General features: G+C 41.2%; 1 protein-coding gene across 3 annotated transcripts; it reads left to right on the top strand.

Moving 5' to 3' along the window:
* Positions 1 to 18,720: 18,720 nt before the first annotated feature.
* chrdl2 (chordin-like 2) lies at positions 18,721 to 68,425 on the top strand. Of its 3 annotated transcripts, none has more exons than XM_048544997.1 (12): positions 18,721 to 19,136; positions 20,288 to 20,447; positions 22,154 to 22,266; positions 23,303 to 23,399; positions 31,696 to 31,841; positions 39,244 to 39,337; positions 40,056 to 40,123; positions 51,784 to 51,958; positions 56,897 to 57,091; positions 58,825 to 59,007; positions 65,389 to 65,487; positions 67,775 to 68,425. In XM_048544997.1, the coding sequence occupies exons 2-12, from the start codon at positions 20,342 to 20,344 to the stop codon at positions 67,903 to 67,905; spliced, it is 1,407 nt and encodes a 468-aa protein (XP_048400954.1). In that variant the 5' UTR covers positions 18,721 to 19,136; positions 20,288 to 20,341; the 3' UTR covers positions 67,906 to 68,425. The 3 variants fall into 3 exon arrangements, with proteins under 3 accessions (XP_048400954.1, XP_048400953.1, XP_048400955.1); XM_048544996.2 differs by lacking the exon at positions 18,721 to 19,136 and adding an exon at positions 19,174 to 19,272; XM_048544998.2 differs by lacking the exon at positions 18,721 to 19,136 and adding an exon at positions 19,421 to 19,495.
* The last annotated feature ends 53,756 nt before the right edge of the window (positions 68,426 to 122,181 follow it).

Genomic DNA, 122,181 nt, shown 5'->3' with positions numbered 1-122,181 from the left:
TTATCTTTTGCAGACTCAGAATCATAAATGTTGCTCAGTTGCAGAATCACAACAAATGTTGGAGAGTATGTTAGAAGTTTTACATGTATGGTCTGATTTGGTACAGTCAGCATTTTGCTTGTGCAACAACACAAGGGATATGTTCTTTGATACCATCCACCACTCTTTGGGATAAATGGCCTATAAACCTGGCATCATACAACATTACTCATTTGTGTGGCTTGGTTTTTTTGCAGCATTCTGTTAGAGGCGAACGCCACACATTATGAAACTGCATAGGAGCAATATGAAGCAGCTAGCTTCACCTCTCACTCAAATGTTGGAGATAAATTGGGCACTTTTCAGGACCATAAATTACTACATTAGATCCTTTTGTGAGTTCACATAATGTACAGCAAGAAATGGTCAGATAAGTGTAGCCATTATCCTGCAGGATGGCTTTGATGTGCCTTATTTCAGCTTCAAGCTTGTATGGTGAATAAATGACTAGAAGATAAAAAGCTTCAATGAAAAGTGTCTTTTTTCAGCAATACTGAAAATGCAATTATTAAAACTGTGATGTGGTTCAGTTTGGAAATGTATTGCTCGTAATCATGCAATTTGTAAATAACTGTACTACCCTTCACAAATTGGGTTCTGGATTAGAACAAAGCAAATACTGAAAAAGATATAAAATGTTGTTTGAGATGTTTTGTAATGCTATCTCCTCACAAGAATATAACAGTAATTGTGTTGCAGTTTGACTCATTCAACATTGCAAAAGCCTTTTAAGATTATTGATATAGCAATTACTAATTTTAACCACAAGAGGACATTAGTCCACAGTGAATTCCATTGCTTGCCATATGATGTATGTGTAACAGATACACCTGTTACATTGCTTTCCAGTCTGCTCTCCGATAGTTATCGGTTCTTTAATCATCTAAAAATGCATCTTCTGTGCCCACTAGCTTCCCAAACAATAATTCCAAATAAATTGCACTCGCACAAAACTAATTGTGATATCAATAACTGCATCGTTAAAAATAATTTGCTAGTTAAATTCATCACAGTAAAGATTTCCTCCTTCAAAGATTCTATTCGAAAGCTACAACAAGCAAAACAAAATCAGATTGGAAGAGTGAGAGTCAGATGTGAGTAATGTGTTTGGAAACAGTGGAAAGAGTCAGAAAATCAATGTAACTGAGTAGTATAATAACAAGGAAAATCAAGTTTTGGAACGATTTAGTTTGAGTTATTCAAAGCCAGTTCCGATAACCAAACTACATGTGCTAATTGTATCAAGAGAACACTTAGAATCAGCTAGATATGTAATAAACATCTAATGCTACAAAGGGGTACTTGAAAAACATGAAAGAAGTATAGCATAATATGGTTGGCTGTATTTAAAACTGAAGCTAAGAAGAAAATTATCATTAAAGCAGTTTAAACAATAACTCTAACTTTACATGTCTTTGTGAGTCTATAGTTGACTTGAAATTACAAGATTGGCATTGTGTCATATATCATTATGGAATAATATTTTGTCCATAAAGATAAGCTGTGAGCTTAACATGAATTGTCTTTAGAACAAATGTTCTTCAGGATTCTATTCACTGCAGCACTTGAAGTTAGGAGATAGCATTAAGACCACTCATACTGCAAATCATTTACAGTGATGTAAATTCTGCCACATAAAGCTGAAAGTGAAGCAGAGAAATTTGTATCCTAACATGTGGCACATAGGCTTGCAGTGCATTTCAGCCTAAATGGAAGCAGTAGTATGAAACTTTCTCAACTTTACATGTTTACCATGCAACTGCAATTTATTTTATGAAGCGCTTTGTTAACTTTAAATTTTTTTGACAACGATCAAATGTCTTTTGCCTCATATTAAAATGTAAGCCACATTTTGATGTTAGAGAACGGAGCTTTGTACATGCTTACAAACACGTATGCAGAGATCTGCACTTTGATTGACAGCAGAGTTAATAGCTTTATTCAGGCCTGCGAGTTCTACATCCTTTAAGTGGCAGCCTGAGATATAAACAGCACTGCATCCATTTTGAGCACAATGTAATTTGCACCCACACTGACGTAGCAATGGAAATCTTTGTAAGTTATCTTTCTACTATAAATACCAGGGCTCCAAGTACGTCACATAAACAATGATGCAAGTGTAATGCTAACACACTTACTGGTGTAATAAGGTTATGTTACAAAAGATCAACTGAATTTTTGTTCTGATGGGTTACATTTTTCCACATGTTAAGCCAGAACGAACTAATTATATACAAGGTTCCTTTCTTGGAATCATTTCTCCTTGAGCTTGATTGAGCTTTTTTAACAGGGTCAGTAGCATGGTACATTTTTCACATAATCTTTGTTGTGTAAGGAATTAGCCAAAGATACCATACGCACAGTTAAAAAGATGTTGCACGTTATACTGACATTCAAAGATCACACAAGAGTGGAAAAAGCACACATCATCTCCTATTGTATAAAAGAACATGGTTTGCCCTCAACCTCCTCTATGAGGATGGGAACTCACAAAAAAAGAGAACATCTTTCTGCACAAATATCCCAAATTATTTGCTGATTGGGAAAATACGCAATGCCTTGGAAAAGATCCTAGAGAGTTGATGCTGAAGGATTATGTCTCTTTAGATGTAGGAAAAGCCCTCATCCACTACAGAAAAAGTATTGGATCAATTGGAGCATATGTTCAATATGGGTGTCAACTCTTTCCTGACTGACCCTGCAGAGTCGTGTTCAGATACGATCACTGCTCTAAAGCCCAACGACTCTATACAAAATTTCAATGGATTTCACACAACTCAATAAACTTTACTCATTACAGTGATCATCAGACACCATTTCCTCCACCTCCAGCGAGATGCCACCACCAGACACATATTGCCCTCCCCTCCCTTGTCCGCCATCCAGAGGGAGCATTCCCTCTGGTCCACATTTCCTTCACCCCAATACCACCGCCTCCTCCTTCGTCCTACAGCACCTTCCCCTGTAACCGGTGAAGGTGCTACATCTGCCTATTTATCTCCTACCTCCCCAGTATCCAAGGGTCCAAACATAACTTCCAGGTGAAGCAACACATCACCTGCACTTCCCAGCATCAATCAAGCAATGATTGTTCATCGTAGTAACATTTTCTATTTTAGTTTAATGCCACTTTTATACATTATTCTCATTTTGCCTTGAGGGACAATTGATTTGCTCAAAAATCTAAGTTGTTTCTTTGAAGCTAGAGCATGAATATTGAGATCATGGTCCATCTGTAAGTACTAAAAACAAATTGGATTAACATTTTGTGGGAGTTTCCAAATGGAAAGTGTGAAAATTCTTTTATTGCATGGTTTGGTGCTGCACTATGAGATTGGGTTCCTTCCGGACTAGTTGAGGAGAAGGCAAATGATGGGATGAAATCTTCCCAGCCCTTGAGTGGCATGGCCAGTGTAAGAAGGCTGGCAGAATATGGCAAAAATGAAAGAAAAGAGGTCCTCTATGTTTTACAGCTAGATGTAAACCACACTTAGAATCATAGAAATCCTACAGTGTGGAAACAGGCACTTTGGCTCAACAAGTCCACACCAAGCCTCAGAACATCCCACCCAGACCCATCCAATATACATCCTCTACCTTCCTGAACACTATGGGCAATTTTAGCATGGCCAATCCACCTAACCTGCACATCTTTGGACTACGGGACGAAACCAGAGCACCCAGACGAAACACACACAGACACAAAGACAATGTGCAAACTCCACACAGACAGTCACCCAAGGCTGGAATCAAACCTGGGCCCCTGGTGCAGTGAGGCAGCAATGCTAACCACTGAGCCACCATGCCACCACAAATGCAAATGGTGAAGGCTCTATTTGTATACATTAACATCTTACCATTAACTGATCTCTCCTTAGTTCTTTGCAGTCCATGATTGCCCTCGGTACTGGTAAAAAAATTGAACATATCTCCATGCTGGCTAACATCCCATATATCAGCTGGGATGAGCAGCCTGTGGCTAGGGCAAAAAGCAAGGATAACACCAACTTGCCAGAGGGTGGGGTTGCAAACAAGTTCCATTACAGAAGATTCAAATGTAGAATTTGATGAGGCAGGCTTTAGAAAATGGCTAATTGACAAGCATGATGGTGCATTGGAAAGCCTGTTAGAAAGGGATCCAGTTCCATCTGCACAGAATTGTCTGGACAGAGTCGCATACAGACAGATAACTTATCCTATCCAGCATGGAAATGCTGATTGGATCCAACCATGATGCAATGTCTGATGGCTGATGTCTTCGGTTTCATGGCATCACAAGTAGCTTAACCAGAGTTACGAGTACCACAGTGGAAGATCAGATTGAAGCCACATAGCATTAGCTGGTGTCCTAGATTACAGTGTACAAAAGACATTACAGACTGTTACAGCAAACCAGCAACAGAATCCTCCAACGGGTTAGTAAGATTGCTGAGATGCTCCTTAAGGTTAAGGCATTGGTCCCATAGAATACAAATGAACATACTTGTGTTCCCATCGTTGCCATACTTCCCATGCTTTTGCAGTTGTCTGTCAGCCAGAAAACCCAGGCTGCTGCTGCCCAGGCCAAGATGATACAGTCTAAAGCTGGTCTCTCTAGACACAGTGTCACATTAATGATAATGATCCAATAATCAATCATTCATCAGGCATTAATTACTCTGACTTAATTTACTTGTCACAATAAAATACACCACCAGTTATAAAGCAATGATAAAGCAAACCAGCTGAGTTCTGTATGCACAGCTTGCAAAGCCAAATCAGAGTAACTAGGCAGACAAAGTTATATTAACATAAAGCACATGGACTCCTTAACAGTGCACTCTCTTAAAGACACATAGAACACAAAGTTACTTGAGGCCATTTTCATAAAACATCAACCTGTTCCTAAAATGGAATTTAGAAGTCTCTTATCTGCCACACTGCAGTTTTTGGGGTAATACTGCTGAGGAGACCCAGAACAGTCAAATACAGAAGACAGGGTCTAAGAGAATATACAAGTTTATTTAATTTACATTTGGAAGCAATACATTGCATGATTTCATTTACAAATTTGCTTTGGAATGTTCTTTTCATGTTGTTTTTCTTTTCATTTTTTGCAATCTGGCCAGGATGACAATGAGATGATCAGGGACAGTGGTAAACTTTCACATGTGGAACCCATGGTGAAAGGAGAATTGGATTTCAGTTTTTGGTATCTTACTCAATGTAGTTCTTCATGTCCAATCCCAAGAGAAAAGAAGCTGTCTAAGTTTCCTCCTTTCTCATGTTTCACTTCCTCCTCATCTTTCTCAATTCCTCCCAGCATCATGTCTTGCTTTTCAGAGCCCCTGTTCATTCATCCAGTGATGCTCTAAATCATTGGAATATTTTTATAATGCACCATGCCTGGGAGAAACGAAATTATGGAGAAATTCTGCAAGCAGGAAAAAGACTTTTAGTGCTGGCTATGCTACTTGGTGTAGAATAATAAAATTTAAGACAACTATAGTAAAAACAGACACATGTAGGATTGTACTCACAACTGGAAGAAATCATAAATATAAAATAATTGGTATAATTTCGATATAATTGGTAGAGGGTCACTGATGTTGCTTAATGAATGTTCAGTTGTGTGATGGTAAGAGCAGGTACCGATCAGGACTTTGATTTCAGTATGGCAGCGTTAGCATCAGCGGTGTGTGGTGATTGGTATCACTATCTCTCTGCCCTGTATGCTTCTGACAAGATTAAATGTGAGTATGTTAACACCTTTAGCAATATGGCATCTGGAGTGATCAGTGACAGATGTGTGCGCACACCCATTGGATTCCATTTTGGTCTTCAACCAGCATCTATAGCAGCCAAACAATTTTGTTCCCGTTGATTGAGAAGACTATCCTACTGAATAAATTCTACACATACATTGCTATTTGAACTACTCCACACTCCCCGATTTGAATTGTTTAGACTTCTAAACTAATTTTGATTTTTGCCATTTTTAGATTTGAGCAGTAATTCTGGACTGAGAGCAAGTACTGATTTAAGTACAATTTCTAAATGCATCAAACTCATGGACTTATATTTGCAACATTATCAACACTATTATATCACAGTATAAGAGACCTCTCCAACATGCTTTCCAATAATATCAGTTCAACCTAGACGAAAACTTTACCTTGTATTGTCTTTATTCAGCTACTTCACCCCTTTAAATTCTGTCAAAGTGTTTTTACATTCTGATTACTTTTCGTAACCATTATTCTAAATTAAATTAAATGCATTTACATAACTGCACAATGTTATCTGTTATGGTGATTTTCAAATGCTTCCTTGCGTGGTTCAAATTCTTTGGATTCCTCAAGGACACTTTTTGTAACCATTTCTTTCAACCCCCTCCCTTTCCAAAATAATATCACACAAATTAGAAGGAAATAGATTGCAGATAGCTAATAGGGATAGGTTATAACTAACAAAAACTAAATTTAAAAGTTATGTGAAAGAGATTAATACACTTTGCGTGTTTGGTATTATAATCAAAGAGGCAAAAAGAAAACACAATTGATTACAATTCTCAGCTAGCTGCAGCTCTCGTGGCAACTCACTATCCTAAATTCTTGTGCAGCTCGCACTGCCAAGTCCTACATGGAAATTCATTACATGCTAAAATGGAAAAGTGAAAATAATACTAAACAAAACAAGGAAGCAGAACAAGATGCTTAAATGCTGTTCATGCGTTTGACCAAATTGCTATGGCTTTTTCAGGCTCCAGTTGCAACATTTGATTTACCGGTTAGCATGTGCCAACTAGGATTAAAAGCAAAATAAAAAACTGTACACTACAATATGCTGCTAAAAACTCTGAACTAAGCAAACAGACCTTATATTACCTGTATTTTTTCTGTTCACAAGAACAAAAAAAACCGATAATTTCTTTTCACAGCGTCGCTGACCGAATACTTTGTAGAATTGATTTGCTGTGGACGACTGGGGAATTAATGTAATGGTGGGCCTCACTCCTCCGGCTGTTATTTAATGATGCATTGGGCTGCATTCCATATTGTATACCTTCAGATAGCAGCATTATCCAATGTGTTTTTTAACACCAACTTCAGAAATGATTGCACTGGACCCAGGCCTCAGCCAATCATTAAGCTTGTGCTCCCTATTTTGACATATTTTCCTGATTGCTCTGGTAATTTTCCAGGAAAAGCTCAATAATATGAGCTCCTACTCCAGCCACTATAATTGTATTTACCTGGAACTGGTTTGCATTTCTTTTCTGTGAAGCGAAAAGGACGTGTCTGGGAAGCAGAGTCCACTGTCAATGTTATATCTGTATAGACTACATCTGGTAACATTGTCCTTAACTGTTCAGTCTTTTTATAAACTGAATTTTCTCAGACACCAAAGTTGTTTAATATATAAATAATTAAACTTTACATGGAAATTAGAACAGATTTCGTTCAAACATATTGGCTCAGTCTTTGCTGGGTAAGTAACCGTGAGTTTAATACACATGCCATTATTAATGCAGAAAAAGCCCAGCAGTTTATGATGCAGAAGAGATTATGGTGAATTGTGGATTTCTGCATCATCTTTGACACTAGCTTTATAAAAATGAGAGCTTGCTGCAATGTCCTCATAATTTCAAGAAATTATTGCATTTGTTCTGTTAAAATTAATTAAATGCAATGCAGAACATCAGAACTGATATTTAACAATGTAAGGACCCTGCCTAGAGATGAGACTTCTGTGCTTACATTGCTTCTTTACAACTCAATGACTGAGATTGAAAAAGGAAAGAATTAAAACTTGGAATCTCAATCCTCTTTCTTTTAATCCAATGTTTATTTTCATTTCTTTATTTCTATTTCCATAACTAACTTGATTAATTTGCTGTATTTCCATCTCACACGTTCCTATATTTCTTTTTCCAACCTTAAGTTTGTTTGGTTAAGGAAATAGATTGTTGGTCCCATTGTTCATCAAGGCCTCGGGGAAACAAAAACAAATAGTGATCTGTTATCACACAGTGAAGTTACAGAGAGTGTTATAAATGGAATGTGTTGCATGCAGACTACAGAAGATGTGAATTTTGTGAGACAGAGAATATAGTGCAAAGAAAGAAAAGAGGTGTTGCCTTTCACCTTCAATATTTATTGTGGCTTCTGCAAGCTTGAGATAGTCATCATCTTCATTTTTGTTGAATGCTTTAGTGTTTAGAGCAAGTATATTAGTCTGCTAAGAAAAGCTTGAAATTTTTTGAAAGTAGAATCGTAATTAAAATATGGAAGACCAGGTTATATATCAAGTCCATATTACACAGGAGTTTATGCTCAGAAATATTGAATGAGAGTGTGATTTTGGCATTTAAAAGAGAGGGAGCTGTATTTGGACAGATTGTTCCCTTCTTTATCACATTTTGGAGAGAGGCACAGGTTTAAAATGATAGTGAGCAGAGTAAAGAGAACCGAGGTCAGCTACAGAGAGCAGATTCACAGAAAGCAAGCTCTTTATGTAGGTACAATATGTTGGTCTATGTGAGGAGGGTGATAAAATGATCAAAACAGCCAGACCATGGCGTTTTGGTTAAATAGGCTGTTCAAATTGGAGAGGAGAAGAAATGTATGTGCTATGATGTGGGTGTAAAGGGTTGAAACATTAGGCCAATGGATAGCATTCCTTGTAAGTAATAGTGTTCCACAAAATATGTTATCTACCTGGTGCCAGGGTGAGGAATTCAACTCCAAAGAGTATTAGAGAGGCAGGGAGAGACTCCAGTCACTGTGGTCCATGTTGCTTCTGACAACATAGCAAAGAGTATACATGTTGCACTGTTTTCAGAGTAGGAAACAGAAATTAAGTTAAAAATCAGGAATTCTGTCGAAATTCACCACACTAGTATCCAAGTCATGTGCAAATTGTGTAGGAATATACAGGTTAGTAAGATTCACAAATGGCAGAGAGAATTTTATGGGGAAGAGGGTTTCTATTTCATGAGAGACTGGAACCAGAAAAGAACTGTGCTTTTGGAATAAGTTCAATCTGAACTAAATTTGACAAGGGAAGTAGTTAAGATGGGTCATATGACTGTGCAAGGACTTGTGCAACTAGTAAATACAAGAAAGAAATAAATATGTACGTGAAGCATTAGAGTAGAAAGTCACCTTAGGTGAAATGATCCCAGTAAACAATTGTTACACAAATGTACAATGTAAAAGGAGCAATTTAAATGGACTGCAGGTGCAAATTCAATTCTCAATGTATGACACAGTGGCCATTACTTAAACAAGGCTGCAACAAGGTTTGGACGAAGAGTTAAATATACCAGGTTGTAAGGTCGAAAGGAAAGTTAAGAAAATGGATGAGATGGATAAATAGCTTTAGTGATTAACAATAAAAATTCAGTTCGTAAAGGCATTGTAGTGACTGGAATTGGTGGACCCACTAACTGAGGTACATGATTGGGTTTGTTAAACTGTGCCATTCAGGAAAGCCTTGAATGACCAATATAATGAGGAGATTAGAATCTCTTCGGTTAAACACTGACTCCAGACTGGCTGATCACAGCCAGTGTACTGTGCAGTAGCAAATAAAGGGTAATTTGGTGACAGGATACTTGTCTCTAAGCAGTTTTTTCCAGTGGCAATGGGAGAAAACAGGACATGTCTGAAGAACATTCATTTGCAATTGTCATCTGGGAGTTGGGGTAAGTATTTCTGGCATCATGCCTCTATTTGGGAAGCTTCACTCTTTTGAGCCTGCTATTGAAGACTGGGCTCAGAATGTCAAACATATGTGATTTTTTTCTGGACAAATGGCATTGGTGTAGATGAAAAGCAACAAGTAATCCTCTGACTGTGTGTGGATGCACAGCATTTTCGATGAGAAGGGGTTAACTTTCCCGCAGGCACCAGACACTCAAACCTTACAGAAGTTGATACAGTCGGTTAAGGAATGTTATGATCGCAAACCTCCTCTAATCCTGAGATGCTATCGGTTTTATTTGGCTGTTAGAGAGTCGGGGAATTGTTATTGGGATTTTTGATGAGGCTACAATGAGTGGCAGAAGCATGTAATTTGGGTCACCCTGAATGAGATATTAGGAGACCATTTGGTGTATGGGATTAATGATGTAACCATGCAAAAGTGCCTACCAGCTGAAGCCCAACTGGAATTCAAACAGGCACTGCAGCTGGCCTTGTCATTAGAAAATGTGGCAAGTGGAGCATGGGAGCTACCGAACATCCCAATGGAAATAGACACCCTCACCTGTCCAACCAAGCTTGGGGATCACCACTTGAGAGTAAACAATCGCAGAGTCTTGTGAGAAGCATGTTTTGAGGAGGAGGGCTGTAGGCCAATCCACAGCAAAACCTCACAATAAAGCCAAGCCTCGGCCAAGTGGCTGAAATGATCTTCAGGATCTTAACTGGCGAGACATTATTGTTACCGCTACTATGCATATTTGAGACAGCGAAGGAGCCCTACAAGGTCTGACTTGGGTAGGAAAATTCGGGCCATTATTACGGGAAATTCATATGTAACCTGGCCTCCAGCTTGGCACCCTTACACCTGCTATTAAAAAAGGATCAGCCTTCAAAATGGTCATGTAGCTAAGAATGAGGCTTAAGGCAAGTGAAAAAGCATTGTCATCAAAGCTGTTTCAGTGATAATGGGAACTGCAGATGCTGGAGAATCCAAGATAATGAAATGTGAGGCTGGATGAACACAGCAGGCCCAACAGCATCTCAGGAGCACAAAAGCTGACGTTTCGGGCCTAGACCCTTCTGATGAAGGGTCCAGGCCCGAAACGTCAGCTTTTGTGCTCCTGAGATGCTGCTGGGCCTGCTGTGTTCATCCAGCCTCACATTTTATTAGCTCAATGTGAATCCACTCTTTTTGGCAATGTTACGTGGACGAACATATAGAAAACTACAAAACACATCAGGAACGACCCCAGCACTAACATCATTTATCTTTAGGAGAATCAAAATCCCCCAAAACCTTTATTTAAACAGGGCAGTATCATTGTTACACTTTCTGACTAGTTCCTGTTTAATCCATATTCCCCTTCATTTACAGCAGTTATAACAGCCTGTTTCTCTCACAGTATTGGAACATTTCAGAGGGAACATAAAGATACAAATCACAAGCCATCATTTCTCTTGGGCACAACTACTCTGATTATCGTTGAATAGTAGAACATGAAGAAAGTAGGGACAGGTGAAACAGCAGCTACTAGTTCTCTTTCACATTTCTTTGTGTCCATAATTGTTCCTCCCTAGTATTCCCTCCCAACACCCACACCCCTGCCATATTAGATTAAGCCCTCCCAGAGAATTGCATGACAAAGAAATTAATGCTTAGTACCAACTTGCTCTTACCTCCTACACCCCACTCTAATTTACACCCAAGCAAAAATGTCACAGGCTCACTTTCACTTCTTCCCCTTAATCGCCATATTATTCATTGTTCAAAGAGTTGTGAATTTTTTTCTCCTATCCATATCCTTTTGGGGAATATGCTTTGGCTGTGCCAGATATGGCAGTTCATTGTTCTGTTCCAATTTGCCTGGAAGCTTTTGATTCTAATCTACCTGGTCCAGATCCAATCTTAATTCATTGAAGTTGGTTGTCTTCAGATAATTACTTTAACTCTGGAGTAAATCTCATCCTTAATTTCCTTTCAAATGTGCTCCTTTACATCCTTCCCATGAATGGCTGCTGTACAGAATACAGTGAACAATAGAATGACACACTGTTTCTTAGCTCTATCCAGATAGGTCTGTCTTTAATTCCACTGCAACATCCGCTCTTCCCAGTGTGTAACAGTGTTCTTAACCAACTTTGTCATCCCTTCTCCTTTCATTCCTTCTTTATTTTTTTCCTGGGCACCCTGTGTCCAGTAATGTTTAGTATCCAGTCCTGTCCCTCATTGAGCCAGGACTCTGTTGTTGCCACAACATTATGTTTCCACATGAATGCCTGCACTCACAGCTCTTCAACATGATCATCCATATCTGGCCCATTCATGTACTTGCACAGTAAAGGCAATTTACTTTTTATTTTGCTTACTCTTACCTAATGTAAAACGTTACTAGTTCTCTTTCACATTTCTTTGTGTCCATAATTGTTCCTCCCTAGTATTCCCTCCCGACACCCACACCCCTGCCATATTAGATTAAACCCTCCCAGAGAATTGCATGACAAAGAAATTGGTCCCAGCTCTGTTCAGGTGTAATGCATCCAGATTTTTGCACAGATTTCATCTCCCAAGAATTGGTCACAATGTCCCAGAATCATCTAAAACTGTCTCTTTAGACAGACATTTATCTGCTGTCTCATTGAATCCCAAGAGTGCTATTCAGCCCATCCAGTCTGCACTGGCCCTCCAAATACCATCCCAGTCTATCCCCATAACCCCACATTTATCATAGTCAACTTCTTTAGTCTGAACATCTCTGGACACTGCAAGGAAATTTAATACAGCCAATCCTCCCAAACTGCACATCTTTAGACTCTGTGAGGAAAGAAGAGCACCCAAAGGAAACCCACACAGACACAGGGAAAATATGCAAACTCCACACAGACAAGGGTAGAATCAAACTTGGGTCCGAGGGATTGTGAGGCAGCAAGTGCTAACCACAGTGCCACCGTACTGCCCTAGCCTCCTATTTCTATTCACATGCACATGGAGTTGCAAGTAATCCTGAGGTAATTACCATTGATATCCTGCTGGTTAATTTTCTTCCTAGCTTCCTAAATTATGATGGTGGACCTCATCTTTTCTTATATCTACATCATTAGTACTGATATGGACAATAAATCCTGTTGCTCTCCCTTCCCCAAAAGTGCTTTGCAGCTTCTCAATGGCATCAATGACGCTGGCAGCAGAAAGGCAACATATCATCCTGGACTTGTGTCTGTGCTTGTAGAAAAATTCTCCTTTCAAATCTCCAATCCTTATTGCTTGATAAGCTTCGGTACAGTTAAGCAAGTGGTGGTGCCATTGACTTGATTCAAGATCTTGGATAAACTGATTAGAAGCACTCAGGGAACATCTACACTACATGATTGGTGCTTTTTGTCTGCCCTCATTTGTTGTATTCCTTTGAGTCATATTTATAAAAGATACAATCCATATATCTCTCAATCTTGCTGGTGTATGGCCAGGACGAAAGCTGCAGTTCAAATTCCAAAACCCAAAGATTGAGCTGTTGCTGCTGATGACAGCTGCTGTACATACCATTATCTAGGACATGAGACTTGGAGTTCCTACATGGAACTGGATGCACACCCTGGCTCTATGTATTAGACAACAAACCTTGCGAAATAAACAAGGAATCACCAGCTACTCATCAAATGGCTGCTCCTCTTCTACTGACATCATTTAGCATAGGGAAATTAACTGAAATATTTTACTGCTGAAGAGAGAAATAGCTTTTCATCTTTCACTTATCAGAATATAAATAATAATTCTAAATTACAATTTATTCCACATCAGAAAAGTGATTCTGATTAGTAGGCAAGTAGATTCCAATTTATCATAGTATTGCCAAGATACCACAAATGTTGGGTCCCCACACTGATTAATTCTTTTAGAAGTCTTAAACTATTCCTTTTGTTTGGAGAGAACAGATACTTGCACATATATGGATGTCACTTCCTGCAAGCACAAAAAAAGTCCTGAGCTCGATTGATTGTCTTAAACTGGTTATTATCTATTAGCATAGTTAGGATTATTCGGTAAGTTTTGCCCAATTGTAGAATCACACCTAATGGTAGAAATTTGTTTTTGAGTTTTGCCACTCTGCCCTTGCTGTGCATAATAGAGTATAGAATGTACTCAGACCAGCCCACGCTTAAATGAAATATCAGACTATATTGCAGCCAGCAGATGCAGCAAGCAACTAGGAAAGTAAATCGAATGTCAGTCTTTGTTGCGAGGAAGTTGTGAATAAAAGAAGGGAATTCTTCTTTCAGCTGTCACAGAACGTTGGTGAAACTGCACCTCGAGTTCAGTGTATATTTTTATCTTGTAACTTAAGGAGACCGATTCTTATATTAGAAGCAGTTCATAGAAGGATCACCAGAGAATAGTGGAAGCTAAATCACTGAGTCTTTCTGACTTAGGCGGATTTTTGATGGAAAAGGACATTAAGTATAATTAAAGGCTGTGGGAGGACAGACAGGGAAGTGGAGTTAGGGCCATAATCAGCTCAGCCATGATCTTCTTGAACAGTGAAGCAGTTTCGATGGGCCAAATGGTCTTCTTCTGCTCCTATTTCTTACAATCTCATGATTGTGAACAAAACCAAATTCTCTAGTGCTGCTGTGACAAATCTTGAAGCTTGTTTTGTGCCCTATTACACCATAGTTCCTCTTCTTATAGTTTTGATGTGCTTCCTCATTAACTTTCAGCATTAACTCAGTTAATCTCTCTCAATTTTCCATCTCCTATCTGGTAATGAAGGCACTCAACAGCATATCTGATGATGTTGTGACACTGCAGTCATGTGAATGTGCATTTTGCTCATGAATGAAACAACCAGTGATGTTAATTATATATTCTGAACCTCTGAGCCTTTTACAGGGCTTTAGAATTTCACAGAATTCAGCGCTTGACTGATTGCTCTATCTTTAAAGTGAGATTGCTCGGGCCAACAGCACCATATCCAGACTCATGCAGGCTGTTTGCAATTCATACTAACTACCCTTTTTCCTCTTCGGATCTGCTGTTCCATCACCCAGGATGTGAGTGGTCGAACAGCAACTGAACCAGGACCCCTTGTTTTGTTTGTAGGGCAAAACACTTAAAGTAAGGAGACCATTTCGGTGGTTTATTGAAAATCATCACAGCTGCAGGTCCTAAATTGCATTGAGTTTACAAACAAAATAAGTAGTCATAATTTGTTACATAGATAAAGGCAACTATTAAAATGAAACTAAGGTGTAACATCATAAAAGATTGCATAATCATGAACATTTAAGTCTACAAATTTTTGGAGATCTTGTACAGCATTAGGCAGCATCTCCTGCCAGAGTCAGAATCTCTGGGTTCAAGACATACTCCAAGACCAATGATAAAGGAAAGAATATTTGAAATATGAACAATCAGATTGACTACTAACTTGTAAATCCCACTACCATTTACCAACCGCAAATGATAAGAATGGGAGAGATTATTGGTCAGTCATGCGATGGTAAGAACCTACAGCCTCAATCATTACCACCCAAACCTCCAGGCTATAACATGCATGCAAAAGTGTACATTGGTATAACAACTTTCATTCCTTGGGGAAGCTTGCTCTGTCGGCTGAACAACTAATAGGAATCAGATATATGCAAGCGGGCATGGGGTTTGATCCCTATTCCAACTAAAGTGGATTTAGGACCTGCCTCCTTGACCTAGCCATGGTGGAGAACATAGTAGTGTGGGTTGGACCTGCTTTCAGGCAGCAAAGTGAAGAATTATTATTCCAATCGGTGTTTGGACATGGTCTTGCAATTCATGTTGGTTTTGAATGGGATGCTCATAAAAGTGTCATGAACCTGGGTAAGGAAGGATGAACTACCTATTCTTTATTCCACCCCTCATTTGGTAGGTCATAGCAGAGCCAATTAAAACTCTTCCCTCATGAATAACCTCTCCCAGCCCAAAAGTATTTATGTTATAAAAGGAGCCAATTTCACCAGCTTTCTTGAGTCTGACTCCAAGCCAAAACACAAACTGGTTCTAAACAACAAATGTTCTGACCTCTTTTTTCACTGATAAAACCTTTTGTTCTCTCAGGGCAGTGGCTTGAAAGAAATGTGGGGATTTACATATAAATATTCATTAATTAAAACCTTCTAACTGATTAAAGACCTAACAGTATCTTAGATTGATTTAATGCATCCTCATCAGTGGTGTGACCCTTTGAACTTTTACTTATAAATTCTGTGTCTGATACTATCTGTCTCACTAACACCCGAAGAAGGAGTGAGGCTCTGAAAGCTTGTGTTTTCAAAAATAAACCTGTTGGACGATAACCTGGTGCCATGTGATTTCTGACTTTGTTCACTCTAACCCAACACGGGCATTTGCACATCATGACCAGCACACTAGCACACAGAAACCAGGGATTGTAACTGTTATGTAAATGCCTTTCTTAAATATATTCCAAAAAGGAAAAAACACAAAATTGTGTTTCAGCCAGAATTTCCCTTCTTTCAACTTATACCATAGAACATTACAGCACAGTACAGGCCCTTCGGCCCTCGATGCTGCGCCGACCTGTCGTACCGATCTCAAGCCCATCTAATCTACACTATTCCATGTACGTCCATATGCTTATCCAATGACGACTTAAATGTACCTAAAGTTGGCGAATCTACTACTGTTGCAGGCAAAGCGTTCCATTCCCTTACTACTCTGAGTAAAGAAACTACCTCTGACATCTGTCCTATATCTTTCACCCCTCAATTTAAAGCTATGCCCCCTCATGCTTGCCGTCACCATCCTAGGAAAAAGGCTCTCCCTATCCACCCTATCTAACCCTCTGATTATTTTATATGTTTCAATTAAGTCACCTCTCAACCTTCTTCTCTCTAATGAAAACAACCTCAAGTCCCTCAGCCTTTCCTCGTAAGACCTTCCCTCCATACCAGGCAACACCCTAGTAAATCTCCTCTGCACCCTTTCCAAAGCTTCCACATCCTTCTTATAATGCGATGACCAGAACTATACACAATACTCCAAGTGCGGCCGCACCAGAGTTTTGTACAGCTGCAGCATAACCTCTTGGTTCCGGAACTCAATCCCTCTATTAATAAAAGCTAAAACACTGTATGCCTTTCTGCAACACAACATACATGGGAAGATTTTCTACTGAGAAGAGTAATCAGCTCTTTATTGTAACTGGATCCACAAGAGATCAGAGGTTATTTTCTTTTTGAATGGCCTCTCTCCCTTTGAGTTGCTGTCTGAACTTTCCTTGACACTCTTCTGGTGGGATATCTCCTGGTGCCTCAATGGGCTGAATGATTCACACTTACATATTACAGACAGTCACGAAATGCATGTTCTCAACTGTTCTTTGGCTTGTACGTAGTTCTATGAAAGGCAAACATGGTACTTAACAGTGTAGTATATCTATAACTAATTTATGGTTATAATGTTTGTCATTACAGCAAAAATAAATTACACTAAGTTGCAAATTGTGGGTCCCCAATTTACAGAATTAAAATAAAAGGTCTACCACTATCTAGGGGTCATATTTTATATTAAAGTGCAGAAACCATATGTTGATGTATGGAATTCCTTAAATATTCAAACATTTGCATACCATTTCTGAGTTTGATATGTAACGGATTGGACTGCCTAGTGATCTAATCCTTCTGTATTTGATTTGCAGATGACTAAGTGGTGACAGGAGAGAAAAACAGACAATATATACAAATAACCTTCAATTCATTACTGTTTTAATTTTGCAAGTCTCCCGTTATTTTAATTTAAATCTAGAACCTTCATAAATATAACCTGGAGTTTCCAGGATTCAAGAAGCAGTGGCAACAAAACCTTTGAGAGCATGTCTTGACGGAGTGATTGACGGCGTGCAACGTTTGGGAAAATTGTTTGTTTCAATGAGCCTCAGATCCTATTTACCAACATGTGGGCAAGTTGCAAAACTGTTGTTAAATGCAGTGTTTTTTTTAACTTTGCGCCCGACAATGGATTGTTGGTGCGTTCTGAAGTGGCTCTGGCTTTCTATGTGCCCGCCGTGCAAACAAACTATTTAACACTGCGCCATGCCACAATTAGTCGACTACAATCGCTTTATTTTGTGCATGACACAAATAAAATGGCTTCTCTCCAAGGCAGATAATGTTCGCAGAACACAGTGGATTACGTGCAAAGGGAGGACTGCAAAGACATACACGGGGAGACGTTTCTCAATGACAGGCCCCCCCCGGTAGTAACCCTAACCTGCTTCTGAATTCTTATCCAACTCGATAACACTCCTTAATGACTTGACCAAAGTATGCTTCACTGTAATTTTTTTCTCTATCAACCTATCAGGAATTTCATTACCAGTCTCCTAAGTCGTGTTTTAGAATTTGCATTTCGCCGAATATTTGTTATTTTGTTCTCCAGAGTTCTACGACACTAATTTAGCGCTCTGATGGGTCAGTATTGATTTGCACCAAGTTTGCCAAAGAAGTGGAAGTAAAGTTATTAGAGATAATGGGAACAGCAGATGCTGGAGAATCCGAGATAACAAAGCGTGGGGCTGAATGAACACAGCAGGGCAAGCAGCATCTCAGGATCACAAAAGCTGATGTTTCGGGCCTAGACCCTTCGCCAGAAGATTATTGCCTTCCTTGTGTACGATGCGCCCTCACTGAGCCTCCAGTATGTGCCGGATGTTGGCTGATTGAAATCTCTGCATCAGATCACAAGTGCGAAGAGGGTTTATTGAAGGGTGGGGGTGCTGTGCTGAAGGCCGGTTAAAATTCAGCCACCCGTTCGCCACATGACTGATCCGCTCCAAATGGTTGTCCTGTGACCGCGCTGTGCATGTGTGCAGCAGCCCTGAATCCACCCAGCCATCGCTGCAGACCCTGAGACTGTCAGGGGGGGTCGCTGCTGAGTTACTCTGATCTCCTGCACTAGATTGGAGCTTGGCCACCTGAGGGATTTCAGAAACGATAAGTTACACTTGGTGGAAAACGAAAGTGTGAACATTAAACACTGGGGCAGTGTGTGGTCATTAGACTGTCAGAGAGACTTGGGGATATGACTTCATTGTCTGCAAGTGTGTTGCCCAGAAATTCACACACACGGTCCTTCACACAAGGTGCTCGATTTTCTCTGGTTGTTTTAAGTAGTGGATTTTGAAAGAGAGAGAGAAAAAATGAAGTCGCTGATCTAGCAAAGTTAGTTGGAACTGCACGATTGAACTGATTCTTTGATCCGAGCTGCTTGTGCTCCTGAGCACCTCGGGTATACTGCAGCCCGTTTGGAAAGCGGGGGACTGTGCATTGTGTGAACACGCTGTGGAACTGGACCGGCTTCCCTGGCAGAAAGAGGACCAGTTATTAATAAAATAAGCACCGCAGCGTCAACAGCTCCTGGTAAGTCATTCCTCCAGGTTAATAGGATAAGAGAGCTCCCATTTAACATTTCTCTGCTTGGTTGTCATTCTTGAAAAGTTGGAGCTGTGTTTGGCAAGTGACCAATATTCCGATGCAGTTATTCTGAGGCATGAATGTAAGTCGCATTGGAGAGTGATTCGTTATATGTGCACGCATGGATATCACGTATTTTGCCAGTATCTCACTTGCAGTCTTAGTATTGAGAAACTTGGGTGCAGTGTAGAAGTGATTTATTTCAAACCTTCGTCAGCTTTTGCCAGCAACATACCGAGAGTGTTGCCAGAAAATACTGGATGACATCTCCAGTAACTCAGGCGAAGTTGCATCAGAAATAAAAGGTCCTCGCTCGTTCACTGGAAACAGACTTCAAAAATAGAATATTCTTCTGCATGTCAGGCCGATCAGTCAGAGAGATCTGTAGTTTCTCGCCCGTACAGAAGGTCGGCTTCAGCCGTGATGGAAAGAGTTCCTGCCCAATAAAAGAACTGTAATATCACATGTGAAAGAGATACCGAACTGTAGTCATCAATCGGATGGTTTTTGTAGAAGGCGATCTTCATTTTAATTTAAAACTGAATGAATGCCAATTTGTCCTGACGGGAAATCCTACCTGAATATTATAGATATTCACTGGCAGTTGAACTTAGAGAACGTGTAAATGGGTATTACAATGATCCCAATGGTCTAGTGTAACAGCAACATTGTCTAAGCAAAGTTGTTTCGAGGAATTACATTGAAAAGGCACAAAAGCACCTAGCAATTAAAGCGTGCAATCCACGGGCAGTCTGCGCTGAGGGGTGCGATCATGTCTTAGTGTCGGATCGATAAGATTGATGTTCTAAAAGATGTAGGACTTCACCTCGTTAATATACCTTTAAACTTTACAGCCCAGGATGGGGGGACGTGCAACGTACGCCTTAAATTGCCTGAGCGTAGGATGTGTGTGGAATGTGTTTAAAACTATGCAGTGATTTATTTTGGAAGGGAAAGTCAGGCGTGTTTGTGGGATTTGTTGCGCAGTCTGGGTGTATCTTCCGACCAAATAAAACAAAAGAGGAAGGAAGGGGGCTGCACCTCCGCTTCAATTCAAGTGACGTTTTCCCTGTTTTTTTCGCCGTTCAAAAACACAGCGCCCGGTTTGCAGAGCAGCTCCGTGGAGACTTGTCCCCCAACCGTGCGGAAGGATGAGAGCAAACTGGAGACTGACGGGCAGAGAGGAGCTGCGCCTGGTCCTTTACTGCGCGCTGATGTTCCTGAAGGTGGACGCGGGCAAACCCGAGCAGAGCAAGCGTAAGTGTGCGACTCAGTGCCCTGCCTCATCCCCTCACACACTGTCCGAGGGTGGGGTGCTCGGTAGGGGAGGGTGGTGGGAGAGACAGTAACTTCTCCTCAACCGCAACAACAGATACAAGCACATGCCTTCGAAGCAGGGTTCATGTCCGCAGAGAGAACTCACCCCGAACTGCCAAGGGTTTATTTATTATTTCAAGGATTCCGAACTGTTATTGTTTCATTGTGTTCGGAGCCGGGCAGGCGGCTCCCACGGCTACGGCAGAGTGCAGAAGCCAATTGCTCATCTTGAAACCAGCGCCCGGGCTGCAATTAACCTGAACCCACACAACTGCCCCTATGGCAACGTTCCTCACCTCATCCGCAACCATAGCTACCTGCTCCTGACCTAACCCGCCCCTCTCGACAAAACTATGGATCCCAGTGCCACCCCCGCCCCGCAGCATTATTGCCGTGTTTGTCCTTTCCCATTTTTGGCGGTTCTGCTGTCCTTATACCAAGCTGTAAGGTAATATGTAGACGACTGCAGCATTGTTTATCTTTATTGGCCGCTGAGCTTAATGTACCACTTTTCTCTTTTCTATCACCACACATGCAAAGCCACCCAATTTCAATAACAAACCAACTTTCTAATTACAACCACCATTGCTGATTTACACTATCGCCTCTACTCGACATGGTTCTACTCCTGCTTAAACTGACAACACGAATGTACCTTAGTTTCCCATCAGTGCCCCGCTTCGCCAGCTTTACCCACGAGGAATGATTGATTTTCACTTCGATCTAACCGGACTCGCTACAGCTTGCTGCTATCTGTGGCCCTCATCTGAAATAATCGCTGTAATTCCTACCAACACGATCCTCCATCGCAAGTTATGCCAACTCTTACCCGAAAGCAATATCAGCGATTCTGTCTGATCAGAGCTGTTGTAGAATTTTGATGTTTGACACAAATGCCACTCAGTTTGAACTTGATTGAACTTGTATTTTTTGGGGGCGCGGGCAATGTGGTTCCAACATTGAAAACAGCACATAAAGGTGGAAACGTGCAGGCTTTATCCTCTACAACACACTCTGTCCTTTGAGAGCCAGTCTTGTCCGGGGGGATGAGTTTGACTGTATCAGTGTGGGGAAATAGCCGGTGTTGGGGTCAGGCAGAATGTTCCGCAGGTGAGCTACTGCGGATGCTGTGATTGTCGGCATTCAGTCTCGGCTCTGAAAGTGCTGATTAGCTCCAGCTAACCTGTCTCAGTCTGAAGACTACCCGCAATAGTCGACTGCTGCTCTGAGGGAACAGAAAACGAACCACATTCCGGGGCGAGTGAGTGAAGTCCCATGCAAGCACGTTTTCATTTTCCTAGCTGTGTAGAACACGTGCGCGAGTCCCCATCCCCTAACTCATTTCAGATAAAAGACAGGCTGTTCATAACAGAAAGTGTTCTAATATTGTCCAATCTCTCGGAGAACCAAAACGGGACATTTTAGTGTCGCTGTCCTTTGCTACATCAGACTGGTCTTCCACATTTCACTCTTGCATGACTGTGTTTGTGGTTAGACGCTAAGACACTAAATTTAGTCTGGAGATATCTCAGGCTTGGTTACTTGAAGTTTTCTCGTCATTCGGCTTCGGTGCTTATGAAAAGCAGCTATCAGTATTCACATGAAACAAGGCACTGATTGTCCCGTTGTTCCATTCCCCTGAACAGAGTCCGACGCGTTTTGCGTGTTCCAGGATAAGAAGTACCGCTTGGGAGAGAGATGGCACCCTTACCTGGAGCCCTATGGATTCGTGTATTGCATAACCTGTCTCTGTTTGGAGGTACATTAGCATCATCGTTTTCTTCTTTAAGGGTCAGAGAGTCTTGGCGTAAACGTGTAATCCAAATGTGTAGAATGTCAGCGTTTACAGCCAAACAACTAGCATACTAGAAATCCCGGTCGTGTGAAAGTTACAGGTTTGAGGGTAACAACTCGAGCTTGCCCTCAACGTCCAAGTGCGGCTAATGTTTAAACAGCAAAATCATGCAGAGGTGCAACTTGGCTCAATCTTTGGTAGACTCGCTTTGAAAAATAATGGAATTCCGAGAACCATAATCCAAAACTCCTTGATTGTGATAGCTTTTGGCGACGTTAGATTTGTTGGAACAGTGTGGAACTCAGTAGAGAGTTTTCCCTGCGATGTTCACAGCGGGGTTTGGTCAAATCAGTGAAGGGGTAGAAGGGAGGTTCTGAGATCTGCTCAGCAGTTTATCACTTCACCGGGAACGCACCGCACAAACTTTACCGTGGCTAACTTTTCACAGTTGACAATAACAGCAAAGCGAATAAGTCAGGGATGAAAATATTTACAGACATGGTGCGTGTTGCAACTTGGAAATGACTTCTGCAGCGGAGGAACTTGCAGTTTTTAAGAGATTATAAAGAGTCTTAGATGTAGATTACATTGACAACAACAAAGTTGCTGGAAAAGCTCAGCAGATCTGGCAGAATCTGTGAAGGAAACACAGAGTTAACTTTTCGGATCCGCTGACCCTCTCTCGGAACGTTCTGAGAAAGGGTCATCGGACCCGAAAAGTTAATTCTGTTTTTTTCCTTCACAGATGCTGCCAGATCTGCTGAGCTTTTCCAGCAACTCTGTTGTTGCTCCTGATTCACAGCAAACGCACTTCTTTCGGTTTTTAGATAAGCTTACAAAATGGTTTTTTTAAATGACTCTGGGATAACACACGCTACCTTTTAACAATGAATCCTCGATGGTGGTGAATTGTAGATAGCCCAATTCAAAGCCGTGTATACTCTTTGGTGCAATCTCTGAATTTGTATTTTAATGACTAACAAAGGATTTATATTTCCAGAATGGACAAGTGGCCTGCAATCGAGTGAAATGTCCGAATATCCACTGCTCCAGCCCAGTGACAGTCCCACAGCAGTGCTGCCCTCACTGCGTGCCAGGTAAGGAGGACACCACCTGCCTCTTCAGCATCTACTCAGTCAGACATGTTGGCGATTACGCGGCAGGTAGCTTGATCCTTATTCGATTTCATTTCATGGACCGGAGTTGGTGAAAGTTTGTCAGTAATTTCCACAAAGAAACATTGAGTTTATTCATTTCCCCTTTGAGAACAGAAGATGGACTGTGTGAAATTAAACTGTAACCCACAAACGGTTTCTGATGTCCTTGATATGAAAGGCTGCCTAAATCCCCGATCTGTTCAGGGCACTTAACACGCTGATTTCCAGACTCCAAACTTACATTGGAACTTTCGGCAAGTGTAGAGGTAACACCTCACTGGAACTATTGTGTGAGAGTACATTTTCTCGCCACTTAGAATTTGCCTCCATCCATTGAACAGTCTGAATTGTGTTAAAACTTTGGATGAAAAGGTACAAATAATTAGCTACCATATTCATGCATTGAACAATTCAATTTTTGTTTCATTTTGACACCAGATAGACAAGGTCTAATCTGCAGCCTGGTAGGTGTTAGTATGTATAGGTCAGTGTGAAATATGGCATATATAAAATGTATGGACTAGTGAAATGTAACTTAATTGCACCATACACACATATGAAACACCTCTTTACTAAACTTCTCCATTGTTATAAAACTGCTGAAAGTTATAGCTGTCTATGAAAGATTGTCAGGATTTTAAAAAGCTGAATTTTACTTCCTTAACTTTAATAAAAGACACAGGATACAGTGTTTTGAACAGATAAGTAGACAGCCACAAGGAAATATGATCATGTCAAGACTGAACATTACTTAAACTAATGTAGAAAAATATTGCTATAGAATAACATTCAGTAGGGCTGTGAGAGGTAATTTAAAGAATGAATACTGCCTTCTGACCAAGATATCATTTAATTCATCTCTACCAGAAGAGTCACCAAACCACATGTAGAACATCACTTTGCAAACTACCCATTCACTATCCCTATTACTTGCAGCTGGAAGTGCAAAGATAAGAATTGTGCCTGGTGCACCCAGCTATCAAAGGATGAAAATCATTGCTGGCAGATTGTTCTTTATTCTTTTAGGATAATATTTTTGCACTGAAACAAATTATCAGTGTTACATATCCATTTTACAATTATTTAGTTAATCTATCAGGAGATATACATCACAGATACATCCTGCATTGCTTTCCAAAAACAGTTATACATCTACATATTGACAAGTATGTAAAGATAAACTGGTTTCACTGGATGTAACTGGCGGACATTAGTCTTTCATCTCCTAGTGCCTGTGATCAAGTCCAGCACAAACTGATGCACTGAAGTCACTTATGTCAATTGTTTCTCTGACCTTATTTTGAATGAGTTTGCATTGTTGTATTCATAGCTCAAAATTGCTTCAGAATTGAGGTAATTACAATTGGCACAGATTTTTTTAATCTGTTTAAAAGTGCTCCCTGTTTTTACATATAGGCTGAGGAACAATTTCTAGCAAGCACATGTAGAAAATTAAATGTGAAAATCCAGAAGTTGCTGGTTATATTACAAGCTCCTGTGTATGCCTTGCAAAACAGTCTCTCACCACACTGGCTTGCCATACAAATGTCTTGGGTGATATGATGTTGAAATAATGGCATTTTAGACCAGAATTAAATTCTGTTAAAATCCTGTTAAGTCGTAGCTAAACACTAGCAGAAAAGTAATTTTACAGGTATAAAATATCATTACTTCAAATTCAATTAATTTTAGGAACTCTTTAAAAAATCTCTTAATATAATCCTCCTTTTCCTCCCTGTAGATTATTTTCTGTTCCTCATTTGCTATTGAATGCACTAATCTAAATTACATTTTCCGATTCTGACTCTTCACTGCTCATTTAGTCTGATTGGATAAATAGGTGTACCAGAATTCTAAGATGCTGAAACTGTAAGATAAACAGAAAATGCTGGAAGTATTCAGCAGTATAGTAGCATTTGTAGAGACGGAAACAGAGTTCATACTTCAGGTGCATGCTCTTGCATAATTTTCTGACTACCAATTTATATTCTGAATAATGGTGCAATTTGATGGCAAGAAAAGTTCTCAAATACTTTAAAAAGATGCATAGGCTTATAAACATATGACAGTACATATGACAGAACAAATATGAAAACCATACAAGTCATTCTGCAACAGTATGTATGGGTAATCAAGAATACAAAGAAGTACTGCAAAATTTTCACGTAAGAAAACATCATTGATATCACAGATCAAAATTTTTAAAAGAGTCAAATTTATATATTATTACAAGGCTTTTTATATTGCTTTTTTTTCTTTTAGAGTAGCCATAGCTGTCTATATTGTGTTAGAATATAGCACCACGGATTGAGGAGATTAACACTGCATGGTTGAAAAATATGTAACATCAACCCTAATGTGAAGACACAAAAAGACAGTGTGAGCTTGTTGGATGTAATTTCCCCATCTTATATTTAGTATCTTATGTTCCAGCATTTTTTGAAAATAAAACTCTTATTGGCTTTACATTTAAAACAATTCCTGGTGTTTCCAAAGTTTTCTGGCCCAGTTCTGAGGATAGATGGTGAAACATGACAAGTCGTGAAGGGGATAATAGGTTGGTATGTTTATTCTCATGGTGGCAAACATGTGCACATTTCTGGTGTCCATGAACAACCTAAATTAACAACCTCTTTTGAAATTAACAATTATAAAGACCTATTATATGTTTTCAGATGACACGATAAAGCTTAATAGCTCCTTTGGAAATAATGAAGTGGTGGTAAAGTAGAGGCAAAATAACTGAAAGCTCCTGCTGTAACTTTTCAAAATAATTCCACATTCTGGCTCACTCTGAAAACAGACTCAGCATATCTATGCATACTCCTACAAAAGATATGAATTTTATCTTTGTAGCAGAATGTTGAAGATGATTTAATTTAAAGATTTAAATTGTATTTTTAATCACGTGGTAGAGAAGCAATGTGTCCAAATGGTAACCTCAAAAAATATCCATAAATGTTACATACTACACTATCCAGGCTTGTGACTTTTGAGACCCATACAATGTTAATTAGCATAAATTCTTTTGGTGATTTGTGGTGCGGGCAAATGCAATAATTTATTTTAAGGACATTGTAGGTACTAAATAGTCATGATTTTCATGTCTCTGAGCGAGAATTGTGAAGCTTGACAATACATAGTATGCTACCTATCTAGAGTGCAAAATACTTCTGAATCTTCATTAAATCTTATATAATATATTAATCATTAATAATGTGCTGTATAGCCAGAAATGTTTTGCAATATTGCTTCACTCAGGTAAAAATTAAAATTCTTCAGAACATTCTTCATCAAAAGAGACAATGTCACAGGAAAATAATCTGGGCATGGTGGACTGCCTCGGGAATAAAGGGATTATAGAGTGGGCAGGAAAGTGGAGTTGAGGTCTAAGATCAGCTATGATCACGTTGAATGACAGAGCTAGCAGAACAGACCATATGGCCTATCTAGATCCTTCCCTTGTGTTCTTGCTCTTGGATTTAGACGGCATGATCTTATGTGAGTTTGAGTCAGCATGCTAAATACAGTGCGTAGCCCAACCACTGTTTACTCCCTACCCCTTTGTCCCTGCTGATTATACCAGTGGTGTGAGTGGCATTGAGTGGTTAGTTTACCGGTTGCTAAATAAGACCCTAAGTGGGAAACTGGTGCCAACTTAAGAGCCTTGTCCTAACCCTACTGCCGCATCACTGGCCATAAATGAAGCCCACACCAAATGGCCAGTTTGGCAGGCATGGAAGGGCGGTACTGCTTTAACTTGCCTCATCAGAGAGTTCCCAAGTTGTAACCCACACCCTGTGGGTTGCCGTCTCCTCATTGCCTCACAAAATGCGACCCAAACCCCTCAGTCACTTCCAAACACTTTCAAATCTCTTATCCAGTACGATTGCCTCATCATCAAGTGCAGTGCTAGCAGTGTTTCCACTGCTCTACTGGTCTAATTAGATTTCAGCCTCTAAGGTTGACTTCCAGTCCCTGAGGGACAGAAAACCTGCTTCTACTCTGACTGCAGGTTAGATTACTCTTTCCTTGGGCAGGCTATCCCTATCACTCCAACCTGTCAATCAAAGTGACAGGGAGCCACAGCATGATATTTAATTTATTCGCACGTGTGTAACTACATGTACCATGTAAATATGGTTGTTGAACTGCAGGTACATGACACTGTGTCGGGCTGTGACAATGATAGAGACAAAGCTCAGAGTATGGAATAAGATAGGGAACTTTCTATTAGTGGATACAAGATATAGGTTGGAATAAAAAGGGTGGCATTAAGAAACTATTACAGCCAATGTAGAGAGGTGGCACATTTGAGGAATCTAAGGCAGAATTTATTTGATTGCAATTGAAGAAGAATAGAAGATCTATTATGCTACTGAATGGAGAATCCAAGTATCAAATTACTGAAAGATGCAAGAACTATTTTGTAGTAATGGAGGGCTTTAATTATTCCAATATAGATTAGAATAGTCACAGGTTAATAATGTAAGGAGAAAAATACTTCAAATTGATGCAAAGAAGCTGGTGACACAGAACAGATTAAATTTAATGCAGAGAAGTGAGGAGTGGTAGGAAGAACAAGGAAAGATAGTGCAAAATAACAGGTATAATTCTCAAGGGATGTAGGAATGGAGAAACCTGAGAAAACGTGCAGAAATCATTGAAACTGGTTTAAAATACATATGTGGTCCTCGGCTTTATAAGTAGAGGCACACAGTACAAACATTAGGAGTTTTTGATAAACTTTTATAAAACACTGGTTTGGCCAAATCTGAGTATTTTTACCCAATTCTGTGCACTGAACTTTAGAAAGCATCTGAATGCTTTGGACGGGATGCAGAAACTTTTAGTCAGAATGGTCTCAGACTTGAAGGACTTCTGTTACATTCATAAACTGAAGAAGCTGGGGTGCATTCCTTTGAGAACATAAAGAGGCAATTTGATAGAGATGTTTAAGATAATGAGATGTTAGGCCAGCGAAGATAGGAAGAAACTGTTCCTATTGATGAAAGATGCAAGAACAGAGTGCACCCAAGGTTATTGACAAAAGAATCAAAGGCAGCATGAGGAAAGTTTTATTGATGTAGCAAGTGATTAGGATCTGGAATACCTCTTCAGTATAACACTACCTCCCACTGTACTGCTACAGTAACAACGCCCTCTTCTCTACTGGAGACAAATGTAATGGATTTATTTAGTATACAATGAGACTGAAAAGGCAGATTCAATCAATCAGTCTTTCAGACTGGGACTGGAGAAAAAAAAATGAAGAAGAAAGAATTTGCAGGATTACATAGAGAAAGAGGGCATGTGGGATTAGTTGAGTTGCTCTTTCAGAGGCTAGGCACAGATTTGATGAGCTGTTAACATTCTAAGAGCAGGAAGATTTCTTGACATGTGTACTACAGATACGATTCCAACAATTTAGCCCATGTTTGATAGAGTCAAGCTTTCTTATGCAGAACAGTATGAATGCAGAACAGTATGAACAATGGGAAGCTTTCAAGGAAGAAATGTCTGGGACTGATGCAAAATACTGTAGGTGCTGGAAATTTGAAATAAAGTCAGAAAATGTTGGAATTACTCACTGGATCAGGCAGTATCTGTGGAGAGAGAACTAGAGTTAATATTTCAGGCTGACAATTACCCTTCATGAGAATGACTGTATTTTTGAGGTCAGAATAGGCCTAAGCTGACAAGAGGAACAGGAATAACAGCCAAAAGCAGAGCTCCATGGATGATTAAGAATACAGGGTCAAAAATGAAGTAATCAAAAAAAGTTTGTGACATATCTGTGATTGCCAGAAAAAAAATAAATAAATACACATTCAAGTAGACAAAAGAGCAAAAAAAGTAGGTCTAGGATAGAATTATAAGATGGGCAAAGAGGAAGTGTCACAAAAAAGGAGTCCAGATATGTTTTGTACATGTAAGAATAGTAAAAATGCAGTCAAAGACAAGGTATGGCCAAGTAAGAGATGAAAAGGAGTTCTTCTGGTGATGCAGAGGGCATGACTGGGGTATTAAATGAATACAGGATGCTGTCACTGCAGCCGTGAAGGTGGACGGTAGTATACATAGTGGATAGAATTAATTTTTATAAAAGAATGGCAGCAATCAAAATAGAAAAGTAATCGTGTCAACTTACTGGTTAAAGGTAGAAATGGAGATTCCAGCCACAATCTTCCAATCATTCCTAGATTTGGTAAAAGACCTAGAGGATTGCAAGATTTCAAATGTGACACACATGTTCAAAAAATAAGGGTTGATCAATTCAACAATTCCAGGCCTTGGAGTAAAATCTTGTTGGTGTGGGGAAAATGACATTTAGGAAATTGTCAGTATATAAATGCAAGTCAGCACAGATTTGTTAAAGGCAAATCATTTTTGATAAACTTAACTGAATTCTTTGACATAGCGGTCAGTTGAGAGTTGTGTACAAGGTGTGATAATTGACTTTCCAACAAATACTGCTGAATATTACATAAGCTTTATACAAGTTTAGGGACAACAAAATATATATACAAAATTGGAAAAGATGCAGGATTGGGGATGTTACTGAGAACTAAGGGCTTTGGATGCTTGGAGAAGCTGCTCTCCTGAAAGCAGAGAAGGTTTAGAATCCCTACAATGTGGAAGCAGGTTATTTGGCCCATTGAGTCCATATCAACCCTATGAAGAGCATTCCACCTACCCTATCCCTGTATTCCCTTTGGCTAATTCACCTAGCCTGCACATCCCTAGATGCTATGGATAGTTTAGCATGGCTAATCCACCCAAGGTGCACATCCTTGGACTGTAGAGGAACCTGGTGGAAACCCACAGAGACAGTCACCCAAGGGTGGAAGTGAACCTTGATCCCTGGCACTGTTAGGCAGCAGTGCTAACCACTGAGCCACTGTGCTGCCCTTGCTAGAGGTCGTTAATAAATGATTTTGACAGAGAAACCTAAGAGAAACTTTTGCTGGAGTTAGTAAGGTCAGCAAGACACAGATCTAAGGTAATAGAAGAATTAGAGGAGATAAATGATTTATTTTACATATCCAGTTGCCCTGGTCCAGAATGCTCAGTTGGAATGGGGAGCAGAAGTAGATTCAATAATGACATTCCAAAGCATGATCAGAGGAATGGGAGCTTTCCCGAAGAGTAGAGGCATAACGGACCCAATGGCCTCTTTGTATTGTATCCTCTGATCTGTAAATCTGAACTGTTTTTAATGTAACACATGAAAAGAATAGCGTGACCACTGAATCCAGAATAACACATGCTGTGAAATCAACCCCCGTTTAAATCTTCATCCAAAGCTAGTAAAACCGTCAGAAAGCGAATTAAGTAGAATAAATGTTGATTTTATAGTGCTCTCGTTTTTTAGGGGAGTGTGGATGTGTTTAAATGTACTATTTTTGATGTCTATATTTAGTTGTCGGGGACAGTATCTTGGTATCCATGTGTGGATCTGACCCCAAGAGCTAGCTTAACGCACGTCACACATCAATCGTTTTGGCTTCTCCTAACTCGCCTGATTAGAAACACATTCGCTCCATCCCCATATCTCTGCCGCTACTTTTAACAACTGCGCAGCGGACCGTGCAGCGGACGAACAAGTACGAACTTCTCCAGTCACCTACTGTCCGCCCCATCTTCAACGCATTGCAACGACTGGTGGCGAATTCTGTTTATTGCAGCGCCTCATCCTGCTCCCGCAACCCCCCAAAAATAACAAGCCTCCTCCCCCCACCCAGAGACTTATGCACGATTTGTGCGTAGATGTTATCCTTTATAAATATCAGCAATGTGCTCAGCGTTCTTCTCGAGATCTATCCCAGCCTGTGAGATAGCAGTTGGCGAGAAAACAAAAACTGATGGATTAACTATAGCTGCTCGAGGGTGCGTCAAGTAAATAGAGATTGTACTTAGCGATTCGTAAGTGTAAACTTTGTATTGGTGTAAGCTTATTGTAAAGTAAGTATTACAACCGTGTCCAAACCTCAAAAGTAATCCATTGGCTGTAAAACACTCTGGTCCAACCTAATCACGGAAAGTGCTATATAAATGCAGGTTCTATCATGTCTTTTAACACAGAGATACCTCTGGTGCAATGTGCAGGTCAATTATTTAGAAAAATTCCGAACTCAGTTGATAACGTGAAGTGTGCATTCACTGGTATTCACACTCCACTTTCTGTGGACATTTTGCTATTTTTAAATGCCATTTCCTCCCCTCTCCAACGCAGAAGAGCATCATATTCCAGCAGCTGCTAAAATCGTTGGGAAATCCTGTGAATACAACGGCACCAGCTATCAGCATGGAGAGATGTTCGTGGCTGAGGGACTATTTCTGTCTCGGCACCCGAACCAGTGTGCCCAGTGCAGCTGCTCGGTAGGTACACAATCTGCCAAGGGCCATTACAAAAACATGCAAGACAGAGCTTCACCCTGGTCAGAGAACTCAAAACAACTTTCTTGTTTACTAACATTTCATGTCAGTTCAAACATTCTTTAAGCTTTAAAATGTTTATGTATATAGGGTATTGTTAAGCTTCATTCACAGGATGTGTGCGTCGCTGGTTACAGGCCAGCTTTTTTTAAAATTGCCCATCGTTAATCGGCCTGGAGTAGGTGGTATTGAGCCGCTTTGGTGAATTGCTGCAGTCCTTAGGGTGAGTAAGGACACCGGTGCTGCTATTAGGACGAGAGCGCCTGGGTTTTGGGCCCAGTTACAGTGAGTGAATTGTGAGATGTACCAAGTCAGGATGACGGGCGGGGAACTTGCACGCAGTGGTGCTCCTGTACCTCTCCTGGCTGTGTCCTTCTGGGTGAGTCAGGCAGTATCCGTGGATGTGTGGTGTTTCGAATCCAGTGGCCCTTCTCGAGAAGATCTTTCTGCTTTCTCTCCAAAAATGCTGAGTTTTTGCAGCAACTTATTTTTGCATTTAGGTCTTCGGCGTCCGCAGTGTTCGTTTGTTTTATTAGTTTTATTATCCTTCCAGGTGGCAGAGGTTGCCGGTTTGCTGAATGCATTTAGAGAAGCCTAGGCAATTTACTTGCAGTGCATCTTCGTCATAATGTACGCATCCAACAAAATGGTAAATCAGATCAGAATGATGAGGATCAGTAAAAAGCACGCACAGTACTTAGTTCATAGGTTGATTGTCGTTAAAGTCAAAATATGACAAGTAAGCTAAGTAAAGCATACCTGGCCGAGTTCACCCTCAGTAACTGCATTGAAAAACAACCATCTGAAGTCTTGAACAACTGCGTCCCTTGTAGCTTTACAGAGCTTGAACTAACGGGATGTGAGTCTAGATGATAATGATTTTGTTAAAAAAAACGAATGAAAGCCTCACAGAAACTGCCGAATAGGTGGATTTCACTTGCAGACCGAGCAATTCCCTTGCAGCATATTTTACATGTCCAATGTTCGAGTCCCAGAGCACTTCACGCAGTCAGGTGCCAAAACACACGTCGGCTTGTGGAAATTTATTTGCGAGATTGTTTTTCACTCGCTGTAGCGCCGGGAATGCCAAATTGATGGCGCCAAATTAATAGAAACATTTCATCTTAGCCAAGCTCTTAAGGCGGACCCATCGCACTGTGCTTTTTATATTTACTTTCGCACGAGAAAAATGAGGGTCTGAATTAAGTTTGTTTACACTCACATAAGCAAGTAACGATCGAAAAGAACCTGGTGGCAGCTGACTAAAAAGTTGAACACAATGGATAATCTTACCTATCGGAAACGCAGAATATTTAACCATTTTAGTGCCTGTTAATAGATTTGCTTCAAGTGTGCTACTTCCATAGCAACGTTTCCTTTCGGGTACCATTACTAGCCGATCTTGGTAGCGCATAATAGGCAAATAATATAATTTCAAATAAAAGCTTACTTGTTGAAAGAAAAGACAAAAGACTTCAATAAAAACCGAAAGAATAGAGGATGCTGCAAATCAAGAACAAAACAAAGTTGCTGGAAAAGCTCAGCAGGTCTGGCAGCATGTGAGGAGAAACACAAAACAGATTTTACATTTCGGGTCCCATGACCCTTCCTCAGAACAGATGGTCACCAGAACTGAAACATTGACTCTGTCTTTTGCCTTCCCAGATGCTGCCAGACCTACTGAGCTTTTCCAGCAACTTTTTTTTTGTCCCTAAAGACTTGAACACAAGAAGGTCATGTTGAGGCTGTACGGGACATTGGTTTGGAGAGTTCTGGAAACTGGGTGCAAGTCTGCCTACTTTAGGAATGATGTCTTGAAACCAGAAAGGGCTCAGAAAAGATTTACAAGGATGTTACCAGGGTTAGGGGTGGTTTGAGCTCTGAAGACAGACTGAATAGACTGGGATAACAAGGTGTAGAGCTGGATGAACACAAGGCCAAGCAGTGTTAGAGGAGCAGGAAGGCTGATGTTTCTGGTCTGGATCCTTCTTCATGTTTTTCTGAAGAAGGGTCTAGGCCTGAAACATCAGTTTTCCTGCTCCTCTGATGCTGCTTGGCCTGCTGTGTTCATCCAGCTCTACACCTTGTTATCTCAGATTCTCCAGCATCTGCAGTTCCTACTATCTCTGAATAGGCTGGGGCTATTTTCCTGCAGTATTGGGGGCTGAGGGATGACCTTCAGAGGTTTGTAAAATCATGAGGGACATGAAAATGGTAAATAGACAAGGCCATTTCCCCCAGGAGATCCTAAACCTAGATGGCATAGCTTTAAGGTGACAGAGGAAAGATTTAGCAGGGACCTAAGGGGCAACTTTTTCATGCAAAGGCAGGTGCATGTATGGAATGAGCTGCCAGAGCAACTGGTGGAGGCTGGTACAAATACACCATTTTAAAGGCATCTGGATGGGTATGTGAGTAGGAAGGGTTTAGAGGGATAAGAGCCAAATGCTGGCAAATGGGACTAGATTTATTTAGGATATCTGGTCGGCATGGATGAGTTGAGCCAAAGGGTCTGTCTCCATGCTGTACATCTCCATGACTCTCTGACTCTTAGAATGTCAGATTGGCTGGAAGGCATGTTTTCAAACACCTCTGAGAATAAGCTCTTAAGCAGATTGCACCTGTCTTCTGCTTCTACTCAAATACAGCTTCAAAACACAACACAAATTCAGCTCCTGCACAGAAGTGCTTCTCTTTTCCTATTTGGAGAGTTTGATTACAACAATGCATTTCCATGTGCTTGATGATAGTCCAGTCAATTGAAAAGTGCTCTTTTGGTCACCTGCAGTGAACTATCATCTGATACTCTACTCACACTACTTGGATGATCTTTTTGATCACCTCTGCCCTTGGTCTCTCTGCATACAAACTTTGAGTCTGTGTGTTCTGCTATCATACTGCATCTGACGAAAGGGCTGCACTCTGAAAACTTGTGTGCTTCCAAATAAATCTGTTAAACTATAACCTGGAGTTGTATGATTTCTGACTTAGTTTCTGGTCCAAGTTAATGGTATTGTTCAGTGGACTATCGGTCAATAGATGCATAGAGTTGTGATTTTGTTTCACGACCACTCAGCGAGTAACTGAAAAAGAATTTCTCATTGTTCCAAATAGAATCTAACACATTCTCTTCAATGAAATAATACACAGGCAATACACTGGGACCTGCATATAATGGATTACAGATAATATTCTCCAAGCTTGGAGACCTTCTTTGTCCTGGAATCTTCTTCATCCTTTCTTGAATTCTAATGGCAAGCGCATCTCTGATATCTCACTCAAATGACTTGCTGGTGTGTGAGTGGACTATTTCATGGTGGGAAGCCCATACCAAGCTTTATCTCCCCTTCACTTGGGCCATTTTTATACTTGTAGAAACCAGTTTCTAATTACTGACGTCTTGCTTATTTTAGTAGCAGGGAGTAACATTTCTGATTAATTCATGTTCTTTTTGGTGGATGAATTAAATGTAAGATTTTGTTAGGCCTGGCCAATCAGGTCCTGCCTGTGTTATTGTTTTGTGTGTCTTAGTAGATTAATAGCTTCATAATGAATGAAGAAAAGATGAAGGATATCAGTCCAGCTCTTGTTAAGTGGATAATGGGTTCTCTTGTGGTGAAGTGGTAAAGAGGCCCAGGTTCAGGTCCCACCTAGTGGTGTGTGATAACATCTCTGGATAGGTTGGATAAGAGGTGGACAGTTCTGGAAAACTGAGCAGCACACTTGGATAGCTCAACTTGTTGAGAAGCCACTTTTAGATTCTGTCAGAATGATTTGTAAGTACATGACAATTGAACTAAAACATTTCCTGTTATGCACATGATCGACTTCTATGAATATAGAAACAAAATCACATTAAAGTGTGCATGATCTGAGTGAACAGATTACATTGGAAATCTTATTTAAAAGTATTTATTAGTAACTTGTAGGCGTCATTTCACTTGTTCTAACATAACAGACCCAAAATTTGCTTATTTGTGTTTTCACTTGAGAATTTACACTCCCAGACAATCTCTCCCCACCAGCAGAAACAATGAGTAAATAATTGCAGCAAAATCCATATTGAAAGAATACTCTGCCAGAGTAAATAGACAGATTCGTTGACTTGACTCTAGCTCACTGGGAGATCTAATTGGTTGCTATCTCATTGTTTAAACTACCCTAGCTGACAGATAACATAATGTTTAGTGCAAACAAATTAACAAGATTATGACAGGGTTATAAATGCAAATAACTGTAACCAGTTGTACATTTTAGGTCAAAATAAAATTAATGCTAAAGCAGTAATGCCGAAGAAATTTTTAAGAAGTGTTTCAATTTACTTTTTTTTTGCTCAGCTTAGTAACTTTTTACGCTGGTGCCAATAAACAATTTCAGGAAATATCTGTTCACATCAAGGTCAAGGATCTCTGGAAAATGATCAGGCTGAAGACCCTTAAATGATTTATTTTCTTTTCTACATTTACAGGAATAATAAAACGTGGACTGTTCTAGAACAGAAATCAGCTAAGTTAACAGAGAGCAAAATCTAATCTAGGACCTGATGGTTCAGTATGGTTCAATAATAAAGATGTTGTCTTTGCCCATCTGGCTGTCAAGGGATTTTAAAAAAAGTCTTTTCTGTTATTTATGAACTTTCCAAGAGCTTTGTATTGCATTAGGAGGTTTGACTGGAGTGTTATCTGATTGTGTACTGTAAATAGTTTATAATTATTTTGTTTGTCAAGTGTCGACAAACAATGATAATTAATTGGTGTTTCTAAATACACAACTGTTCAACAGTATATAAATCACTAAGTCAAGTATTTAATATGACAAAGCACAACTCACAGAATGCTGAGACAAATATTTTAATACATAATAAGACAAAAAAGTACCAAGAGAACTATTTAAATTTTGTAGTGAATTGCCAGAAACCTTGTATATTAGTCAACATATTGCATAATAAATCAACTGTATAATTCCAATGTGAGGGTTCATCTGGTGCAGTGTTAGTGTCCCTATGCTTGGGTTCAAGCCCCATCTACTCCAGAGTTTTACCAGAACATATTTGAACACATTAATTAAAAACTTTAAAAATTTCAATTTACTATTTCAAGAAATGAACATGATACTATGCTTACATATTTTATTTTTGTGTAATCCATAATAAAAGATTCAGACCTACAATATTTCTGAGTAATTACTCATGGGGAATGCAAATAGTAAAATATCAGATCATGTGATTGGTAATCAAATGTGAGGCTGGATGAACACAGCAGGCCAAGCAGCATCTCAGGAGCACAAAAGCTGACGTTTCGGGCCTAGACCCTTCATCAGAGAGGGGGATGGGGAGAGGGAGCTGGAATAAATAGGGAGAGAGGGGGAGGCGGACCGAAGATGGAGAGTAAAGAAGATAGGTGGAGAGAGTATAGGTGGGGAGGTAGGGAGGGGATAGGTCAGTCTGGCGAAGACGGACAGGTCAAGGAGGTGGGATGAGGTTAGTAGGTAGCTGGGGGTGCGGCTTGGTGTGGGAAGAAGGGATGGGTGAGAGGAAGAACCGGTTAGGGAGGCAGAGACAGGTTGGACTGGTTTTGGGATGCAGTGGGTGGGGGGGAAGAGCTGGGCTGGTTGTGTGGTGCAGTGGGGGGAGGGGACGAACTAGGCTGGTTGAGGGATGCAGTAGGGGAAGGGGAGATTTTGAAACTGGTGAAGTCCACATTGATACCATTTGGCTGCAGGGTTCCCAGGCGGAATATGAGTTGCTGTTCCTGCAACCTTCGGGTGGCATCATTGTGGCAGTGCAGGAGGCCCATGATGGACATGTCATCTAGAGAATGGGAGGGGGAGTGGAACTGGTTTGCGACTGGGAGGTGCAGTTGTTTGTTGCGAACTGAGCGGAGGTGTTCTGCAAAGCGGTCCCCAAGCCTCCGCTTGGTTTCCCCAATGTAGAGGAAGCCGCACCGGGTACAATGGATGCAGTATACCACATTGGCAGATGTGAAGGTGAACCTCTGCTTAATGTGGAATGTCATCTTGGGGCCTGGGATGGGGGTGAGGGAGGAGGTGTGGGGACAAGTGTAGCATTTCCTGCGGTAGCAGGGGAAGGTGCCGGGTGTGGTGGGGTTGGAGGGCAGTGTGGAGCGAACAAGGGAGTCACGGAGAGAGTGGTCTCTCCGGAAAGCAGACAGGGGAGGGGATGGAAAAATGTCTTGGGTGGTGGAGTCGGATTGTAAATGGCGGAAGTGTCGGAGGATGATGCGTTGTATCCAGAGGTTGGTAGGGTGGTGTGTGAGAACGAGGGGGATCCTCTTGGGGCGGTTGGTTGCTTTTCTCTCTGTCAATTAAAGTGTGATGTAATGAATTTGCTTTAGTACAAACCAGAACCTAAAATCCAGGAGGCCAACTTAGGAGAACAAAAAACTAAACATGAATTCTGAAATTATTTGACAGTATGTAATTCAAAAAATTTTGTATTATAAGCATAATCACAGTATTTGCCAGTACTACAGGACACCTTGTGACCCATCACAACTATTCTGACACTTTAAAAAACTGACAACTTAGGCTCAAATCTCTATTTCCTTACAATTGTATGTTATTATTTTATATTGGTGCTGTGATTACTTCACTGGTACAATCTAAAATGTAAAGCACTAATGTAAAAAGCTTTCATGAATAACAAAAATATGGACTTAATCATTCCACACCTCTGAATAGGTGTGTAATAATTCTGTTCTGTGGCTTATTTCTCTATTTCTAGCTTCTCCCCATTTCATCCAAGTTTGTTACGTTCGTAACTACATTCATGAAAAATATGTTTTAAATTTTGACTTGCGTAAAGATTGACAATTTTTTTTGCCTTTTTTGTTATCTTGAAGTGTTTGATATCTCGGTGATCGTGCACTCTTAGCACTGCATCCCCGTGCAATAGAAAATGTTGTCTTATCCTTGTGGAGGGCTACTGTTGTATTCAAGGGAAGAGGAAAAAGTTTGATTTCATTATATCTGCTTTCATTGGCGTATTGAGGATCACATTCTGCAACTTTACATACTTATAATTAGGCTCACTAATTCAAATTCAGTTTTCTTCTTTGTGTTACATGAATTGTTTGCTTTAATTCTGTGAGATTTTCTGTATAAATTGCAATTCAGTGGTTTTCCAGATGCAACAAAAAGATCTATTTAAATATTGAAATCTGATTGACTGAATCCAAATGAAGGAGCACACATGATGTTCATTAATACTAATGACATTGAGTCAGTGTTTTAATAAAGTGGTTGTGTTGGAAATATGTTTTCATAAGACTACAAGAATGCTGCTGTGGACTTGAAATGTTAATAGTTTCTTTTTTTTGATGTGAAGGAAGGAAATGTGTACTGTGGCTTGAGGACATGCCCAAAGCTAACCTGCCCATTCCCAATAACTGTTCCTGATTCTTGTTGCCAAGTTTGCAGAGGTAATGTAAAAAAAATCTTTACATGCTTCTAAATGTACATTTGTCCAAATTTTGCCATCTTGAATGAGTGTCACGCAGTTTCAGATCAGGTATGACATGTAACAGATGTGGAGTAATGTTCCCTCTACTTTGCTGAAACATTTGATGAACAGAAAATAAGATGTCACTAGTCAAAACTACATCATAAGAATCTGAGAACATAAGAATTGGAGCAGGAATTGGCCCTTTGTTTTTTCAAGCTTGCTCTACCACCCTCTGACCAAAGACATTCCTTCTTCATAATTTAGAGTACCCTTATTCTCAAACACTGCCACCAATACTAAATGTCCCCTAAAAATGGAAACATCCTCACAGCATCTACCCTGCCAATGTTCTTCATGTTACACTTAAAATGAGCAGAAAAGGAGAGCTTTCCTTCATTTTCGAAAAGATTTGTCAAACATTTATTCGTGAACAGATTGGATTTGTAGGAAATATTTCTTACTAGTTTATTAGCTAAATATACATATCTGACAGTTGAGAATTTACAATAGGCATCATAATGAATCGTTGGTGTCTAAAATATTTATGAATTTTCCATCCAACATTACTTGTTGCTTTTCTTTGTTGAATGCTGTCCTTGTGAGGTAGAGTGTTTCCAGAAGAAATGTGGTAACTAGTCATTTAGTCAAAGATGGCAGTAATTCCCTATTTCTGAACATGTGTACATTGTTGACAGGAGAAGGAGACTCGTCATGGGACACATCAGATGCAGAAATATTCCGGCCACCATCCAACAGGGAAGCAGTAAGTAACTGAATACAATTCCTAATATAATGTTGGAGGTGATGTTTCAAAACATTTTGAAATTAAGCAAACAGGCTTTATTTCCTCTGAAGCAGTATAAGAACAGACATAAGTCAGACATACAACTATTTTCCTATTTAACTATGACACAGTTTCACCTTCCAAGTCAGTTATCTTAATAATTTGACAATCAAATGTGGTAAGCAGACTATACAGAATGTCATTGCATGAAATCAATGGCAAATTTGCTATTGATACATTTCTTTAGTCTAGTTTTGATATCTCATAGGAAGATTTTTGAACATTGTCTCTGTTCTGGATTATTTCATTGACAATGTCTCTTGTTTATTTTATGGTATATTGTGATTTAATTGGTTTAATCCTCCTGATAATAATCACCATCGGCATAGCTACCATTCTTGTGAATATCTTGTAACATCTTCCTAGTAACTTAACCTTAGCCCCCTTTGGACTTTTAACAACCCAATCTGCGAACATCTTATTGGGTACAGTTCAGAACAGGTCACATCACCTCCTTGATTCCCCCACTTTACCTTAAAGAGACAGTCCCAAGACATGACAATTTTACAAAACAAATATAGACAATAATTCACCATCATTCTACGACAACAAAACATTTTGCAAGCTAATTATACTGTCTGTTCATCAATAGCCCAATAGATAAAAGTGTGTGCTGCACAATAACTAATTTCTGTAGCACTCCTCAGGTAAAATCACAGTGTTTATTATGAGGAAGCATGAAGTCAATACTAAGCTGATCAAAGAAGGGGCAAGAATTTTGCAGTTGAAGCAATATGGTTGTAGGCAAGGAATGTTCTAAAGATTTTTGAAAGGAAGGCAGGAGATGACAGGAATTCAGGAAAGGCCATAGGCACATAGTTCAGAGATCAGTCACCAAGGGCAAAATGAAGGGACTGGGCGCAAAGCATGAGAGCAATGAAGGGCACTAGCAGTACGAGGAGATGATCAAAATAGGTTAGAACAAGATTGTGAAAGTGAAGATTCAATATTCAATTAGCTGTGAAGAAAGGACAAGGGGGACATGTGGGACCTTGTTGTAGTAAGGATTCTGCATAATTTTCAATTTATGCATGGTAGAATTTGATTAGAACAATGTTTAAAGGATTAGGGTTTTGCCAGAAGTAAGTTGAAATGGCACAAGCAGGCTGTGTTACAAAGGTGAAAGAAGCAGTTTTATCAATGGAACCGCAAGCATAAATTTATGTAGTGTGTCATGTTTCCATAGCTCCAGATTTACTCTGAGATTACAGTTAGGGAGGTTAATGAAGTTGAAACTAGAGGTCTAGCAGAGTGTGTTTCCAAAGAAAATTGTTTCTTGTTGATTGGTAGAAGACATTTTAATTTATTGTAACCACAACTAACAAGATATAGAAGCAGTTTTGAAGTTGATGCAGAAAGCAGAAAGGTAAAGATGGATATTAGCATAAATGTAAATTCTGATTGAGTGATGATCGCACATGATTACATAACAATGATTACACAAGATATCGTTGAAGAATAGAATATAATAATCTAAAAGACAAGGAATCAACAATGTAGAGATGAAGCAGACCAGAGTTTGTATCCAGGCATAAGAAATAGAATAATTGAGAAATATTCTGGGATATAAGTGAAATTAAGGGGAAATAGGGTTAAGGAGAAAGGTTTGAGGATGATAGAATGGTAGAAAGACTCAATTTAAGAAGATAAAGAGCAGAGTTGAGGAGGCAAGGTAATCACGCACAATAGTTGGTTAGAGAAATTGTTTGGGAGGGACACCGGAAAAGGGGAAACAGAAGAAGATCAAAATCAATAATGTGTGACAGATAAATTGAAAAGGTGTATGGGCTTGAATAATTGTGGGATGTATGGAAATAAAACTGCGTGCAAATGAAATGCATTGACAGTGAATGAGCAGGTTAATAATGGATGAAAGATTAACAGATTTTGACAGACAGTGGAAGTAAGTGCAACAAAAACAGAACATTCTGTAATACTCAATAGTTCTAGCAACATCTGTGGGGAGAAGCAGAGTTAAAGACCCATATTTTTACAGAGTGTTACAGACTCCGCAGACCTTTAAAAATGTGGGGGGATCCCAAACCTGGAAGGTTCATTTTCATTTCCAATGAATCCATTTGTTCCTGTAAGGAAAAGGCATGACTCCTACGGCGAGAACCCTGAACTCAGTGGGACCATTTGAATGTTGTGCTGAGAGTTGGCAGACCTCATTTTCACTCACATGAAGAGTGTAAGAGGGCAGCATGATGAGTGGGAGTGCATAAGTTGACAATGGAGTATAGATTTGACATGGAGAGTGAGTGAGTGGAGTATGACGGAGGGTGTAGCATGAGCATTAGAGGGCCAAAAATTTCACCTAACAGTTGGGCAGAAGTGCCAAAAAACTAAGACAGTCCTTTGAAACAGTTTGCCTCGGCACTTGGAAGCCCATATGATCTAATTTGATCTGTATCTGAGATGGTAGGCACAGCTCTATACTGCATATTGTTATCCAGGACTAAAGAACCTATCATTTCAAGGAGTTTCTCCTGAAGCAAGTGCAGTGAGCAGGGACTTGCACTGCCTCTCTCAGGAGTAAATGTCCGGACCAGCATTTCAGGTCAATTACCTATCATCAAAACCTGACCTGAAATGTGAACTCTGTTTGCCCATTCAGCTGCTGCCTGACCTGCTCACCAGAACAGTATTTTGTTCAAATTTCCAACAGCTGCTGTATGTTGCTTTTGTATTGACGGCCCTCTGTATTTTCCCTCAAAATTAAATATACTTCTCTCTATATTTTCTCATGTTGAACCTGGATTTTCTTTGCAACACTTACTATATTCAAAATCTCCAAGTAATATAGAGGAGTACTTGAGCTCCTAACATTTTAATCTTATTAGTACAAACCATATTGAAATAACTGGGTTGTTTCACCTTGATTTTCAATTTTAAACAGAATCAAACATTTGACTCAAAAGTGCAATAGCTGAAACTAATAAACAACAAAAAAGAGAAAAATGGAGACAGCGTCTGAACTTATTTCAAGCTGAAGTCAGACAGACTTGCCAGTGCACCAAATTTAGAAGTAATGTAAGAGTTTCTCAAACAGAAACTGTTCAAGCTCAGGTCAAGATTTTATTAAATCAAACATACTTTTGGCAGAATAGTTTGCGAACAAAAAATAAGTCAAAATCTTTCATAAACAACGCTACGCGCACACGAACGTTCTGGTATAACATCCCAGCGCAAGTGACTGGGAAAGCACAGCTTTAAACTGATGTTTACAAAATGAACAAACGATATTGAGATAAATTTAAACACTTGAAACTCCAGCTTTCTGGCACATTCTTAGTTTTGCATTGAACACTTTAATGCTAACAAGGGAACGATCCAGTGAGTGCACATCTTTTTTTAACTGAACAAGTTAAGATAGTCACCAAGAAATCAAACTTAGATTTAGAACTTTTTTTTACTAATTAGTGTGAGCGTGTGGAACTCACTATCACAGGGAATTGTTGTAGTGAATAGTTAGGTTATATTTAAGGGAGCCAAAACAGAAATAACTGCAGAAACTCAGCAAGTCTGGCTGCATCTATGGGGAGAAAGCCAAGTTAATATTTCAAGTCAGTTGACCCTTCATCAGAATGTAATCAGGTCTAATTTAATCAAATCCTAACATGGTGCCATCTTGTGCCGGCTCATAGTTCCACCCTTTCCTGCTTCAGTGACCATTCCAACTTAACAAATAACCACTAGTTCCCAAGGACACAGGAGAAAAAATAAAATCCTATTATTTCAAGTTCCTTATTGTAGGCTAAAGTTTTTTGAGAAAAGCACCGTTACTTATAAATCCACAAATTTTGACAGCAGCTGATAGATTTTCCGCTTTTTGATAAGCCAAAACAGTTCTTGACAAGTTTGACAGTTCTTGACAGTTTTTGATACTTCTAGATGAGTCTTGACACTTCTTAACAGGTCGTATCAGGTTTGACAGGTTGTTTTTTTACAGGTTTGACCGTTCCAAGGGGTTTGTGCATCATTTGTACATAATCAGTCACATTTTCACACACATAAAATTACCAATCCCAAAGAGTACCTGTGTTGCCTCTCCACAACGGCCAATGACGATGTCCGATGTAATCTATGGTCATATCTGCAGAGGTACTTCTGCCCAGCAAACAAGGAGCTTTTGCTATCCAAAGCAAAGACACCTGTTTTTACCTGGTCTAAACTTCACATTCCAATTTCAGATAGCAGGTATTCCAAAATCCAATTTGAGTGCACTCAGCCAATCACTTAAATAGCCAACTCTCACTGTGATCCATGCATGCATTAACCACAGGCCACCTCCAACCCCACTCCAAATCCCACCCATGAAAATGGGAAATGCCTGGTTAGGTGGCTAGACATAGGATTTCCAATGTCTTTCACATTGACCCTACATGTTCTGATGGATGTGTAATTGTCAAGAAGCTGACTCTACTGAGCTCTGAAGTGTTTTAGGCAGGTCATTCATTTATTCTGAACCGAAGATGGATAGTGAACACAAGCCTTGTCAGTACTGTAACATCCAGAAAGTAAGTTTACGATTTTTACAATTTATTGAGGCATATTAGCCGAGATACCTAGAACACATCCTATTTTTGACACAATGGACAGAAATTAGACTTGACTGCACCATTCTATTGAAGTGAAATTCATGTGATGATTAATTTTTAGGAAAAATATCTATTTCCAAATTTCTCCTTAAAAAGGTCAGACAGAATATTGAATTAGATCTTTTTGCGGACACCCTGGTGGTCTCCTCAAATGGAAATTAAGCTGCTGAGGAATGTAACTGAGGGTCGACCATCTCTTTAGAGCCCCCTTTTGGGAGATTGTCTAGCAATGAAAGAGGCAGGAGCAATGCTTGATCTGTTTAAAATTCTCACCTGGATGCTGACTTGTTTTAAGAAACACTCAAAAATTGCTGTTTTAGAATCAGGAGGGGCGGAGTGTTTATCCAACTCCACTCGACTCGCAATTAAGCCCTAGATCATGTTATTTAACCTCACTCACTTCCTGGCCCCCTGCAAGGGCCCTGGAGTTCAAGCCCTTTGGAAAAGTACTTCTCTCAGCCCAAACACACCCGAACAGATCTAAATGCAAAGTTTCTCTTCCCCCCAGAGGCCTGAACTCAGCATTTTTCCATGGGACCTGAATGGACCCCTAGGGTCAAAAACCAAAAATATTCTTTAGGCCAAAAAACAAGTGGTCCGGGGTGCTCAGATAAATGATTCCCAATGTCAATTTTTTTCTAACAGGCAAGTTGCATTTAGAGGTATCATTAACTCACTCATAATATCAACATGGATTATATGGCTGGAGCGAAAAAGCAATGCTCAGCACTGACCTAAAAAGAAAGCTACCATGAAGATTTAAGAAATTATAGACATCCCCTCCATTTCAATGTAACTTTGAATCTTACCTGATCTATAAGGGTTATGTAGCGACCCGATACAGTGAGATAATTAAATACTCACAGTAGGCAAAACAAAAACTAAAAGATATGAATTATAATTTGCTTTTTAATGAGTTTACAGAGGGAAAATTAAAGATTGTGACAGGCACATGGGAATGTGGTAAAAACTGGAATACAATAAATAAAACTTTAAAATTCTGAATATTTAAAAATCATTTTGCCTTATTTTATTCATGGAAGTAATGTTTTTTATTGTTCATTTTAAAATGTTGCCTTGAAGGATGGGGATTGCACACTCATAAAAGAAAAAGTTGTCAAGATTAGAGAGGTTGTTTAGCCACAATTATGACCTAGTATGCTGATAAAAATTCACATTTTCTGAATAAGATATATCTTAATTAGTTATTACAGCTAGAATACTATAAGAAAAGTTCACATTAAATCAGAAAGATTCCATAGGCTGCATCAATAAAGATGACAAAAGCCCACCTTGTGTAGGAGCAGGATAATATTCACTGCACCCTTCAGATTTCTGATTTGTGGAGATGCTAGATGTTGCTGTTAGTTTTAAAGAGTTATAATGACATGTACTGAATAGTTACGCTTGCCAGTTCCTGGCCGTTATATTAATGACGCCCAATTTTGTTATCCAAAAGTTGTGTTAAGGTAATTACAACCTAATATTTTTGGCTTTGTTTTAGACTAACACTATGCAGTTACTATTACATTATGCAGTTCAACACTATTTCATTATGTAATTGCAAATTGACCAAAAATGTTTTGTTAAACTTTCATGTGGTAGAAATACATTTTCAATTCAAAACTTGGATTCAAATTGACATCTATTTATGTTCCTTTCATCCTAAGTAGTATTATTTCACATCGGACAGAAGCTTAAAATAAACCAAAGAACTGTGACTGTTGGAAATCTGAAAAAAAATGGAAATTGCTGGGGAAAGTCAGTGGGTCTGGTTGCATCTATGGATAGACAGCAGAGCTAAGATTTCAGGCCCAGTGACCCTCCTTCAGAATTGATTAAAACTGATTGCAGCATCTCATTTTCTGCCGGGGGACCCTGCAAAGTTCAGGACACAATATCAAGTTCCATACTTTTAGGGCCTGAATATCTTCTTCTGTGTCCTTACCCCAGCCCTGATACACCAGGCCTTGTCATCATGTTAGGTTGCTGCCACAACCAATCCATTGTTAGCAATAAATGATCTCCATTAGCAGCTATTCATTCTCCCAAGGCTGACCCTTACCCAGTCCTTTGTCTGCACAACTGTTGCTCTCTCTCACTGTCTGGGCTCCATCTCTACTTGCCTTTTACCTCCTCCCACTGACCCCATCCTCAGCATATATACCAACCTTTTCCTAGCTACAGTCAGTTCTTGTGAAGAATCACTGAACCTGAAACTTTACTTTCTCTGCATAGATCTTCTTAGATATGCTGTGTTTCTCCAACCATTTCTGATTTTGGGACCAAAAGCTTGTTCTTTTATTTCAAAGGTTGATTTTCTTCAGCCAAATGTCTTGTTAAAACTAAAACCTAAATGAAGTTCAGATGGCCATGTTACTGCGCAATGTTAACATTCTAACCCTATGGTTTATTTATATTCAATCATGACCATTCAATCACTAGCTGCACGAGATTTTTTTTATTCATTCACAGGCTGTGGGCACCCCTAGCTAGGCCAGCATTTATTGTCCATCGCTACTTGCCCAGAAGGCAGTTAAAAGTCAAATACATTGATGTGGATCTAGAATCACATGTAGGCCAGATGGCTTTTTTCCCCCCAAGAATCAACAATGGTTTCATGATTATCATTAGACTCTTAATTCCAGATTTTTATTGGATTCAAATTCCGCCATCTGCCATGGCAGAATTTGAACACAGGCCCTCTGAATGTTAATCTTTGGATTAATAATCAATAGACAGTAGACGATAGACAATAGGTGCAGGAGTAGGCCATTCGGCCCTTCGAGCCAGCACCATCATTCATTATGATCATGGCTGATCATCCATAATCAGTATCCTGTTCCTGCCTTATCCCCATAACCCTTGATTCCACTATCTTTAAGAGCTCTGTCTATCTCTTTCTTGAAAGCATCCAGAGAGTTGGCCTCCACTGCCTTCTGGGGCAGAGCATTCCATATATCCACCACTGTCTGGGTGAAGAAGTTTTTCCTCAACACTGTTCTAAATGGCCTACCCCTTATTTTTAAGCTGTGTCCTACCACTAGGCCATTGCCTCCCCATTGTCCTTGAGAAGGTAGTGATGAGCTGCTTTTTGAATGGATGCAGGCCATTCTTGTTATACTGTTAGAGAGGGCTTTCCAGGATTTTGACCCAGTGAAACTCAATTAATTCCAAGCCTGTATGGTGACTGACTTGGAAGGTAACTTGCAGGTGATGGCATTCCCATGCATCTGCTGCTCTTGCCCTTCTTGATGGTAACGCTCATGGTTTTAGAAGATGCTGTCGAAGGAGCCTTGATCATTAGGTTTAGGACCAGAAGTAGGCCTTGCAGCCCATTGAGTCCGCTCTGCTATTCAATGACATTGTGACTGATCTGATGATTCTCAACTCCGCTTCGGTATTTTTTTCTATATAACTCTCGATTCTCTTGCAGCAGGCCAAACAGCATCAGAAGAGTGGAAGGCTCACCAGACCTGAAACATTAACTCTGTCTTTTCCCTTCATAGATGCCGCCAGACGTGCTGAGCTTTTCCAGCAACTTTTTTTTGTTCCAAAAGACTTGAACACAAGAAGGTCATGTTGAGGCTGAACATGACATTGGTTCAGAGAGTTCTGGAAACTGGGTGCAATTCTGGTCTGCCTACTTTAGGAATGATGCTTTGAAATCTGAAAGGGTTCAGAAAAGATTTACAAGGATGTTACCAGGGTTGGGGTGGTTTGAACTCTGAAGACAGACTGAATAGACTGGGATAACAAGGTGTAGAGCTGGATGAACACAGCAGGCCAAGCAGCATCAGAAGAGCAGGAAAGCTGACGTTTCTGGTCTGGACCCTTCATCATTTTTTCTGAAGAAGGGTCTCGACACGAAATGCCAGCCTTCCTGCTCCTCTGCTGCTTGGCCTGCTGTGTTCATCCAGCTCTACACCTTGTTATCTCAGATTCTCCAGCGTCTGCAGTTCGTACTGTCTGTGGCCTATAGTTAGCTTTTTTATTTAAAATCTCCTTCCGTTTTTAAATAAAAGTATTATATTTGAAAGTTTTCCAATCCTCTGGTAGCTTTCGAGAATCTAAAATTTTTGGAAAATTACTTCCATTGAATCCGTAATTTCTGTAGCTACTTTTTATAATATCTTTGGGATGCCCATCAAGTCCAGGGGAGTTTATTGATCTTTAGCCCCTTTGTCTTTCCAAGGGCCTTCTCTGTAGTTACAGTCATTGTACTTACTTCCTTTCCTCATTTTGGCCCTTCATTGTTTAGCATTTTGGAATCTTGTTGTGTTCTCTGCTACAAAGATTCATGCTTATTGTGCTGACATGTTTGTTCAACTCCCCTGCCATTTCCTTATTTCACATTATTATTTCCCCGGCTCAATCTTCAAGGGGATTATGTTCACTTTTCCCAATTCCTCCGCCTCCGCCGCATCTGCTCCCACGATAAGACATTCCACTCCCGCATATCCCAGATGCCCAAGTTCTTTAAGGACCGCAACTTTCCCCCCACAGTGATCGAGAATGCCCTTGACCGCGTCTCCCGTATTTCCCGCAACACATCCCTCACACCCCGCCCCCGCCACAACCGCCCTAAGAGGATCCCCCTCGTTCTCACACACCACCCTACCAACCTCCGGATACAATGCATCATCCTCCGACACTTCCGCCATTTACAATCCGACCCCACCACCCAAGTCATTTTTCCATCCCCACCCCTGTCTGCTTTCCGGAGAGACCACTCTCTCCGTGACTCCTTTGTTCGCTCCACACTGCCCTCCAACCCCACCACACCCGGCACCTTCCCCTGCAACCACAGGAAATGCTACACTTGCCCCCACACCTCCTCCCTCACCCCTATCCCAGGCCCCAAGATGACATTCCACATTAAGCAGAGGTTCACTTGCACATCTGCCAATGTGGTATACTGCATCCGTTGTACCCGATGCGGCTTCCTCTACGTTGGGGAAACCAAGCGGAGGCTTGGAGACCGCTTTGCAGAACACCTCCGCTCAGCTCGCAACAAACAACTGCTCCTCCCAGTCGCAAACCATTTCCACTCCCCCTCCCATTCTCTAGATGACATGTCCATCATGGGCTTCCTGCACTGCCACAATGATGCCACCCGAAGGTTGCAGGAACAGCAACTCATATTCCGCCTGGGAACCCTGCAGCCTATTGGTATCAATGTGGACTTCACCAGTTTCAAAATCTCCCCTTCCCCTACTGCATCCCTAAACCAGCCCAGTTCATCCCCTCCCCCCACTGCACCACACAACCAGCCCAGCTCTTTCCCCCCCACCCACTGCATCCCAAAACCAGTCCAACCTGTCTTTGCCTCCCTAACCGGTTCTTCCTTTCACCCATCCCTTCCACCCACCCCAAGCCGCACCCCCATCTACCTACTAACCTCATCCCACCTCCTTGACCTGTCCGTCTTCCCTGGACTGACCTATCCCCTCCCTACCTCCCCACCTATACTCTCTCCACCTATCTTCTTTACTCTCCATCTTCGGTCCGCCTCCCACTCTCTCCCTATTTATTCCAGTTCCCTCTCCCCATCCCCCTCTCTGATGAAAGGTCTAGGCCCGAAACGTCAGCTTTTGTGCTCCTGAGATGCTGCTTGGCCTGCTGTGTTCATTCAGCCTCACATTTTACTATCTATGTTCACTTTTTCCTGTTTCTTCTGTTTTTAACATTTAAAGAGACTCTAGCTGTTCATCTTGGTGGATTTCTGCAGTACTTCTTATAGATGATATGCTGTTGATGTAGTGTCAATCAAGCAGGCTGTTTTACCAATGATAGTATTTCTTGAATGTTACTGGAACTGCAATAACCTAAGAAATTGGGGAGTATTCCATTCCACTGCTGATTTGTGGGTTGTAGGTGGACGACAGGCTTTGGGTAATATTGAAGTGAGGTATCCACTGTAGGTTTCCTATATTTTTCTAGCCAAAGTATTTGTATAGGTCAACCAGTTCAGTATCTGATCAGTGGTAACAATGGATGTTGATAGTGGAAGATTCAGTGATAACAATGCCATTAAATGCTGAGGGGTGATGGTTAGGTTTTCCCTTCTTGGAGATGATCAATGCCGGGCACTTACGGATCTTGAATATTAGATAGAATCCCTACAGTGTGGTAACAGGTCATTTGTCCCAACAAGACCACGCTGACCCTCTGAACAGTATCCCATCCAGACCCATTCCCCTACCTTTTCTTTGTGACCCTGCATTTTCCAAAGCTAACATACCTAACCTACACATCCCTGAACACTACGGGTAATTTAGTATGGCCAATCCACCTAAACTTGCACATCATTGGACACATTATTGCCACTTGTCAGCCCACACCTGGTTACTGTCCAGGTCTTGCTACATTTTGATTTGGATGGCATCACTATTTGAACATTCTATCATCATCAGTGAGCATTCCCAATTCTGCCCTTACGATTTAGAGAGTCATTGATAAAGCAGTTGAAGATGGTTGGGTGTAGGACACTACACTGACGAATCCTGCAGAGCTTTCCTGGAGCTGAGACGGACCTTCATCAACCACAACCATTTTTCTATATGATAAGTATGACTCAACCAGTGGAGAGGTTTTTCCTGATTTCCAGTAACCCTTGTTCTATGAGGGCTCCTTGATGCCATTCAGTCAAAAGGGAGGCTTGGATGTTACATTCACACCATATTCCAGCAAATTCTAATGATCAATTGAAATGGAAAACAGATGGCACAACAAACTTGAAATAGTTACACTTGCTAGCTAACACATGGCCAATCAATAGCCATTAAAATGCATTGAGAAAAGCGCATGATTTTGGAGGGAATATTGAGATGTTGAAAGCTTAATAATGGTAGTAGGAAGAAATTGTTGTTTCATGCTTGGTGCAGAATGTGATATGTTAAATCAGAACACTTTATTTGTTGTTACAGTACAATGTGCGCATTTGAATTAATGGCATTCTAACTTTTGTTCAAATAGAGACATTCATACCAGCGGACTCAACATGAATCTCGGGGAGGTTTTGGAAGCTCTGTTGCCAACTTACCCAGAATTTCCAACTCAAGGATTCATCAAGGCATACTAACGGATCCTCAGCAAGGATCTGGTACTATTGTGCAAATAGTGATTGACAATAAGCACAGACATGGCAGAGGTAATGAAATTTCAATAATTAAGTGCTAAGCTTAATTTCAATCAATTGTTTTTCATTTTTCATTATTGATGTTTTTAATTGAAGCTAATGTATGCAGATAAGTGAGAAACAACTGAAAGAATCATTGATGATCATTCCTTTACAAAAGATGCAAAAGTGGCCAACTTCAGAAAAGCAATGTTAGCAAACTCTTTCCTAACCCGGTACAATAGTCAGGAAATGTTTGCAAAGAAATTTACTTGGTCCATACAGAAAACCCAAAAACTGCACACTAAAGTGCACAAGACTGTTAGGACTGACAGAAAAACAGCTTAGTAACTGTAATCTTGAAGGTACAAGCCCATTAAGATGCTCCTGAAAGAGTATAACAGGCCATTATTTTTCAATGCATCCCCTTGCTGGCCCTTTCAAAAGTCAAAGCTTTTCCAGAAGTGTTGGGACATTGAAATCACCTCTGGGTCCATGATTTTTAATTCCCACCTGGATTGGACTCCATGCTACAGCTCTTTGAAAATGTTGGCCTTCTGTAGTTATGTCATGTTTCTTGCTTGCATAAATTGTTTTGAGCTTGATCATATTAGAAACGTAGGAGCAGAGTAGGCCATTAACTTCCTTGAGTTTTCTGTGACATTTTAGGTCTTGGCTCAGCATCTACCTCAAGGCCATATTCCCAGGCTATTGCCACATCCCCTGATGTCTTAAGTAATGTGAAATATATCAAACACAGCCTTGATTATTATGATTACTATATTATTAATGTTCACTTAACCATTAGGCTGTTAACTAAATCTGTCTCTTTGTTCATTATTAAATCTAATCTTGCAAACCACCCTACATCTCACTTATTCTCTTAGCACTTTCTTACTTAACATCTGTCTGTATGCTCACAGCATTCATGTCTTATTATGTCATGCCGTGCCTGCCCAAGGTCTACCCTGCCATATTGATGTATGATTTTGCACAGACACAGACAGGCTGCTTGTCCTTTTTGTCAGTAAGGATCTATCCACTGGGGGACTTGTTGTACAGTACACTGAGATGTCAACCTAACACTCAGTGCATTGGCCAGCTGCCTGCACAGGAAACGCACTGCGCGCTCATTCAAACAAATGGCCACATTGGAAAGCAAGTGGGGATTTGTCCCGTCAAGCATGCTTCTGTTAATCAGAGATCCTGGCGCTGTCAGCCACAGGCACAAACCGCACAGAGTCCAGGGATGTGGCCATGGTCAGTTGTCTGCTTAGGCCAGTCATGGTCAGTAGGTATGTCTGACCACAGTTTGGGGCGTGGGTGATGGTTAGTTCTACACGGCCACCTCAAGTCATCAGGGTAATCACGTATGGTCAATCAGGGAGTGGCAAGATAGTGCTCTATGGCTTGGCAGTAACTTTTAAATTACTTGTTGACGTTGACAGAGGTCTGCAGTAAGTACAGTCTTAGGGGCCTCTGCATTGATCATTGAGGAAAATACAAAGGTGGACTGCAATGGCAAATGTGGATCACTGCCGAAAAGCAGTCAAGACTGGGGTTGGGAAATCCAGAGGCATGTATTGAGTTTGAGGCAGAGATGGTGATGTTGGGAAAGCTTAAGGTATAATTGGGAACAGCATGGGGTGGCATGGTAGGCCAATGAGAGGGGAGTTAGTGGCAGTAACCATCATTATGGTTTTCACCAAGGGGAGCATAGAGGACCAAAGCTGGCATCATTATAATGTAATGGGTGGCCCAGTTGTGAGATCAATTGGAAGTGAAGATCAAAGTGGTGGGTCTCCCCGTGGGGTGAATGGATGGAAATGGGCAATCAGGGTAGTGCTAGTTAAAAGAGGAAATGGAGGCTTTGAGTGTTTTGGGGGTTACTTGGCAACAAGCTCAGCCCTATTCCAATGGGGTCTAACCACAAGTTGCATTCCCTACCATCACTTGTCATTCTCTAGGTGCTGGCAAAAACTGGAAACGGGCTGAGACAACACCCAGAGTGAGCAGAGGCACTGTCAGTTTGAAGGGCAAAAGTGCAGGATCCATATCCACTACATGCAGGGATATTGAAGGGGAAATACATGAAACAGCTTTTTATAAGCTCTAGCTAATTTAAATTCCAGTCATTTCATTAGCCATTTACAATGCATGCAGAGTGAATGTACTTAGCGTTCAAATGCTGGTCAATGATAATTTGTACCATGTCATTGGTGCTTGCTAAAAGAACATTGGCATCTCGAGGATGCACAAGTTAGTGGCAGTGACTTAAAACGAGATGCCTGCTGGCCAAAAGAGACCCATATCTTCTGATACCTCCAAAAGTGCTATGGGAGGAGGAGAACACCTTTTCAACATATGTCATGTCAGTATGACAATGGACTTTACTGAATGTAATAAAATGTTGAATGATTGATGTGGGTCTAGGAGGGGAAAAGTATCAAACAGCAGGCACTCCCTTTCTAATATGATGTGTTGGCCACTCAGCTGGCATGGCACCTTCACCAGGCTGGGATACATGTTGCAACCAAGACTGGGATGGGTCAGCGATAGGTCTGCTGAAGATACGTTTCCACTGGTTGGACCAGTCTTATGGGTGGGGTGAGGGGGTGGTCATGGTCCCTAATATATACTCCACACAGTGCCACACAGTGTCCCACAACATCTTGATATATTTTGCTCTTAGAACACAACTAGAGCAGTCAATGAGATGATGTGCTGGATGCTGGTGAGCTGGGAGAATGGAAGCAGTTTTCTGACGAGGGGGATGAGTACATTGGGAAGGAGAAAGTCCTTCTTATCCACGGCAGTGTTCGGCTGAATCAGATGCTACGAGCCAGATAAGACCTGATTAACATCCACGTCCAGTAGATGGGAGCTGGGGGCAGCAGACCGTTGAAGAATGCTAAATGGTCACTGTTCATTTGATTTGCAATGTGGAGTTGAACTGCAACCTGTATTCATTCATTTGTATTTGATTTTGCTGCCTGTAAATAAAAGTTTATGCACCAATCACCTGCCTGTTTGCCATGTAATGGCCCCTTATTAGAAAGTGACAAACTGTAAGTCTCCAGTGGGCATTGGTGACAGAATACAGTGATCTTGAGAGGGCGTTTATATGGGATGTAGTTACAGTATGCTGTGGTGGATAAACGGTGACTGGAGTGAGAGAATGCAATTGTATATCTGATGGGATGTTAGCCTGTATGCTGTGAGCAGTGTGATCTGTTGGTTGCTGTGCCCTTACATTGCCGGTGAAGCACAATGCCAGATTGCCAGTGCGTGCTTGGGTGCACAGTGCCCTTTTAAAGATGATATAGGTACCAGGGACACTGGTATTTCAGCAAATCTGCTGAGTCATGAATTGTTCTGGGAACAGAGCATGGCAAAATGGGTCTAAATGTGGGCAAAAAGGCGCTACAGAGGGATAGTTAATGAAATGAGTCTGGTAAGATGTGGTGGGAAGTCCCAGTGGTCTCTGTGGTGAAACATCCTCTAAACAACGAATGAGACAGACACATAACCAAAAAAAAAGGCTCAGCCTATTGTTATCAGAGATAATGAAGTGGGGAGCTGGATGTACACAGCAGGCCAAGCAGCATCTTAGGAGCACAAAAGCTGATGTTTTGGGCCTAGACCCTTCATCAGAAAAAAATCATCTGATGAAGGATTTAGGCCTGAAACGTCAGCTTTTGTGCTCCTAAGATACTGCTTGGCCTGCAGTGTTCATCCAGCCCCACACTTTGTTATTTAAGCCTATTGTTTATTTGATTGATATCTCAAAAAGCTAATGATTATAACTGATTCTCAGTCTGTGTCTATTCTTTCTACCTGTTAAAGTCAATGTAAATCCATTTATTATATTAGGTCTACTGATGCAGGATTTGTTTTCAGCTAACTCTTGGGTCTGGTTATGTCAGAGCTGCATTGAGTATTGAGTACAGCTCAGACTGCCAACCACTAATGGAATGGAGCCACAATAATATGTGACCTCTTTCGTCAAAATGCCCTTATTTGTAAAATTAATTCAGAGATCATTGTTACTTATTCATTGTTTAGATGTATCATTGGTGAGGCTGGCATTAATTGTCCACTCCAGTTGAAGAGATAATGTTGAGCCACATTCTTGAACCAGTGCAGTTAATGTAGTCTAAATACGCTCACTGTATCTGTTAGGGTTATGTCTGTCACTGAAAAACTAAAAGAATTCAATCTCTGTAATTATCCTATTCTGGGCAAAATTACATGAATAATGTTTTTGGCCAGCCATATGTCTGACACGCACAGAAACACATTAGCATGTTTAATAGCCTCCAAACCAAACTACTGAAAAATCTATATGTGGAATTTTGCCTTGCTTGATAATGCTCCCTCCCCCACAGTGACACATTTATTGGGTCTTAGATGCAGGTTGGCATGGAACCAAAGTGTGCAGAATCATTACTGAAATTTAACTGGCTAAAACCATGCAACTTACTGGCACATTTTATTCATATTGAACATAAGTTAACTTCTTCATTGTTTTGCCAACCATATCTACATTATCAGTTAAGCATTGGCTAGTAAAATCCTGTTAATTGAATCAAATTGGCTGGGTTAAGGCAAAATTCAGCCATTTACATCAAATTTAAAACTTTTATCTTTGCATTTACTACAGTTTTCCCTATAGTAATATTTGTCTGTGAAAAGGTGAAGGACAGAGTTGCAGTAAGAATAATCCTTATGAGTTATGAGCAGTCAGATCCCAAAAATGAGGGGAAAATGTACTGACTTGAATAACTGAATCACAATCATCATGGAGTTTTCATTTCCTAAATTGAAAAATACAGGAAATTACTCAATTATGCAGGTGCCAATGTTAATCATAGTAAAGCAAATTTATATTTAGTTAGAAAATTATCGAGCACCATATAAGACAATCAATTGCTATTCAAAGGATTAAGCTTCTTTTTCTTATGTCCTCAGTTTGTGTTTCAAATGGGAAGACCTACTCACATGGAGAATCTTGGCATCCAATCTTGCGCCCATTTGGACTAATGGAATGTGTGCTGTGTACTTGTAACATAAGCAAACAGGAGTGTAAGAAGATTCATTGTCCAGATCCCTACCCATGTAAATACCCACAGAAAATCAACGGAAAATGTTGCAAAGTTTGTCCAGGTAGAAATTTTTTTTTATCTAAGCTCTAATTAAAGGCTAATCATGTTTAGAAACTTGTGGAGGATCAGATTTGGGAGTCTTTGTTAATCTCAAACTGCATGAACTCTTTTCAATTGAAACAAGCAATTCCGTTTCATTTAATGTTTTTAGTCCCTGTTTTCTCCATCCTGTACAGCTCTGGATCATGCCAGTGTATATTTCCATAGCTTTTGTGCTCCTGAGATGCTGCTTGGCCTGCTGTGTTCATCCAGCCTCACATTTTATTAGCTTTAGTAGTTGATGTTGTTTTGTGAATGTGTACAGGGAGCATTTCCTTGGGTGGCATCAAAACCATTCTGTCCTTAAATTACATGTCTGCATGTGCACTTTACAAAATAATTTGCTAATCATTAATTGGGAGGAAATCTGAAAGGATTTTCACAGTCCCAAACCTTGTTCATTGACCTAATGTTAGAGCCCCGCTAATGAGAATTCCCAGAATTTTCATAGTCTGTTGGCTCAGTGTCACAAAAAAAATCACTTATCAACCAAGGATTTACTATAGCTGTTGGAGTGCTACAGGTATCAATGCAAGGGCCATTAGCTATTTAATATCTATATTAACATCTTTGATGAAATGACTGACCATGCTGTAGCTAAATTTGCAGATGATACAGAACTAGGTAGTAAAACAAGTTGTGAGGAAGATACAAATAGTGCAAAGCAATACAGATAGGTTAAGTGATTAGGAAAAAGACATTGGTGAAAGGGTTATAATGTGAGAAAATTTGAGGTTATCCATTTTGGTAGGTAGAATAGAATGTCAGAATATTATTTAAATGAAGACTGAGTCATTTTCCAATACAGAGTAATTTGGGTATTCTTGTCTCACAACAATAAATATAATTGGAATATTGAACAAAAACAAAGTTGCTGGAAAAGCTCAGCAGGTTTGGCAGCATCTGTGAAGGAGAAAACAGCATCCACAGTTCTTTCCATTTTTAAATGGACTATTGATGCTTATAGCAAGGGGGATTGAACTTAAAAATAGGGAAGTCTTGCTGCATCTATATGGGGCACTGGGGAAACTGCACCAGTATACTTTGTACAGCTGTGGTCTCCTTACATAAGAAATTGCATTGGAAGCAGTTTGGAAAAGGTTCCCTCGGCTGATCTCTGGGTTGAAAGGGTTATCTTTTGAGAACAAGCAGATCAGACAATACTCAATGGAGTTTAGAAGAATGAGAGGTGATGTTATTGAAAAGTATAAAATTCTGAGGGGCTTTACAGGGCAGACTTTGAGATAATGTTTCCATCCCTGGGGTAATTGAGAACTAGGAGATACAGCTAAAGGCGAAGGATCTGCCATTTAAGATGAGGAGGATTCTCCTTTCTCAGTGCATAGTTAGTCTTTGGAATTCTCGTCGAGAGAGAGTACTGGAGGCTGGTTACTGAATATATTAAAGGCTTAAATAGATATGTTTTTTGATTGACAAGGGAATCAGGTTATGGGGCAGTAGGCATGAAAGTGATGTCAAGACGCAAGCAGATCAGCACTGATCTTATAAAATGATAGAGCAGTCTTGATGGATGGATTAGTCTATACTTGCGCCTCTGATCTAATCTCATGTAGATCATGCTACCAATTTCAATCATATAGCATTTAGGATTTAGCTATCAGATACTGTTCAAAGAAAATAAAGCTAGTGCTGACAGCTAATGCTATAACTAAAGACACATTATTCATTCCACAGCACCACAGGTACCAGACTTTTCACAAGATGACAGTAAGGAGGTAGGATGTGGTGAAGAGACTGTTCTTGTTTATGAATCACACTTGAGCCAGGAAACAGATTCTCAGAAAAACAGCAAGAAAATTGCTATAGAGATTGACAATCTTCCAGATGTAGAAGTCCATGTCTGGCCTCTAGTAAAAGGTGAGTTTTAGAGATCACAATGTTAAAGCTATAATTGCTACATATGCGAAAATGTTGCCTTTGTTCTCATTCAACTCATCCAGGATGAAACAGCTTGTTTGATTGGCACCACATCCACAAAACTTGACTCCAAATGGTGTCTAAATTGGCCAACTATTGCATGGAAGGCCTGATGGTGGTTGTTGGGGCTGTGGGGGTGAGTCGGGACGTTGGTGGGAGTGGAATAAATGTTTTTCAGCGGCGAGAACAGACTGGAAGATTTCAGTGTAACATACAGAAACACTTCTCCTTCTCTTGGCCCCACAGAAATCTTCAAAATTCCTGAAAGCATACCTTTTGTCAGAGGGTTCCAAAGGAACCTTTAAGGGTCACTGGTTAAGCTGCTCAATAAGTGTAGAAAATTGCGTTGGCACCCATCTTGCATGCTTCAACCATTTTAGCCTTGAATGTTTCAGTTGGGATTCAGGTCACATTTCAACAGACTTTGCCCATTCTGGATCAGAATATTGGATCTACAGTGGAAGAACTGTCAGAAAGCTGGTCCAGCCAAGTGAATAAAAACACATTGCTTTCAAAACGAAATGCTCAGAGAATGCATAGCATATGTTAATACTATTTGCCTGGGCATTGTGAGGTTTAACTGGTGATGTTAAGAGAATGACAAGCAGAAGCTTAACTAGCTTTGTAGTATGAAAAGAGAAACAGGCAAATATGGATGTCATGTATTTTGATTTTTGGAAAGTGTTGGTAAGGGACCACACATTAGATTACTTACTAAGATAAGTGCGATTGGTGTGGGAGGTAGTGTATTAGCAAGTATAGAGAATTGGCTAACCAATAGAAGATAGGAAGTTGGGAGAACATTATTAAAAGACAGGAGCAAAAGTAGGTCAATTAGTCCAGGCTGAGATAGATATGTTTTTAAATCAATGAGGAATCGAGGGTTGTAGACAAAAGGGAGGGAAGTGGAGAGGATGATTATCAGATGAGCCATGATCTCATTGAATAGTAGAGCAAACTCAATGGACTCGACTGCTTCGTGTTTTATGGTCTAATGGACTTACCAGGAGAGGGAAAATGGATGAGTCAGATGAGCAAAGACAAGAGAAGCCCAGAGTGAGTGTATATATCAGCATGGAGTGTTTGGGATTTATTGCAGGTTTCTGTGTTATATAATCTATGTGATCCTCTCAACAATTTGCTGACTTGCTACTGGCTATTTCTTGAGTCTTTTTGGCATCTGCAAACCCGACTGTCCTCCAAAAAAAACTTTATTTGCTGTCACCTAATCATAATAGAAACTGGCAACCTGGAACAAAATCCCATTTTTCTTCAATATTTTGTTGACCAAATGTTAATGAGGTCTAAATTTAAAAGAAATTTGGGAAACTTGAATGATGTGTTGTTCAGGCTGTATTGAGATAGAAGCATAGAAAACAGGAGCTAGAATAGGCCACTCAGCCCTTTGAGCCTGCTCACCCATTCAATTTGATCATGGCTGATCATCCACCTCAGTCCCCGTTCCTGTTTCTGGCCTGTATCTTTTGATCCCTTCAGAACTATATCTGTCTCCTCTTTGAAAACTTTTTTTTTCTCCTCCATTCAATGTTTTGCCTTCAACCAATTTCAGCGGCAGAGGATTCCACAGGTTCACCATTCTGGGTGAAGAAATTTCTCCTCTTCTCAGCCCTAAATGGTTTATCTCATATCCCGGGACTGTAACCCCTGGTTTTGGACTCCCCAGTCATTGGGAACATCCTTCCTGCATTTACCCTGTTTAGTCTTGTTATAATTTCATCAGGCTCTGTGAGATTCCTCATTCACTCTTCTAAACTCCAGTAAATATAATCCTAACCGATATAGTCTCTCTTCATATTTCAGAGCTACCATCGCAGGAATTAGTCTGGTAAACCTCTGCTGCACTCCTTCTAGAGCAGAACACCCTTTCTCAGATAAGGAAACCATAGCTGCACACGATACTCCAGGTGTGGTCTCACCAAGGCCCCATAGAATTGCAGCAAGATATCCCTACCCAAGTACTTAAATCTTTTCGCTATGAAGGCCAACATACTGTTTACCTTCTTCACTGCCTGTTGCACCTGCGTGCCTACTTTCAGTGATTGATACAGCATGCAGCTAATGTTCTAATGGAGATTAGCCAATGTTGCTCCCTTGTTTAAGGAAGGAAGTAGGGATAATCCAGGAAATTATAAACAGGTGATCCTGACGTCTGTGGTGGGGAAGCTCTTGATGAAGATACCGAGGGACAAGATATATACACATTTGGAAGAAAACAGACTAATTAGTGACAGGCAACATAGTTTTGTATGGGGAAGGCCGTGTCCCACCAACCTGATTGAATTTTTTGAAGAGATGACAAGATAAGTGATGAGGGAAAGGCTGTGGATATAGTTTATATGAACTTTAGTAAGGCATTTGATAAAATCCCACATGGTAGATTAGTACAAAAATGAAAATCACATGGGATTCTGGGTGGGCTGGCTAGATGGATACAAAACTGGCTTGGCCCTAGAAGACAGCGGGTAGCAATGAAAGGGTGTTTTCCAGAATGGAGGCTGGTAACTAGTGGTGTTCCACAGGGATCAGTCTTAGGTCCACTGTTGTTTGCAGTATGTACAAATAATCTGGAGGAAAATGTGAGTGGTCTGACTCAGTAAGTTTGCAGATGATATGATGACTGGTGGAGTTGCTGATAGTGCCAATGATTGCGAAAGGATAAAATAAAATATGGATGGATTGGCAACTTGGGAAAAGAAATGGCAGATGGAGTTTAATCCAGACAAATGTGAGATAATGCATTGTGGAGGATTAATTTTAGGTGTGAATTTTGCTGTAAATGGCAGAACCCTTAGAAACATTAACATACAGACAGATCTGGGCGTGCAGGTCCACAGTTCCCTAGAAGCGACAACACATGTTTCCAAGATGATTAAGAAGGCATATGGCATGCTTGCCTTCATTGGCCAGGGCGTGGAGTACAAGAGTTGGCAAAGCATGCTGCAGCTATATAAAACCCCTGTTAGGGTGCATTTGGGGTATTGCGTGCAGTTTTGGTTGCCACACTATCAAAAGAATGGAAGTTTTGGACAGAGTGCAGAGAGTGTTCACCAGGATGTTGCCTGGACTTGAGGACATTGGCTATGAGGACATACGGCAGCTGAGAGGAGACCTGGTAGAGGTCTGCAAAATTATGAGAGGCATAGATAGGTTGGATAGTCAGAGGTTTTTTCCCAGTGTTGAAGATTCAATTACAGGGGGACATAGGCTCAAGGTGAGGGGTGTAAGTTTGAGGGAGATGTGCGAGGGAAGTTTTTCATGCAGACAATGATAGGAGCCTACAATGCACTGGCAGACGAGGTGGTGAAAGCAGGCACATTAGCAACAATTAAGAGGTATATGGATGGTTAAATGAAAAGGGACAGAATAGAGAGATATGGATCAAGTGAGGGCAGAAGTTTTTTTTAGTTTAGTTAAGGCATGATCTTCAGCATGGGCTGAGAGAACCAAAGGGCCTGTTCCTGTGCTGTACTTCTCTTTTGTTCTTTTGTTCCTCCTGTTTGGCACTCAACTCAAATTCTTTACTCAATAAGAGTGAAATACTCAGAGGCAAACAGACCATAATATCATAAAAAAGGTAAAAATGACTAGACAGTTTGTGTTGGGAAAAGATAGATTGGAGACTGGAGATTGTCAGGTGACAATTTCTTGTCAAGTGTCCCACCATTTGAACTTTATACAGAGTTATTGCTTAAATCTGATTTGAACAAATAAACTGAACTTCTTGTAGATAATTACCGATCAAGAAAGAGATATTGCAGTTTAATGTGGGACTATCAAAGGGTAAAATTGGCAGTTCCTGGAATAAAATGCGTCTTCGATAAATTGAAGGAAATAAAATGTTGCTATTGTATTGTAGAGAATGGAAGATGAAGTGATTCAGTCGTTAGTTTGAGACAATTAGAGGTTGTGACCACTGGAACTGTGTGATTCGAAGAAAATTAGTCAATGTACATTGAAAGCATCAATGAAAGATTGATAATCATAGGAGTCATTAATAAAGAAAAGACGTATAATGGGAGAGAGAATAGAAAATGGATGGTAGCCACAGTAAAAAAAGTCTGCAGAGGAACTACAGTCAGAGGGATTTGAGAATGTTTTTGGTAGATATAAATTTTGGTACATGATGGTTACACACATAATACTGAACAGAGCCAAAACCTTTCAAATATGGTAATTTATTAATACAGAATTTGAGTTTTGTTGAAAAAAGAAGAGAATAATTTGTTAAAGCTTTTCATCTTGTCTCATCAAGATAATTCATAGAAATACAAACGTAAAAGGGAACAGTAAGTTTATTCTGTATGAGAACAGCACAGTGATGTTTGATCTGCCTCTTAACATTTAATAGTGCTTTCCCTCACACAAACTTTGTATCCAAAAAATGTTCAGTCATGAAAGCATCTTCAGTCTGTCAATCCAAATGTGAATTCAGCTAATCCTTGTTGATACGAATCCTGTTGTAATTCTTCAAAGCCCAGCTAAGCAGTCATAGTGAACACAGCTGTAATGAAAGGTTTTGGGAAATGTCAACACTAAACTGTATTGAAACCACAGGAACAGATGTTCAAGGTTAAGTTGTAAACAGACAGTTTGACAAGTGAAGTAGTCTGACAACCAAGGTTTTAAAATCTAGCTCACAGCTCTCGCCTGATTTTCACTTTTGTTTTTAAAGATCTGGGGTTTTAAATAACTTCAGATCCTTGCATCTAAGAGCTTTTACGACTATTACATAAATTTTTGACTCCCACGGTGTTGATTAAGGTGCTTGAAACAGTGACAATTTTCTCTGTTTGAACTCAGCACTAAACTCTGCTGAGTTTACCTGCCTTGCTGAGCCCAGGTTTTTGTCTGTGTGATTCTCCACTTGCCTGTTTCCCACTGCTGGTAAAAATGGAATCTGTTTGAAATGATTGGAACTTATGTATCTAGCTCTTGCAGGCCATTTATAAAGGTCTCCACAGTGTGGTGTCAGTTTGGAAGTAATGCCTCAAATCATAATTGCTCCTGTCACGTTAATGTGCTCTGAAAACCATTTCAGGTTGACATAAGAATTGCATAGTAGTTTTAACATGGCAATTTGCACTTGTTTGATTAAAAAAAAAGACATTAGTGGCTTAAAGTTTAAACTACATATGAAACTATGTCATCCCAAAAATTCCAAGCAGTGATATGCAACTGTTTTATTCCTGTAATTAGAGCCAGAATATAGGAAACAGCTGATTATACCAGCCAGAGAAAGTAATGCCCATCAAGCCCAACAAGTGTGCACTCAAATTATTTTTATGACGTCCTGAACAGCATCTCTACAAAAAAATGAGTTTGAAACCAAATCCTTCAACACGTAATGTTTTTATAGTCTTGTTAAATCTTGGTAGTGAAAGATGGTGACATGCAGTAAAGATATCATTCCACATTGTACCACCATTGGGATATATTGCCAAATTAGTCATGTTAGTAGCTACATAGAAGCAAACATTGACATGTCTCCTTAAAACAGATTTATATCAATTGAACTAAAGCTGTATTAAGATTGTTTGATTCTGTACAATTTCCAATTGGCTTGAAAAAGAACAGAAGATTACATCTATAAACCTTTAATGTAGAGTGCAAATTGGAAGCTGTTGTAGCAACACCGTACACCTTCTGCATTAAAGAATTTGTAAAACAGGTCACCAAATGTATGAATCAAAGCACTCTGCTCCAGAATGGAGTACGTATTTACATTGTTACACAAGAGTTAAATTTGCTGCAGAATGTACACGCGTTTCTCAAGAGTTGACCTTTTACATTTGTTGAATGATGTCTGTTATAATTGACACTCGGTGATTTCCAGCTTCATAGCTGAATCAGGATATATGGTGGATTTGTGGTAAACTTGAGTAGATTAATGACTCAAAAGTCTCAGTCATGTATTCAAATTCTACCTTGGCATCTCATGGGGCTTGAATTCAGTTCACAATCTGGAATTGAAAGCTGGGATCTGTGACAGGGATCATGAAACTACCATTAAATATTGTAATAGAATACATCCTGTTCATGAATATCCTTTAGAGAAGGGAATCTGCCATTCTTACCCAATCTGTTCTACATGTGTCTCCTCTGTGGTTGACTTTTTACTGTCTTCTAAGATGCTGTGGGAAGCCAGTCAGTTCAAGAACAAGAGGGATTGCCAGCAAATCTTGTGTACAAGCCATGAAATTATAAATATAAACCAGAGAGAATTTTGAAACGTGGATTTGTTTTACATATTAACTCAGAAGTTAGAATCTTTAACATATCATTCATTATTTTCCATGGCAGGTGTTCTACACCATTTTCATGTAGAAAAGGTATCAAGAAGAGACTTTGAGAAACAGGTTAACCTTGGATATTTTAAACCACTCACACGGACTACTCAGAGTAAGTAATAATAGCTCGGGGCCTGCAAAACACAATAGAGGAAACCAGAGGAAAGATATTATGTTTTGTAAAGGAGTAATGTTAAAGGAATGTTTTGCGCTGTTTTAGTTGAGAAATGCATATATAGAATTTACCATAATAAGAATCCACTCCTGTACACAGTCATGAAGAGTATAATGTGGATCAACTGCTGTAAAACTCTGCTCAAAAATAATAGCTGAAACTAAGCCTTTAACTAAGAAGAAAGAATTGTACTGCATGTGTCATAAAGAAGCAAAGAGGGATTGTGAAAAGAGACCAGCAGCTAATGTTATGGGGAAATTCCAAGTATTCTGCAGACAGATAGATAGTAGTAAAGGGAGAGTAGAATTGATTCCAGACCAAATGGGGTTTTAAACATGTTGGCATGAGTCATGGTTTAGGTATTAAATAAATATTTTGTATCTGTCCTTGCCAAAGAAGCAGATGCTACTTAGGCATTGGTGATAGAGGAAGAAATTCAGTCACAGAGGGCTCAAAATTGATTAGGACAAAGTATCGGATAAGGTGTTGATACCTAAGTTGACAAGGCACCAATACTAGATGACATGCATACAGGGATATTGAAGGAAATGTGGAAATTGTAGATGCACAGTTATAATTCTGAAATGTTTCTCGGACTCATGGGTTAGAGAATGGGTACATTCTGGAGGACTGGTGAATTGCAAACATTGTGCCCTTATTCAAAAAAGGACATAATGGTAAGGCTAGAAATTACAGACCACTAACTTTGGTAGTAGAAAAACGTCTAGTAACAATGATATGATGTAAAATTAATACCTCATGGACAAATGTGAGATAATTAAGAAGAACTGTCATAGATTTTCTACAGGAAAATTTTCTTCACCCAATTTTCTAGAGTGTTTAAAGAGAGAATGAAGAACATTGATGAGCGTAATGCTGTTGATATTGTGTACATGAAATTACAAAAGGCAGAGAGAAAGCAGAGTTAACATTTTGAGTCTACTGACGCTTCATCAAAAGTGATGGCACCTAGAAAAGGTGAAATATTATGCTGAAGGCATGGGTTGAGGCAGCGTGGTAAAGGAGTAAGCAATAGGTGGAGACAGAGCCCAGAGGAGAGCAAGGCAGTTGGGCAGACAATGGATTAGATCATGGTGAGCCAGGAAGAAAGAAAAGCTGATAATGAGGACCAAAAGTGGGTGAAAATGGATTGGCTGTGTTGAAAGCAGCCCATGTGACAACTGGACCTGTGGTAGGTAGCGAACATAGAAGAAGGTGTTTCAGGGCCTAAAATTATTGAACTCAGTGCTGAGCCCTGAAGGGAGCAGGGTCCCCAAGTGGAAAATGAGATGCTGTTCTTTGAGCTTATGCTGTACCTACTGGAGCACTGTAGCAGGCTCATGTTGGCCTGGGAACACGATGGTGTGTTGAAGTGGCAGGCAACTGGAAGCAAGGGTCTTGTTTTGACAGATTGCAGGTGTTCAGCAAAGTGATTGCTCAGTCTGTTATTCATCTCCCCAGTGTACAGAAGACCACATTTTGAGCAGCTCCAGAGATGTTTGATGTTCTCTAATTTAACTTGCATCCTAGATCCTCCATTTCTCTGAACAAAATATCAATTATATTGTATTGATATTTTGGTTTCTGATTGGATCACAAATGGCTCTTCGTCGTCCCACTGAAAACTCCTTACCAATGCAAGGAAAACTCCTGGCATTGGACAGGCCTCACAGTCATTAAAAGTTCTGGTTGTGGCTGAGATTCTGAGAACATACAGTTATCAACAAAGAATTGCATCTATTCAACCTGACCTTAAAATCCCCTATCACTGTACCATTTCTCTTTGCTCCACCCACTTGATAACATTCTACACTATGGTTCCATAGTAAGTCTGTCTATTCTTCTTGCAGTCTTTCTCCTTGTTCATATACATCAAAAAATATTATACTTTTTGAAAAATGTTAGGTCTGAGGCTACTCCATTGATTCTTGCTGGTTTCCCATTGTGCCTGATTTGCAGTCATCTCTCCTGTTCTAGACCATTGACCAACTCTAAAGTTCTGCCTCATTTAATGGGTCTGTGTCTCCTGGAAGAAATAAGCCTCCCTCTTCATGATGCCCTGCAATATTTTTAACTTAGACTGTTGCTTAGCAACATGGAGGTGAAGTTATGCAGGTTTCAGGCACACATTGCAGATGTGATTGTCTGAGACTGCAGTGTATAGTCACTGAATGTTACAGGAAATTACTGGAAGTTATTTATTTCTCGAACACGTATTTTCTAGGTCGATGGAAAATTTTCAAACAGGGAGAAGCTCGAATCAGCCAGCTTTGTATGGACCAAGAGTGCAAAACGGAGTTGGAGGACTTGCTTAAGGTTTTACAGTTGAAGAAGCCAGAAAAGGAGCACTGCTGAAGTAGGGAGGCTAGTGAGGTTTGGGGGTGGGGGGAAGGGGTGGTAAGTAGTTGGCCATGGTGGGGTATCATAATGTTAGAAAGGAAAATTCAGTTCATAAAAAACTGGTCTGTAGCTGGACTGCAGTGGGACTCTGGCGATAATTGAGAGCATCCCAGAACCAAATTGTATACAACAGAAAAATGAATAAAGAAAAATCACTGTGTTAGCTTTCTTTGTTACAAGGAAGGGGAAAAGAAAAATGTGCCTATGAAGGCAAAAAAGAATGGAGAGTGGTCCTAATGTGTATTTATTTGTATTATAAAACACTATTGAAATTACTTACATGATTTTAACTCTTAGGATGCGATTAGTCTGTCAATGTATGAATAATATTCAAGTCACACATAATGCATACCTTGGTTTTAAGAAAAATTTCCTCCTTTATCATATAAACCTGCGGAATGACATTATCCTTGAAAGTATTTGTACTTTATTTATGTACTGACAGTTAATTTTTCTAGAAACTAATAAAGTTAGCCAGCTGTATAACATTCTTTTGTCACCTATTTTCTAATATCTATAAATTATTAGAAAACTGGATTCATCAGCATCCCCTCTTCCCCCACCCCACACAATTATAAATGTCTCATGCATCCTTCTTTTATCTTTTTAAAAGCAATAGCAGAACCAACTGATAATGGATCCTTAAAAGATACATACCTCCTGCAATGGCATTGTGATATTTGGTTGAAAACACTTACTATCATGACTGCATGAATCTCAGTGATGGTAGGTGTCATGAACAGGCTATCAAGCAACTTGTTTAGTGCTAACCTGCCCACCGATTCTGTTTGGCCACCGAGCTCATGACCTGATTACAGTTTTGGTTCAAGAACTGATAAAAGAACCGAACTCCAGAAGTGAGTTGACAGTTACTGCCCTTGATATCAAGGCTACATTTTAATGAATATGGAATCAAGGAGCTCTAGCACAACTGGAGTCCTAAATTGCTCTGTCCTGTCCAGAGATGTGTAGTTTGTGTAGATTATCATTGGGAAATATAGAGTTATAGAGATGGGGTAAGGGGCTTGGCCTGGGTCCGATGCTAATTGGTGGGTCAGTGCAGATTCACTAGGCTGAATGGCCTACTTTTGCACTGTGGGCTTACCTGATTCTATGATTCTAGAAACAATGGAAATCAGGGAGAAATCTCACGGCTGGTGGAATTCATACCTAGCACAAATGAAGATGGTTACGGTTGTTGGAGGTCAGTCAGCTTGGCTCCAGGACCTCACTTTAGGTGTTTCTGAAGGCTTTAGAATATATTTCTCGGCAAATTCCTTAACCAACAAAAAGAAATTCCAGTGTTCAAGAGTTTAGATTAGATTCCCTACAGTGTGGAAACAGGCCCTTTGGCCCAACAAGTCCAGACGGCCATTGAAGCATCCCACCCCGCTATAACCCACACACCCCTGAACTCTACGGGCAATTTAGCATGGCCAATCCACCTAGCCTGCACATCTTTGGATTGTGGGAGAAAACCGGAGCACCCGGAGGAAACCCACGCAGAAACGGGGAGAATGTGCAAACTCCACACAGACAGTCGCCTGAGGCTGAAATCGAACCCGGGTCCCTGGCACTGTGAGGCTGCAGTGCTAACCACTGAGCCACCGTGCCACCGTGATCACTAGAGTAAAGCATAAGTGTTAGATATGAACCTGACAAGATATCTAAGGGCAGCAGATCAACTATTACAGTGTGAATTTGCACATCAATAGCTAATTTGCTGCCTAAGGCATAAAAATAACAAACTGTATGCTTATATGTAGCAATTCTTGAGAGCTTAAAATAGTTCAATGGAGATGACTGACGAACCACATACCAAGATACGGTTTTTCCACCACCAAATCACTGTGACTTTTCTTTTGAGCCATCACCAAAAAAGCCTGTACAGTCAATTCAATATTTACATGCAAAACCCATTATGGACAATGTGAACCATCAGAAGTGAGAATTGGGGAGGGAGAGCAGGTATTGACTAAATTAAAATGGAGTTGGAGGAGGAAAAGGGATTTGCTTCATTTTTCTTCTTAGTCTGAAGTGATATCACGCACAATGGAGAAACTTACTCACTACCAAAATCACCATGACTTTTTCTCAACTCTATACATGCTAACCACCACCACCAGTAAAATATCTGTGTAGCCAGAGATATTTAGCTGCAAAGTCCAATGTCAACAATGCGAATCATTTAAAAGTGAAGGGGGGAGTAGGAAGAGTGGGAAAGGGTTAAATTAAAATGGAGTTGGAGGGGGAGATAAAGTACTATGTGCTCTGTGGTGCCCAACTTTCTCTAAAGGCATTGAGAGTATTGCTGGACACTGTGTGCTCCCTCACCAAGAACACCCAGGCACGAACGTAACTACAGGAGAGGGCAGACAGACAGCAGATATTCCCCCTGTACAGTTCACTACCTGAACCTGTTTTTTAGCCAGCCTGACCAGGTCCAGGAGTAGACCCTTGAAGAGTTCCTCCAATCTGCTCACGCCCCTCTGCCCTGGCTGCTGAAAGATGAGGGGAGTAGAGCTAAAGTGCAACCAAAGACAAAGCAAAGATTTTTCAAATAACTAAAAAGAGGGTGCAATTGCCTATGACCAACATAAACATGTTCCACAGCCTCCACATACTGGAGAATAAAAAACTGGCTGAGAGTCCCTGAACTGCTGCAATCTGGGAGGGTCTGCTTCGTTCTTCTTTTTATATATTCTAAGGTGCTACTATGTAAGCTGAGTGACTTTCCCACCACCAAAACCACTGTGACTTATTTTCCCTTTAACAACCACCAGTAATCACCAATGTAGCCAATCAAGTATTTACAAACAAAGCCCAATACGAGCAATGCAGGGTCTGCTCTATTTATTTATATTTTTCAGCTACTTTCTAACCAACCTGTTCAGCAATCCACTACACACCGCTGGAACAAGTGAAACTTGAACTCAGGCCTCTTGGTTCTAAGACTACAAGTGCATCATGAGACACTTCATCGGTGTCTACTGTAATAGGGTGATGAGCTCCAACCAGGCAGACCATTACCAGTTACTAAAGGAACTCATGCTCAACCAGTCTACACAAGAAGATTAACTGGTGATAACAAAGTGTGGAGCTGGATGAACACAGCAGGCCAAGCAGCAACTTAGGAGCACAAAAGCTGACGTTTCGGCCCTAGACCCTTCATCAGACATGGGGGATGGGGAGAGGATTCTGAAATAAATAGGGAGAGAGGGGGAGGCGGACCGAAGATGGATAGAGGAGAAGATAGGTGGAGACGAGAGTGTGGGTGGGGAGGTGGGGAGGGGATAGGTCAGTCCAGGGAGGATGGACAGGTCAAGGGAGTGGGATGAGGTTAGTAGGTAGGAAATGGTGTTGCAGCTTGAGGTGGGAGGAGGGGATAGGAGAGAGAAAGAACAGGTTAGGGAGGCGGGGACGAGCTGGGCTAGTTTTGGGATGCATGGTGGGGAGGGGAGAATTTGCAGCTGGTGAAATCCACATTGATACCATTGAGCTACAGGGTTCCCAAGCGGAATAAGAATTGCTGTTTCTGCAACCTACGGGTGGCATCATTATGGCACTGCAGGAGGCCCATGATGGACATGTCATCTAAGGAATGGGAGGGGGAGTTGAAATGGTTCGCGACAGGGAGGTGCAGTTGTTTATCGTGAACCGAGTGTAGGTGTTCTGCAAAGTGGTCCCCAAGCCTCCGCTTGGTTTCCCCAATGTAGAGGAGGCCACACCGGGTACAGCGGATGCAGTATACCACATTGGCCCAGCTCATCCCTGCCTTCCTAACCTGTTCTTCCTCTCACCTATCGCCTCCTCCCATCTCAAGTCGCAACACCATCTCCTACCTACTAACCTCATCCCACCCCCTTGACCTGTCCGTCCTCCCCGGACTGACCTATCCCCTCCTCACCCACACTCTCGTCACCACCTATCTTCTCCTCTATCCATCTTCGGTCCGCCTCCCCCTCTCTCCCTCTTTATTTCAGAATCGTCTCCCCATCCCCCTTTTCTGATGAAGGGCCTAGGCCCGAAACATCAGGTTTTGTGCTCCTAAGATGCTGCTTGGCCTGCTGTGTTCATCCAGCTCCACACTTTGTTATCTCAGATTCTCCAGCATCTGCAGTTCCTATTATCTATCACCACAAGATTAATTAGCGATTCCCCACAGGCCTTAAAGGTGTTATCACACTGAGAAAGATGAGGAGCATCACTGTTTAACTTGTAAAAGCAATGGCTCACTTTCTGATTAACCACTGACATTTACTGAATGGTACAAATGTACGATATTCATGCAGGAACTAAACTCAGTGCAGGAAGTTTTAGGTTGTCATTTCAAGCATAAATACCCTTTTAGCTATGTAATAAATGGTAATTATTATTAATCAACACAGCTGCAACTGAAGATTGTTCAGTGCAAGTTTGAAGTCTCATTTCTGTAGATTTTAATTGTTGGAATTGTTGCTGGGTCAAAATCATGAAGCTTCTGCCCCAGTGGCATTCTGCGTGTTCCGACACCAAATGGACTGACGCAGCTTACCACTAACACCTTATAAAGGGCAGCTAGGGATAGACAATAAATGCTGTCCCAGCCTGTAAAGCCCAATCCCATAAATTCATAAAATTAAGGATGATATCTTCAACAGGTTGACTGCTCATTTTTAGATATACCTAATATTTCTATTTATCTAAACTCCATGAGACAACGTGCAATCAAAATGCAGTCTATCTGACCAAATCACTTGGAAATAAAGGCTCGGATTATTGACCTAGGACAGTGCACCATTTAAACTCTCCTGTTTGCAATTACAAAATGACGTGGTAATTCAAACAGCACGGAAAAATTGAGAGACTTGCAACAGCGGGAATACTTACTTGTGCCTTCAAGCTGCTGAAAGAAATAACAATCAGAAGATATCCAGCATTGATGTCTCTCACAATCAGATGAAATAACTTGGCCCTCATTGTCTTCATGAAAAGTGCTTGTCAAATTGTGGTTACGTTTGCTACAACAATGTAAATCAGACTTATTACATAAAAGAATATGACAGCATTGCCATGAAAATGAAAATGTACTGTATTTCCTTGTAATTTAGATAAGAAATGAACACATTTTCCAGATAAGATTACTAATTTAATGAGAAGCTATGAAGCAATGCAATGTTCTGCTTGTGCTAATGTGGCACATATAATCTTATTGGCTAGAGTCTCTTAAAAACTCTCAGCTGCTTTCTGCTGCTTTGACCCTTTAAACTCTTTGTTGAGAATTTTGAGAATTTACAACACCTTTGGAAGTGGCCTCTAATATTTCCAACACAATCACTTGGAAAGCTAATCATATGTAACAGTTTTTAAAGTTAAAATAAGCGTTGGGCATGTCTGCCTCCTTCTCTACTTTCTGTGACTCTGAGTTATAGCTTCACCAGTTCCTTTCCCTCATTGTTCTATCCGCTGCTTTCAAGGATGAGCTTTGCCTTTTAGTTATGCTGCTTTCAAGTCTTTAATGTCCTGTGACCTCAAGTGAGCTGAGGTGGGTTGATTTTCATGCCTCCTGCCTCTACCCTTCCACCACCACCATCTGCAATCCTAAGAACAGCAGAAATTCATTCCATCTAGAGGGACATGAACTAAGAGGTTATGTTTCATGTGCAGGCAAATTTAAAGGAAGGATACATTCTACCAGTAAGCAGTGAGGAGCTGTACCGAATAAGATACCGTTGCGTGATGCACAGGTTGCGGACTTATACAAAATATGGCTTCAGCTTAGCGGGGCCTGTCTTCATTAATGCTTTCTGCCTTGTGTTCTACAGCTGGTAGCTGCAGATGTTCAGATATCTGGAGCCCAAACTTTCAAATTGCTTTCAGAGTGCAACATACTGTTGCAATCAAAAAGGAAGTGTGTGCTGCAGATTTTGACAAATGGCAGTAAGAATGCAAATCACCACAACTCACAGTCACAATTTCAAAAGCATGCAGCTTTGGGAACACATGGCGAAACCAGAAAACAAATATTAGGAGGCAGGGGTGATCCCCAGATTCCATGTAAGAAAGCCAAGTTTAATTGAAAGCAGAAACTTTATGTGTGAGAAATGGCACAGACATTCTACATTCCACCACAACAATGTGTAGCTTATTGCAGCTATCTTGACCAACCCTGAAAAGGATAAAAAACAAGCTGGATCTTCCACCCAGGTTTGGAAACTCAGGATTGAGATTATTTCTGCACACCCAGCTAGCCTCTGGAGAGGAATAATAATTAATGGCCAAACAACATGTTTGCTATCCAAATTAAGATGCAAAATAGGCTTTTGAAGGCTTCCAACTTGAAGGGGCAACAGGCTGCAAATGACAATGAGTAAGAGAGGGTGAACTTCAACATGGATGTCTTTTGTCCCTCCCCCACCACCTCATCATCCCCACACCAACTACATCCCTCCGCTCCACTTATTCAAATTAATGTTCATGCCAGTGGTATTGATTGATAATAATGACCAATTATTACATTATTAATGGGTACATATGCTTGAAATTACAAGATAGAAACTTCAGTTTTGAATCTAGTTTGGGTTCTGCCAGAGCCACTCAGCTCCTGACCTCATTACAGCCTTGGCTGGATAAAGAGTAGAGCATGGACAAAGAAGTGAATATCCGATATGAGGTGACACTGACAGCTCTTGACGTCAAGGCTACATTTGACTAAGTATGGCATCAAGGACCCCTAGCAAAACTGGAATCAGTGGGTATTCAGAGCCAAACTCTCCATTGTTTGGAGTCATACTTGACACACAGAAAGATGGTTGGGGGTTTTTGGAGACAGTCATCTCAGCCCCAGGACATCTCAGTGTGAAATCTCCAGCATAGTGTCCTATCATAGGGTCAGAAGTGAGGATGCATGCACATTGTTCAGCACCATTCGCAATTCCTCATACACTGAAGCAGTCCATGTTCAAATGTACCAAGATCTGGACAACACCAAGGCTTGTGCTGACAAATGGCAAGTAATATTTGGTCCACACAAATGCCAGGCTATGACCACTACCAATTGGAAACAATCTAACCACTGCCCCTTGACATTCAATTATGTTACCATGCTGAATTCTCCATTCGCAACGTTCTTGGGATTACGATTCATCAGAAACTCAACTGGACCCACCACATAAACACAATGACTACAAGACAAGTCAGAAGCTAGGAATACTGCCGGATACGGCACCAAATAACTCACTTTCTGACTCCCTAAAACCTGTCCAACATCTACAAAGCACAAGTGAGGAGTGTGATGGAATACTCCCCACTTGCCTGGATGGGTGCATCTCCAACAATACTGAAGAAGCTTACCATCATCAAGACAAAGCAGCCCACTTGAATGAATGAATGAAAGAATTAGCTTTATTGCTGCTGGGTAAAAATCCAGGCCTATCCTCCCGAACAGCATTGTGTGTCAACCTGTACTATCTGGACTGCAGTGGTTCAAAATATGCAGCTCACCACCACCTTAGAAGGGCAACTAGGGATGGCCAATTAATGCTGACCTGCCAGCGAGGGCCACATCCCACAAATAAATAAAAAGTCTAGTTCTTAGCTGCTGCAGATGCAGCAACTTCACACCAATCAATTTATATCAATGGTTATTCAAATGGTGAAATATTATTTCCATAAAAATAATGATGCAACATCATTTTTATATTTAATTGTGCAATCTTGTATCACCTGAGGTTTCTAATGGACTTGTTATTTTTGTTATTTTTGTCCATAAAATCAGGGTCCTGTTTACATCATTGAGTATTCAAGTCAGCATTAAATATTCCTTGACTGTATTTTCAATAGTACTAATGGTATCCTGCTGGAAATTCCTCCGTTAAGCAAAGACAGTGAACCAATTTTATTTAATCTTTCAAGGGATGTGTCATAGTCAGCTTTGGTTGCACACCCTTCATTACCCTTGAACTGAGATGTTTGCTAGGCCATTTCAGAGGGCACTTAAGAACATTTCTGAAATCAAATCTAGTCCAGACCCGGTAAGGATGACAGATATCCTTCCCAAAGGATATTAATGAAACATATGAGTTTTTACAATGATCTGTGATATTCTCGTGGTCATCATTACTGAAATCAGTTTTCAGTTCAATTATTGATTTAATTCAAATTTCATGAGCTGCCATCATGGATTTTCACTTCTTGTTCTCAGACCATTAACCAGGATCACTCCTGCAGGAATATTACTGATACACCATCTGCCCATCATTGCATTGAGCTGATTTTTTTCTTGCCGTGTGCCAAAGTGCTTTCTTTTAACTTACATAGCATCATAGAACGTCAAATGTAGCTTTAGATATGTGAAGCACTTTGAGATATTTCTGAGAGATATTACCAAATGCGACTTGTTATTTAGCCTGGGTTGCTACTTTTGAAAGTCTTCAAGGACAAAGGATATTATTGCAACAAAATCGTTCAAATGATAAACTCCCTTAACTCTAACTCTACACCAAGAATTGCTAGTAGCAATGTTACAGAAGTAGTAGCAAAGCAGCAGTCAACATGTTCTTTTAGATTGTAAACATTACAGAATAATTATTTAGTTTAATAATAGAAGTCCTGCTTCTGAGTCAGAAGGTGCAGAGGTGAAACCCTAAACCAGAGAGCGCTGGTATGTGATGCTCCAGTTCTATGTTTTATACTAACATCCAGTGTGATGCTTATATGTTGTTATCAGTGGTTGCCCATAAATCCTGATGCAAAACTAACCACCCCTGCTGCTGATATAAAGATGGCCATGGCCATGGAAGGAGTGCTGATGTTGCAGACTGCTCATCAGCCTAAAAATCTTTTCATTGCCTTGCAATGTTCTTCAAGGGAAAAGTGTGAAAATCTTGAAAACAAACTAAACAATCTGATACTGCTAAGGATGTGATACATAGTCAATCTGCCATACAATTTTTGTACGTGCATTTAAAAGGAGAGGTGGTGAGTTCCAAATCATTTTGGCCAGGCAGCACTTTGCTTCAGAGATTGAAGCCAAATTCTTGACTCAGCTCAAAGCTCGGCTTGACCTCGAAAATATCTGGCTCTTCCACCTCTAGTGATGACATCACTGAAATGTCAAAGGCATGTTTTTGGCAGTGGACTTGCTGCTAGCTGTTATGAAAACAAGTTAATGGCTTAGAGTGTTACCACAGAATGTCATGCAATTACTTTTATTCATAACACATGTATTAATTTAAAACTTTTGGAATAAAAGCATTAATTACAACAACTTACTGTTGTATAAGTAATCTCAAATTGCTAAGATTTAATTTAGCTTGAAGTTGAATTAAGGGTGACACATATCAGTAATATGTAAGTTACAACATGCTTCTTTTTTAACTTCGTAAAATGAAAATTCTAGGCAACTGAACTGATTTTAGCCTTCTTCAAATTTGAGATGTTAAATACTCACAACAGTACAAAATGTAGTGATTTTCCAATTTGTTGTGCCACAATAAGACAAAATATCTCTTGTCTTGTGGTTTGTCCCAATGATCAGTGCAGCTAGTTTCCAGCTGTCTGCCTGTTGGCAGGGAAATGACAACCAGTAAAAGCTGAATATGTCTCTAAATTGTATAGTTTTAGACATCTCCTATATAAATGTTTCAAAAATAAATTCAATAGCACTCTGAAAACTGTTGCCTGGCTACGTATCTCTCTGGAAATAATACTTCTCTGTGCAGAGAAGGAATATAAAAGAGAAAAAAAATCTTCAAGTATCGGTTTATGTAGACACCATTGGATATTGTACCAGGCTAGTTTTTCCCGTGTTTATTCTTGGTTCGATTTGAAGAGCCTAAACTTAGCCACAGCAAATGCTGTGGCTTTATAACTAGCCTCAGTGATTTGGGCTAGGCAAGTGAATAATCTGTTCTGAATTACTACACTGTCCTCCTGCCATAAAGTGCACATACATAGATGGAGAACACTCAACCAACAAAAATCTACAAAATGCACCTGTACAGGTACAGACATGGAAAATGATCCCTGGACTGAGGTATGGTCCCCATTGCTTATAGTGGGCACATGAAATTCATCCATGACATGTAGCGGCCAGTATAACCTAACAGTCAAGATCCTGGAGGTGGACAGCAAGACAGCATTTAACTTTGCCATCAGCTGACAACTGCCATTGCAGCTGTGCTGAGTTTCCTGACAGAGGATGCACTTTGCTCAGTCAGTATCTGTGCTGCCGCATAACTATAGCATTCTTTCATTGCACAAGTCCTGCAAAGTCTTAAAGGTCTTAATGACAACAACCAGTCAACAATGTCAGCATGTTCTAATAAAACATGTAAACAAAAAGTAAAAAGAAAATAATCAAAATGAAGCAAATGAAGGTTTTAATTTTTACTTAGCTGTCTCTCTTTGAAAATTTGAAAAGAAACATTTTCATATGGATGTCTTTTTATCATGTACTGAATTGCATAAATGCTGGGGAAATGTGCATATACTTTCATTTGCAATTCTCATTGTTAGCATCAAGCAATCCTAGATGGCATTGCTCAGCTAAGTTTCATTTATTCCATACCCCTTACAAAACATCACTGTGTGGCATCAACTACAATCTAGTATCAATGATCCTTTTGCAAAGGTTTAAAATTTTATGCCATATTCAGGGTATAAAGTCTTCTTTGAAATTGTTTTCCCTCAACACTTGGAACAAATGTCCTAAAAATAAACAAAAATTCCACATTTAATGAAACACTCAAATAATATCAAATCTAATTGTCCAATTCACAGTTAAAGTAAAAATTGGGAGCAGAAACTATTCACATGCAACCAGCGTGCAGATGTTACTGTGTAATTTGTCTTTTGAGCTGTTTGTTTTTCCTTTGACAGTGAACTAAGAAGCACGATAGATTCAAGTTGCAGTAATTAAGTTAAGCAGACGAACACGTTGCCAATACACCACTTGATTTCTATAATCTGTCCAGAGTAATTAAAGTGCAATGGCACTCTTTGGGATCATACAGATAAGAAAGGAGAGAGAATTAAAGACCAGTCAGTTTAACATCAGTGAAAAGAAAATTAATGGAATTAGAATAAAGAGAATAGAAGAACATCTACAAAAAAGAAATGTAGTAATCAGCAGACATTTCAAGTGAGGAAATTTACTAACTTTATTGAATAATTTTACAAGCTAACAGTGATGACAGGCAATGTTAATACACCAGAAGTAATTTTTCTAAATTTTCAAAATACCTTGAAGAAGGCATAATATAATTGACTGATACATGAATGTCAGGGATATGAACCGAGATGACAATTGGTAAAAAGGATTGCTATCTAGGTTTAAGGTAGAAGGCAGACAGTGGAGGGAAAGGGTACTTATTCAGAGCAGCAAATGGCCTTCTACAAGGATTAAAATGCCAGCAATGCCTATCAGGAATGGATGAACAGCCTGGGTGTCCTTTACTTTGTAAAAAAGCTGAAGATGATCTATTAGAGGTCTTGAAATCTGTGAATAAATTTGATGGAGTCGAGACAGAGAGAATGTTTTCACTTGAGAGTTAGAGCATAGTTAGAGGCCATCAATGTGAGACTGACATCAAAAAAAGGTAATTCAAACCTAAAAGGCAGTGAAAACGTACAATGTGGAGTTCATTGAGAAAGGAAGTGATAGAATAATAGTATAAATGCATTAAAGAATAAGCTTGAACCCTAGTCTTCCTTTAGGGGATATGGGAGCCAAGTAGAGGAATAGGCCGAGTGAGGATCCTGTGAGAGGCAGACAGCATCACAGAGAGGAACAGGCTGGGTGAGGATCCTGTGGTAGGCAGACAGCATCACAGAGAGGAACAGGCTGGGTGAGGATCCTGTGACAGGCTGTCAGTACCACAGAGAGAAACAGGCCGGGTGAGGATCCTGTGGCAGGCAGACAGCATCACACAGAGGAGCAGGATAACAAAGTGTGGAGCTGGATGAACACAGCAGGCCAAGCAGCATCTCAGGAGCACAAAAGCTGACATTTCGGGCCTAGACCTTTCATCAGAGAGGTGCAGCGGGGTGAGGATCCTGTGACAGGCTGTCAGAACCACAGAGAGGAACAGGCCAAGTGAGGATCCTATGACAGGCTGTCAGCATCACAGAGAGGAACAGGCTGGGTGAGGATCCTGTGACAGGCAGTCAGCATCACAGAGAGGAACAGGCCGAGTGAGGATCCTGTGATAGGCTATCAGCATCACAGAGAGGAACAGGCCGAGTGAGGATCCTATGACAGGCTGTCAGCATCACAGAGAGGAACAGGCGGGTGAGGATCCTGTGACAGGCTGTCAGCATCACAGAGAGGAACAGGCGGGTGAGGATCCTGTGACAGGCAAACATCATCACAGAGAGGAATAGGTCAGGTGTGGATCCTGTGACAGGCTTTCGGCATTACTAGACAAGTGGGGAAGGTGAAGACTTGATGCATGTAGTCAGCATCACACATATGAATGGAATAAGTCCAGACTCGAGGCAAGCAGCCAACATTATTTAGAGGAGTGGGTGAGCTGAGAACTATCATAGAGAAGCAGGCAGCCATACTGTTGATGGATCTGAGTAGAACAGAATGTAAACAAGAATGAAATTTTTCTAGAATGTACCTAAATCAGAGTAAGGGTAAAATAAAACCCAAATTGTATTCTAAACATTCTTTTTAGTTAAACTATTTCAGCGGAACTCAGTTCTGTGATTTGCACATTGTGTACTATGTAGGACATACCAGATGCTGTGGCCATCAGGTTTGTTTCAGGATGTGATCTCTCCTGGATTGCAACTTATGGAAGTGCAGCTGATCAATGGGTGACTTCTGGATAAGAGAAGAGGAGGCAGGCAGCTAGTGAGGGAATCCTCCGAGTGCTTCAGTCTTGGAAAACAGTAACAGCAATGTGGATGCCAGTCAGACCCAAGGTAGCAGTGTCTGGTCGACTACTATGGGGAGGCTGAAGAAATGTGAAAGGACAAAAATGGTAAGGGATTGATTAATTCAGGGAGCAGACAGGCACTGTTACACCTTTAGAAGTGACTCTGGAACAGTATTCTGTTTTCTGGGTTCCAAGCTCAAAGATGCCTCAGAAAGGGCATTCTCAAGAGGAATGTTGAACAGCGTGAGGATATGGTCCAAATATGGACCAATAGCATAAGGAGATAGAAATGACGTCTTTCAGGGAGACTTTAGTGAATTAGGCAGATATTGAAAAGCAGGACTTCAAAAGGTAGTAATCTCTTGAATAATCTCGAAGTCATGCAATAGTGAATACAGGAGTAGAAGGCTGAAGTAGATGGCCTGTGGCTGGACAGTTTGTGCAGGAATCAGGAGCTTCATATTCCTCACATTCTGGGGCTGTTTCTATAGGATGTGGGAACTGCACAAGTTGGACAGGTGCCATCTGAACTGAAATGAGTACAACATCCTAATGGTGATGTTTGCAAATTATGTCGGTGTTGATTTAAATTAGATTGCCAGGGGAATGGGACCCTGACTGGTAGTTCAGACGACAGAGACCTGAGAAGGAATTAGAAGTTAAAATGTGAGTAAGTGAGCCTGGATGGCAAAGGAAACAAAAGATAAGTTGAGCTTACCAAAACTAAATGACATATATTTTAATGTAAGGGCCTGAGGAATAAAATAAATGAGCTGAGGGTACAAGCAGGCATTTGGGAGTATGATATCATTACTGGGACCAAGACTGGCATCTCAACATTCTTGGCTATAGGATATTCAGATGAAATAGAGAGTGATAGATGAAGAGGAGATGTGGTCACAACATTGATCAAGGTATCAATTGTAACAATGAGGAGGGACGATATCTTTGAAGGATCATTAAAATAAGGCTACATGAGTAGAAGTTGAAAACACAAAATGGATAAACAGGCTGTTGGGTGTGTACTACAGCAGCATGAACAGTCAAGGAGAGAAAGAGAATCAAACATGTAATTTGATTTCACAGAAGTATAAGAATAAGAAGGCAATAATGGTGAGGGAGTTTAGATGACTATTAACTGGGACAATTTTAGTGTGCAAAGTCAGAGGGGAGCAAAATTGGTAAATTACATGCATGTGAATATTTTTAGGGAAGCTGGCAGTACTGGATCTAAATGAGCCTAGGCGGGTGGAAGATATATCAACAAGGTAGCAGTTTGGAGACAGTGATCATAACTCAGTTAGAAATAGAATGTTATGGGAATAGGATAAGAATGGGTTGGAAATAATAATGGGGAAAGGTTCATTTTACTTAGACAAGATACATTTGACCCAAGGAGGCTGGGAGCAGTTATTAGCACATAAATGTGTGCCAGAGCTGTGGGAGGCATTCAAGGAGGAATTGGCAATAGTACAGTTCCAATATGCTCCTGAACAGTCAAGGTCAAGTGACATAAGGATTAGGATTAAGGGAACAAATGTTATGGCCATTACGGAAGGCTTAATATGACAGAGTCCCTAAAGGAGAATAAAAAATGCAGGAGGGAACTTATAAAGGAATTAGGAAAGCAAAGAAAGTGCATGAGAAAGCCTTGACAGGTTGAATAAAGGGAAAATCCAAAGTTTTTTTAAAATAATATATAAATTGTAACAGAATAACTAGAAAAAGAGTAGGACCCATCAAATACAATAGAGATAATCTGCTTGTGGAACTGGTAAACGTGGGCACCGTCCTTAATTATTACTTTGTGCCAGTCTTCACAATGGTAAAGTATGATACCAGTGTAGACACTGGATTTCGGTGTTTGAAGAATGAGAAAACATTAATATAGAGAGAGTAGATGTACTGGCAGATTTAGCAACTTTGAAAGTGAATAAATCTACAGGCCCAAATGAGATATATCTCTCAGCTGTTGAATGAGGTGAAATGGGAGAAATCAGAGGTCCTGGCAGTAAGTTTATAATCTTCTCTGGCTGTAGTTGAGCTGCACAGGACTGGACAATGGCTAATGTTGTCCCCATATTAAAAAAATGGAAGGGTCAGGCCAATTAATTACAGGTCAGTCAGGTTAATTTTGGTGCAGGGTAGCTATTAGAAAGAATTTTGAGGAATAGATCTGCACTTGGAGAGACAAGGATTAATCAGGGTTAATCAGTGTGGGCTTGCTAATGGAATGTTGCATTTTACAAGTTTTATACCCAGCAGTATTGATGAATATCTTGCATTTTATTTGTTCTACTTAAACTTTAGTGAAACTTTTGAAAAGGTCCCTCATGGCAGACTGGTCAAGAAAGTAAGAGCACATGGGATCCTAGACAAAGTGGCACATTGGATCCGAAATTGGCTGAGAAACAGGAAGAAAAAGGGAGATGATAGAGAGATATGCTTGTGACTGGCAGTATGTCTACAGTGGGGTTCTGCAGGGCTCAGTACTGTGGCCCTCACTGTTTGGGCGTACATTAATGAGTTGGCATAAAGGAAGGGGATTTGTTTGAGAAATATTTGGATGACATGAAAATTGGTAAGGTGATAAATAGTGAGGATGGTACTATAGTCAGCAGGGGGTATCAATGGACTGTTCAGTTGGGCAAAACAGTGGAAAATGGAACTTCTTCTTGAAGACTGAAGTAATACAGTAGGAAGCAGTAACATAGCAAGGGATACACTACGAATGATAAGGCCCTAGGAAGTATTGAAGATCAGACGGAAATTCGTGTGCATATCTGCAGATCTCTGAAGCTAGTAAGGCAGAAGGATAAGGTGCTTAAGAGGGCATATGGGATACCTGCCTTTATTAATAAGACCATAAGACCATAAGACATAGGAGTGGAAGTAAGGCCATTCAGCCCATCAAGTCCACTCCGCCATTTAAATCATGGCTGATGCGCATTTCAACACCACTTCCCTGCACTCTCCCCATAGCCCTTGATTCCTTCTGAGATCAAGAATTTGTCGATCTCTGCCTTGAAGGTATCCAACGTCCCGGTCTCCATTGCAGCAATGAATTCCACAAACCCACCACTCTCTGGCTGAAGAAATGTCATCTCATTTCAGTTTTAAATTTACCCCCTCTAATTTTAAGGCTGTGCCCACGGGTCCTAGTCTCCCCACCTAACGGAAACAACTTCCTAGTGTCCACCCCTTCTAAACTATACATTATCTTGTAAGTTTCTATTAGATCTCCCCTCAAACTTCTAAACTCGAATGAGTACAATTCCAGGATCCTTAGCCGTTCATCATACAGTAAACCTACCATTCCAGGGATCATCCATGTGAATCTCCGCTAGACACACTCCAGGGCTAGTTTGTCCTTCCTGAGGTGTGGAGCCCAAAATTGGACACAGTATTCTAAATGGGGCCTAACTAGAACCTTATAAAGCCTCAGAAGCACATCACTGCTTTTATATTCCAACCCTCTTGAGATAAACGACAACATTACATTCGCTTTCTTATTTACGGACTCTACCTGCAAGTTAACCTTTAGAGAATCCTGGACCAACACTCCCAGATCCCTTTGCACTTTTGATTTGCGAATTTTCTCACTGTTTAGAAAATAGTCCATGCCTGTATTATTTTTTCCAAAGTGCAAAACCTCACATTTACTCACATTGAATTTCATCAAACATTTCCTGGGCCACTCTCCTATACTGTCTAAATCTTTCTGCAGCCTCCCCACCTCCTCAGTACTACCTGCCTGTCCACCTATCTTTGTATCATCAGCAAACTTCGCCAGAATGCCCCCAGTCCCTTCCTCCAGATCATTAATATATATGGTGAACAGCTATGGCCCCAACACTGAACCCTGTGGGACACCACTTGTCACCGGTTGCCATTCCGAAAAAGAACCTTTTATCCCAACTCTCTGCCTTCTGTCAGACAGCCAATCCTCAATCCAAGCCAGTAGCTCACCTCGAACACCATGGGCCCTCACCTTGCTCAGCAGCCTCCCGTGAGGCACTGTATCAAAGGCCTTTTGGAAGTCTAGATAGATAACATCTACTGGGTTTCCCTGGTCTAACATACTTGTTACCTCTTCAAAGAATTCTAACAGGTTTGTCAGGTATGACCTCCCCTTACTAAATCCATGCTGACTTGTTCTAATCTGACCCTGCACTTCCAGGAATTTAGAAATCTCATCCTTGACAATGGATTCTAGAATTTTACCAACTACTGAGGTTAGGCTAATCGGCCTATAATTTTCCATCTTTTGCCTTGATCCTTTCTTAAATAAGGGAGTTACAACAGCAATTATCCAATCATCTGGGACTTTCCCTGACTCCAGTGACTTTTGAAAGATCACGACCAAAGCCTCCGCTATTTCCACAGCCACCTCCCTCAGAACTCTAGGATGTAGTCCATTGGGGCCAGGAGATTTATCAATTTTTAGACCCTTTAGCTTTTCTGGCACTTTCTCTTTTATAATGCCTACCATACTCAACTCTGCCTCCTTGCTCTCCCTGATTGTTGGCATACTACTCGTCTTCCACTGTGAAGACTGACGCAAAGTACTTATTAAGTTCTTCAGCTATTTCCTTATCTCCCATCACTAGCCTCCCAGCATCAATTTGGAGCGGCCCAATATCTACTTTTGCCTCTCGTTTGTTTCGTTTTGTAATCAAGGCATAGAATTCAAGTGCAAGAGGGTTATTGCCGGAAGTGTATAAAATGCAGGTCGTGACACAATTGGTGTACTGCACGCAAGTCTGGTCACCACACTGTAGGAAGGATGTGATTACATTAGAGCAGGTACAAAAGGGATTTACCAGGATGCTAAGATAATAAAATGTGAGGCTGGATGAACACAGCAGGCCAAGCAGCATCTCAGGAGCACAAAAGCTGACGTTTCGGGCCTAGACCCTTCATCAGAGAGGGGGATGGGGAGAGGGAACTGGAATAAATAGGGAGAGAGGGGGAGGCGGACCGAAGATGGAGAGTAAAGAAGATAGGTGGAGAGAGTGTAGGTGGGGAGGTAGGGAGGGGATAGGTCAGTCTGGCGAAGACGGACAGGTCAAGGAGGTGGGATGAGGTTAGTAGGTAGATGGGGGTGCGGCTTGGGGTGGGAGGAAGGGATGGGTGAGAGGAAGAACAGGTTAGGGAGGCAGAGACAGGTTGGACTGGTTTTGGGATGCAGTGGGTGGGGGGGAAGAGCTGGGCTGGTTGTGTGGTGCAGTGGGGGGAGGGGACGAACTGGGCTGGTTTAGGGATGCAGTAGAGGAAGGGAAGATTTTGAAACTGGTGAAGTCCACATTGATACCAATAGGCTGCAGGGTTCCCAGGCGGAATATGAGTTGCTGTTCCTGCAACCTTCGGGTGGCATCATTGTGGCACTGCAGGAGGCCCATGATGGACATGTCATCTAGAGAATGGGAGGGGGAGTGGAAATGGTTTGCGACTGGGAGGTTCAGTTGTTTGTTGCGAACTGAGCGGAGGTGTTCTGCAAAGCGGTCCCCAAGCCTTCGCTTGGTTTCCCTAATGTAGAGGAAGCCGCACCGAGTACAGTGAATGCAGTATACCACATTGGCAGATGTGCAAGTGAACCTCTGCTTAATGTGGAATGTCATCTTGGGGCCTGGGATGGGGGTGAGGGAGGAGGTGTGGGGACAAGTGTAGCATTTCCTGCGGTTGCAGGGGAAGGTGCCGGGTGTGGTGGGGTTGGAGGGCAGTGTGGAGTGAACAAGGGAGTCACGGAGAGAGTGGTCTCTCCAGAAAGCAGACAAGGGTGGGGATGGAAAAATGTCTTGGGTGGTGGGGTCGGATTGTAGATGGCAGAAGTGTCGGAGGATAATGCGTTGTATCCGGAGGTTGGTAGGGTGGTGTGTGAGAACGAGGGGGATCCTCTTAGGGCGGTTGTGGCGGGGGCGGGGTGTGAGGGATGTGTCGCAGGAAATACGGGAGACGCGGTCAAGGGCGTTCTCGATCACTGTGGGGGGAAAGTTGTGGTCCTTGAAGAACTTGGACATCTGGGATGTGCAGGAGTGGAATGTCTTATCGTGGGAGCAGATGCGGCGGAGGCGGAGGAATTGGGAATAGGGGATGGAATTTTTGCAGGAGGGTGGGTGGGAGGAGGTGTATTCTAGGTAGCTGTGGGAGTCGGTGGGCTTGAAATGGACATCAGTTACAAGCTGGTTGCCTGAGATGGAGACTGAGAGGTCCAGGAAGGTGAGGGATGTGCTGGAGATGGCCCAGGTGAACTGAAGGTTGGGGTGGAAGGTGTTGGTGAAGTGGATGAACTGTTCGAGCTCCTCTGGGGAGCAAGAGGCGGCGCCGATACAGTCATCAATGTACCGGAGGAAGAGGTGGGGTTTGGGGCCTGTGTAGGTGCGGAAGAGGGACTGTTCCACTTAACCTACAAAGAGGCAGGCATAGCTGGGGCCCATGCGGGTGACCATGGCCACCCCCTTAGTCTGTAGGAAGTGGGAGGAGTCAAAAGAGAAGTTGTTGAGTGTGAGGACGAGTTCAGCTAGGCGGATGAGAGTGTCGGTAGAGGGGGACTGGTCGGGCCTGCGGGACAGGAAGAAGCGGAGGGCCTTGAGGCCATCTCCATGCGGAATGCAGGTGTACAGAGACTGGACGTCCATGGTGAATATGAGGTGTTGGGGGCCAGGGAATTGGAAGTCCTGGAGGAGGTGGAGGGCGTGGGTGGTGTCACGGACGTAGGTGGGGAGTTCCTGGACCAAAGGGGAGAAAATGGAGTCCAGATAGGTGGAGATGAGTTCGGTGGGGCAGGAGCAGGCTGAGACGATGGGTCGACCAGGGCAGGCAGGTTTGTGGATTTTGGGAAGGAGATAGAAACGGGCCGTGCGGGGTTGGGGAACAATGAGGTTGGAGGCTGTGGGTGGGAGGTCCCCTGTGGTGATGAGGTCGTGAATGGTGTTGGAGATGATGGTTTGGTGCTCGGGTGTGGGGTCATGATCGAGGAGGCGGTAGGAGGTGGTGTCGGAGAGTTGGCGTCTGGCCTCGGCGATGTAGAGGTCAGTGCGCCATACTACCACTGCGCCACCCTTGTCTGCGGGTTTGATGGGGAGGTTGGGGTTGGAGCGGAGGGAGTGGAGGGCTGCCCGTTCTGCGGGGGAGAGGTTGGAGTGGGTGAGAGGGGTGGAGAGGTTGAGGCGGTTAATTTCTCGACGGCAGTTGGAGATGAAGAGGTCGAGGGAGGGTAGGAGGCCTGGGGGTGGTGTCCAGGAGGAGGACTTGTGTTGGAAGCGGGTGAAGGGGTCAGTGGAAGGAGGGTTGGGTTCCCGGTTGAAGAAGTAGGCATGGAGGCGAATACGGCGGAAAAACTGCTCTATGTCCAACCGTGACTGGTATTCGTTGATTTGTGGTTGTAGGGGGACAAATATCTTGGAATTCTCCAGCATCTGCAGTTCCCATTACCTCTTTACCAGGATGCTGCCTAGGCTGGAGGTTCTGAGCAATGATGAAAGTTTGGATAGGTTATGGTTGTTTTCATTGGAGCAGCAAAGGCTGAGATGGAACCTGACAGAGATGTCTAACATTATGAGGGGTATAGTTAGGGTCGAAAGGAAGGAAGGTTTTTTAAATTATTAGTGGACAATAAACCAGGGATATAGATTTAATACAAGGTGTTGAAAGCCTAGAGGAGAGAGGAGTAGAATTTTTTTTCACCCAGTGGATGGTGGAGTCTTGATTTTACTGCCTAAAGAATTGTTCAGTCGGACCTTCTCATAACTTAGAAGTAATATTTAAACATGCACTTGCATTGACATAGCTTCCAGGAATATGGGCCAAATGAAAAAGGGACTGGATGTTTGTTGATTGGCATGAACACAATTGTCTGAGTGGCCTCCTTCTATGCTGTAAGTATCGGTGTATCAAAACAAACATAGGAAAGTGAAGGAATGGGGAGTTTCAATTATAGATTTAGTTGAGCAAAGGTGGAGAGATGTTTGACTCAACCCCAAATTCTGCTCTGGATTGGTCAGGTCAAATAGCTTGTTTCTGTGCTGTATATCCTGTGTACATAACCTCGTATTGCACTTTGAAACTGCTTTTTGAGATTAAATTCCCCTTCTTTGCCATGCATTTGCTATCTTTCATATCATTCTACTGGCTGTGTCTAAAGCCATACCAAGTCTTGCTCCCCTAAAACTCTAGAGCTCATGAACCTTCATTAGCACCAGGCCAAAGTCAGACTTGTTATTAGAATCTTACTTTTGCTTTCAAATCACTCCGGACTTCACTCATTCCTACCTATGTTATTGTTTCCGGCCTCATACCCCTGTGAGTCACTGGTAGCAGCCCATCCTGCACGTTATGGGAGGAAGTTTGGACTGTGCAGGAAGGTGATGGGCTGGGCACCCTGTCTATTTTACATGCTGCTCACCCAACCTGACCTGACAACAGCATATAACATCCAGCCCAATATGTAAATATAGGGAAATTGTGGTTGTTGCTTGGTTGTACATTTATTTTTCAGTTTACTATTCAGGTTCTCATGAAGCTTGCTGAATGCTTTAAGCATGTGATTGAAGCATATTTGAGACTTTCAGCCTCTCAGTACAATGTGAAGTTCAGCGCTCCTGCTTCAACCCAATATTGATACTATCACCCTCAACATGAAATGATTGTGCAATTGCTGATGTTGATCTCCGGCTAACTGAGTCTTCCTTCCCATCTGCTGCTGCTAACTTCACTCAGTTTATAATGTAGAGGTGCTGGTGTTGGACTGGGGTAGACAAGGTCAGAAGTCACACGACATCAGGTTATACTCCAAGAGGCTTATTTGAAATCACAAGGTTCCGAAGTGCTGCCCCTTCATTAAGTGAAGAAGTAGTGTTTAGAAAGCTTGTGATTTCAAATAAACTTGTTGGACTATTACCTGGTGTTGTGGGACTTCTGATCTTCACTCAGTTTAGGCAATGGCAAAGAAATTTGCCTTTAAAAATATTGAAACAAGTGAGGAGGCTCTGATACAATTATGCAAATCCAAATGAAGAACATAAATTCATGTCATGATGTTTATAATTGTAGGGAGAAAAAAAAGCAATGCATCACACCATTATGGAATAATGAGTGATTGAGAAAACTTCAATTCCAGCGAACTACACCTTTTACTTACATATCCTTAAGATTGGTCTGTATAGCCAACATTCCATCTGCTTCTGCCTTACTGCTTTTAGAATTTTATAAATCTGAAAAATACCGTCTTACTGCACTAATTTTACCATGTTAGGGAATATGCTGAATATTTTAGGATTTAACTTTTATGGGTTCCCTTTATTACAAGGACAATGTGTGCTGAACAACCATTTTAGTTGACGCTTTGAGCACACTAGGAAGTAAAACTGATTGAAGTGTGATATCAAACATCAACATAGTTCATTGAAGAACATTGCCTCTTGGAGCTGATTCAAGAATTGAGTGAAAATTATTAACAGACTGCATTAATATATTAGGGATAGTCAGTCAGGTATTGTAATACAGTGGTTGTGTTTACTGGAGTTGCAGTTTTAGTAATTTGAGTTCAATTTCCATTGAAATTTTAGAATTCAATTACAATTAATGGAAATAAAAAAGATGTTGCCATTAAAAATAACCAGGAAATAGCTGAATGATCTGAAAACCCAACTAGTTTAATTATGTCAGAGATAATGGGAACTGCAGATGCTGGAGATTCCAAGATAATAAAATGTGAGGCTGGATGAACACAGCAGGCCAAGCAGCATCTATTGAAACAAATGTACTATCCTTTATTAAGTGGTGATTGTATCTCCATATTGTTATGACCAGAGAGAGATTCCCTATGATTCCACTCTTAATTTGACCATAATAAGGCTTTTCCTTTAGAATGTAGAGAGCATATACTTTGCCAATTCTGTAAGTCTCCCATTAGTTATGTGTTGAGACTATGAGTAAGTTATTCACACAGGTTATCTTAGGTTAAACAAAGTACAGGATAAGTTTATTGAAACTATTTTTCCTGATCTAAGAAAGACGACGTAATGTGGAACCATTCATACAGTCACACACATTCATCTGGGTTTGCGTACAGTCAATTACAATTGAGTAGTAAGATAGACTGACAAGAATTTTAACCTGTCCTCGATTTCCGACATCAACGAGATGGTCAAGAAGGCACAATAACACCTCTTCTTCCTCAGGCGGCTCAGGAAATTTGGCATGTCCACAAGGTCCCGCACTACCTTTTACAGATACACCATTGAAAGCATACTGTCCAGGTGCATAACCGCCTGGCATGGCAACTGCTCTGCCCGGGGCCATAAGAAACTATAGAAGGTTGTGTGTACAGCCCAGACCATCACAGAATCCAATCTTCCATCCATGGACTCTATTTATAAGGCTCACTGCCACAGAAAGGCAAACATCAAAGACCCATCACACCCCCACAATGCTCTCCTACAACCTCTTCCATCAGGCAAAATATACAGAAGCTTTAACACATGCACCAGCAGGTTCAAGAACAGCTTCTTCCCTGCCATTATTAGTCTGATGAATAGACTCTAACTTCAAACAATGCTGATCTTATGAATGCCAATCTTGCCTAGTGCTCCCCCTGTGGGATGTAACTTGTATGCTTCTAGTTAGTTTTTTTTCACCCTATGATCTGTATGTCCTTACCTACTATGATTTGTCTGTACTGCTCGTAAACCAAATATTTTATTGTACTTAGGTACACGTGACAATAAATCAATCAAATCAAATCAAATTTTACCCTTTATGAAAATTAAGGCAAGGGAGTAAACAGTTAGCAGTTCCTTGATCTTTATTTGCAGAATTCAACATTGTGGCTCCTCTGTTCACCTGTCCTCCTGGATGTGCAGCTGTATGGAGCAGAATTGCATGTTTTAAAAGGTTTCTGTTCACTGCTGTTTTTCTGTGAGTGATGGCCACTTTTGCAGAACCACTTTCAAAAAGAGAAAGAGAGTCCACAGTTTGCTCAGATTTCTTGAGTACAGCATTGCCCTTGAAGCACTGTGCTCATTTGTATGTTTCAGAGTTTTTTTCTGCAGCAGTTATTTACAGAGCTGCAGAATCTAACAACTGTTACGGTGCAGAAGGAAGCTATTCAGCCCAACATGTCCGCACTTCCTATCCAAATGCGCGTTATAACAGTGCAGAGGTAGTAAGAACTGCTGATGCTGGAGTCAGAGCGAACACAGTGTGGAGCTGGAAGAACATTGTAGGCCAGGTAGCATCAGTGGAGCAGGAAAGCTGACGTTTCAGGTCGGGACCCTTCTACCGATCCGAAACGTCAGCTTTCCTGCTCCGTTGATTCTGCCTGGCCTGCTGTATTCCTCCAGTTCCATACTGTGTTATATCTTATTATTTAGTGCTATTCTTCTGCCATTTACTGTAACCCCACATATTGTTTCTATTCAAATAATCATCCAATGTCCTCTTGAATGCCTCACTTAAGCCTCCCTCGACTCCACTCGCAGGAGATGCAATCGGAATATTCCAGACCTTAAATACTTCTAAGTGAATATGGTTTTTTGCTCACATCACATTTGCTTCTTTTGCAAATTACTTTAAATATAGGCCCTCTCATTCTTGATCATTCTTTGAATGACAACAGTTCTGCCCATCTTCTGTTTCTCTCTTCTCAGAAGCTGCCAGACCTGCTAAGTTTTTCCAGGAATTTCTGTTTTCATTTCAGATCTCCTGCATCCAGCTAGGACAGATTAACATAGATTAAGAACTGCTTTAGATCTCAAACTGGATTACTATGAGTTTCTGTAGGCTATCAGCATCAGAAAATTCATTACATCCACAATATGTAAGCTCACAGTTCAGCTGATTCCTCACGCTGCAATTACCATCAAGCCAGATGACCAACATTAACAGGTATAAAACAGAATGCTGGAACAACTTCTGGATTTATCTAAAAATGAAGAGCCAATGTGGTGAAGATATAACACAACACCATAGGTATTCTAAACAGGAGAGACAAGATTCTATTGAGACAAATAAGTAGTCCTTAAAAAAATGTTCAAAACATTGCAGATACATCCTGCATGATTGGTGACTAACCAACTAACAGGAAAAGGAAACCCCAAGACCACACACATCATCAACGATGGTGGAATCCAACGTATGAATGTAAAGATAAGGCATAAGTGATCACAAACAACTTCAGCTAAAGCAGAATGGCTCAACAATATAGAAATAGGGCAAGTCACATACACCTTTGAACTTTAGGTTATAATCAATCTTCATATCCACTTCTGTACCACAACTGATCCATATCCTTTAATACCCTTCCCCGATAAAGATCTGTAAATCTGAGTTTAAAAAGAAATTGGCTCAGTATTCACTGCATTTTGTGCTAGAGAGTTCAAATTTTCACCATCCTTTGTGTGAATATAAAAGGTGAATAAAAATGGAATTGCCACATTTAGAGGTTATAATGAAATGCTATAACTTGAATAATATCTATGTTTAGTTAAGTGAAAAATGACAGTTGTGATTAGTGATGCAGTCATGGTAAGTGATCATGAAATAATGTGATTTCCACATTGTTACTTCTGATAAGTGGCATGATGGTAAAGTCACTCAACTAGTAATTCAGAACCAGAGGTTAATGTTTTGGAAATCCCATTATGACAGATGATGAAATTTAAAATGAATTAAAAGCTGGAATAAATAGCTAATATCATAGCAATGGTGCAACACTATTGCTTGTTGTGAAAAACTTATCTAGTTCACAAATGCCATCTAAGGAATAAAATCTGCCATCTGTACCTGGTCTGGTCTACATATGACTCCAGACCTTCAGCAATGCAATTAACTCTTAATTTCACTTTAAGTAATTTGGGATGGGCAACAAATGATGCAGTGATGCTCCAATCCCACGAGCAGATCAAACAAGACAGTTCAGTGCATTATAAAGCAGAAGAGTCTACAAGCTAAATTGGTATAGATTATCCATTGGATAAAGTTCTATTCTGCATTGTATGACATTGAAATCCTAACCCAGTATGAAGTCCAGGGCTAATAGTTCAAATCTCCCAACTTCTTTCACTCACACTTAACAAATCATTCAGCCATCTGTTTAGCTGCCTGAAAGTTTTGACATATGTAAAAGGTTTTGACTGCCTTTAAAAGCACTAATGCGCTCTAAATTGCATTGTTTATTTATTCAAGTGTCCTGGCCAATGTAAGTTTGAAGGCGTCTACAGATATTGAATTCTTATTATTCTGCCTCACTGGATGAGTGCACAGGAAATCGACTTCCACTACCATCAGGGTTGTCACCAAAGTAAAAAAAAATTATTAAAGTATGAATGTCCTTAATTTACATTCAGATAGACTCTGGTTAACAGAAAACATGGATCAGTTTTCTGTGCTTACAAATAAATAGATCCTAACCACAGGTAAACAGCTATCACTCCCATCAAATGACTCTACTAATTAACACACTAACTACTTCAAAAGTCCTCTACATATATATGTATAGACAGACATATGGATTCTGGCATTATGGACTCCGGGGAAAATACTAGCGAAATCATTCAGTGGCACACCAGTTCTCAGGATTTGATAGAGAGATTTCTTTTGCTTCCTAACTCCATTAGTTCTTCCAGATTTTCCTTCAGATTCTTTCACGTCTTCACAGGAAGCATAGAGCGACTAATTCACAAATTATAAAATCTCTGACTCATTGGTTAAAGACAACAAATTAAATCAATTGGTGGGAGAAAACCATTGTGATCATAATGGAGTTGGCCGGGTAAACATCATACAATATGAGTTTCCTGATTGGGGCTGTTAATCTGGTCCCATCAGGGAGCCTTGGCTGACAGCTACAAGAAGAGTGTCAGGAATTCTGTTTGCTCTGAGAGCTGGCTCTGAGGAAACTGAATTAATGTCAAAGACTTTCCATGTGTAAATAAATGGTGACTAGGTGACAGGAAACAGCCCTGTGTGGAGTTATTTCGGAAACTACTGACTTTCTTCAGCTTCAGGTATTTTATTGCAGAGATAAACACACGCCATCCTTTTCCAGAGGGACGAATGCTTCTCACTGTCTCAATGACTCCCAAAACCTCTTTAGCTATCCAGGAACCAATCAAAGCATTGTCAGAGATAATGGGAACCACAGATGCTGGAGAATCCAAGATAACAAAATGTGGAGCTGGATGAACACAGCAGGCCAAGCAGCATCTCAGGAGCACAAAAGCTGACGTTTCAGGCCTAGAACCTTCATCAGAGCTGTTGTCACTCATCTGATGATATCTAGCAACCAAGACTGGCCACAATTGCACAAAGCGATCGATCAAAAAATTATTTGGAATTTGTTTACTTTGAACTCTGATTGTTCTGGCCTAAAATAAATGCATCTGTATGGATATACATGAGAAAAAAAATCTGTCCCAATATTCAAGCATCGAGAGAATTTTAAAGATAGAGTGGCATTCTTAACAATTTAAATTAATCAGATAGGTTTAAAAAGTGATCTCTGTATGTGTCATTATCAAATTGACAAATGTGAAAATGTCTTATCCACCCAGTCTCAACCATTTTGCTGATATTTCTCAGCAAATTTAGCATTTCTGTATCTTTGAAGACGTTTTGTATTAACCCTATATTTTCAATCTAAATTGTGTTATTGGTTAGAGGGGGATTATTCTGTTGAAAAGAACAGAGGCTTTGCACCTATTGTGCTACTCTAGAGGGATTTGACTTACATTTAAGGCATTTCAAAAAGTTTCAAAGCAAAATATGTTATTTTAAAAATTAGATCCAGGACATTGGATGGGCCAGAGTGATAAAGTTAAAAGTGATAATGGGAACTGCAGATGCTGGAGAATCCAAGATAATAAAATGTGAGGCTGGATGAACACTGCAGGCCCAGCAGCATCTCAGAAGCACAAAAGCTGACGTTTTGGGCCTAGATCCTTCATCAGAGAGGGGTATGGGGTGAGGATTCTGGAATAAATAGGGAGAGAGGGGGAGGCGGACCGAAGATGGAGAGAAAAGAAGATAGGTGGAGAGGAGAGTATAGGTGGGGAGGTAGGGAGGGGAAAGGTCAGTCCAGGGAAGACGGACAGGTCAAGGAGGTGGGATGAGGTTAGTAGGTAGGAGATGGAGGTGCGGCTTGGGGTGGGAGGAAGGGATGGGTGAGAGGAAGAACAGGTTAGGGAGGCAGAGACAGGTTGGACTGGTTTTGGGATGCAGTGGGTGGAGGGGACGAGCTGGGCTGGTTGTGTGGTGCAGTGGGGGAAGGGGACGAACTGGGCTGGTTTTGGGATGCGGTGGGGGAAGGGGAGATTTTGAAGCTGGTGAAGTCCACATTGATACCATTGGGCTGCAGGGTTCCCAAGCGGAATATGAGTTGCTGTTCCTGCAACCTTCGGGTGGCATCATTGTGGCACTGCAGGAGGCCCTTGATGGACATGTCATATAAAGAATGGGAGGGGGAGTGGAAATGGTTTGCGACTGGGAGGTTCAGTTGTTTATTGCGAACCGAGCGGAGGTGTTCTGCAAAGCGGTCCCCAAGCCTCCGCTTGGTCTCCCCAATGTAGAGGTAGCCACACCGGATACAATGGATACAGTATACCACATTGGCAGATGTGCAGGTGAACCTCTGCTTAATATGGAAAGTCATCTTGGGGCCTGGGATAGGGGTGAGGGAGGAGGTGTGGGGGCAAGTGTAACATTTCCTGCGGTTACAGGGGAAGGTGCTGGGTATGGTGGGTTTGGAGGGCAGTGTGGAGTGAACAAGGGAGTCACGGAGAGAGTGGTCTCTCCAGAAAGCAGACAAGGGTGGGGATGGAAAAATGTCTTGGGTGGTGGGGTCGGATTGTAGATGGCAGAAGTGTCGGAGGATGATGCGTTGTATCCGGAGGTTGGTGGGGTGGTGTGTGAGAATGAGGGGGATCCTCTTTGGGCGGTTGTGGCGGGGGCGGGGTGTGAGGGATGTGCTGCGGGAAATGCGGGAGACGCGGTCAAGGGCGTTCTCGACCACAGTGGGGGCAAGTTGCGGTCCTTGAAGAACTTGGACATCTGGGATGTGCGGGAGTGGAATGCCTCATCGTGGGAGCAGATGCGGCGGAGGCGGAGGAATTGGGAATAGGGGATGGAATTTTTGCAGGAGGGTGGGTGGGAGGAGGTGTATTCTAGGTAGCTGTGGGAGTCAGTGGGCTTGAAATGGACATCAGTTACAAGCTGGTTGCCTGAGATGGAGACTGAGAGGTCCAGGAAGGTGAGGGATGTGCTGGAGATGGCCCAGGTGCACTGAAGGTTGGGGTGGAAGGTGTTGGTGAAGTGGATGAACTGTTCGAGCTCCTCTGGGGAGCAAGAGGCGGCGCCGATACAGTCATCAATGTACCGGAGGAAGAGGTGGGGTTTGGGGCCTGTGTGGGTGCGGAAGAGGGACTGTTCCACGTAACCTACAAAGAGGCAGGCATAGCTGGGGCCCATGCAGATGCCCATGGCCACCCCCTTAGCCTGTAGGAAATGGGATAGTTAAAATGTTGTTTCAAGGCTAAAATAATTAAATTTAGAGGAACATTTCCCAAAGGGAAATTGGTGGTCATTATATAGACATAAAAATGAAACTGACAGAAAAGAAGTGAAAAATAACAGCAATTGGAAAAAACAGAAACAACTTATTAGTTCATCTCAATTGTTCACATGATCACATTTAGCCATTGTGTAAACATTATTTTAATAACAACATGCCTTAAAGTTTGTTTATATAAAATGTTATAAACCGCACACATTTCTAAAAAAAAATTATGATTCAATTAATTTGAAATACAAGCTACCCACCACAATTATTTTATTGTGATATTAAGATAATCAGTAGGCGGCTTGTTCAAATTACTGAATCTATAAATATTCTATAAATACAAGGATTTATTAATATGATATAACTCTCACACTGTTGGAAACAGGCCAATTTAAAACTATTTCAAAAGTAGATATATTATCCAGATATGACAACAACACTGCAAAATAAACTTCCAGGTTTCTGGAATATATGTACAGTAATAATTTATATAAGATAGCTTGATTCTCCCATCTTTCTGAAAATATATTCATAATGTAAAACAGAAAATAATTCCTCGGTGAGGTGCTGTTGAAATAGCCTTTGCAAGTTTCTGCAATGAATCATGTAAATTGGAGGGGATGCAGCGATGGTGTAGTGAGATTGTCACTGAACAAGTAATCTAGAGGCCCATGCAATGATCTAGGCGCACACATTCAAATACTACCTGAGCAGATGGTGGAAATTGAATTTTTTTAGAAAAATCTGGCATTGAAAGCCTAATGATGACCATGAAATACATCTGGTTCACCAATGTTCTTGAAGAGCCAAATCTGCCGTCCTTACTTCATCTGGCTAATTTAAGAGACTCCTTACGCACTGCAATATGCTGATTATTAGTTGACTCTGTCATGGTCTAGCAGGCAATTCAGTTGTATCAAAGTAGTAAAAAAAAATTAAAGGAGTGAAACCAAAAAGACAAACTAACCTCCGGGAAATTAAGAATAAAATTGGGAGAGCTGTTAACTGATTAGTCAAGCAACAGCTTGATATAATGACACTCAAAGAATTGTACCTCTCTGACGATGTCATAGAGTCCATCATCACTGGGTATGTCCTCAACCACCAGTGGCATTATAATTGCCCTGGGAGTTGTCAATATTGACTCCAAACCATATGAGATGTTATGGCTTGAGGTCAAACACAGGCAAAGAAACCTGCTGATTAACGTGTACTACTCGCACTGTCTCAGCTGATGAATCAGTATTCCTTCTTGTGCACAATATATACTAATGACTTAGATGAGGGAATTAAATAAAATACCTCCAAATCTGCAGACAACACAATGCCAGGTGGGAGGGTGAACTGTGAGGAAGATGCAGAAATGCTTCAGTGTGGAGTGGACAAGTTGAACAATTGCGTAAATGAATGGCAAATGAAGTAAGAAAATGAATAAATGTGAGGTTAAATATTTTTACAGGAAACTCAAGAAGGCAGATTATCATCTGAATGGCAATAGATGAGGAAAGGGGGAGGTGCAATGCGACCTGGGTATCATTGTACATGGGTCATTGAAAGTTAGAAGACAAATGAGTATGTTGACTTTTGTAATGAGAGGATTCAAGTACAGGAGCAAGATTGAGCTGTTTGATTGCACGGAAAAACCTCAGATATTTATCTGTTTATGAAGTTGGAATGTACTCAACTCCATGTATGGGACATTGGCTTGAAGGGGATGGGTGATGGAAGTTGACAATATTTTGTCTGATGAGGTGCAGGGCGAGATGTGGCCTGCTGAGGGTGTTAGCTCATTGACCTCATGTCTTCCGCAAAAGACAAGGCTGAAACATTTGCCACAATTTTCAGCCAGAAGTTCTGAATGGGTGATCTATCTCAGCCTCCTCCAGTGGTCCCCAGCATTACAAACACAAATCTTCAGCCAATTTGATTCACTAAGTGATACCAAAAGGCAGTCCGAGCAGTGGATACTGCAAAGGTTATAGACCCTGACGAAATTCTGGCAAAAGTACTGAAAACTTGTACTCCAGAACATGCTGCTGCCCTAGCCAAACTCATCCAGTACAGTTACAATATTGGAATCTATCCGACAATATGGTCAATCGCCTGAGTATAATCTTAACACAAAAAGCAGGATAAATCCAATCCATCAGTTAGTAAAGTGGTAGAAGGTGTCATCAGTGTTATCAAGCTGTACCTGCTCAGCAATAACCTGCTCAGTTGACACCCAGAGCCACTCAGCTCCTGAATTCATTAAAGCCTTAGTTCAAGCATTGGCAAAAGAGCTCAATTCCAGAAGTGAGGTGAAAGTGATAGGCATCAAGGATCCTTGTCATCAAGGACCCCTAGCAAAACTGGAATCAATGGGTATTGGGGCAAGATCCCCACTATTTGGAGTCATACCTGACAAATACGAAAATGAGCATGGTTGTTGGACGTCAGTCATCTCAGCCAATGGACATCTCCACCTGAGTTCCTCAAAATAGTGTCCTAGGCCCAATGATTTTCAGCTGCTTCATCAATGACTTTCTCTCCATCACAAGGGCAGAAGTGGGGATGTTTGGTGATGATTGCATGATATTCAGCAGCATTCGCAACTCCACAGATACTGAAGCAAACCATGTTCAAATGCAACAAGATCTTGACAATATCCAGGCTTGGGCTGACAAGTAGCAAGTAACATTCACACCACATAAATGCCTGGCAATGGTCATTTCCAACGAGATACAATCTAATCACCACTCCTTGTCAGTCAATGGTATTACCATCACTGAATTGCCCACAACCAATATCCTTGTGGTTGCCATTGACCAGAAACTCAACTGGACTTGCTCTATAAACACAGTAACTACATGAACAAGTCCGAGGCTCAGATATGACATTGAGTAACTCACCTCCTGACTCCCCAAGGCCTGTCCACTATCTAAAAGTTATAGACAGGACTGTGATGGAATACTCCCCACTTGGCTGGATAGTTGCAACTCCAACAACACTCGGAAAGGTTGACACCATCCCGGACAAAGCAACCCACTTGATTGGCGCTACACCGACAAGCATCAACTTCTTCCACCAGCGACACTCAGTAGCAGTGGCATGCATTGCAGAAATTCAAAGATCCTCAGGCAGCACCCTAGAAACCCACAACCACTTCCACCTAGAAGGATCAGGGCAGCAGATATGTCAGAACACTTCCACCTTCAAGCTCCCCTACAAGTCACTCACCATCCTGACTTGTAAATATATCACCATTCCTTCACTGTCACTGGGTCAAATCCCTGGAATTGCCTCCTTAATAGCATTGTGGGTCAAGCTACAGTATGCAGACTGCAACAATTCAAGTAGCTAGCTAGCCCATCATCACCTTCTCAAAAGGATGGGTAATAAATACTGGCCAGCCAGTGATTCTCCATCTTCATGAGTGCATTAATAAAATAGTGGCTGTGAATCAAATCATCACACCCCTCCATTAGCGCCCCAACCCAAAACGTTAACTGTCCTGCTCCTCTGATGTTGCCTGGCCTGCTGGGTTCCTCCAGCTCCACACTGTGTTATCTCTGACTCCAGCATCAGCAGTTCTTGCTATCTCTGATTATATGTAACTTCTTATTTTGGTTTCTGGTTCACGTGCCTGGTGTTGCTGCCTTGCCTTCTCTTTCACATCCTCTTTATCGATGAGGAAGAAATCTTCCCTATGTTCTCTGGATGCAAGGCATCACCTCTGAGCTGCATTGTGTTGTCCTGAGTGCAGCAGCTGACAATGCTTCTGGAAATCTGCATTGGCTCATATTGCAGAGCTCTGATAGAAAGGCCCAGATAACAGAATCATATCTGAGCAGCTGCACTGCCTAACTGTAGCTTAAGGTGAGCGACAGGACGGCTTTGTACAGTTCTTAAGCTTCAGGACAAGGATTCCTCTCCAGCATCATGAGGCATGTCTTGAGAGGATGGTTCCAGCCACCAAGGATCAATCTGTGGGGTATAATCACTTCTGATGATGCTGAAATAGAGAAACAAGTTTTTGTCAGCCTTTCTTGCATTACAATTCCCAACAGCATCTTGGTACAGTCTGTCCAGCCATCAGCTGCACCTTTCATTGTTCCTGTGGCCCCATGAATGGAGGCTATAGGGGCTGGCATACTCTTCTTCTGTAGTTGTTTTCCAACACTCTTTGGTCCAGGAGGACTGTTTGGATGAGAACTATCTTTAGAAGATGCTCCATGCTGCCCTTGAAGGGGATGTCCAGCAGTTGTTTCTTGGTCTTTCATAGCCGCCTTTGTTCTTTGCAGCTTTGTCCCTAGCAGGCAGAGAAGATGCGGTTGAGTAAGGGAGCCATGGTTCTCGAGAGAGGTCGAACGACTGGTTAAGAGGAAGAAGGAGGCTTATGTAAAGTTTAGGAAAAGAGGAATGGAAAAGACTGTAGAGGGATACAAGTTAACGAGGAAGGAGCTGAAGAAAGAGCCTAAGAGAGCTCTAAGGGGGCATGAAAAAACCTTGGCAGATAGGATCAAGGAAAACTCCAAGGCTTTTTACACATATGTACAGAACAAGAGAATGACCAGAGAAAAGGTAGGCTCAATCAAGGATTGTAAAGGGAATTTGTGCACAGAGCCAAAAGAGATAGAGGAGGTCCTTAATGAATACTTTTCTTCAGTATTCACAACTGAGAGGGACATAGTTGTAGCGAAGGATGTTGTGAAACAGGAGGTTGATGATAGTAAAGAAGATGTGCTAGTAATTCTGAGGAAGTTGAAGATAGATAAGTTCCCCGGGCCAGATGGAATTTATCCAAGGATTCTATGGGAAGTAAGGGACAAGATTGCAGGGCCTTTGGCGATCATCTTTTCGTCCTCACTGTCCATGGGTATTGTGCAGGAAACTGGAAAGAGCAAAACATCATTTCCTTGTTCAAAAAAAGGGAGCAGGGATAACCCCAGAAACTATAGACCAGGTAGTGTTATGTCAGTGGTGGGCAAGTTATTGGAATGAGCTCTGAGAGACAGGATGTATGATCACTTGGAAAGGCACAGTTTGATTTGTGATAGTCAGCATGGATTTGTGAGGGGTAGATCATGCCCCACAAACCTTACTGAATTCTTTGAAGAGTTGACCAAACACGTGGATGAAGGTGGAGCAGTGGATGTGGTATACATGGATTTCAGTAAGGCGTTTGATAAGGCTCCCCATGGTAGGGTCATGCAGAAGGTAAGGAGGCATGTGATAGGAGGAAATGTGGCAGATTGGATTCATAATTGGCTGACCCTTAGATGACAAAGGGTGGTAGTAGATGGGCAATATTCAACACGGTGCTCAGTTACAAGTGGCGTACCACAAGGATTTGTTCTGGGTCCTCTTCTATTTGTGATGTTTGTAAATGATTTGGATGAAGGAGTGGAAAAGTGGATTAGCAAGTTTGCAGATGGTACGAAGGTGGGTCATGTTGCGGACAGTGCGGCGGGCTGCTCTAGGTTACAAGGGACATCGATAGCATGCAGAGCTGGGCTGAGAAGTGGCAGATGGAGTTTAACCATGAAAAGTGTGAAGTGATTCATTTTGGAAGGACAAACTTGAAAGCAGAATACAGGGTTAGCAGAAAGATTCTCGGCAGTGTGAAGGAGCAGAGTGATATTGGGGTTCATATTCACAGTTCCCTGAAAGCTGCCACACAGGTGAATAGAGTTGGTAAGAAGGCATACAGTGTGTTAGCTTTCATTAATAGAGGGATAAAGTTCAAGACCTGTGAAGTTATGCTCCAGATATACAAATGTCTGGTTCAGCCGCATCTGGAGTATTATGTCCAGTTCTGGTCATTTCATTACAGGAAAGATGTGGAAGCTTTGGAAAAGATGCAGAGGAGACTTACCTGGATGATGCCTGGAATGGACGGAAGGTCTTACGAGGAAAGGTTGAAAGAGCTAGGGCTTTCCTCTTTGGAATGACGAAGGATGAGAGGTGACTTGATAGACGTGTACAAAATGATCAGAGGTATAGATAGAGTAGATAGCCAGAGACTTTTTCCTAGGGACAGGTAGCTTTTATGAGGGAACATAGTTTAAAAATGAAAGGAGGTAGATATCGGGGAGACATCAGAGGTAAGTTAGTGGTAGGAGAGTGGAATGCATTGCCGGAGAGGATAGTGGATTCAGCCTCATTAGGGGCAGTTAAGCGGCTATTAGATAGGCGTATGGATGATAGTATAAGATAGTGGTGGAGGTTAGGTAGACCTTAGGTTTCAGATAAAAGTTCGGCACAACATCATGGGCCTATACTGTGCTGTGCTGGTATTTGTTCTATGTTCTTTGTCCCTCAGCTGCGTTGCTGCACTGTCTCTTGGAGCTGCCTCTTGTCTTCCTCCCACAGAATTTTACATTCCAGTGGAATGTCGTTGCAGAATGGTTGACCTTGCCATCAGGGTCCAAGACCCCATCTGAAAACCACTGCCATTACATGGTAAGTAGCCTCTGGCTTTGATGCCTGTTCACTGATGATTAAATTAGGAAAGCACATTTCATTCCATTAAGTCATTGACCTTTTTAACATCCTCAGACACTTCCCCTCTATTTGTGTGTAACTTTGCCATCTCGATGCTTTCCAGCCGCCTGCACGACTGGGCCTTCAGTTCCCAAAATGGGCCCTCCAAGATGCACTGTCCCAAGTGATTCTACAGTTTGCCATGGTTCCCACATTTACAAACTGCAATAAGTTGCACCGACTATCTGATGAATTTTGAATGGCACAGGGATATGGTAAATGGAAAAAAGAAGATTATCAACCTGTCAATGCCATATAAAGTATTTAAAAGTAATTCAATACTCAAAAAATGATCAATGGAAAATGGTCTTCACATATCCCCAGCATACTGGAACTTCCTTGCAAGAGATAACTTGGTTACTTCTCTCATGGGCTTCTTTCCACTGAACAAATGATGGAATATTGGATAAATTGCAACATAGGTCTGGCAGATGAATGCCCTCACTGAACTCTGAGCAGAATTTTTTTTTGAGACGAGATTCAAGAGTTCTTGTTACACAGAGATTGTTGGGCATGTGGAATGTGCTGCTGGCAGTGGTAGTGGAGTCAGATACTTTAGAGAATTTTAAGTGACTTTTGGATAGGCACATGGAGGATAGTAAAATGTAAGGTATGCCAGGTAGTTTGATCTTAGTAGGATAATAGGTCAGCACAAGATTGTGGGCCGAAGGGCCTGTACTGTGCTGTACTATTCTAATTTCTGTGTTCTAGCTGCTTTTCAGCTGGCAGCTATTTTGAAGCTATTGGCAATCTTGTGAATGTTTTCCATGTTGGCATGTGCTCATGTGACAGCTCAAGGATAATAAAGATGAAGGTCATCTCCTTTGATTTGCTATTACTGTTATGTTTTTTATTTTCTCGGCTTCTTACTCAAAATATTATTCATTTCCAAGTTTCAGACTGATCAAACAGGTGAACTTGTTATAACAGTCTCAGGAAAAGTATTTTATAATGCCCAGATATTTAAAGTAAGTCAGTTGTATAGCCCAGAAGTAAACCTATTTTGGTTACTACTTTATCTTATGAGCTCATATTATCTCTGCTTCAGAAAGTGCCACATTAACTTTATTTTTATTCACTCCTGGGATGTGCGCAGTGCTGGATGGTCCAGTATTTATTGCCCATCTCTAGTTGACCTTGGGAACGTGGTGGTGAGTTTGAATTGCTTTATACTTTTACTAAATAGGACCAGAACAAATAAATACAATTGTAGCATATATGTACACAGATTTGGAAAGCTTCACAATATCATTAGAATAGTAGAAAATAATGTAACAAAAGGAAAAAACTTTAGGTGCTGAAGATATAGAGTCATAGAGTCACACAGTGCAAAAATGGGCCTTTCGGTGCAACTTGTCAATGCCAACCAGAAATCCCAATCTGAGCGGATCCCATATGCCAGTATTTGTCCCGTATCCATCTAAATGCTTCCTATTCACATATTCATCCAGATGCCTTTTAAATATTCTAATCATACCCACCATCACCCCTTCCTCTGGCAGCTTGTTCCATACATGCACCACCCTCTGCATGAAAAAGTTTCCCCTCAGGTCCATTTTAAATTTCTCCCCTCTCCCCTTAAAAATCTAGGCCCTCTGTTTTGCTCTCCCCCACCCTAGGTAAAAGACCTTGGCTATTTATCCCATCTATGTTCATGATTTTATAAACCTTTGTAAGTTTCCCCCATAGCCTCAGACACTCCAGGGCAAATAGCCCCAGCCTATTCAGCCTCTTGCTATAACTCAAACCCTCCAACCCTGACAAAACCCTTGCAAATTTTTTATGTATTGCCTCAAGTTTAACAATATCCTTCCTATAGAAGGCTGATCGGATTTGAATGCAGTATTTTTAAAAGTGGCCTCGCCAACGTCCTGTACAGCTGCAATATGACATCCCAGCTCTTATTCTCCATGCTTTGACCAAAGAAGACAAGCATTTCAAATGCCTTCTTCTACACGGATGATCCCTGGAATGGTAGGTTTAACGTACAATGAACAGCTAAGGAACTTGGGATTGTATTCATTAGAGTTTAGAAGGTTGAGGGGAGATCTAATAGAAACTTACAAGATAATGCATGGCTTAGAAAGGGTGGACGCTGGGAAGTTGTTTCCATTAGGCGGGGAGACTAACACATGGGCATAGCCTTAGAATTAGAGGGGGTAAATTTAAAACGGAAATGAGGAGGCATTTCTTCAGCCAGAGAGTGGTGGGCCTGTGGAATTCATTGCCACGGAGTGCAGTGGAGGTCAGGATGCTAAATGCCTTCAAGGCAGAGATCGATAAATTCTTGATCTCACAAGGAATCAAGGGCTACTGGGAGTGTGCAGGGAAATGGAGTTGAAATGCCCATCAGCCATGATTTAAATGGTGGAGCGGAGTTGATGGGCTGAATGGCCTTACTTCCTCTCCTATGTCTTATGGTCTTCTGGTCACCACTCTGTCTATCTGTGACTCCACCTTCAAGGAACTATGCACCTGCACCCCTCGGTCTCTTTGTTCAGCAACACTCCCCAGGGTCCTCCATTAACTGTTGAAGGCCTGTCTTGGTTTACCTTGCCAAAATGCAATGCATCGCATTTATCTAAATTAAACTCCACACTGGCCTGTCTGTTCAAGGGCCTGTTGTACTCTGAGATAATCTTCTTCACTATCCACTGCACCACCAACTTCCATGTCATCTGCAAATTTGCTAACCGTGGCTCCAATATTCACATCCATACAAATTATATAAATGATGAAAAGCAGTTGTCTTGGCACATGTCCGTGTGGCGCACCACTGGTCAAGGCCTCCAGTCTGAAATGCAATCTTCTGTCTTCTAGCTTCAAGACAATTTCATATCCAACTGGCTAGTTTCCACCCCCCCACCATGCCCCCACCCTGGTTCCCATGTGATCTGATCTTGTTAACCAGTCTACTATGTGGAGCTTTTTCGAATGGTTTGCTGAAGTCCATATAGACAACATCTACTGCTCTGCCTTTATCATTCTACTTTTCTGAAATTAATAAAAAGCAAGTGCCACAGAAACTCTGCAGGTATGACAGTGTCTGTGTAACAGTTAGTGTTTTGAATCCAATATGATGCTCCTTCAGGAGAAAATAGTAGAGTTTGTGACAGCTGCATCAAGCCAGTATATATGTGGGTCTGGACATTCTAATGTCGGCTGCTATAACTTCAGTAGAAGAAATGTAGAAATGAAGACTCCAACATGAAAAGGGAGCCATGAGGCAGTGAGGACAAGCTGATTTATAAGTGGGAAACCAGGAAGTACAGAATAGGAGCTGCACCCAGACAGGAAAAGATGGAGAAACAGAAATAATGACTTAGCTCTTCCCTGTGAGCAGAAAGGAAGCAGTCCCATCTCCTGTTAGCTGCCGAGTTTCCTATGCCCCAAGCAGCTAATGGTAAAGCTAAAATTTTCGGAGTGAAAGGAAGCAGTCAACCTCATTAAATTGTTAAAATGAATGGCCTACACCTAGAGATGGACAGGCTTGAGATGGTTGAAACATTTTGCACTTCTGTTTCCTTCCCAAGTTAGCAGATTAAAATTCTGTCCAGAGTTTACACTGTTTTTGCACACTTTTACAGGGCTTCTGAGTCATTCTGCCAGAGCTACAATGGTGAGTGGTAAAGCCATCTCAGTAGTTCACCCTGCCCTCTTTTTTGGACCAGTTACTATTTGTCTGACCATTGCCTGTGGAAGTTATTTGGTATGACTTCATTTGAAGACTTCAGATGCATGCATTGATTTCAATAAGACATACCTTCAGAATGTTACCTGGGGCCAAGCAAATCAATTTCTTAAATGCATATCAATTTAATGAGAAAGGTTTGCTGATATGAGCACATAAAATTTAATATCTAATAAAACTTCACATTCTACAGATTAGGAAAATGAGGTATTTTCTGACTTCATGCTTTTGGCGGGCAATATTGTGTATTTGAAGCAGTTGCCAAAACTTTGGGTTGTTTCCCTGTGCATTATTTAAATTTATGGCTATGTAATTGATTACCATGAATAACTCCAATATGTATACCAGGTGGATAAGACTTACTGCCCAGACAGTTAAGTTGGGCAACAACCATGATATGTGCCTGGGTATGGTCACAATGTTACACCATCATCGCCCAATTTCTTGCATTTTGCATTGAAAATGTGCCAGGTAAATGACACATCCATCTCCACAAAGGCAGTTAAACTCTAATTACACACAATTAATGACAATTCAACTGTGCCTGAAGAGTATTGAGTGTTTAACTGCACACAGCCTCTGGCTCATTTTGGAAAGGACTTCAATTTTCTTTGAATATTTTTGCCTTAAAATTTCCTGCAATTGCTTGGTGTGTCACAACCATTATCGGTCAACCACTATAGATGTATGCTGAACATACCTGAACATTGCAAAAGACTTTGGCTCTGGAAAACTAGTTGGAATCTGGACTGCATCCCTCTAAAGAGCAGACTGCTGCTTGCATGAATGACTTTGCAACATCTTGGCCATTAGAATAGAAATCTCTTGCAGCACCTTACTTTGCCACTGATCACAGCCCTGAGCACATTGAATACATAAGTGAATGATGCTTCCCTGGGAGATGCTGAGATGGAGAGGGAGAGATGATACCTTCAGGGATAAAAGTACATGAACAGAAGTATTAGACTTTGACTATTTTGTGATGAAGAGGTCGCTATTTGTTCTGGCTGCAGGTTTTTCCATTATTAGTTTGCACACATGTTCCTCATCACTGAAGGAGGTCTGCTGGCCAGAAATATAGCTGCAACAAAATGATTTTCAAACACTGCAAGGTGTGGATATGAAACCATTTGTTTCTGTGGAACCAACACTGCAATTTGAACAGGGCCAGGGCAAGGTGACAGGAACAAACAACCTACCTTATTACAGATCTGATTTGAAGTAGTTTGCTAATGTAAAGAGACATTTAAAGTGTGATCTCTTGGGCTTCAATACTGTCAAGATTGCACATCATAAATATAGGTTGCTCCCCTCAGGACAATTCATACCACTTAGTGTATGTCCGAATCACAATCAAGCAGGATTATTTCTGCAGTTGCTCTGCTTTATGTTGGTGGTGAGTTGCAGCTAGTAATTTGTAGTAACAGCTGCAACTCAGATTGTGGTTTGGTTGTCTCCATTTGGTTCGTCACAATAAGTGACATGTTAATTCTCCAATGTCATGGAACCACATTATCTAGCAACCAATCTAATTTCATTCTATGTTGTGTCAATACCACTACATTTTTGAAGCTAAATCTTTCAATATTGTTTTGGTTTCAAAATCAAAGATTTAAATGTTTCAGGTTCCTAAGTCTTATCATTTTTCACAAAATAAATAACTGACTCTGAATTGCTACATATTTACCGTAATTTGTTAGCCACTTTAACCTTTCTTCTCTTCTGAAACAATGACAGGACCTTTGTGCTTCCAAACTGACTATATTGCAACATTCTTTTACACAATGGTTGGTCTAGTAAAAATAATCAGATAGCCGCATTATTTTCATTCATATATGGCAAAGGAGACGAAAGTCTTTGAAGTTGACTCAATAACATCTTATTGGCTTTAAGCATCAAAATTTTGATCTAAGTCATGCATTTTTAAAGTTGTGACTCGCCAGCAACAAATTCATAGTCAAATAGTTTACCTTTGAGTCCTGATATGAGTCAGGCCCAAGTATGTTACAATTGGGAATAGGGTTCCTGGCATTAAAAAAAAGTCTATGAATACTTTCTCAGTTCTTTTGCATACTTCAGAGCAATATTTTCCATGAAATTATAAAGATGCAATTATGGCACTGAAAAAAAGTCAATAGAGTGAACTAGTTAGATTTCAGTTTATTGTTCAGAATCTGAGCCCAGATGGGAAGATTAATGTTACAGTTGTCCTTCATCACTCAGCTAAGAATTTGCTTATGGAGCTTGCTGCCCTAAGGGTGCTGCTCACGATGGTGATATTGTACCATAATTCGAAGCTCACTCAGATGGTAGAACTGCAATGGAAAAACAAATCTGGAGTTAAGTGTCTAATGATAGCCATGAAACCATTGTTGATTGTCAAAATAAACAAAAAACTGTCTCATTCACTAATATCCTTTAGGGAAGGAAATCTGTCATCTTTATCTGATCTGGTCTAAAAGGGATTCCAGACCCATAATTGCATCAGAGATAATGGGAACTGCAGATGCTGGAGAATCCAAGATAACAAAGTGTGGAGCTGGATGAGCACAGCAGGCCAAGCCGCATCTCAGGAGCACAAAAGCTGATGTTTCGGGCCAAGACCCTTCATCAGAGGAAGAATTTGATGGAGAGTCTAGGCCCGAAACCTCAGCTTTTGTGCTCCTGAGATGCGGCTTGGCCTGCTGTGCTCATCCAGCTTCACACTTTGTTATCCAGACCCATAATAATGTGTTTGACTCCTAATTGCCATCTGGGCAATTGAGGATGAAGAATAAATGCCAGTCAACCAAGTGACACCCACATCCTGAGAATGAATAAAAAATACCCCATGATATTCTGCTTCACCAGATTGATCCATCCAGGTTCTCTTCATGGTCTTTATAACAATGAGCTAAACCTTACTATTTTTGGCTAAGCCTGAGCTGTGTCAGGGTATCTAGAGGGCTTTCTGTCATGAGGCAGAGTGAATTTTCCACCATATCTTACTAAACTTGCCTCATTAACTACTTATGCTGACGCATGGCATCCATGACATCCGATTCTGGGCCCATCTTACCGAGCCAAACAACAATAACATGCAGGTAGACAGGATAATGAAGAAGGCATCTGGTATGCTGCCTTTATTGGTCAGTGCTTTGAGTATAGGGCTTAGGAGGTCATGTTGTGGCTGTACAGGACATTGGTTATGGCACTTTTGGAGTACTTTGTACAATTCTCTTTTCCCTGCTATAGGAAGGTTGTTGTGAAACTTGAAAGGGTTCAGAAAAGTTTTACAAGGATGTTGCCAGGGTTGGAAGGTTTGAGCTATAGGGAGAGGCTGAATAGCCTAAGGCTATTTTCCCTGGATCAGAGGCTGAGGGGAAATCTTAGAGTGGGTTATAAGACCATGACTGGTATGGATAAGGTAAATAGACAAGATCATTTCCCTGGGGTGGGGGGAGTCCACAACTAGAGGGCATAGTTTAATGTGAGAGGGGAAAGATCTAACAGGGACCTGAGGGGCAGCTTTTTCACACAGACGATTGTGTGTAAGGAATGAGCTGCCAGAGAAAGTGGTGGAGAGTGGTACAATTACAACATATAAGTCATCTGGATCGATATATGAGTAGGAAAAGTTTAGAGGGATATGGGCCAAATGCTGACAAATGGAACTATATTTTTCTAGGGCATCTGGTTGGCATGGATGAGTTGAATGGAAGTGTCTGTTTCCAAGTTGTACATCTCTATGACTCTATGGCAGCCTATCTTCACTTTTCCTCGTCATATTTTGGGAGAAGATGTTACTGCTCCCTTGTGTTCCCCACATAACAATCCTGTCTGTCAGTACTGCTAGCTATAGGAGGCCAATGCCCTTCTCTTCACCCTACTAGTGCTTTACATACCTTCCCCATTCCCCATTCTACCTTCCTCCACAGATTGATTGTCAGTATAAATGCATGGCAAAAATAGCATCGAACTCTCTTGTTTTTGTCACCACTTTAACCAAGTTGGCCTCTGTAGCCAGTTGGTTCTGTGCGCCATTCATAAAATTCAGAACCCTTAATAAAACTGAAAGGTAATTGGAATGCAAACTCCTCCAATTGATGTACTGTTAAGTGAAGTTCTGGACTTCACACTATATGTGAGTCCCAGATGCATTTTTAATGCCATCCAAACCTCTGCATCTACTTTGCAGGTCCGGATTTACAGCAGTCAAACTGTTTCTTTTCTTCTTTCCCTCATATCTTTCTTCCATTGTTCCTCTAATTCCACCTTTATCCTTTGTCATTGTTGCTTTCATTTAACCCAATCTCTTCCTCTCACTGTTTACTCTCACACTTATTCTATGTAACTCTCACTCACTCACCTTACTTTTCTCCTATCCACTATCTCCTTCTCCTTTCAAAACATCTCTCCTTTTCCCATTATATCAACTGAACAGTACTTTAGTTCATGAATCTGACCATTGGCTCCATTCTAGAAAAGATGATTTGGCACCTTTACTGCAACACAGTCCAATATTGCTGAGGGTTATTGCTTATGACTGTGCCATGTGTAAAATTAAATGAAAACCTTTGCAAGTATTGTTTGCAGCCTGGCCACCACTTTGCAGTAAGGATTTGGAGACTTTGGAGAGGTTGCAAAAGCAGTTTATCAGGATGTTGCCTGGATTGGAGTGTGTTAGCATTAAGGAGAAGTTGGACAAACTTAGGCTGTTTTTGCTGGAGCATCAGCTGAAGGGATAACTAGATACAATTGTTTTAAATTACGAGAGGCGTGGATAGGGTGAATAGTTGGAGTCCTTTTCCAAGCATGGAAATATCAAACGCCAGTAGGACAGTTTTAAGCTGAAAGTTTAAAGGAAATGTTGGAGGAAAGTTTTTTTTTTACACAGCAGGTAGTCAGTGCCTGGAATGCACTGCCAAGGTAGATGGTAGAAATAGATGCGATAGCAACATTTAAGAGGGAATTAGACAGACACTACAACAGACAAGAAATAGAAGGATATGGACCACATGAAGGCAAATAGGATAAGCTTAGAATGGCACCATAGTCAGGGCAGATATGGTGGGTTGAAGGATCTGTTCCTGTACTGTCCTCTTCCGTGATCTATGTTCAAATCAATGCTTTCCACAGGAATGACAAAGGCGTCTTGCAGCAACTCTGGATCAATTCCATTTCCAATTGTTTGCTTGGTTTGATTGGGTTTACCTCAATTTGAAGTGTGTCCAAGTGAACTACAAACGGATCAAATAGCTAAAAACCATTAACTTGTTGTTGTGTAACTGCATTTTTTTCACAGCAAGAATTCAACTGAAACTTTAATCAATGATTAACAATTGAACAAAACAGTATTATATCATGGAGCTGACACTTTTAGCTTTCATGGTAAGATTCTCATGTTGTGATCTAGTGAGTACTAGCAGCTGTACAACATTAAATATCGGATTGAAAAAACTAGTTCAGGAAAACGTTTAAACTCAAATACAATAAACCACAGCTATGCATTAATAATGAAAACAAAAGAAAATGGCAAAAAAAGTTTCCTTAAATCATCGACTTTAAACTCCTGCCAGCATTTAACTCAACCCTAAATACAATGATGAGTGAAAGGAAAGCCAAGGCATAGTGATGGTCAATTTTTATATTTAAATATGTCACATTTCAGAAATATGAACCAGCATTACACAACATATCAAAAACTTGGATATACAGAGGCTGAGTGGCAGTGATTTAATTCTCTGATGTGGTAAGGCAATATGGTCAGTGCTTTGCTAATTTAAACATGCATCATCTTGCTTCCTGTTGTCAATATTAGCACTTAACAGCAATTTTTTTTAACCCTGAACAAGAAATCCACACGTCACAAAGTGAATTTAAAATGTACAAGATGCAGAAGATATTCAAATAGTAAGTGTTTCTGTACCCGAATACTGTTTCTGGATAGTATTAGATATATGAATCAGCCTAATGATTTACAATCAATTCTCCAATGTTCCGATGGAAACTTCACACCTTGTGCCATCAAATAGCTTGTAGCACCAAGGAGGCTAGACTTTATACCTTCAAAATTCAGGTGTGGTTAGACATGCATTTGCTCACATAGCAGATAATGAAAAGTGAATACTTTTTGACAAATGAGATAACATTTTTATAGTGATGTGTCACCCATGCCATCTGTGTACATTTGCAAGGCCTTCCTTCTTCCCCTCCAACTCCATCTCAGTGCAGTCCTAAGCTCTATTAGCAGTGTGCAGGAATCCTGCAAGTTTTGAAGATATGACCAGGCAACGCCAATGGTACTTTTGTCCACGAGCCCTGAACGTTTTGAGTGTGGCCTCTCTAGAGGCAAGTTTAGCCTCCTCGTTTTCATCCCACAAGGCTACGGGTAGTAGACAAGATGGAAGTGGAAAGCTTGGCTACTTCTGGAGTGTCTTGAGAGAAAACCTGTGGGGAGCCTGTATGTGGTACCTCCTCAGACTGGGTGCCTATTGACATTATCCTGTCTCCTGGGAGGAAGGGGCACCTGGAGAGAGCTTGATGTCCCTTCCCACCCTTTCAACTTGATGTTGATGCTGAGCACCAGTAGAGTGCAGGCTTGAACACACATCCAGCAGAGACTGGCACACTCTTGGTGCCTAACATGTCCATGGAGGCAGCTACAAAACTATTCCAGTCCTCACTGGTGAGGGCCAAGTTCCCTCTTCGTCAGCAAGGTGAGGAACTAATGTCAGGTGCCCCAACACCCAGCTCTTTCAGCCCTAATATGAGCCATTTCACCTGAAATGAGACAAAGGGAGGCATGTAATGAGATGAAAGTGGCAGGCATAGCTGATAATACTGGTGGGGTAAGTTTGCTCGCTGAGCTGAAAGGTTAGTTTTCAGACGTTTCGTCACCATTCTAGGTAACATCATCAGTGAGCCTCCGACGAAGCGCTGGTGTTATGTCCCGCTTTCTATTTATCCGGTTAGGTTTCCTTGGGTTGGCGATGCCATACTGGTAGGGTAAATTGATGAGGTGACCCAGAAGCAACACCAGAGGGCATGCAGTATTTGTAGTGTGGGGGCAGATGGCATCTGAGAACTGTGAAGGTCAGCATGGACGAGTTGGACCAAAAGGTCTGTTTTCTTGCTGTTTGACACTAGATTAGATTAGATTCCCTACAATGTGAAAAGGCCCTTCGGCCCAACAAGTCCACACTGCCTCTTGATATATCCCACCCAGACCCATTCCCCTATAACCCACACACCCCTGAACACTACGGGCAATTTAGCTTGGCCAATCCACCTAACCTGCACACTTTTGGACTGTGGGAGGAAACTGGAGCACCCGGAGGAAACCCACGCAGATACGGGGAGAATGTGCAAACTCCACACAGGCAGTCGCCCGAGGCGGGAATCGAACCCAGGTCCCCGGCGCTGTGAGGCTGCATTGCTAACCACTGAGCCACCGTGCTGCCCCAATGGCTCACAATGAAGTGATGGAGCATGAGCAACACTGGGAAGCAGGTGCTGCAGCAGCAGCAGGAGCAAGTGTGAAGTAGCAAAGACAGATCAGAGCAGGTCACTGACCTTATTGTGCTTCTGGGTCTTCCTCAGGCGCTTAAGACCCAGTTGGCAACCTTGGGCCAAGGTGTCAGGGTCTGATATCCTTGTCTCTTCTGCGGATCTTGAAGAAAGAGGATGGACCCCCTGGATCCACCAGGACCCTGTCCACAAAGGGGTGCATTAATTTCCGCCCGTCTGTCAAGCCCAGGAAAGGTTTCACATGAAGAGTAGCTCCTTATTGAACACTGCCTGATCAAGTACCTAGATAGTAGGAACTGCCGATGTTGGAGAATCTGAGAGAACACAATGTGAAGTTGGATGAACACAGCAGGCCATGCAGCATCAAAGGAACAGGAAAGTTTGCCGTTTCGGGTTGAGACACTTCTTCGGAAATGGGGGAGGGGAAGGGGATTCTGAAATAAATAGGGAGACGGGGGAGGCGGATAGAAGATGGATAAAGGAGAAGATAGGGTGAGGGGAGACAGACAGGTCAAAGAGGTGGGGTTAGAACCAGTGAAGGTCAATGTAGGTGGGGAGTTAGGGAAGGGATAGGTTGGTCCAGGGAGGACGGACAGGTCAAAGAATTGGGATGAGGTTAGTGGGTAGGAGATAGGGGTGGGGCCTGAGCTGGGAGGAATGGATAGGGAGGCGGTGACGAGCTGGGCTGGTTTTGGGATGTGGTCGGAGGAGGGGAGATTTTGAAGCTCGTGAAGTCCACCTTCTCTGATCCGTCTTTGCTACTTCACACATGATCCTGCTGCTGCTGCACCTTCTTTCCACCGTCGCTCATGCTCCATCACTTCATTGTGAGCCATAGTGTCAAACAGCATGAAAACAGACCCTTCAGTCCAACTCGTCCATGCTGACCTTCACAGTTCTCAGCTGCCATCTGCCCCCACACTACAAAGACTGCATGCCCTCTGGTGTTGCTTCTGGGTCACCTCATCAATTTACCCCACCAGTATTATCAGCTATGCCTGCCACTTTCATCTCATTACATGCCTGACATTAGTTCCTCACCTTGCTGACGAAGAGGGAACTTGGCCCTCACCAGTGAGGACTGGAATAACTTGGTAGCTGCCTCCATGGACATGTTAGGCACCAAGAGTGTGCCAGTCTCTGCTGGATGTGTGTTCAAGCCTGCACTCTACTGGTGTTCAGCATCAACATCAAGTTGAAAGGGTGGGAAGGGACATCAGGCTCTCTCCAGGTGCCCCTTCCTCCCAGGAGACAGGATAATGTCAGTAGGCACCCAGTCTGAGGAGGTACCACATACAGGCTCCCCACAGGTTTTCTCTCAGGACACTTCAGAAGTAGCCAAGCCTTCCACTTCCATCTTGTCTATTACCTGTAGCCTTGTGGGATGAAAACGAGGAGGCTAAACTTGCCTCTAGAGAGGCCACACTCAAAACGTTCAGGGCTCCTAGACACAGACACCAGTGGTGTTGCCTGGTCATATCTTCAAAGCCAACAGGTTTCCTGCACGCTGCTAATAGAGCTTAGGGCGGCACTGAAATGGAGTGGGAGGGAAAGAAGGAAGGCCTTGCAAGTGTACATAGATGGCATGGGTGACACATCACTATAAAAATGTTATCTCATTTGTCAAAAAGTATTCACTTTTCAATATCTGCTATGTGAGCAAATGCATTTCTAACCACACCTGAATTTTGAATGTACAGAGTCTATCCGTCCTTAGTGCTACACCCTGTTTGATGGGCCAAGGTGTGAAGTTAGCAGCTCCTGCTCTATATGCAAGCTTTGGGAACTTAGAAATAATGGGAACTACTTTGGTAACAAAGGTAGATTTTCCAATCTGTAGTGCATTGCCTGTGCATCACAGCCATTAGTGGGATTGATTCATAATGTTTGCATGATGTCATCAAGAGTGCTTGAGGCAAGGATTTGAACCCCACACATTAGGATCATGCCTAAGGTTGATAATAATACATAGTTCTTGCTGTTGTGTTAAAGTTTTATGGTAATGATGTCTATGTCAAGCTTTGAAACGTCTCTCATCGCTTGAAATCAACACCCCAAACTCCCAAAACAAAACACTTATCCTTCAGGTGTTGTTACCATCATTTTCAACTACATCATGAACTTCTTATTTCCTGCAAAATGTATGGGAATAGCAACAGCTCCTCAAGCAGTGAGTCTCAGGTTCACTATTATTGAATACCCAAATGTACACATTCTCTTCTTACTTCAGCATTCCCTCCCTCCACCATTGAGGCCTGCGGCAGCACTGTGTACCGTCTGCAAGATGCATGGCAGAAACTCACTAAGGCTCTTTTGACAGCACTTTCCAAACCCCTTACCTCTATGGCCTAGGACAATGGCAGCAGAAACATGAGAGTACCATAATTGCAAGTCGTCCCCCAAGCCAGATACAATAGTGGTGTTTGTTAAAATCCTGAAACTGACTTCCTGTGAGTGTACCTAAATAACATAGACTGTAACAATTCTGAAGACTGCACATCAGCACCTTCTCAAGGGCAGTTAGGAATGGGCAATAAAGTCTGGCCTATCTAGATATGCTCACATCTTATGAAATATTTTTGATAAAACATTAGGAAAACAAAATACTACAGATGCTGGAAATCTGAAATAAAAACAGGAAGTGCTTGGAAAACTAAACAGGTCTGGCAGAGACCTGCAGAGAGAGAAGAGGAGTCAATATTTTAAGTCGAGCTCCAAAGAGGAGAGATTGGATTTGGAGAAGGACAGTTCTTTTGAGGACACGGCAGTGAAAATAAGTTATTTTTATAAAGTGTTAGCTTAATAGTCAGCCTGTTAAATATAGCCACAATATATAAAGGATCAAGTTGTGCTTTTTTTTTGCTGCTATGACAATGCTTTCTGCCCAAATCACCGAATATTGATGTAAGTAAATTTCTTAGCAACAGTTTGATTCGGATTTTTCAAAGATTTCCCTGGTGATCTGATATTGCCAAGAAACATTATCTTGAAAAATAGAATCATTTTACATATCTATTCCCAGCTTGAAACTACTCCTGAGTACTTCACAGGTATTTCCTTTGATATGAGATGGCCTAGTGGTATTATCGCTGGACTGCTAATCCAGAGACCAGACAATGTTCTGTTGACCTGTGTTTGAATCCTACCCTGGCGGATGGTGGAATTTGAATTCAGTGAAACTCTGAAATTAAGAATCTAATAATGACCACGAATCCATTGTCAATTATCAGAAAAACTCATCTGGCCCACTAATGCCCTTTAGGAAAACAAATTGCCATCCTTACTTGGCCTGGACTAAATGTGATTCCAGACCTGCAGCAATTTTTCTGAAGAAGAGCCTAGGCCTAAAACATCAGCCTTCCAGCTCCTCTGATGCTGCTTGGCCTGCTGGTGTTCATCCAGCTGTACACCTTGTTATCTGCAGCAATGTGGTTGACTCTTAACTGCCTCTGGGCAGTTAGGGATGGGCAATAAATTCTGCCTGGTCAGCGATGCCCTCATCCTATGAATGAATAAAAGAATTGTCAGAGCTGGTTTCAGACCGGAGCTACAAGTCTGAGCATTCTGACTGGACTCAGGAGCCTGTGCTATTGGGAGCTATGCATTTACTTTGAACAAATCTGTGTTGTCTTTCCTTAGTTAATCCAGACCTGTCCAACTCTTTTAATTTCTATTCCAAGAATTTTCCTATCACTTGACCTGCAGTAGGGTAGGGCTGTCCATAAATTTTTTTTGAGCAAGTGCGTGACATTTGCAATTCCTCTGTCTCTATCTAAGGTTTACAATATTATGTCCAATGCTTCTGTAATTGCCTCATTTCCTTCTATCCTATAGTTTTATCACATCTGGCCCTGAGGGCTTAGCACAGTCAGCCTTTCTAATAACTCCATTGTATCAATGTTTATCACATCATGTCTCCCAACTACTTCCTCTTTCATAACGGCTTTGGCAGTATCTGAGACAGAGGCAAAGACAGCATTAAATATCCTAGCTATGTCTTTTGTTTCCATGTGTACACTCTTCAGTTCCTAATTGATCCTACCCGTTTTTTCCACATTTTGACCAAGTAAAGGCCCATACAAGACTAGTGGGTTCTCTCTTATGCTGGTTGCCAGTCTGTTCTTATACTCTTCCTTTGCCCTCTTACTTCCTTTTCAATTTCCCGCTGAACTTTCTACATTCAACCTGTTTCTCATTTGCATTACCAAACTGTCAACTGCCAGTCGCATCGTTTATCTGCTTCATCTTACACTATCTCTTTTGTCTTCAACAGACCTCCTCGCTTTCTTTCTCCTGTAAGTATATCTTGACTGTACAGCTAAGAGAAGCCCATTGTTGACTTGCAGTTTTTCTGGCCACCTTTGATTCTAGTTTACTTTGTCCAAATCAGGTCTCACACCATTGAAATTGGCCCTCCTCCAAGTAAGCATTCTTACTCTACATTGCTTGTTCTACTTTTCGACATCTAATCTAAACTTTATAATGTTGTGATCACCACTCCCAGCTCTTTTCCTCAACTGACATTTAACTTCCCAACTGCTTATCAACCTTCAGAACCAGATCTGGCAATGCCTCCTTTATCATTGCGCTAGGGCAAGAATATTATCCAGAAATCACTTCTGAAACTCTTTCCCTTCCTTACTTTTAGCGCTATTATAGTTCCAGTAATTGAAGTCTCCCATTATTATTGCTCTGTAGCTCTTGAACCTCCCTGTAATTTTTATGAAAATTTGCTTCTTTATATTTTTCTATTAGTTATTGCCCACAGAGTATACCCTGGATCTCAGTTGCTCTTTAATAACCAAATAATTCTCCAGTGGATCTAAACAAATTTAAGATTTAATTTTCTTTTAGCTGAATGCTTCTAAATGAATTTGCAATCCAGCCTTTCTGTGCAAAGTTCCTGGCACATCAGTAATCCATAAGTTACTGCAATGTAATTAACAACGGTTGTGCATTCTATTTGGAATACATGGTTATGGTAGGACCTGTGATACTAGGCCACTTGATGGATCTCTTTTTGTAAAAATCAGTTATTTATAAACATAACTTTCACTATTTACATTTTTGAGTTGGTCAGTTTGATAGCAAGGCGCAGAGTAATTGTGAATGTAATGGATTCTCACCTATAGGCCACAAAAAATTCTTGGCATATCCAGCTACTGCACATTTACACAATTGAGTTTCTGAAACAAATGTACTGAAGGAGCCATTGGGCAAACATTGCAGTGTTTGAGAAGTTTCTGGATTGTCATCTCCTAGCAGTATTAGACAGTTAAAAACATCGGATAGTGTAGAAAAAATATTGCTCTTGAATGTCATACAATTTCTTAGTATGTTAGGATCGGGAAAATTAACAAAGATGGTGTGCAATTGTTGCATTGACTTGATAGAATATCGTGCTAAAGTGATATGCTGTGTCAAGAATATACTTTTTGGTATGACGTCTAATTTAAGTTCAACACCTATAGATTTCAGAAAACGGGTTGATGTGTGCTCTGATTTGTCATGTTCAGATGTAGAAACAGCTCTAATTCAGCAAAAATCTATAAAGAACATGTGGTAAAACTGCTAAGCCTACTTTGACAACAATGGAACACAAATACTCTGAAACTGGTAAATGCATTAGAATTAGGTTTATTGTCACATGTACTTAAGTACAGAAGTACAGTGAAAAATTTACAATGTCACAACTCATGGCACAGTGCCTGGGACCCAGTTTCATTCCATCCTTGGGTGACTGTCTGTGTGGAGCTTGCACATTCTCCCTGTGTCTGTGTGGGTTTCTGCCAGATGTTCCGGCTTCCTCCCACGGTCCAAAGATGTTCAGTTAGGTGGATTTGTCATGCTAAATTGCCCTTGGCATCCAGGCTAAGTGGATTAGCCATGGGACATTCAGGGCTACAGAGATGGTGTAGGGGTGGGGGTGTGGGTGAGGGTGGGGTGCTCTTCAGAAAGTTGGTGTGGACTCGATGGGCTGAATGGCTGCTTCCACACTGATTCCATGAAAAGCTGCACCTCAGGGTGCACTGGTAGCTATCAGTGAAAGGCTGACGCAAAGAAACTTTATGCACAGGGGCTTGCGCTCAGTTTACAGATTGGAACAGGCTGCATCTCATGGTTGTTTGTCTGCTCTCCTAAACTTCATTCACTTTGAGCCCACCTGAATTTTACACATTTTATGCCAGCAGCCACAGCTACCTTAACCATAGCAGTTTGGGCTTGCATTGCTATTCAGCACAGTCACAAAGTCAGGAACCTTGTTATATGCTGTCAACGATCCTCAGTCTAGTCAAGGGAGACAAGCTACGGTCAGAAGGGCCTGACACAATATGTCAAGGGTAGCCTCTGATGCCAGCCCAGGGGCTGGAGCACAGTCAGCCAGCCACTCATGCCTAAAGGTGTGAGGGGTCAAATGTCAGGGAGCCCACTAGCCTTCTTGATCTTTCTGGCTGAATGTGGGCTGTTTCTTTCCTTAGCTGTGAGAGTAACGAAAGTATTGAGGGAGATGAAAATAGGTGGCAGATCTGTTAATGCTGGTGTACATAGGGGAAAGGTGGTGTGTTGGCCTAAGTGACTGAATAAGGCAACAGAGAGGGCATAGAGGCTTCGGGAACTGGGTTTTGAGAGAACGTGAATAAAGATAGTGAGAGCGGTAGAGAATGAGCCATGTGGGAGGTGGGTGACAGATATAGAGTGAGTACGAGGTAAAATACCTTACTATGGTGGATCCAAGAAGGTCATTGAACTTCCTTCTATATTTTTGGACATTCCTCCCGACTGCATTGACCTGGGTGGTATCCTCTGACCAGGTGGGCAGGCTCTAGTGTTGTGACCTCCCTTAGAGACTCTGGGGCAAGAGGATGAAGATGGCCTGCTCTGCACCACCACTTGGAGAAGGAACTCCAGGTTTTTGCCTGCAAACAGAATGCTAAATTTTCCTTCTCGGCCATGTCTGAAGCAAATGGCATTCGTTATGCAGGGCCACTCTGACTTGGCAGTGTTTGGTGTTTGTTCCGGCGCTCAATGATCCAGCTCCATTTTAAATGGTGGCAGTTGACAGGAATGCTGCATCATTTTGGTAT

The sequence above is a fragment of the Stegostoma tigrinum genome, chromosome 15 (assembly GCF_030684315.1).
Source record: "Stegostoma tigrinum isolate sSteTig4 chromosome 15, sSteTig4.hap1, whole genome shotgun sequence".
Lineage (NCBI taxonomy): Eukaryota > Metazoa > Chordata > Chondrichthyes > Orectolobiformes > Stegostomatidae > Stegostoma > Stegostoma tigrinum.
The sequence above is the reverse complement of the archived record's forward strand: the minus strand, read 5'-3'. Positions and strand labels throughout refer to the sequence as shown.

What these genes read in the sequence shown, in the direction of transcription:
- chrdl2 (XM_048544996.2), top strand. An exon ending in TAACCTGTCTCTGTTTGGAG is followed by an intron (nt 22,267 to 23,302) that starts GTACATTAGCAT and finishes TTATATTTCCAG; the next exon opens with AATGGACAAGTGGCCTGCAA. An exon ending in TGTCTGGCCTCTAGTAAAAG is followed by an intron (nt 59,008 to 65,388) that starts GTGAGTTTTAGA and finishes TTTCCATGGCAG; the next exon opens with GTGTTCTACACCATTTTCAT.